Here is a 128,545-nt window from a genome sequence, read left to right on the forward strand (position 1 = left end):
ATGTCATTTCATTGGCACTGTAGATATAAATTGCAAGGTGCAGAAACATTGAACATGGGCATTATTGCAGGGATGGAAATAAGACTCTGGTATTACAATTTAGCCAGTGATCTCGGTGCCTGTTGTATTTATGTCTAACAATGGACCCTAGAAATTGTCACCCATTGAAAGGAAAATTAATATCAAGAGCTTGCTGTCTGTGTGACTCTCAGAAGAGAATCATCCAAAGAAACTGCCAACTGCAGTTGTTTAGTTTTCAAGAGTTGTGCTGTAGCTGCAGTTGTGCAGTTTGTCAGGCATCAAATTTACCCAAGAATGATGCAGAGACCATTATCCTTGAAACTGTGCCTCTTTTTCACAAGGTGGTTTACAAAGCATCCACCGTGTTCAAAAGGGTCAATAGAGTTTACCCAACAATTTGGAGTTGGACGTTAGGATGTAATCAGTTGTGAAATTAGAAGTTTGACCATGAACAGGTCTATGTGGATCAACTAGGATGAGGCTAAAGTTCACAGAAATTAGTGAAAACTGACAGATCTGTACTGGCTGCCTGGCAATGGTAAGGTGGAAGTGAAAGGACAGCAGAAAGTAGTGATAAGTAGAGGGACAGGAGTTATCATAAAAGGCAAGAGAACCCTGATATTAGAACACTAAGTCAACAGCCTGTGCTAAAATAAACAGAATAGTAAAGTGAAAGTAGAGAGCTAAATGAAATGCCACTTTGCTATTTAAGAAAGCAGAGCAGTTCTTACAAATGTCATTTCATTTCTTCCTCCTGCTTCCCCCTCCATTATCCACTAAGAGGGAAGAGAAAGACTAAGTGTCCTTCAGTTGGTTTTCTCTGCAGTTAAATGGTGGAACAGAGATTTCTGTTATAAAGCATTACGAAACCTCATTCCACGATAACTGCACGAAACAGTAAATTTAAACTATAGCTACTGATGGATGCTATAGACACTGCATTAGAAGATAATTGCAAACCAGCTGAAGAACTGGATAGATAAGCAGTATTGGCCATTTTATTTTACTTGAAAACTGTAACCACTAACACTCACAACTTCAAAAAATACTAACAAAACACTGAATAACAATTATATTTCTTTTTCTTGTAAGAAACTCTCTGTTGAACCTGCCATCTGTCTGTGCTGAGTGTTTGCACTCTGGGTTCTACCCTCGAGCCGTGACAGAAGTGCTATGGGGCAATTTCTCATACATTCAGGCCAGTGTAGTGCTATCAAGATGGTTTCATTTATGCTAAGTTACCTGCCACAAAGTTAAAGCTGTGCAGTACACAGAATAGCCAAGAGTAATTATTCACACTTGAAAGCCTGACTACAGCTCAGTGTGTTTGATATAAATTTAACTCTTCAGTGTGAACATATATGAAAGTATTTTCCATGAGATACTCTTATTTTTTAAAGGGACCTACTGAACAGTGCATAAATCTCCACTGAACACCACTCCAATGAATAACAAGAAGTCACTCCGACATGTTTGAGAACAACAACCCTTCTGTACTTACTCATTCAGTTCCTTCCAACAATGCATCTGACCACTTTTACTTTTAAAACAGTTGAATATACTGTGTATCATCACTGTAAATAATTCAAGGTCAGCATGTTTTGTGGCTGTAGTTTTATTCTTCCAGTGCTGCACTCACATTTTCATGCATGGTAATGCATTTGTTCAGAGGACTTGCTGACTCTGAGAAATTGTGGGGACAAAAGAGACAGACATAGAAAGTAGGAGTGGTCAGGGATTTGAATGTGCAGTTGGGCAGCTGGGGTCTGTAGAGACGGAACAAGCATCCATGGACGATGTTTACGGCTAAACTTTTACCCTTAAACTTACAAAAACATGCACTTCTTATTTCTTAATTTTCTTCTACCATTTTAGTGCTGTATCTTAGCACAGCGGACTTTAAAACAAACAACTATGACAGAAATTAAAGAACTTTGTGCTGGACTTTGTTTTTTGGGGCAATGCAACAGTGTAGGATCAAATATTATTTAAATATAATCGATCAGTGCTAGGGCAATGCAGCACGATAATTATCAAACACATATACTGGATTCACAAGTTTTTACCCTGGTTGGGTCATCTCACCGGACCTCAATCCAAAATTCCACTTACCACAGTTGATAAAACTCCCCAAACAACCAACAAGAGAACATGCCTGCAGTTCAGGTGAGGCTGTTCAGTGCTGATGTTTATAGCTTGTAGCATATTGCAAAACTGTAGACTTAAAATGGTGACTCCAACGTGATAGAAGTAAAATAGGGATTATTATTTAAGTCAGGAGTGCAGCTCTAGAAGAAGTTTGGACTTGATGGTAAACAAGGCTCAACATGGATACAGATATTTTACAAGCATGATATAATCAGGATTTTACCGGTGCAGAGCAGCAGCTTAGAAGTGACTGTTAGTTAGCATAGTCATAATGAGCCACGTTTGAGTCACTTTTTCGTACTCGTTCCATGTCTTACAGCAGAAACTGAAAAACATGTAAATGCAAACGGCTCTATTTGTAATTTGGATCTTTTAAATTACAGTATATGTGAGCACAGGGAGCAGGCGTGAAGCAAACAGATGTAAAGTGCTTCTTGTGTGTTTTTCTTCAGGTTCTCATGCGTTGTACTATTTTTTACTCTGCAGTGTACAAGCCACCTTTTTTCCTTTGATTATTTGAAGCACCCTCACTGTTTGGAAGCCTCGGAACTTTGGAAACTTACCCTGAGCAGAGCTGGACTTTGCTGCTGTCGCCATTGTCTAAAACTGTAGCAGCTGTTACAGTGAATTAAAGTTGTTTGACAAAACACACTTAGCACATCATCATATGCTCGTACTTGGTTCTCGCATACAAACACCTCTGCTGAACCGGGAATCATAAAAGGCTGTATTAAGGCTGATAATAGTGCAGGTCTGCAGTCTCCCTTCGCCTGTTTCCATAGATCTATAAATAACAGTGCTGATCATGCTGCACAGCCTGCCGTCACCCTGCCTGTTCTCTGCAGCACACACTCACATCTACACACTTCTTCACTCATTTCCTCTCCCATTCCTCTCTACAGTTTCACACTTGTTTTCTCTGGCTTCTCACCATTCCTCCCCCACTCTTTTTATCTCCCACTCCCTCTAATTTTATCTCGATTCCCTTATTAAACTTCCTCTCATTCCCCTAACTCTCTAAGTTCTCTCCTTGTTAGACTCCATGGTTTCTTTCACTTTGCATTTTATCCATCTCCTTTTTCTTCATCATGTTTCCCTTATCCTCATCCAACAGTTAGCTCAGCCAGTTCTTTCTTCCATCTTCACTCAAAGAGATGGATGGATGGAAAGAGGAATAAAAATAACAGACAGGCCAGTGGAGTGGAAAGCAACTGTGGATCGAAATGATTGTTATTTGGTGACAGTAGTGGTTCAGACACATTTGCATAAAATATTAAGTTGTATAAGTCGACTAATATGTTCACACAGCAGAGGAAGAGCTGACTTTTTTCCTTCTGAGATCGTGTAGCATCACAATGGGGTGAAGTTTCATACTTTTCTGTACCACCATGCTGTCTTTTAGTTGCAATTTCTAATGCAAGTTAAAATCAGTCACTTTATGTCTTTGAAATTGCATTGAGACAAGACATGTTTTCTTATTTTTTTAATCAGAGCACTTAAACCTCATCCACACCAGCTCTAGCAGCAATCGCTGAGCGGCAAACAGGCGAGATAAGAGCTCTTCAGAATGAAAGGCTTTTCCTTGGAGAGCGAATGGGGCTGCACAGCCACTGCTGCAGGTTGGTACACAACAGCAGTAAGCTTTCAAGAGAATTCTGATAAGAGGCAGTGATCCACTTGTAGAAAGATAGCAAAGCTTTTACTAGCAGCAGATGTACATGTGGATTTTTGGAAAAAAAAAAAAGTTGGTGGTGAAGGATTAGCTGCAGATCATGAACCAGGGCTTAATTTGGACTGGATCCTGTTGCTGGATTCATTTGCTGGATCCTGCAGATGAATTAAATCATTTTGGATGAAAAAAAGTTGTCTGAATGTGAATCTGAAAGGAGATCTTTGGGGGAAAATGGTATTTAAAAGTGCACGTGAGTGTTTTGAAGGACAAAAAGAATGTGATGCTAAGATCAACTGCTTAAAGTGAGAGAAAATTAAAAGTAAAAATAAATACAATGCCCAACAGATTTATTTCCTACCAATAAACAGTAAAGACCACCATGCTATCAACTTGATGTATAGAAGAAATGATCCAAATGCACTACTGTTTGTCTATCCATCCCTCAACTACTAAGTGTATGTATTTGTCCTTTTTATGCATTTTAATACATTTTTATTTGAATGGTGAGAAAATGGGCTGAGGATTCTTCATGTATTTAATTGAAAAATGATGACAAAAAGTTTTCTTCATGAGAGGAGTTTGATTTTACCTTCTTTTGAACAACTTCCTTTTTTTGTGAAAATCAGCTGTTCAGCTCTCCGACTCGAGTGTAAGGTGAGAAGCACAAAGTGGTTGTGGGTTTTAATGTGAAATGCTGTACACTTGACCTTGATGCATGATATTTGGAGGGTTCTCCAGTGCTCTCAGAATGTATAAGATTACAGCTTCTCTTTGAATTTTGAGTCTGTTACATTCATCCCTCCCAGTGTGGAAACTGTCTGTCTGTCTCAGTTCCACACCTGACAGCTGACAGATGTTTTCGTGGCGTCTAATTTTAACCCTCACTGTGGGCTCATTTTTCACTGCAATGTACAGTCTTGCACCTTTGTGGAAACAGCACAGCCATAGTTAGAAGTATAAAGAACTTAAATATGTCTTCATGAAGATGGGGTTGAATCGGGGTTTAAGAATCAGGCTAATTCCTGGGTGGGTTTTCTGTGGCACAGACAAAGAAGAATCTGGATCACAGTGTGAGGGATAACCTCCTTATAAAGTATTCATTCAGTTTGGTCGATATTTCTGCAATACTTCTGTCACTGAAATAGGAAATGCTCTTTTAAGATATATCTTTACAATGAATTGTAGTGGTGAATACAATCCTTTTTTTAAAATGTCTGTTTGGATCCCCAAATTTTTCCTAATGGTTGTTGTCCTTTATGGTAGATATAACACCATAAATGATTATTTAAAAAAAAGATGAAACGAAAGTTGAATTTTCTTGATAATTTATTTCACAAAAATTGTAAACATTTTGGTTAAATATCTGGACTTTAAGCTGAGAGTTGGTTAAATTTTCAGATGGACCTGCATGTCACAGATGAGTAGTTCACTTCTGAAAGTTAAAAATACAACATTTTTACATTTAATGGCTAATAAATACTGTAATTTTGGCGATTGTTTAAAAAGAAAGCATGCCTTTCAAACATGCCAGCAGGTTTTGGGGTTCGAAGCGTTAAAACTTCTCTTCCGCTCTGGTTGATTCAGCAGTAGCCATCACGTGAGATTTAGCTTGTTTCTGCTGACTGTACTAAATGAATTTGCTAATTCTTCATTGATATTAAATCAACGGGCACACAAACTTCCTTTTTGCCGCACAGACGTCTGACAGCTGTATCAGATGGCTCGTGTTAGCAGACTGATGAGTGCTCTCCAGATGGACACCAGTCATGTCCCGGTTGTGGTGTTTTGTGGTCCAGGGAGACGTTATCCATTAACCCTGACCCAGCGCTAACTGTCTGGCTGTCTACACTCACATCCCCCAACCCATCCACCCTTCCATTAGTGCTGGCTAAAAATGAAAGAGCAAATCTTTAGTTTACTGGGTCTACACTGCTTCCAGGAAATGTCCACGGCCACGCCCTGTGAGTCCAACATTGACAAAAGCTCTCATCCACTAACTGCTGGGAGTAATGAAAGCACTAAAACCTTGAACAGTGTTTCAGATTGGCTCGTTAAACTTTAAGCAAGTCGTGACTGGTGCTGTTTTCACTCAGGGCTTATTAAAACAACTTAACCTGTGCATACTCACTGCCCTAAAACCCTCTTGTGCACACCATAGTGCTGTGTTTGCAAAGATGCCACCCAAGGTCATCGGGGGGCTCGTCAGATTTGTTTGTGTACAGTCTTGGTGTTAGAGAGTCTTGTACAACAGGGTGGATGCTGTTCCTGGCTACCTGCAGTGTGGTTGGTAGTTAGTCATAATTTCCACATAATATGATAGATTTCATAATTACTGTGGGGCATGGAGATGAGAGTTTACTAGGCCTTTCTAGACTAGCAGTTGAAGGCTACGTCAGCTAGTATTAGAACAACCAAGTGACAGCTTTTGGGGCTAAATGATGAAGTCAGTGTGGAAGTGCCAACAACTGCAGTTCCTCGAACTTGAGATTGTCTCGAAATGTGAATCATCAACCTATAGAGTCTCATGTTAAAATGTCCAACTTCAGAGCAGAAACAAACATGTTCACAGCCAGGTACAAAAAAAGGTTTTGGTCTTATAGCTAATTTCCGCAGTCATGACAACTATACAGAGGGTGAAGTTTTATATAACTCAATCAGAGCCATTTAAATTCTATTAAGGTTTCAAGTTATGTATGATTAAGGACGAGGTCACTCTGACTGGCAGTTGGATGTCATCATACAGCAGTCGAGACCTGCCTCAGCTCTGTTCATGGTCTACCTCTTTGTTTATTTTTGGATTAGCCTGGACTTAGGAGAAGTCAGGATTGCCAAAATGTTGATGATCACTTAAATGTCAGTTTGGCAGTTGTTTTGCATTTATGTAATTTACGAAACAGGTTTTTACAAGAAACTGTCCATTATGGTCTTATAATCTCACCCCATCCAAATTGCTGTTGCTGCTGTAATACAACCCAGATACGTGCTGGTGGCTTTTGTTCATTACTGGAAAAAAATAGCACAAAATAAATGAATTTTCTTGTCAACAGTGCTGTATAGCCAGCAGCACTCTTGTGTGCTCAACTCTTTGTGTATTAAAGCTGGTAGTAATGAAAACTTCTGTGTATTTAGAGGTCCTGATCCAGTCTCCATTGAAGCAACATAAAACTCAAACTTGAAGTCGTGGGCCTTTCCTCTAACTTTTGCCAGCTGTTGTCTGGTACACTCTGGTTGACACATGTACATTTTGTATTTACAGCCTTGTTTATACTTGCATGTATATACTTTAAATGCTGGTGAATCTAACAGATATATAAATTTATTTATATCTCTGTTGATATATTTATTCTATAGGCTCAGCAGAGCCTATAGAATAAATATATCAATATATTTATTCTATAGGCTCTGCTGAGGCAGTAGCTGCATTATTTACACTATACGTTTCCATGATTCTTATGTCTTTTTTGTAGTCTTTACTTCTATGCATCATTCTACCATTTTGCTACTGTAAACATCTCCACCTCCCAACCGCTATGGGAATTATTAAACATTCATCCAGTCTAATCCATCTATCCATCCCTACTAGCTTCACTCCTCCCCTCCCTTCTGTTGCTGTCTTTCCCACCATTTTTCTTGTCTTTTTCTGTCATACTTCCATGATTTGTTTGCTTCTCCTTTCCCTTCCCCTCCCCACTTCACCGCTACATCTCTCCTTGTTACGCTCTGCATTTATTTAATGGTTTTATGCTTCCCTCGCTCACACACCCCTCCTGTTTTATTGGGACATGTACTTAAGGGAATCACTTTCTTGGACCATTTTGCCTTCCCCGCCGCTCCACCCCAACAAACTCTACGGAACACCACCTGCCCCACCCATTTCTGCCTCGCACACAGGTTTTAAAGAAAGCAGTAGTTGAGAACATCAGGTTTAAGATGTACAAATCCCACATGAGCATATGTATGACCGTGTTTGCTTCGAAGGGGCAGTTTTGATGTTTAACCCTCTAATCCCTGAAAACTTGCTGGCAGGTTTGAAAGCCATGTTAAAACACAAAAAATACTCTATTTATAATTTGGAAAATGTTTAAACAGAAAATGCATTTTCAACTTTTGTCACTGAACTACCCATCGGTCGATCTGAGAACTTAAAAATAAAATCTAAGCTTAAAATGATGTTGTTTTACAAAAATCGCTTCATTCTACATTTCGTTCACCCCCTAAACAACTATTTATTATTTTTTTACCTTACGTTGTTACATTTTTTTGGAAAATAAAACATCAAAGAAATTCAACTTTCGCAATATTATCACATCGTATGGGCTCTGTCTACTTCTAGCCAAAATCCCTTTTTTCTGCGTGTCCCAAAATTTCAACAAAAATAAATTGCAGCACCAAAATTCCATTCTCTGTAAGAGCCAGAAAATGTTAAAACAGAAAGATTTGTGGGATTTTCAATTTTCTAACAGCCGTTGAATTACTCATCTGTGACATAACATGCCATTCTGTTGAGAATCTTAACCAATTCTAAACGCTAAACTGTGCCATTTCATCAAAATCGCTGTATTCTCTATGTCTTGTCTTAAAATCATCAAAATATAAACCATTTGCACTGGATTCTGTAGAAAAAAAACCATAAAGTTCTGTACTTCTCGGTGCAACCAGGCAGCCATTAGTGACTCAGTGTGGACATTTTCTCTCAGCATTGCCTTTATACAAATGAAGCCGTCTTGATATTCAGGTTGCTATGTGTTTGTTGGCCCTTGCTTAGCTGTGTTGTTTTCATCTGCTTATTCCTGTGAGACGAGTTGGCCTAGGGTGACCTCAGCCTTCTTCCTCTACCTCCTTCTCTTCCTCCTCTCCACTCAGCAATTCATTATCTGACCTAACCAAGCACACAAGCCCCAATTCATTTTTCTCCTTCCCTCTCTGCTACACCTCCCCCACCGCCTCCTTCATCCCCACGCCTGCCTGCCTGCCTGCCTGCCTGTAATTGTTGATTGTCCTTTCCAGTTTTTGCCTGCAGCAAGCTCACGTAGGTGCCCACACAAACACACAAACACACACACTGCATCTTTATCTTTTTATAGCTCTGTCTTGTTAGGCAGGGAAAGCAGATTTCTCCCCAATGAACAGTAAGCATCTCCTGCAGCCAAAAGTGCTCCGTGTTATATAACAAGGGACTTAAAAGTATGTCACAGAAGTATGAGCAGTTCATTTACACTCCCAAACTCTTTTATTGATGTTCTCTAATGACGGCGTTCATGAATGTTAATGTTATGGTTATTTGTGCTTTTCTCTCAGAGACAGTTATGAAGCTGTGGTTTTGGTCTGGCACCATTTATTTGCACCATCACAAACCCAAAAGTACTAGATGTATTCCAGTCTGCTGGACTGAGGTGAAGTAACGCTTCATGCATAAAATCTCAACAGCCACTGAAACAAGACAAATATGCTACAATGGGTCCACACACATAAGGAGTGCATATAAATATAGAGGGAAACGGGTATGTTTCTGTGTTTTGAAATGTCACAAAAAACATGAATCCAGCTTGTTTCTACTAACTGGTGTCGTCAGACAGAGGCAGTATCAGAAGCAGAGGCTAAGCAGAGGCTAGTAATGGAGCATGCTCATTGCTCTGTGGATCCTGTGGTGGTTTCCCCACATGTAATGTTGCTACCTGTTTTTTTAATACATACATACATAAATATGTGTGCTAAACTTGTTGCAAGCTTCCTCAGTGAAATTAGAAATGTTGACACTCTTATTTAGCAAGTCAACTGGGTGTCTCCTCTTGAACACGTTTTTCAACCTCTTTATAGCCCGAGGCTGTTTTTTGAAAATTCCACCTGAACAACTTTCACAAATTCAGTTTGCAACACCTCCACTGCTGTGAGGTCAAAATGAACAACCTTTTGACTCTTGGGAGCATTTTGAAAGAAGCTTTGGTTTGAGCTGCATTCTTAAACTTCATGGTCAAATATCATGCAGCACAGCAAAGAAAATGGATGTTTTCAATCTACTTGTTTTGTATATTTTGCACATCCCTGACAGACGCAGTAAGGACTTGAAAAAAATTTCAAAACATTGCGATAAAGTTTTTTCGTTTGACTGAGGTGGAAATGTTGGTCTATCTATCAGCAAAATGTTACAAAGCACAGTGGAAACACGCAAAGAAACAATGACATTTAAGAGGCGTACGTCAGCATCCCCTGAAGCTTGCAAGATCAAAGATGTTCGCACATGAAAACATCAGATATGAGTGGGGCAACGAGGAAACTGCAACCTTCCCCAAAGTCAGACATGAAATAAACAGAAATGTAACAGTGCACCAAGTTTTCTGCATGCTTTCTGTCACATCTTCTCATTCCTCACTCCTATTCAGCAAAGGTTTAATGGCACAAACAAGATAATTAGTGCCACTAGCCGGTTATTTCAATGAACCACCTGCTACTCTTTGCATAACAGCAGTGTGTACAAACAGGCATTATTCCGCATTTACTTTAAAAAAATTGTCTTGAAATTAGATTAAAATGTTTGCGTTATTTGGATGGAAATTCAGCTAATGGCTGTTTTGTTCCCTTCAGTGCTGTTTTACTATCTACAGTAACCACGGGACTGAATTTTCTTTTCTCATTTTACATTATTAGTACAGTGAGTGTTTGCTAAAGGTTGTAGTCACTGATATGAATATCTGCACAGCTAACTATAAATGTAGTTAAATAATGCAGTGGTCACTAGAAGTGGGTTTTATACTCCAACATTAGGTATTCTGGTGAGAATAAAAATATGCTGCTGTGTACATATTACCGATGCTTTCAGCATCACCATATTTGTAACCTACCAAATACAGAAGTTAATGTTTCCTCATTATGCTCTAGTTCAGTGAGGGTAAAGGGAAGCAACATACAACTTGTTCTTGGTTTAGTAAAGTTATTCATTGCTTGGCAAGTAAACAAATGAACAAAGAAGACAAAACTACAAAGGGAAACATGGCCTGTGGGTTCTGCTAAATAAAAGAAAAGAGTAGAGTCGAAAGAGGGCAGAGTTCCAACATTCTGAGTAAACTGTAAAAGAAAACAACTAAGCTCTCTACCTCAAGACCAAAAACTGAAGCCATGACCAGCAGCACCCCTGATTGTAGTGCGACTAATGCCAGGCTCAGACTACTGGAGATTCTGGCTTATTTTCACCCATTTCAGCCCTACTGACTATCAGAGGAGAAATCTGGTCTGGGATCTTAGTCTGAAATAATGCTGAGTCAAGATTATATGGTATTGGGGATGATTTACAGATGCAGTCTAAAACATCCCAAACTGTCTGCAGACTCACCAGCACCCTGACAATATCCAACTTGTTTGGTTTTTACAACTTAAAATCTGAATGGTTGCGATTGTTATGCTTGTGCCTGGAGCAGCAGACACTGTTGCACTGCCATGTAAAACATTTTAATCTTTGAGGCGATCATTGGCTACAGCTATTAAATCTAAAATTTCCCTGAAGATTAGTAAAAACACTGTTGACCACCTCACCCAATTTTTCATCCAGACTAATTCAGACTTTTTCCCCTGTCACTGAAAAATATCATTCAGAAAAATATTGCACCACAGTAACCATTTTGTTTCCATCTGCTTCCCCTGAGATCACATGAGATGACGCTCTGCTCTCTGATTGCTCCCTCTGGCACGATAATCCTAATAACATCCTGTAGTTGTGATGCCCCATTGTTTTCACATCTTGCCGTGTGTGCATGTCTGACATTACAGAGAAGAAGATCTGTGAAGTTTCTCCTTATGTGTGTGATGCAACCCGATTTTAAAATCTGCTAAGATTTTACAGCTCCTGTAGTCTGAGTCCGGCATAACAATGTGAGTGTGTGCAGGTGTGCACAGTTACTAAGGCTGGCCCTGTTTCCAGGCAGTGGGATGAATGACTCAGTACAACAAATCCAAGCTAGCTCAAAGCTACAAGTAACTACTAGCAAGTCATTATCGAATACAAAGACACCAAGTAAGCACTAGGAAGTGATAATAGGGGAAAAAAACGTAGAAAGGTGAACTCTTCATGTTCAAGCACAGCCGCCCTGACTGACGGAGTCGGTGGACATTTAAACCAGCTGTCCAGATTGTTGCAGCTTGATTGGAGCAGGGGACTGGGTGGTGGTCCAGTCAGTCACTGGTGTAGGCGGAAAGAGGAACAAAGACTGGAGCTTTTGGTGCAAATTAGTTTAGGTGAAGGAATGTATTTTCTGGAAGACTGGGTTGGACTAGTGCAGAAGTAATGTGAAACTGTGACATGCAGTATTGGGTAGGGGGAATGAGATATGATACAGCAATACCAGAGTTCATAAATTCACCAATACATTTGAGTTTGTGCACCAGAATCCATTTGGAACAGCATGAATGTGAGCTGACTGCAGCTGCTCTGCTCCTCTTACAGCCTCCATTGAAGGCTGCAGATGTGATGCTGAAAGATGGCAGCTTGAGAGAAGAGCCAAAAAAAGGGCTTTACTCGAAAAGTTAATCAAGTGACTTCTGTATCTTTCTCTCTTTCTGCCCTTCCTCCTCCTCCTCCTCCTCCTCCTCCCTCTTCAGCCTGCCTCTCCACCTCCACCCCTTTGGAAGGATGACGGGGGAGTGTAGATTATAGCTTATCCCTGCTCTGCTCGGCTCTGCACTGCCTCGCTCTGACAGCGAAGCCCTTTCACCTACTTTCACTGCCTAGACACACACACACACACACACACACACACACACACACAAAGTCTGCCTGCCTGGTCTTGTCATGCAGAGTGCAGCAGTGCTCTGCAGTCTGACATGGCTCCCTACAGGAGGGAAGTATTTACCATCTGTCTACATTTAGGTTCTCTCTCTATCTTTTCTTCTTTACCCTTGTCTCCCTTTCTCTTCCTCATCCTCACCCCCCCCCCCCCTCTTAAATAGATACGGGAAAAAGAGAGAAGCCGAGGAGCAGAGAGGAGGAGAAAATGCTGTAGCAGGAGACCAGTTGACCTAAAATAAGTCACAGCTAGCTCTTGCATCATCAAAGTGGTGCTTTTTTTCCACTTTGTTCTGAGTGTTGATGAATGATGAGCTGTCTAAGAGTGCACTCATACACTCTTTCATCAATGTAATTGTTATGACAATGTGCAAATATGTAACCTGAGTATCGAAACAGCAACGTCTTCTAAGTACAGTTTTAACTGAACACAAGTTGCCACCTTGGACTCTTCTTGGAGACAAGCAGTCAGCTGCATCATTGTTTAATCAGAAGCAGATGAGCGATGTTGCAATAACGGAGTTTTCTGTATTATAAAATGATGCAACAATTATAAAGGTTCAGCTGTGCCAAATAATGTGTTAAAAAAGAGTTCTGTTACAGCAGAAGTCTGCTGTGAGGTGGCAGTGCTACAACTGATCTGCAACAATCAACTGATGAATGGTTAATTATTCGCCATGAATAATTTAATCAGTTAAACATATATTAACCAATAAAACCAAGGGCAATGGATGTGCTTGTCAGAAAATGTATTTTACTTTATCTGTAGTACCTGGTTGCTCCACCAGGTGGCGTCCCTCACTGTTTTATTGCTCTAGTGACCCAAAAAGACAGTCACTCAAAGTACAGGCAGTTCCATTTTGGGAAGGAGAGAATATTGGGAGGGATTTAAATAGTAAAGGGCAACCATGACAAAGTCTTCTCTAACAGTTAACGCCTACTGGCCAAACTTATGGTTTTTGAGACGTGCTGAGGTGTACTCTGGCACCAAGACATAACTGTTTCAGCTCTTTGTGTCATGTGTCCATTATCGAAGATGACTATTTTGGGATATAGAGTAATGCTCACTGTAGTCATTTCATGCTGTTGACTAATCAGTAAGCGACCAATAGTGCAATCTCTACTAGTGAATATAAAAGGCCTCCTTAAAATGTAGCTTTATTCAAATGATGTGATCCCACAGATGACAAGAAAAAGACAAGAACAGGCTGTTAGCATGCTAGAGGCTAACATGTCAGTTGAAGGTCCACATCTCTACAATTTGTTAGCTGAGAAGTTGTTTCAGACAACTCTGGATGGTCGTGTCTGAGAACGTGATCCTGTTCCACAAAATGTCTGTCAACTTTGCCAAGTCCTTCAGGAAGGCTGGGACAACATTCCTCCTGCAGAATTAACAACCTCATTAACTCTGCATCACAGATGTTTGGCACTATGTGATGCAAATTTTGGACACACTGACCTGTGAATTCAAATCTATAATCCTACTCTCCATCTGCCCATTATCAGTTCCAATGGAGTACATACTTAGTGCTGTGTACTGGAAAAATGAGTACTTTTTCCCTGAGAATTAATAGAATTGAATAAAATATTACATGCTGCTTTATGTTTGCTTTTATATTTTTGTTCAGTGCATTAAAGTCACCAACTATTTGAATGATCAGTTAATCAGTTTGAGTAATTTTTTAACAAAAAAAATGTGAAGCTCCTGATTCAAGCTTCTTAAATAAATATTTGAATATTTTCTGGTTTCTTTACTTCACTAATGACCGCAAACTGAATATCTCAGGGTTGTGGACCAAGCAAAACCTTTGAGGATCGTGGGCTTTTGGAAACACAGAAAATAATTGATTGAGAAAACAATTCACAGATTAATTTACACTAAAAATAATTGTGATTTTCATACCTACACTCTAATATATAGGGCTGAGCAGTTAATTAATTTCAAATAGAAATTACAACATGAAAGAATGCAATTAACAAATCGCGAATGCTGCAATTTAGGATATTCAAAGTGCACTTATTAAATATAGAGATTAATGCTATAAGTCTGTTTTGTTTATTTCGAGGGGATTGAAGCTTTCAGGGATTGCTTCTGCTGACCACTGATCGTTGTATACTATGTGGTTCAGGCTGCATGCTGTGGTTCGACTGACATAAGCCCATTTAGGAGCCACATCTTGTATCTTTTGCAGCATCTCTGATACATAGTTGTGTTTTACAACATCACGCTGTCCTCCTAGTCTCTCTTTTGTTTGTGTTTCATGTGATAAAGCTTCATCACATGTTCAAAATCTATTACACAGTAAATATAGACCTGATGCTTCACTTTAAAAACGTTGTGTCACAAATCAAAGTTAAATATCTGTCAGCTCCAACACATGCCAAGTCAATCTCTTGGTTATCATCTGTAGATGAAAGCAGCAAAAAACAGACAGTCTTGATAAATAATAATACCTCGTCCTTGTCCATATGTATCATCTTCCTTCTCAGTGTTACAGTGTTGTCAACACGAAGCACCGTCTAGTTTTCCAGGATATGAGCGTATCACTGCAGTGCCTCCAGGTCTCTGCTAATTGGATTCAATGCAGGTTCTTTGTGCTCTCCCTTTTTCTGGAATGATGAAAGTTAGAGTGTAATTTCTACCATAGAGGGCTCCGTCTCTTGTGTGCTGTAGTGCAGATCAGAGTCTGCACAAGCCTATGAAGTTTCTCACTCTTTGACTGTTTGGAGTACAGCAGCCTTAACTACAGCGAATTAGATTGGGTGAACTTTGTAGGAGCCATTTTCAGAAAGAGTCTAAAAGAGAGCCTTTCATTCCCTCCCAAACCATTACATCAGCCGACTTTATTGATTAATACAAAGCTTAATAATACATTAAAGCAAACTTAGGCAGGAGCAGCTGCAGAATGCTGTTAATTACCACAACAAGCAACAACCAAACTCATTTTTATTACTAGTAGGGCCATACAAGTAGATCTGGAACAATGAAGTCATTAGCTGTCGACAGTGTCAAATAGCTATTTCGATTGATCAGTCTGAATTATTTTTTTTGAGCTTCTTCTTTGCAGGGCGACAACTCTTTTTTTTTTTTTAATCTAAAGATACATAGAAGATCAGCTGATTGTTTTTTTGATGTCACTGATTCTGAAAAAAAACAAAGGATGTTCCATATACCCTTGATATTTTACTATCTACATTTTTTACTAGTTTCTGTATTTGTCTGATATCTGGTCTGTGTTGACACAGCTGGTTTGCCATCCAGCGCTTCGCCATATGGTAGACAAAGCTAGAGAATATTTCATGTCTCCAAATAAATGCTACATGCAGAAAAGCTTTGCTCACTCTTCACCTTTAAATTTAAAATGACTAAATCTGGCAACATTGGTGTGTGAATGTATGTGTGATAATTAGGAAACACATTGTAAAGTGTTTTGGAGAATGAAAGGTCAAAATGTGCCCCTTAAATGTGGACTCATCATGATTACCAGTGTTGTTAGTGGCTGCTGGCACTGCCCCAAGTGGCCACTGCATGCTTTTATGCTAGACAAACAAGCTTTATTAACAAGCTGGGTCCGCAACTTGCTCTCTGTGTATGAAAGGACTCATAAACAGAAGTTAACCAGTCCGACAAGTGTTGATTCATTTGTGCCTCTGCAAACAGCTAGTAAGCATGGCCTCAGTTCTGCGAAATGCATGGACGGGTTGAGAGATTAATACAAATAACCATGTAAAGTGAGTGAGTGATGCTACCTGTGGCTAAACAGCCTGTCAGGTTCCATGTCCTGTGTATAATAACCACATAGAACGATGCACTTTGGAATAAATATCATCTTTTCTCGCTCCTGCCTTCCAGCAGGGCAGCTGATTGTTAGCTCTGTCTTAATTAGGACGCCTTGGGGTCGGCTGGGACTGAAATTAGACCATGCTGATTTGGCCATCCTCCACATCTCTCTCGCTCGCTTGCTCACAGACACACACACACACACGCACACACACACATACACACACACACACACACACACACACGTACACATGATTATTTCATCCTGCTAAAGCTTCCTGTCAGCAACTCAGAATATACTGTGACTGCTTGTGGCTTCCAGCTCATATCTGTTATCACTCTCATTCACTCTCAGACTGTCTGTATTGTGATGTGAATGTGCAAACCGCCATCTTATCAGTTTACAAATGAGAGCGCATTGCGCACATTGAAGACTGCAAAGGAAATGCTCACACTACCAAGTAAAATGCTGGATTCTCCATGTATTGGAATGAACTTAAGTGCAGAAGTAGTTGAAATAATAAAAACACTACAAGCGGTAGTAGCGTAAATGGTGCGCAGCAATTATTACAGCAGCAGAAGAGTTAGGAGATTTGATTAGAAAAATTAATTTGTAAATTCCACAGCATGCATGTATCAAAAAGTAAAACATCAGAGTAGACTGGCGACAAACATGACCAGTGGGTTTGGAGTGTATGAAGCAGCCAGCTGGCTTCAATACAGATCCATTGTGTGAACTCCGAAATCTCATTTGAACAACAATCATTTCCAGGTTCGGCATGAAAAACTGATGAAACACTGAATCGTCACATTTGACCGTGGCTGTCAGCTATGATGATTCGAACCGTTATTGGCTAATCTACTGTTAATGTTTTAAAATTCGCATCACATTTGCAAGATTGCCAGCGGGGCCAGTGTTTTTATTTTGTCGTTGAGTCATAGTTGTTGCCTTTCAGAGTTTATTGCCATGATTGAGTTATTGAGGACACAAAGATGGAAAAACATTATCACTCAACTAACTTTGTTTCGCAACCCACGGAAGAGATTTCTATATCAGACTGTCATTAATGTTTGAACAGGTCCAGGAGAACCTGGAATTTGGGGAGTTTGGAGGGTGGGTCAACAACTTGGAGTCTTCAGACTGGGTTATGCTTTCCGCACGAATGAGCCACACGGAAATGAGACACTTGGAAATCCGCTCCTGAGACCGTGTATGATTTTATACTCCATGTGGCGTCTGCTCCCAAACTGCAGGGGGCAGTGTATCGCAAACACACATCTACCTAGTCTAGTCTAGTACTAAACAAGAGTAGAAGAAGTTTGCCATTGTTTACACCACTCACAACATGACATTTTAGCATTTCAGCTGTCAGTTTTAATTTCACACCATGAATTGTTCACAACACGGTTACCACAGTGATCTCTTGTGATGAATCGTATAAATGCCTGCATTTCTGAACTTATGCTGCTCAGAACTCCTGTTCTTCCACCAATTTTCCGTGTCTCCGTCCACGTAGTTATAGAAATTTGGAGGTGCGCGACATGGAAAGGGCCGTGTGAGGGGGCGTGGCTGCTAAAATGACATAATTTGTCCACACGGAACCGTACGGACCTCGCGGATGCTTCAAGCATTAAACAAGCTTTAGTTGTGTTCTTCAGGCAGTTTCTGGGGTGTGTCAGAGACCACTTGGTTCGAGGAGTGTCATTGCCACTGGAGAAGACAGACTGTATATAAAAGATGGATGTAGCCAACGTGAGGGTACCCATTGTTTTGTCAACTTTTGTTTTCAAGCCTTGAGTTTAGAATTTATTATCTTGCTCTTTTGAAACCAGACATGAGGAGTGAGAGGTTGATCTGACTGAGAAGTTGAAGTCACTATGCACACTTTTACACTACTGACCTTTTACACACACAAGTATACCCTCCTTTATCATGTATTTTACTGTAAATAAGAGCGTAATTTACAAAATTAACATCATGCTGTGTTAAAGGAGCCTTAAAAGCAGCTATAATCTCTGTTAAATGAGATAACTGATCAAGTGAGAAGCCAACAGAGGAGTCGCGCCCTGCTTGCATGTTTAGGTGATTGGTATTTGTCAGTGTAACTTCCACATGAATGCCAGGACCCAAAGTTTACCAGCAGAACATTGCATTGTAATGAGAAAATCAACTTGCACCTATCAGTAGTTTTTATGTTGTGGTTGATTGGTGTTTTTCCAATTATTATTAAGTCTAAGCTAACCATCTGGTTGTCATTACTTGTATTTATGGTCGAGCTACACATGTGGTATCAGTTTTCTCAACATAAGACACTGGAAATGTGAAGGGAAGTGTTTGTTTGACCTAAAATTATGCAGGCAGATTGCAAGGAGAAAGGTATTGACGATAGAATATCAGAAGAAAGGTTCCTCTTGAGGGAATCATGAATATTCATCCCCAATTTCATGGCAGTCAATCCAGTTGCACTTGAAATATTTAAATTTGAAGCAAAGTGGGGGACCAACATACCAACAGGGTGTTGCTAAAGTGCCTGCTGATGTCACCTCCTTACTGGATATTTGTGTTATCTCTGTTGCACTTTGCAAAGTATATGTAAGCACTCTTTATTACTTGTGTCATTCTCAGGCAGCATGTGCTTGTAGATGTTCTTGCAGTTTTTACTACATACTGATTACTCAACAGATGTGGACAGCTGCGATGAGCCTCCGATTCGCTGACTGTTGCATCCTGCTTCCTTCCGCTTTCCCTTCCTGACCGCTAAATAAGAAACAACAGCAAAAGGAGGTCATGCTAACAAGGTGCAAGCTACTGACATACATGTTGGGAGAGTAGCAAATAGTAGCAGTTTTGGAAATTTAAACAATCCAGTTTCAGTGTCGAATATTTCAAATAACATTATTTTATATTGAATTTCAAGACTTTAATGGTAGCAATATGTGTCTGCGTGTCAGTTCTCCTTTTACACAAATACTATACTACAAATCTACCCCGGAGCAAGGGTGGGGATGAGCTATCCATATATACTGTATACTTGTTTTTCATCCTCTTGATAGCAGCCTCATTCACAGCAAAGGTTGCTATAGTGTTGCCAAGGAAACTCAGGATATGTCTGTTATTGGTTCAGCTGTATCCAGGCAGCCCATATTACCACAGACACACACAGAAACATAATAATGCTCGCCCTCTTGCACAAACACTGTGCATATGCTCTGTGGGTGCAGCAAATTCACAGGGCAATTCAATTTGTTCTGGTGCTCTCACATACTGCGTTCAATAAGGACAAACTATGAATGCGGACCGAATTTCCAACTTCAATTTCAACATAATGTAAGGGTGATATCTGAAGGTTCAGAAACAGCAATACATTTTGCAGTGATTCAGATCACACTGTGACTGACTGTATTTAAAACCAAATTTGCTAAATAGAACAGGAGATTCATCATTTATTTATCTCATTGTATGCTGAATAAAGCATTTGGTGAATAAAGCTGTAAATATAATGTGTAGCATTTATGCATTAAAATGTGTGTGTCAGCGTTCACTTACATCGTCTTCCATAATTTTGTTCAATGTAACAGTGGGTTTCATTTTAGTCGCCTTGAAAGGTTGCTTAAGTTCTGCTTTTTTATTTCATAGGATAAATACACATACAAGCACATGCAACATATTTGTGTCAAAAATGTCCCTGTCCTGCTGAGGATCCAACTAGATTAGACATCACAGTGTCCATGCAGCCTGTTTTCTTTCTGCCGGTTCTGGGTCAGTCTAGTAATTTTCAGCAGTTTGTTTCCAAGAGCTCTACGAAGTAGGTTTCATCTCTACAGTCTTCAATTAAATCCAATAAATCACATCTTAACCTAAGTCACACACACCTTACCTAACAAAAACATGTACAATCAGATTATTTACATATAAAAAACAGATTGCAGCTAGAAGATCCCTGGTTTGCGTCCCGGTCTTCCCACGATCTTTCTGCATGGAGTTTGCATGTTCTCCCTGTGCATATGTGGGTTTTCTCCAGGTACTCTGGCTTCCTCCCACAGTCCAAAAAATATGCTGAGGTTAATTGACAATTCTAAATAACCCATAGGTATGAATGCGAGTGTGATTGTTTGTCTGTATATGTAGCCTTGCAACCTGTCTAGGGTGTCCCCTGCCTACGCCCCAAATCAGCTGGGATAGACTAAATCCTATATTCACATTGTGAAACATTTATAGTTATGGTCATAATATAGATTTTTAGTCAAGCTGCCTAAACTCACATTTATTGTACTTATTAGTGGCTTTGTTTTTGTCTTTCAGATTGAAAATGAAACGTGAGTCACTGGATGGATGAAAAAGCCTTTTTCAGCTCCAACTGAGTGACTCTCTTCAAATCAGTCCACAACAATAGACTCGCAGCAGACAAGAGAAAAGACAAAGGTGAGCATATTGATTCTACAATGAATACATTTTATGCCACATACAAAAGCTCTCTTTGTGCCTCTGCATCTTTCTGATAATATCACTTGCTTCACTGATTTCACAGGGGTTTTTTTGGTCTCCGTTGTAAATTTTTTTTTGGCTCTCGAGTTTTGTCTTTCTTTTGTGGTGTCTTGTAATAATCCAAAGCCGTGAAGAGAAGGAGAGCTACCTTTCACGCAAAAGCAGGTAAAGAGTGGTTAAAAATCCAATGGTGGATCCTTGAGTAGATAAAGTGACATTTGTCTTTTTGTCAAGTGCAAAGGCCAAAGTGGCTGAGTGGAAACTGAAAAGAGAGAACATTTCCTGCCTTCTATTGGCTACTTTTCTTTGATTCATTCTGTTGTAAGCTTCTGTTTATCTACTAGATAACCGCGTATAACTCAAAATGTGCACCATTATACTGGAAGTGAAATTTTGGAAGTGGCATTTTTGTTCAGTTAAAACTCACCAAAAGATGTGTTGAATGAGCCCATTATTTGATTCTCCAAATATTTCTAAAAAGGTGGGAAGTAAAAACCTTCTCCTTGGCTTACACTTTTCCTTGAATGTTTTATTCAACGGCGTGTGAAAGCTCACTCTGGAAGATCAAACTCATTCATGAGAGAAAAGAAAAAAACTGGATTGTACAGCCTCTGCTCACGCTGAATGTCCCACCTGAATCTAGATAATCTACCTAATGAAGACAATTATCCTTCCTCCTTTCAGCCGCAGAGAGCGGATCCTTTATCAGGATTCCTTAGCCTTCATCTGTCACGATTTCCTGCTTTAACTGTCATCTGATGGCTTTGCTGGACAGGAAAACAGAAGGTCTGAATTTCTGATAATGTGACTGAGTACTGTTGTGAAGCACTGTAAGACTTCATGGATGAATGAAGACGGACTCATAGGAGCTTTTGGACTACGTTAAACTGAAACTTCATTTCATTTGCATGTCATTTAATGTGACTCTTGAGTGCTGCTGAACAACTAAAATTACCAAGTGGTCTAAAAGGAAGAAAGGCAGCCATAACTGAGCTTTTTAAAAATGTCCTCTGGTTCCAGGTTAGTCATTAAAAGTGGATATTTTATGTATTTATTGCAACAAAACAAGCTAACATCAGCATCTGGTTGCAAATTCCCAATGATATTCAGTTTACCACCTTAGAGGAGTAAAGAAACAAGAAAATATTCAAATTTAAGAAGTTAAAATCAGAGAGTTTTGACTTTTTTTTTCTTAAAAAAACTTACTCAAACAGATTAACTGTTTAGCAAAATAGTTGATTAACTTAATAGTAGACTACTTATCAATTAATTGTTGCACCTCAATTGCAAAAGAGAAGCGGGAATAATAAAATGTGGAAGTACAGTGTACCTTTGGTTAATTCAGCACACTCCAAGGCTCTTTCCTGGTCTTGTGTGGCCACCAGCGTATAGCCGCTGCTCTTAGAGAAATACTGCTGCATTATACTGCTGATTTTATGACTTTTCTCGATATGTTGCTTTGTTTTTTCTTGCTTGTGGTTTGTGGTTGAATTATGAGAACATGTCTGTGCACAGAATAAATCCTAATTTATGGTCCAGAACACTATTTTACTGTCCCCCATTAAAATTGACTGCCTGAATCCCGTGTATAAAAATGGATCCACTCAGAAATTCGGATAACAATGTAAGTTGTTGTTTCACTCTGCTTATACTGCACATGCACATTCATTATCTCTGTCCTTGGCTCAGCCTGCTGACTCCAGAGAGTTTACAGTGGAAGAATGTTACACATAAAAATAACTTTACTGCGCTTCTTCCACCTACTCAGCTTTTATATGTGACCAAACTGACTGCCAGCCATTTAAATAGAAGCGTGTACAACCTGAAATAGCCTGACAAACACACTTGTGAGACAAAGTGTATCTTGCTGTAGAACTATAAGTAGTGACTGAATCATGCCTCTACACTCAGGGTTTAATGCTGACACTGTTCCATTCTACAAACCATAGTTTTTTACTTGACCTGATTTAGCTGTACGTGCCAAACCACTTGTCAGATGATCCTGAAGACATTGTCTGAACAATTTGCAATCACTAGATTCATTCATGTTTCAGACAGTAGACTCGCTTGTTAGCTGCAATGCAATATTTCAAAATGTGCATAAAAATACTTTATGGAAACACGGCTAGTGGTTGTTAAAAATTCCTCTGTATGCAAACAAATCTTTTTTACATAGTCTTGCTTTCAGCAACTGACATATAACACATAATCTTGTGTATTCGCTCGTAAAAGTGCAACTCATTCTGTTACAGCTTGTGTGTTGCATGAGGGCAGCAGACATTGTTGATGTTTTTAAAAGCAAACTCCTACCTTTTTAGTGAGGCTTTTAATTGACTTGATTGATTTGATTAATTTATTACTCTTTTAGAACTAATTTAGTTCTAAAAGAGTATTATTATTTTCTTATTTTGTTTTTAGAAATTTTAAGTTACATTTTGCCTTTCACCTATCTATCTATATTTTAGTATTGGATATTTTATTTATTTAACTTTATATTGTTTGCATGCGTTATTTAGGATACCATTTCCTCATTTCCTCAGTGCCGGTGCTTGAGAGTCCTACATTTATAGCATGGTGTTGGGGGTGGGGATGGGGGCTGGGTTGGTTGGTTTGTGTTGTTTTAATGCATTTTGCTTCCTTTCATCTGTAAAGCCCTTGGTGTTAGAGTTCATATGTATGAAAAGGGTTATATAAATAATGTCTGATTGATTGACTACAGTGTTTGGTTTGCTTTGTTAAGTGTAAATGTAAGTTTTTAAAAAAGAGTAGATAGGACATAAAGCCAAATCCTATGATAAATTATTTTGATTAAAAAGACGTGACATTTCAGGGATTTGTCTGTGACCACAGGATGAAGTAGAAATAAGGAACAGATTTTTTTTTCTTTTGCCTGCAGATGAATCCTTAACTGCCCATCCTGCGCTTGAAGCACCACTGATACTCCCCTTCAAGTGCCAAATGAAAACCCAAGGCTCCCTTTAATATTCGCCTTTAGAGACAAATCTGAAATTGCATCCTAATCTCCTCTGCGCTTGGTAGATGATGAGCTGTTATGTAAAGGGATCTGGAGCTCTCTGGAGATCCCCGGAGGTTCGCATTGAAACCACAATGGCTTTGCCTGGATAATCTCGCCCCCTTGTCTTACTGTTAGGATGCTGCAGAGGTGGTGGCGGGTGAAGGTGGGGCGGCGAGGGGAGACAAAGACAGAATGAAAGAGTGAGAGAGGGCAGAGCTGATGGTATGCAGAAAAATGTTAATTTGGTCAAAGCTAAAATCATGCACAAGGGGAATGTGGGGCATCTTTGCTTCACACACACATGCAGACAGAGTACTAAAAAGCTGCCAGTGCAGTGCGCACACACAAAGGGATCGTCTTGTCAAAGAGAGCGGGTTGATGCTGAAACACCCGTAGAGATTTCTCCTAATATGCCCTTACAGATTTCAAATATTTTCCGTATGTGTGTGTTTGTGAAGAGGCGGCAGCAGAAAGTGCCATGGGAAAGACCTTGTCGCATCCAGTTTGATGCTGATATTTCGCATCCCTCCGTGTGTGTGTGTGTGTGTGTGTGTGTGTGTGTGTGTGTGTGTGTGTGTGTGTGTGTGTGTGTGTGTGTGTGTGTGTGTGTGTGTGTGTGTGTGTGTGTGTGTGTGTGTGTGTGTGTGTGTAAATACTTTGATCTCCAGAGCTCCCCAGAGTTAAGCTCTTCTCTGCCTCACTTCTGAAAACAGGCAGCCTGTCATGGCAGCCTCTTTACTTAGAGCAGTGTGAGAGGCAGGAACGGTGCAGCAGAGATACAGTACAAAGAGAGATGAGGGGGCTGGTGGGAGGAATTCGATTTGTCCTGCCAAAATAAATTTGACATTCATAATGACGACGAAAGTGGTGTAAAAATCGATGAAGGCCGAATGAAGTATGGCATTAAAGACTGTTTCTGCCAAACGCTAAATCAACAGACAAGTTAGAGGTCAAGGTCACACACATAAAAAAGCCTAACCTGAGCAACCGGCTTTTCCTAATATGCAAGTATTAACACATGTGGCTATTTATGGCCACAAGTTTGGAAACAACTACTCATCCAAGGGTTTTTCAATATTATCTGCTTGATACAAGATGCAAAAACTTCAGACTAAAATATCCCATCAGAATATTTTTGTGCAAAGATACAGTGCTGCTAGTTGTTCTGCAATGCTTGTAACACTCCGTGGAAGTCAAGATATGTTGGTATGTCAAGCACCATCTGCAATAAACACTAAATCTCCTAAATTGTGTTAAAATGGCAACCTTTAAACTTGACCTTTACTTTAGGGAAGAGGAAGAAGTCATAGGGAGCAGCAAGAGTGGTGGTGTTGTTTTGGCCAAAAAAATCTATGCACAGACACAGTGTTGTGACTGAGAACACAGCGGATTCAAACACTTAAATGACATAGTTCAGACGGTTTGTGCTGAATGTTCTCCTTCACACACTGCGGGATATGACAGTAGAACTATGTCCAGAGCCACTGACCAGATCTGCCGCCACAGGATAAGTTTTAAAAAGATTATACTTTTACTGTACATATCCTCACTTTACACCACCACCCTCGAGTCAGTGCGACAACACGATTGGTTGGATGTTTCCAAGTTCTGCTTTTAAAGAGTATACTTGTACGTTTTGCTTATAGTACTTAGCTTTTGGGATGTAGCACTTTTAATTGGAACAAAGCATTCTTAAACTGTGGTAATGCTACTTTTACTTAAGTATCTGGCCTGAGTACTGCTTCCACCTTTGCTTACCTTGAAAGTTCAAGCCTAGGAGATTAATTCAAAGTGCACAACTGTGTGAATGTTGAAAAAAACAACAAGCATGCTCCTGGGTGCTTCTGACCTCTTGAGTCTTTTCCTGTCTTGAAGGCTGCAGCTCTTCCACTGTGAAAACTGCTGTTTCTTCTCTTGATGGTAGCTGCAGACACACCTCTCATCACCAGGGATGATCCTAGATATGAAGGTTGGTCATCCAGCTGTTGTCTATTGGCTCCACGTAGAACAAAACTGTAGACATCAAAACTAGAAAATATGCGGTAAACAAATCAAAACATCAACTGTTGGATCCAGAAGCGCAAGGAATGGACATTGGACCAATGGAAACCTGGACTTTGGTCTGATGATGTGAGATTTCTGGTTGCAGCAGCTGCGTCTTTGTGACACATTTAGAAGGTGAGCAAATGTTTTCTGCATGTTTGGCTCCCACCGTGAAGTACTGAAAAGACATTTTAAGGCAACACTCAACCAACATGGCTACCACAACATCCTGTGGAAACACATGATCCCATTTTGTTTGAGCTTAGTGGGACCATTATTATAATTTTTTTTAGCAGGAAAATTTGCCAAAGCACATCTCCAGGCTATTTGTTGAAGAAGCAGAGTGATGGAGTGCTGCATCCAATGACTTGGCCTCCATGAGCACCCACCTAAACCAGCTGAGATAGTTTGGAATAAGTCGCAGAACAGAGTGAAGAAAAAGCAGCCAACAAGTGCTCAGCATATGTGTGAGCTCCTTCAAGACTGCTGGAAGGGCTCCAGTTGACAACCTCATGAAGTTGGTTGAAGGCCAAGAATATAACATTTAAAACAGATTTAGCTTAGTTTTCCCTTTTTTGTTTACCACATAATTCCATTTTTGTTATTTCATAGTTCTGATCGTCTCAATTTTGTTTTACGCTGTAGAAAATATTAAAAAAGAGACAAAGAAATACATTTGTATACATTGGAAGGTTTTAGCTGGAACTTTTAGCTGGCACATGTAAGTTCTTAGAATTGAGTTGACTTAGTTGTTTTGCAGTTAAATAGTTAAGATGCAAAATACATGATAAGATTATGAGCTTATAATTTATTGCTTCACATTAAGCTGCTCAGCAGTGTACAAGATAATTTAGATAACCTCAAAGCAAGAAGGTAATAGCAGGGAAAAGAAAATCATTGTTTTTTGTTATTATTTCTTGTGTGGGTTAATCAGATTTGATGGACAGTTCACTGGCAACTTGCAAAGAACCTCAAGAAAGTCTTTTTTTACAGCAGGCATTTTGGCTTAGTGCAGTAGCAGGAGTACAGTTCTATTCTAGTTCTCTAGGAACAAAGTCCTTAAAGGCAAGTCTTGCCACTCAGTCATCTTGGTAAGATTCCCAGGCAGTTATTTTGAGCTAACAAGACCAGATCTCTATCTAAATGAGTAAGGAGAGAGCCAGAACTACAACTTTAACAGTTACCAAGAAATAAAAACTGTATGTCCAGAGTCACCAGTCAAATCTGATTTTTTAAAAAAAAAAAAAAAAAAAAAAAAATTGGTTGGTTTGGTTACTTTGCCCCAAAATATGTTTTTTTTAAAAAGGTAATACTTCTACTGCACATATTCACAATTTACACCACCACCCTTTAGTCAATGCAACACCACAATTGGTTGGATGTTTTTAAGTTCCAAGTATACTTTATTTATAGCACATAGCTTTTGAGATGAAGAACTACACTTGGAACAGAGCATTTTTAAACTGTAGTAGTAGTATTATTCAGGAAAATCTTTGTAAATTTCCATTAACCGCTTTGAAACAAAGAAACTAGGCTATGTAGTGTTGTCAGAAGGTGGCATTAAAGGTTCCATTACACATGGCTATAACAAAAGTGTGGGAGAAGCCAGAAACAAAACTGTCCCCTTAGCTATTTGCACTTATTGCACAACCTTAATTCCTGTCTTCGACTCCTCTCTTTATGTCTTAGTCCCTCCAGGAATATTTATCACCTGACTGTTGGTGAAAGCTAAGTCAGTCATTGCATCTCAATTGTGCTCAGGAGCATAGAATTTATTAATTTTTTTAAGTTATCTGGTTCGAGCAAACAGTTTATTTTTGTCAAATTTTTAAATGAGGTATGTATAGCAAAGTGATTTTCATAAACTGCCACAAATTTAAGCATAAAATTGGTAAAAATTTAAAGGTGGATCTGAAAGTGACACTATCAGTTCAAGAACCATCGAAAGGTTGAAAATCTGGCAAATATTTTCTTTTTTTTCTTTTTTTTTTTACAGTTTCTGACTAATAAATGTAAAGTGAAAATTTGCTGATTAATTTTGTTAAAGACAACATGACCTTTAAATCCACCAGTAGTTTGGGAGGTTCAGAGGGTTAATGAAAATACAGTCTTGCTCAGAAATTCTGTAGAACATAATGGTCTGGCTTCACCTCACTACCATCCTGTTACATGGGGAAAAAAGCTCTGACTTGTTTTTTCTTATTATTTTCTCAAACCAGCCACAGTCATTGCGATTGGAGGTAAGTGAAAGATGCAGCTTCATTGTTTACTAAGAATAATGTCGACTGGAATTGTTCTGCTGGAACATTTGCATACTGGGAAACGCGCATTAAATGGTCATTTAAATGAATAATCCACCAAAAGAAACAGCCATACTGCACAAATCTTTGGCGAAACTTGATATTTTCAGTGTGGTAGGAGGTTGTTGTTTGTTGTTTCTCACAGTAAAGTGGAATCTGAAACCGGTAAACCAGCAGGCCAATACCTGTAGCCTACATCCGGGCATCACACTAATAGAAATGTGACTCTCTAATCATTCCATAATCTGTTGTACATGCTGCTGAACTGGATCTTGGTGTAATTTGTCCTCCAGTCAGCTAACACGGTGAAACAAAAAAAGGACTCCACACACATTCTTTTGCAGGCACGCCTTTGCATTCTCGTCCAGGACCGAGCCTCTACACTGAGGGTGTGCTCACACCAAGCATGTTGGAGCAGATTATGTGAACTCCGCTGACTGTGTTTCATAAGTTTGGTTCGCTTGGCCAAGCAGGAACAATGCCAGCTGAACTCGGGTGGCACCGAGTCCTGTAACACTCTGAGAATGATCGTCTTTGTTCGGCTCTTTGACAGCTGTGCGATTTGTTGAAAGTGCGAAGATGAGTGTGGGTGCAGTTTTAAGAGTGTGAGGAGACAGATGCCGACATCTGATAGTTGGGGGTTTGTCATGCTTGGAAAGCTTGGCATAACAAAATAATCGGAGAAAAGACCACAGTCTGGACTGCTGATAATTATCAGCTCTTTCTTTGTCTCTTCTTACCTTTTTGGGGAAGGAAAATAAGAGCCGCACTGCAGACAGGCACTGTGCATCAGTCCAAATTACAGTGATATGTTTTTAGTGAAATTAAGATCTTGGCAGAAAAAGAAGATAGAGCTCTCCCCAGTAAAAATTCCACTTGTTCTCTGCATGTAATTGTTGTTTGCAGGGTTTTTGGTGAAATGTTTTTGGAAAGTGTGAAACTTCACTGAGTTAAATGCAAATTTTTCCACTCGAGCAAAGAAAACAAACAGTTTGCTGATCACACTGTCCCTGTGAGCTAGAAGTTGGAAGCAGTCTAGTTGAGGTGGATCAAAATAACACTGCATCTCTGATGATAGCCCTGCTTCTCAAACAGTTTCAGGGTGCCATGCATACTGCATAAACGAGCACCTACTGTCTGCACAGTCAGGACCTAAATCGCTGGAAGTAGACAAGCAAGTCGAAAAGAAAAGTTTCCATGTGCAGCAGCCCACAGCAGCCACAAATCATAATGAAAAGAACCAGCTGACGTTTGTTTCCCCCAAATGAGCCACTTCTTTTTAAAGCGTGGGTTCTCTTGAAATTCCATCCAATCCAGATTCAGTATGAGGTGCTCGCTAAGGAGAACCATCTGTGACAAAAGAATGTGAGGCTTGGATAGCAGGCTACGCTTTTTTTCCTCTTTCCTTGAAAGGGTTATATGGCGCTCTTAATTCTGCCAAACATTCTTGCTGTGCATGATTTCCAGCGAAAGCATTTCTACAGCCTGCAGGGATTTTAACAGACCTCTGTCTCTGCATGCTTCCAACTGGTTTGGCTTTTTTTTCACTAAACTATAGTTAAATATCTGCAGTATCTTTCTGGGGCTGCTCGAGGGGTACAGTGCATGTTGCGTAACAAAAAATAAGCTCCCAGGTGAGACATTACACGCTACACACCCACCCTTTCTCCCTGGATTCAATGCAAGACCACAGTGCTAGAGGCCAACTAGGCCAACTTTTACTAGAGAACCATGGGAAAAGAAAAACTGAATGTACTTGCTTCATGCACCAACAAGTAAAGCAAAATTATTTATACAGTTGTGGCAAGAGAATTGCTATCTGTTTACTCAGCTTAAAGTTTCTATGTGCAACATTCAAAACTATCAGCACCACAAACAGGCACCTCGGCCTCACCTCCCATATCCCTTAACAGTGATTTGGAAAAGTTATTAATTTACAGCCAAAGCTGTAAATAATGCCCAGGTCAATAATCTCTAATTTTGAAAATACTAATTTGTTCTTATATAGTGTGTGAAAAAATGTGTAAAATTACACAGGTTTACAGGATTTTTTCCAGCACTCTTGCTGCTAGATTGTCACATCTTTTCTTGGACTTTTTTCGTTTTTTTACAGTGTAGACTTTGCTCCCACACCCTTCCACTGTAGTGTGGGAGGTCACTCCTGGTCTGTTTGTAGACACAGGGAAGACTAATGGTTTCAAAGGGAGGGACTCACATGCACTAACATGTACGCTATACACAAAGGGAGAATACTCATGTCAAAGAATATATGTTGCACTAGTAAAATCCTACCAAAATTCACCAGGAAAAAAAATATGTGTGACATGGATTTCCATCAGGAAAAACAACCAGTTGTCAGAATAACTTTATTCTATACATCCTATTTAAAAATCTTCCAAAATGAAATGTTTGCCCTAATCAGCTTCTGTAAAAAAATAAAAATAAAAAAAATATGATGTGCTCCATATAAAATAACAAATATTCAAATATCTTTTCATCTGAATTTGACTGAACTCCAGGTAGAGCAGAGCAGATACAAGAGAAGTATGAATCTACGCTGTTTCTGTGTTTAATGATTTATGGCATTATACCTGTCAGACTGCACAAAACACATTTTTGAGTTCTCTCTACTTGTTGGTACATGATTGTGCTGTTTTCAGCAAGGTACAGAACTTTATGCTGCAGTGAAAAATGAGTCCACAGTGAGTAAAAACGGTGACCAGAGCAACAAAACAAACAAAAAAATACACACACAGACCACTTGGGGATCAGTGGTTTAATGCCTTATGTTGTGCATTAATTGATTTCTTGGTCAATTTAGAGGCAGCACAATAAGCTGTTGCTACGAAGAGCATGTTAGCTGACAACGACCTATTTAGACATTCAGCTTCCATGTATTTCCCACATATTATGTATGAAAATAGCAGTTTCAGGATCCAAGCTGTGGTTTTATTTGGTGTGAAAATGATACCAGTCGAAAATCAGTTCGTCCTGGAGGAAGGATCTGAGAGTTGTTTTTTTTTTATAGGCTGGAGGCTGATCAGACAACCGAGGAGTTGAGGGGTGAGCGGTGAGAGCTGAGCCAGAGCTCGTCATCAGTCTGGCAGGCAAAGCTAGAAAGCTCCAACCTGGTGATAGCAACAGCACACTGGCTCACAGGTCTGTGATGGAAAAAGGGACATATTGATGTTGTCTGCCACACAGCAATGGGCCAATTTACAGCTGATACAAAATCCCACTCCGAGCCACTTTTAAAAATATCACATTAAAATGAATGGAAATGAGGGGCATCACCTTTGATAAGAGGGTCGTAATGTGACTAAAGTAGTTCATCCTTCAGTTGGTGCTCAGTGGGCTGGTGATGTGCTGCAGTGCATAATTATAATCCTCACCTTTTTAACAGTGTTAATGAAGTCATGCTAAATTGGCCGCTGAAACAAAACTTGACCCAGGGGAATAAATTGCTTTGAAAATACTCAGCTAAGATTCACTCATAAATGTTGTGTAATTGCTCAGTTTTTTTTTTACTTTGTCCTCCAGGAAAACACACACTCATATGCACACTGTGCTCTGCTCACTTCTTCTTATCAGTCTCTCTGGGTCTATGTAGGTCAGTGCTGTCAGCAGCTCATCTGGGTTAACACTGCCTCGGCTGAGGCCTGGTGTCTTACTGAATGAGCCCGTCGGACCCAGGCTGAGGGGCCCGTGGCATCAGGGGACCCCTGGGCCACAGCCTCTGCATGGAGTGACTCAAAAAAAAAGGTTTCTATGTAATTTATTTTTTTATTATTATTTTTTTATTTTTTTGACCTTTTTATATGGAGTAGTGAGACTGCCGAAATACAAAAATAAATCTGTAAAAGAATAAATAAAAGTGGAAATATAATAATAAAAATAATAATAGAAAAATAAATAAAAAATAAATAATGTAGCAATATAAAGAAATATTAATCAAAAAACTAATCCATTAAAGAAAATGCTAATTAAAGTAGAAATATAAAGACAAATAAATAAAATAATTAAAAAAAGAAGAAATGTCCTTTTCCTTTGCTTTTAAAACATTATAATGTCACTTTAAAAGCAAAACAAATATGTGCAGAAAAATGTGCGCAGTATTAATGTTGTGCGCAGGCGCAGAAGGAATCCCGATCGAGGACGAAGGATAAACGTGTCGGGTGTTGTGAGCATTGGAATCTCTGTATGGGGGCATTAATTGTAGCAAAACTATTTGTCAGTGTGTATGGAGAGTTGTCTGTATCTGTGTGTCTGAAGTGAGATTTGTCAATGTGTAAAAGAATTTGTTATTACAAACCAGAATCTGCAAAAGTCGTCTCAAAATGTATCTGTAATTAGGTTTTCAAATGTGTAAAAAAAATCTGTTAATCTGTATTAAAATTTGTACATGGAATAAGATTTGTCAATGCGTACAAAGATATTCATCGCTGAAAAGTCTATGTATTCGGCTACACAAGACCTGCAGTAAAGGGCCTTTGGGCTGGATTCCAACCCATGACCACTACGTCAGGGTTTATGGGTCGCCCGCTCAACCAGTCGAACTACCAGAAATAATTATTGAACATTAAAAAACTATAAACTAGACAGCATAGTGTTGTCAGAAGGTGGCAGTGTAGGCTATGTGACACAAGGCTTTAATATTGAGAGTAGAAGAAATCAGAAACTAAACTTGTTTGCCAACTACTAAGAACCTCGAAGAGGAAGAAACAAAACTGTCATCTCTGGGAGAAAAATCTTCAGTGGTTTTCAATCTGGGAAGTTGTAATTATTCTTACTTACCAGCTGGTATCGGCCATGTTTCATGCTGTCTGGACACGGAGACAACGTAAGTAGCCGAAATAGCTGATCATGTAATGTGAGCAAAATGTTTGCCAAATCAGAAGGGATTCGGTAAAGGTGTTTCCATTTTCCATGACGAACAGTGAAGTCAAAAACCACCAAAACTTAGCGTAAAAATGCTTCTTTCAAGTTGAGGAACTACTTCAACAATACAATACAGAAATGCATTTTGAGACGATATATGCTTTGCTTCTGTTGTATCTGGAGATTTCCTCTTTTCCTGTTACTGCTCTTAAGGAATACTGTCTTCTAATAATATCATATTTTTCTCATTCAGGCTGGATTATGATTTTCTCATAAAGATCAAGTTCGGCCATTAGTCAGTTTGAAAATCCCAAATAAAATAAAAGAATCAGAGTCCATCTGGGTGAGGTTCATCCACTAACATTCTGCAGTGACCACAATTTAATTTGGCCTCACATTCATGGTCGTTTACCTTATAGTATAAGTGCAGTTCTGTATCAAGAAAGCAGATAAAATCACTGTCGGTGTGAAAGTTTGTCAAATCTCTGTTTTGGCATCAAACAAGCCCCAAACAAGACTTCCATTATTGTATTTATAGGCACATCAGGACCTGAGGCATTGTGTCCCCATCCACTACAGGAATATTTACAGTCTCTACCAAGCTCCCAGAACCAGCACCAGATTGGGCAGCAATTTGGCATAACAGCCAAACCGTGTTACTACAACTCCTGTGTTAATCATATTACTGGTGACATGAATAATATTGTAGAGTCTCAACCTTAATATTTAATCAATTGACTGAAGTGTAGGTGCAATTTCAGTCGACCAGCATTTAGTTCACTACAGCCCTTTGGTACTGTTCCAAAATTGTCATTACCGATTGCTAGAAAGGCTGCTCATATCAGTGCTCTTTGCTGATGATCTGCTTCTTGGCTTTGGAACTAACACTACCTGCAGCTGTGTAGTTACCCAGTTCATGCTTTCATGGCTCAAACTTTTTTTTTTTTAATTGGTTTTGGAGAAGACAAAAAGACATCCTTACCTTTCAAACTGTCACTGTCCGGATTCATGCTATAGTGCTTCATGCACAATGTTCCTGCACAATGAGAAATATAATTCTCAACAGGCGTTCTGTTCTTATTTACGTTTGCTAAACTCCAATTTGCTGTTAAAGAGATGGATTTGTGTGTGGCAGCTGGCCTAAAAGGTGAACAACACCGAACGAGACAAGTTTCACACAACAGATGGACAGAAATGGCTTTATTTACCACATTATCTACCGCTGGCTGCCGTGATCAGCACACATGTAAGGAGCTACTGAAGCCAAAAAGGTTTTTATACAGAATGTTCTTTGGTAGTGCCAGTTGGAGAGATTTTGATTTCACAGCTGTTAGATAACAGAACAGGCCCTGAAACGGGAGTCTCGTGTAAAACATGAGACTCGACAGGTTGAGGAGCAATGTTCCCTGTAATTTTTCCTGAGTCTGAGCAAACACACAAACTCCCTGAGCGTCCCTTGGACCACTGTGAGCAACATCAGACGTGTGCACTGTGGTCACACCAGCATCACATCCATTCAAGTTACATGGTTCATTAAAAGAATCACATTACAGCATTTACATTTCTGTTAAAACACTTTGTCAACAGGAGCCAGTTGAAGGCTGCAGTGATTTTAGTGACACTACAATGTATAAGAGTGAAGTTATTGAATATTTGTCTCTCTTTACTGTTGCAGCGGTTTTGCAAATTGCAGACGGACCCTGTTCACTCCATAGACACCAATGTTATTCCTGTAGCTTGAAAGACAGCTACTTTTGATAAAACTGGGCTTGTAGCACATTGTCTGCCTTGCAACAATGGGAAAGAGGCACCGTTTATGTTTTGACAACCTATATCTAATGAGTTATTGATGCTGGAAGTCCGAATCTGTGAATATCTTTCCAACTTTACTGAACTTGGGGCCACTACCACCTAAGGAGTGATATATTTAATTTTGAAAAAGCATTTAGCCATACTTAAAGCTTTAAGTGCTTTATTAACACGGAACTAAAAATTTTGTATTGTTTTATTATCACAGGTTCTGTCTGAAAAGAGGTGGCATCATTTTAAACAGTGAAATCAAACTAATAAAATGTAATGACCAACCAGTGAGCAATACTGGATTCTGCAAAAACATAAACAACTTTTTAAAAATCTAAATCTTATCTTAACACAGTTAATGTATTAACTTATTTTTGTGTGTATGCATGTATTTATTGATTTATTTAGTACTGTTAACATATCAGAGTTCTGAGTGAATTTTTCTTAAGATAGGCAAAGGCCACTTATTGATTACATATAGGCTCTGAAATGTTTATTAAAAACTAAAAAGCATTTAAAAAAAAAAAAACAAACAACTTAGGCATTTATTGAGTCACTAAAATACTGTAGAGTACAGACCACATCAGCATGATTATAAGCATCCTCTGGTAAATTAACAACCAGATACTGATGTCTCTCACCATATGGACTTCAGGAGATGACTGAGGGATGATAAACTGTGACCTACTGGTTGGGTTCTCTCTGTTCTCATGTTTCTTACATGTTTGTCTGACAGCCAGGTCCTAATGTTTTTTGAGCAACACATCATACTATGATGTTTTTACAATGAGGGTTCTACTATGAAGTCAGTTTGACATGTTCAGGTGTTGTTTGTGTGAAAACTCAGAGATTTCAGGGATCAGAAGGTGGTTTTCAACTTTCTTTGTTAACTTTCTGCTTCAACTTTAAATTAAATTTCCTTCACTAACCCAGCCCTCTGGACTTCCAGGAAGCTGTGTTCCTATTGGCTGTCCAGGTGGCTGCTTGGTGTTATCAGGAACACCTGAGCAGCTCAGTGTCTTCCTGCTTTATTTAGCTGCAGACAAACATTTCCTCTGCTTCACCAGTGAACCGGGTTTGGCTCCATTGCTTTAGTTTGTTCTTTAGGCGTTGGCTTACAGCTTCCAGCAGTAAAATCGTCTTTAATGTGTTTCTTGGTGTGTTTTAGGGCTTTGTACTGGATAGTTGTCTTGGTAAATGAGGTTCTTTAGCCACAGTTAGTACACGGTGCTAATGTGTGCAGTGATTAGTGGATTTGGTACAGCTGAGTTGTGTCTTTATCTTGGCTGTAGTGAGTCTTTAGAGGTTTTTGGTCAGACACATTCTGTATTCTTGTTTGAGAACCAATGTTGATTGTCCAGAAGGTAAGAGTTCCTGTCCTGATTCTCTGTTCTCAGAGGTTCTCTGGTAGGCTGCAGGAGACTTTAGTGTTTGGGTTGTGCTAGTTTGGTTTTTGTACAGTTTCATTTGGACGACTATCTTGAGGCCCCTCCATGTGGTTTAGTGAGGTTTTTTGGAACAGTTCTACAAAGCAACCTGCAGCAGAAGAGACTTTGAGAGTTTTTAGGAAGTTCTGGAGACCAGACTTTAGAGCAGCAGAAACATTTGTCAGCAGTTTGAGCAGGAGAAGGTGAGCTTCAGAGTAGAAATGAGACGGAAACCTTCTTGACCCGTGTTGTGAGGTCCTGTACCAAGAGTTTGAGCAGGTTGTGAAGAGTCTGTAGTTCTTTGGTCTGAAAGCACGAGAAGAGTCGACTCATTAAAGGAGAAGACAGGAGATATTGTTGGTTCTTCTGTCACTCTCCAGTTTCCTTAGACTGAATATCAAGTTTATATTTTAAATGATTTACCATGTGAGCCCAAGAAGACTTCAATAAACTCCCTCCATCCCCTGGACACAACAGATTTTATTACCATGTCAAATCTTTTTTTTGGAAATGTTTTTGAGTTTTAATCACAGTTTTAGCATAGTTTTTTCTCTTTGCTTGTTTAGTTTTGTCACCTGTGTAAAAGGTGCTAAACAAATAAAGTTGAATTGATAAACTGAATAATTGACTAACTCATGATTGTGACAACAGAAGTATTTTCATTGTGATTTAAGGGTTTATTTCATTTTTAAGGTTGGGGTTAAAATCTTGACAGAAAAAGAAGATTGAAAATATAAACTACATAACAAAAAGCAACTAAATCAAAGGAAAAAAATTAATACAATAAAACTTTTAAAAAGTTCTTAGTTTTAAGAAATTTAAGATGTAATTTTCGAATTAAACATTTAATTTTTTAATTAAATGTTTTGTCTTTTTAAAGGTGTAATAATCTAATTAAATGTTTTGCATTTTTTACAATGTTTAATATTCTTGTTGAATTGTATTTTTTAAATGTTTAATTATGGAAAATATTTCATCTGTAATTTTTAATATTTGTATTTTAAAAATTTTGTTTAATTTCATAATGACATGTATCTTGTTGAATTATCTAATTCAATATTTTGTCTGTTTAATATAATTTAATTGTATTTAATGTTTAACTCTATTAATTTTATTTAATTTTTTAATTAAATGTTTAATTAGAAAATTACATCTTAAAGACAATAAAACTTCAAATAGGAATTAAACAGAAAATACAATGAAGCATTTAAAAAGAAAATGAAACATTAAAAGGTGGTAAAACATTTAAAAAGAAAAACCTTAACAAAGATTTAACCAAAAAATTAAACATTGGGAAAGAAAAAGGAATTTTTCAAAAAAGCCAATAAAACATTTGAAAAAACAACAATTAAACATTAAAAAGACAAAACATTTCAAAATCAATTCAGACATTAGCAAAGAATAAAAGGTGAGAAAAGAGCAAAACTAAACATTTAAGAAAAATCTAACTAAAGACAAAACATTTGAAAAGACACCAATTAAACTTTAGAAGATCAAATTAAACAGAAGAGACAATAAAAGGATGAAAAGGAGCAAAAACAGATAAAGATATTAAAGCATTTTCTAGTCTGAAATGAAAACATCAAGTTGTTTCTTCAAACATTTCCTCTTTCTATGTTCTTGGTTTGACTGTGGACAGATTTACTAAGAACTCATTTAAGAAAACTGCTTTCCAGATAAAGTCTACTAGTAGTTGAAGGCATTTATCAAACTAATGTTACCTTCTGATCTCCACAAACTTTACTGTTCAGTGAAGAGAATCAAAGTTTGTTCAGGATTTCTAAAAAACCCACAGGTGAAGGTCTGAGAAGAACTCAGATTGATGGTCTAAATGTGAAATCAAGACTCATGGTCACAAGTTTTAAGGCTTCTGTTAACCAGAAAGTTCAAACTAACAGAGAACTACTCAAGAAGTTTTAGGTTTTCAGTCCTCAGACTGTCTGAAGGTTCAAACTAACAGAGAACTACTCAGGAACTTAGAAGATATCAGTCCTTGGACTGTCTGAAAGTTAAATCTAACAGAGAACTACTGTGGGACTTAGAAAATTTCAGCCCTCAGACTGTGTGAAAGCTCAGGTCCTGAGGACTCGGGAGGTGTGGAGGCTTTGGAAAGTCTTGGAACTGAGGGTTCCACCCTCCAGCTCAAAGGCTGAAGTCCAACCTCCTGAGAAAAACGAGTCGAGACTCGAGTTAAAAAAAAAAACTCGAAAATGACAAAAAATAGATGATAAATGCGCAAAAAAAAGAAAATTTAGTATCTGAGCGAGTAGCTCAGGGGGATAAGAGGAAGACTACAGAGTGGAGGGTCGCAGGTTCAAGACCCACCACCGGCATCTTTCTTTGTTTGTCTTTGTCAGGATTTTGATAAAACTTAAGAAGGGTCTGGTCTTGAACCAGCGACCTGCAGCTCCATAGGCAAATCCTTAACTCACTGAGCTACAGATCAGACAAAAAGGAATAATTTCGTCGTCCCTTTGACATCGTAATTCCTGAAGTGACCACATGGGTGGAGCTAAGGCGGAGTCTGGGTGGAGCCGGGGCGGAGAGTAGGCGGGGAGGTGGGTGGCGGCCTCCCCCCTCTACTCCCCCACCTCCCCCCACCACCCACCACACCTTCCCCCGCCCGACGAGTTCTTCGAGTCTCCACGAGTTCTTCGAGTCTCGACAGGTTTTCCCGAGTTTCTGGAGTTTCCACCAGGTCGGAGGCAGAACAAGTTGTCATGAAGAGGTGTTGAAGTCAGCCAGGATGGACTGACTTTTTACAGCGACTAGAAGGAAGACAACTAGAAGAGCAGGTCTTTAACCACCATCCATAAAATCCATGGAGTCGCTCCAGAGAAATGAAGGGAGGTCAACTTTTATCAACCTCCATCCAGATGTTCAACTTGATATCTTTACTTTGAGATTTTTAGCATCACAAACCTTTAGTATCACACTTTATTATCATTTATTAGGACTTTAATGGAATCCACCAGCAGATTTACTTTTTGTTGACAAACTTTATTCTTGTCGTTGTGGGACTGCAGTATTTAAAACTATTCCTTCTATTTGACCTCATGTTTATTAGTTTTAGTTTAGAAAGTTATTTTAGTTGCCCATTAGTCTCTTAAAAACCAAATAATAAATTGGATTAGTCAAGAAATTTTAATTTCTTACTTTGTCATATTTTAGATATGACAAAACATATAAAAATAAAGTGTCTTGAGACAATTTGACCTGTAATTGGCGTTATATAAATAAAATTGAATTAAAATTGTATATATCTTGTAATGGAGTAATTCAGCCATATATGTTGGAAAACACATTTTCTTTGTCCATTAATCTGTTGTTTTCTCCAGTAATTCTTTTATTGTTTTGGTTTATAAAATGTCAAACCCAAATATATTAAGTTTACTGTCATAAAAACCAAAAAGATTTACATTCATGATGCAGGAATCAGGCAGTTTTTCACTTTTATCTTAATTTAGTCAGAAAGATAGTTGATAATGTGTGAATTGTTGCAGCTTGTGAGCCGTAAAAGGTTTTAATCTTTGGGGCCGAGTGTCAAAAAACATTTAGAAACCAACATCAACAAAACACTCAACAAAGATTTGAACATCATTTGCATGACAATGTCAAATTAAAGGACATTTATTTCCAACGTAAATGTGTGATATTCATCCTCTGGAGCTTTCTCTTCACATCGTCTCCCACCTGGACTGGTTTGGTCGGGAGCATGTGCAACAAACATTTGAAAAACTGCACTTTAACATCAATGAATGACACTGAAGTTTAATCTCTACATAAATGAGACCGAGTCTGGATGTGCTGCTCTTTCATTAACTCCTAAATTTAGGGAAAGTTAAAACAAAAGAAGACAGTTCAGGTAAGACTTGAGAATGAGCTTATTCTGAACCAACATCTCAGACTTTCTGAGCTTCAGCAAATCTAGCAAGATATTTTAACAACAAGCAACTCAAGAGATCCGAAGTTGGAGAGAGTTAGCTTTAGCTGAGCCAAAGAACATGTGGGACGCTAACCTAGCAAACATTTCAGACTTTTCTCTGTAAATTCTGAGAAATAATTTCCTATTTAATGACAGAGCTACACATCTTAACTCAGTCTCATTAAAACAGACTCGAATTCAGTGTCATCCATCCATATTAAAGTGCAGTTACCCAAAATGTTTGTTGCATGAGCTCCAACAAATCCTGTCCAGGTAGAAGGCCACTTTGACAAACAGGAAGTGGAAGATTACAAGCAGATTTATAGAAGGGGGAACCGGACTGTACTAAGTGTGGTCGAGTATAGAGGGGTGTTTTGTGGGTTTTAAGGCTGATAATGATTATTAGTGAAACATTTAGAGTATATTCATTTGGATATTCATTTGCAGTAAATGAAAGTATTTATAATCTTGGGAGTTAAACTTACAAGAACACAAACTTTAACAGAAAACTTTGTTGATACGTTTTTGTTTTGTTTACAGATGTTAAGTTAAAGGAGTTTTATTCATGACGTATAACCAATCAAATCACTCCAGAAGACAGAGCGACCACAGGTAGATCAAGGTTCAGAGCCAAAGTAGCGCCTTTTTAAAATTGATTTATTACCGTAAATCGGTAAAAAACAAAATACTGATAATCAGTAAACCAGTCAGCCCAGAATTACTACAATTCTACAATGTATGTCTCTTTCCTTTGACTTGTTATTTGTACAATATACGATGTATATGATGGCGTTTTTTCATCCCAAAGGCTCTACTATGATGTTTTCTAAGAGACATACGATGCTACTGTGGTTGTTCTGGCCCTGGACCACTGCACTCCTCCTCTGTTGTTTTCTGGATTGTACTCAGCTGCATGCCTTCGTCCATCCGGCCTCTGTTGACTCGTCCCGCCTGCCGTCTCTGGAGCTGAAGCTGGATTGGAACAGACCAAAGTACAGTCCAATCACGATGCCAGCTGCCTCTCAAAAGGCTCCTTCATCTGGCAGCACTTCTTCTGAAGGGAAGCTGAGCTGGCCTGGCAGAACTTTGGAGATGTGTTCCAGTGGTTGGTGGATGTGTGGGGAGATAGAGAGGGACCTTTGAATTGTTCAGAAAGGAAAACAGAGAACCCATTGATAGTTTTAGTTTAGGGTGCTACTGCAGTGTGTTTTTGGGTTTTAAGAGGTGAACAGGAAGAGTGTTTTTTTGTATTGATTATCTTTTACTTTGTTCCTGGTTGGAATGCCCATCAATGTCAACGTGAAGTTCACTTTTAGTTCTGTTTATTTATTTTTATTTTACTAACACCCATTTGCTTTTAACCCCCTCACATGTTGTGTTGTTGTAAACTTACTCTTTCAAATAAATACTCGTCTAACCCTCTGGAAACCAGCGTTTGGACTGTTTTTGTGTTGCTCCTCACCTACTGACAGCTGTGGACTAAAGGCTATACTTGCTATACGTTTTTAGAGTGACATGCTATACTATGATGTTTGTTGGGCGACACGCTATACTATAGGCTTTTTTAATTGACATATTACTGACGTTTTTTTTTGCTTTAGTTTTTTTTGTTTTTTTTAGCAACATATAAGAATTCGAACAGTTTTAAAAGTTACTATACTTTTACTTGTGCAATGAAATTATTATTCTATGGCATTTTTTAGATGACATATTATACTCTGATGTTTTCTTGAATTACATACTATTTTGAAAATATACTGCACTATGACATTTTTTGAACCACATATCATACATGACAATTTTAGGCAACATCCTATCATTTTGCGTTTTGAACCACATAATAATCTATGTTTTGTTTTTTCTTGCCAACATGCTGTACTATGAACTACAGGCCATACTATGTTATTCTTGAGTAAAGCATACTATACTTTGACATTTTCTGAACTACATTCTATACTATGGCGTTATACACAGAGTGCTTTGGTCACATGTTGATTTATAATCTAGATTTTTTTCTGTTTTGTTTTTTGACGGGATTATCACAGACCTGACTGTGAACACCGTCGACACCCACCTGAGGGAGACGCTGCCTAAGATCTCAAGGCTGCTTGGTCGTGGTCTTTCTGGCACGTACTCTTCCTGGCACGTACTCTTCCAAGATGAGCCGGGAAGTTTAACACTGATGGAATGACACCAGGTCTAAGCCGACAAACTTCCAATTCCTCCTCAACCCATAGTCTCTGGGAAACCTACATGGAGTAAGAAAAGTAGAAATTAAGTACAAAGAACCGAATTCACCAATATACTGGAGACCAGAGCTATTTGATAAGTATAACCTTGTTTAGTAACATTTCAATTATTTGAGAGCAGTCCTAAAGAACTGCCTGTAATCCCAATCATAAAATGGGTTTGGAGGAAGAACATAGATGGTAATCTGGATATACATGAGTTAGGCTTTATAACTACTGTACTATTACAAATGCTGATACTACTTCTACGACTCTGACAGCTGTTTATACTACTACTGCTGCTTGTACTTTTAGTATTACTACTACTGCTTGTACAACTATACTACAGCTACTATTAATCGTCTGGTATTTGGTTGTCAAGCTGCTAGCTCGCCTTAGCGTTTTGCCAGTGGCTAACTAGTTAGCTCTCATAGAATGGAAGCTCTCAACAAGATTTCATAATGAAAAAAGAGCCAAAAACTATTCTTACCTATGAAAAGTCATTCCAAGTTTCCTTGTCTCAATCGTACGACGCAGTGTGCAATTGTATGCAGCACAGTGAGCCGGCATACTTGTTTCCGTTTTCACGCCGTCTACATCAACGGAATGCACTGAAACTTTGCCCCCACTAGCTTAGCCTCGCTGTAGACGCAGCTCAAAGGGGCGTGTCCTATCTACTCATTCATATCTATGAGAACAACGGTGGCTGCACATAAGGACGCCTGACATTGATTAGCTGCGTAAATACCATTATATACAGTCTATGGTAAATACGTATGTGAATCGCATCATTGGCTGCAGCAGCCAGTCACCGGTCACTCACTGACTCACATTGAAAAATAGCACAGAATGAATTGCTACGTGTTTATTTTATTTACAATTTAGGTTGGATTTTTTTTTTGTGCGCAGCGCAGATTTTGTGTGCGCGGAATCCGTGTCAGCAGTGCGCACGCGCGCTTCTTAGAGGGAACAGTGTTGAGGAGGTATCATCTGTCACACTGTGTGCTGGGGTTACATTGATTACAGGAGCTGTGTCGTGTTGTTAGGCATAGGTAATCAAGCGACACATTTGTAGAGCTTCAGAACACTTTATATGCGTCTGGTTCAAAGCCATTCACATTACAACACAAGCTCCGGCACATAACGGGCACTTCCTGTTGGGCCTTTCACAATAAAACAGCTAACACCACATCCCCCTTTCTTGAAAACAATGCAGACTAAAAATAAACATTTTACTGCATATCTGAAAAACACTTTTTTTTTTCTCTGTCTATCTCCGAGCTTTTCTCTTTTAGTTAACCTTTCTTTTGTTACAAGTCCAGTCTTTGAGGTTTCACAACAACTCGGCCAAACCTTGTTTTGACAGCACCTGGTGTTGCTGTCTTTGGGGTCTGAGATGTAGTCTCAGAACTTTTGGGTGTGGGTAAGACGCCCTCTGGTGGTCTTACAGGTGTACTTGGCATTTGAATTTCTGATGTGCTTTCAGGCAATGGTTGGAGGTGATGCCTGTTTCTCCTGATGGCTCCTGAAGGGCTCTCCACTACATATGAACGTGGTGTGGAGTGAGATGAGATGACAGTCCCTTCACACTTTGTATCCGTGATCCACACTGGTTGTCCTGGTGAAAGTTGAGGAAGGTCTCTCACGCGATGTCTCCTGTTGAATGCTGTACTGTCCTTCATCCTCCTCTCTCTCTCTCGTCTCCACTGAAGTCTTGTTTGGCAGGCTGGGATTGAGCAATGAAGGAAGCTGCGGTATTGGCGTGCGAATTCTCCGTCCCATTAGTAACTGAGCTGGGCTATAGCCATTAGCCAATGGGGTCGCTCTGTATGCTAAAAGTGCGAGATATGGGTCTTTTGCTTTCTTCAAGTCTTTTCACAGTTTGGACATGACGCTCAGCCTCACCATTGCTCCGTGCAAACCTTGGACTGCTGGTTATGTGTGTGAATCCGTAGGTTGCGGCAAAATCTTTAAACTGCTGGCTTGAGAACTGAGGTCCATTGTCGCTGTAGAAAATCTCAGGAATGCCGTGTCTGGAAAATATTGACTTTAAGTGTACTATAACGTCCTCTGATCTTGTGGGAGTCAGTTTTGCCATCTCCACGAATCTTGAGTAGTAGTCCACAAGTAGAACATAGTTGCTGTTGTTCAATGTAAAAAGATCTGCTCCAACTTTTTGCCATGGCCTCTCTGGAAACTCACTGGGCATTAACGGCTCCACTGGGTTGGCACGTTCTTTAATGCATATAGTGCAGTTTTTCACAAGATCATTGATTTGTCCACTCAGACCAGGCCACCACACTGTTTGTCTAGCTCTCTCTCTGCATCTAGACATTCCCTGGTGTCCCTCATGCAATGCTACGAGGACAGAGTCGCGCATAGTGGCAGGGATAACTAGCCTGGTGTCTTTCAGTAGCAGTCCATCATGTACGGTTAGATTGTCTCTGTATGGCCAAATTACTTTGATAGGGCCTGTGAGTCGGCTGTAATCTGGCCAGCCTCTTTGACAAAATGACATGACTTCTGAACATATGCTATCTGTTTTTAGCTGCTCTTTCAGTTGTGTGATGTACATCGAGCTTGCAGGCAGACTTTTGATTATTTCATCCACATAAATGTTTGTGTCGGCCAGTAGTTCTGCTGTAGCCTGAGAATCCGACTCTTGACTGACCGGTGCGCGTGACAGTGTGTCCGCTGTGAAGAGTGCTTTGCCTGGAGTGTGTGAGATTGAGTAACTGTACCTCATGAGCCTGAGTCTGAACCGCTGGATCCTGGGTGGAAGCTCAGTCAGGGCTTGATGTCCTAGCAGGCTGACAAGTGGCTTGTGGTCAGTCTCTAATGAGAAGTGTCTCCCGATGAGAAAGTCTTTGAATCTTTCACATCCCCACGTTAGTCCAAGCGTCTCTTTCTCCACCTGTGCATACCTCTGCTCTGTCAAAGAGCGTGACGCATATGCTACCGGTCTCCACTGCTCACCCTCTTTTTGAAAAAGGACTGCTCCAAGTCCAAAGGATGAGGCATCTGCTGACAGTTTCAGTTCTTTGTTTGGGTCATAGAGTGTGAGAACAGGTGTTGGAGTCAGCTCACTTTTCAGCTGATCAAATGCTTTTTGTTGCGCACAACTCCAAACCCACTGATTCTTCTTCGACAGCAAGTCTCTTAGGGGCTTGTCCTTTTCAGCCAGTCTGGGAATGAATTTACCTAACTGGTTGACCATCCCTAAAAAGCTGCATACTTCACTAACGTTTGACGGCTCTTTCATTTCTTTGACAGCTCTGATTTTGTCCGGGTCAGGTTGGACTCCCTCCGCAGACAAAACGTGTCTGAGGAACTTTACCTCTTGCTTGCTCAGTTCACATTTTTCCATGTTTAATCCGGCCTCTTGTAGTTTGTTTAGCACAGTGTGAAGTCTCGTGTTGTGCTCTTGCTGGTCCTGTCCCCAAATGAGGATGTCATCCATATGACAAACCACGCCTGGCAACCCGTTTAGAATCACTGACATTTTCCGCTGAAAATGCTCTGGGGCTGAGGCTATTCCAAAAGGAAGTCTATTGAAGTGGTAGCGTCCGAAAGGAGTAATGAATGTTGTGTAGTGTGCTGACTCTGGTGACAATGGAACCTGCCAAAAGCCTCTGTTTGCATCCAACTTACTAAAGACTTTTGCCCCGAACAGGGATCCAAGTGTCTGTTCAACTGAGGGCAGGATGTACTTTTCTCTGCACACTGCTTCGTTGAGGTGAGTTAGGTCAACACAAATACGCACAGAGTCATTTTTGGTTGGCACTGGAACCATCCCTGAGCACCATTCAGTTGGCTCTTCAACTCTGCTGATTACTCCCATGGATTCCATTCTTTCCAGTTCCTTTTTCACTTTTCCTAGTAAAGGAATGGGGACCCGCCTTGGAGTGGCCAGGGAAAAAGGCACAGCATTAGGCTTCAACTTAATAGTGTAAGGTTGTTGCATTAAACCCAATCCCTGACACAACTTTGGGTAACTCTCATTTAGCATTTTCAAGTCTATGCTATCTGCTCTAGACACAAGATTTAGCTTGACACTAGCTGGTCTGCTTAACAGCGCAATGTGCAAATCTTTGATCACATACATATCCTCTTGTATTTCTTGTTCCCCTTTGCACAATGTTTCCTTGCTCATACCCAACACATTGAGTGGAGTACCACCTGGTCCAAACAATGGTCTATTTGGTTTACATAACCCTGTCTCATTTTGGTTTATACAGTAGTACATCTGGGCCGGGATAACAGAAACATCCGCTCCTGTGTCTATCTTAAATCTGACTTTGTGGTTTCTGATCATAAGGTCTGCATACCAAGGATCTGAACCTGCATCTACAGAACCTAAAAACATAGGAGTGACACATTTCTCAGTTTCAATCACATGCACTGACTTTACAGATTTACACACTTTACTGTAATGTCCTCTTTTTCCACATGAACGACAAGTCACGTCCTTTGCTGGGCACTGTCCTTTTCCATGCGCAGGGGTTTTTCCACATCTGTAGCAGGATTTCTCGTTTGTTGTTTTGGTCTTTGTTACTTGTTTGGGTTGACCTGGGGACTTGAATGCTGGCTTTTTCTTGAATTTCATCGTTACAGCATCAATTTCCACTTTATTTTCCCCTCTGATGTTGGTTTGTTGTCTTTTTATGACTTCTGACTGCCGGGCTTGATTTATTGCTTTCTCCAGCGTCAAATCCTTGTCCATTTGCAGTCTCTCAGCTAAGCTGGTGTCCCCGAGTCCTACGACGAGACGATCTCTTATCAGTTCATCGTGCAGAGCTCCATAGTTGCAGTTTACAGCCAAAGCATAAAGCGCGGTGACAAAGGAGTCAACAGTTTCATCAACTTGCTGCACTCTCTGGTTAAACCGGGCTCTCTCGTAGATTATGTTTTTCCTTGGCACACAGTATGCGTCTAAGGTGTCTCTTACTGCTTGGTACTGATGTCTCTGCACTTCTGATAAAGCTTGACCTCGAAGGATGTCATCCCCTTCATCCCCCATACAGTAGATGAGCGTGTTTACTTGGTTAGCCTCTGAGCTAAGATGCAAGTTGCTAGCTTGTCTGAATCGTTCAAATCTCCGTATCCACTTTTCCCATTGTTGTGGCTTAGCGAAATCAAACGGCTCGGGAGGCTGAATGGTGAATGTGGCGTTCGGGGGTGGATTGGAATTATCTCTGCTGTTTACCTGTTGCTGGGGCGAGCGAGGCCGCACCGCTTCCGCGCTAGCTCCCGCTTCTCCTTGCGACATCTTTCAGTCCCGAAAAGAAAAGTCACTTTTTCGCTCCGAGAACTGCTCCTTTTCTCACCCTGACGCTCTTACTGCCGCTCCACTTCTGACACCATGTCGTGTTGTTAGGCATAGGTAATCAAGCGACACATTTGTAGAGCTTCAGAACACTTTTTATATGCGTCTGGTTCAAAGCCATTCACGTTACAACACAAGCTCCGGCACATAACAACGGGCACATCCTGTTGGGCCTTTCACAATAAAACAGCTAACGCCACAATACTGGTACTACTTCAACGATCACATCACGTGTGTCCTGTTAGTATTGTACAGTTGGATTGGTTATGTTTATTCTATAGCTAATCAGTTTACGTTCTTATTTTTATCAGCAGAGGTAGTAATCTGACTAAACGCTTTTAGTGTATGCTGAATAACAAGACAAAATGCAGGAGAAAACCTGAATACTTTCATTTGTTGTCCAACAGAATGTCATTTAAAGGGTCTATTTTGAAAAAAACATCATCATCGTCATCTGTGAACAGCATAAGCCCCCCAAATATTAGTATTAGACCTTGATATCAGCGCTATTATTATGGGTTTTGAAGTGGTCTCCAGCTCTCACAACAGCATTTCCACCTACGTGTACATTTCAGTGGTCGTACTGCAGCAACAAGAAGCGCAAGCAGCTACAAGTCAGCACCACCAGGCCGTGAAATTACCTTAATTCTGTCCACTGTGCAGCCCACAACACACACACAGACACATCATCATGTTCCCGGCCACGGCTGAGCACACACACTTCACTATCTGACTTTGTTCCTTCACTCGGTTTTGGTGTGAGTGTGGTGGGAGGTTGATTGGGATTATGTTCGCTTTTCATTCCTTTATATGTGGATCGCTTTATATGTGGGCGCGCAGCCATGTTAGAAGTTTGTGGGAGTGTGTCTGGTAACGTCCTGGTGGGTGTGACTTTTTAAAACCCTGGCATCTTATCACTTTTATTTCTGCTGTATACAGTGTTTTACACAACCACCCACTCGGTGCAAGGGCAGCATTCCCCTGCTTTGTGTGAGCAAACAGTGATTCATGTAGTGTAGTTGCAGAGGCTGCCGTGCACCTACAGTGTCTCTGTCAACTTTAGTAAATGCATGCAGTTATACTGTGCATGAGAGGCATTAATCACACTGCAGAAAGAAGTCTTTGTGTTTGACAGATTTATTTGAAGCTAAGAAGGTCACATTGAATATTACTGTTCTCTTTACAGCCACCATATTGACAGGGTTCTTGAACAATAGGTTTAAGCTTTGAAAACTCTACACAACGAGAATGCCACAGCCATAATATTATGAAATCTTAAGTTTTCAGATACTGTGATTTCTCTGAATTCACTGGTAACTTGTCACCTAAACAGGTTACGATGCATGTATTTGGTATCATTGAAATCCCTGACCATCAAAATGTATGTGCAGACATCAATCTTTCTGTGTTTTAGTGTTTGGTTCATGAGATGTGATACAAAGTATGTAATGAGATTCTGGCAGAAAGTAAAATGGCTGCCATGGTTGCCATGAGATGCTTCTGATGGCTCCATTTGGGAAAATGTTTAGGGTCCCAGACTGTACCAAGTTTCTTTGATTTTGTGAAAAAGGCTTTTTCATATATTACCACGACTACTTAAAATTCTATTTTGTATTTAAATTTACAGTAAATCTCATTGAGTTTTGGTACAACATTTGTATTAATTCGGTCTAAATGGGATTATTCATTGCATTGGTGTTCTCAAACGTTGTGAATTTTTGGTACGAGGTGCTCACGATGCCCTCCATCAATCTGAGACTGGGCTACTGTTGTTGACTAAGTGGAGCCCCTGTTGGCAAAGGTTGCATGTAAGCTTTCCAGTCGAGTTGTAAGTCCAATTTAAAAGCACCTAACTCAATGTTTAGGCCCAGTTGTCTTTGATGATGACATCAGGTGAGAACTTTGTCCACTTGCAGCGTATGTTCCTAGACTGCAAGAAGGTGGTCCATGTTTTAACATAAATAGAATGGGTTTAAGACCGTTCACTCTTGTACATTACATTGTCAGGATTCTGAGTGCACTAATTGACAAATATCTATCTATCTATCTATCTATCTATCTATCTATCTATCTATCTATCTATCTATCTATCTATCTATCTATCTATCTATCTATCTATCTATCTATCTATCTATCTATCTATCAGGTAATTTATTTACGTACCTCATTTGCTACAAGCATTAGCCATTGCTTAGTCCTGTCTGTAATTTGAACAGTCCATACATTATTTCTGTGACTTCGTACATTAGTCTGTCGTAATAGAATTGCTCCTGTCAGATCCACCACTTGCTCATTATGTCTGGTTTCAAAAGATTTCCAAAACTTTGCGGTTTGACGTCCGTCCTCAAACCAGTTGGTGATGTCTTGCTGACTGCATTTGTCTTATATATATTTTGATTTTCTGTCTATGCTTCCAGCAGGACAACTGGGATCTACTCTGCCTGGCTCGCTAACTTCCACTTAACAGTGCAATAAATGTTGTTTTTCAGGCAACAAAATGCCATGTCCACATTAAGCTATTGGCGCAGTATACAAAAGTCTTTCAGGGGCGTATTTAGGTGATGTTTCGGTGGTCTTAAATCCCACCATGAATTGATTCAATCAGCCGACTGGCTGTATATACTAACCCTCAAGGCACCGTTAAACAAAAATGACCACATTCTCCATCCCATAGGATACCACTCTTGTCTTTTTTTGCAGACTTTAAAATCAATATTTGTCATCTTAAAGACATTCCTCACTTAACATTGGTGTTAAATAGAAAAAAATATTAGTCTGTTTTGATTCCAAGGGGGCATTTCTATCATAATCAATTGAAGGAAAACTAAAGTTGCTACAGACTGTAAACACTTCTTGTACATTTGTTGTGTGCCAGCCAACCCACCCAGCAGCAACAAAACCCTGAATAATATACCGAATGCTGACCGTTGCTTGTCCATCCCTGCAGTTTGTCTAATTCCAACACTGTCTTTCCCATTTTTTGTCATCTACCTTTACTAAGAATATAGAGCACAATGCGCCACTCATTCCCCTGTGATTCTGGATTTTTTTTGAGATAAAAATTCAAAAATATGACATATATAGCTATTATCCTGAATTTCTAACAACTAATTTAAAATGGTAACCAGTTGTGGCGTCTGCCACAAATGGTTACCATTGCTAGTTATTATAGCAAACAGGCTTCTGAGTGCCGTTTTAGGAGGACAGAGCAGATTGTTGCAGCCACGGATTAGAAACTGAGCTCAGGGCAGCTGATCTGACAGAGAAAGCCCTTCACTGTGGCCCCCTGCTAAAGCAACATCTAAAGCTTTTAACACGCACACCCACACACACACACACACACACACACACACACACACACACACACACACACACACACACACACACACACGCACACACACGCACACACGCACACACATGGCTTCCTGTGTGCAGTGGGAGGAAAGCATCTAACACCAGGCTGGAATGCTGAACTCTAGTGTGGAGAATTGACTGGAATGTTGTGTAGGCTGTGTGTGTCTGAGTCACATCGTCCAGGGATTGTGTGTCTGTCTGTGTGTAGTGGGGGAGGGGAGTCGTGGCTGTGATTGTGTGTCTGCTTTTCCGCCTGTAAAAGAACACTTGAACATATTGGGAAATATTTGCTTTCTTTATAAGAGCGAGGCGAGAGGACAGATATTAATCTCACGAGTGAGCAGACAGCGAGTTTAGCTCAAAGATTGGAAGCAGCAGGAAACAGATAAAAGTATGCTCCGAACAACAAAGTGTCTTGTTTGTTTCAAGGTAACACAAAGGTGACCGAGCCTTTAACCTACTGATGACATTATGTGAAAGTCCTTGTGTTTGTAGTATTACAAAATGGGTGTGTGCGACAACATCCTTGCTTAAAACCACAAGCCATGCACAGTTAGCAATGTGTGTTACATCACCCAGCAGTTATCTTTCTGACAAATAGGGCAGGCAGAGCTAACTGCAACAGACTTGCTCTTCAACTTAGCTGTTTGCAAAGCGACATACTGTTTTTTTTCTTTGTCTTGGAGGGCATCATTCCCTCTTTGCCTTCATGTGTGGTGACCTTGAATTGTTACAGAGGCGTGGCCCAGTCGGGAGTCTGCACACTAGTCAAGCGATGTCCTGTACTGCTCACTTCAAGCGGCAAATGTGGTGCATACACCTACCTGGATCCCTCGTTGTACAATCACAACATAAGGCCGTCATCTGTGGCAGTAACTTGTGGGCCTGGACCTTACTGTATCTCGTCATCACCCCTGTAGTAGAACACCTTTCAAAGCTGTTTTCATGGCAGCAAAAGTACCCACTCCAACACAGGTGCTTTTAAATAGCACTGGTAAACTGCTGTGCGGGTCTTGACGCTGATTAGTTCAACTCAAAAAGGACAAATTGCTGCCCTCTCAATGTCCTTATCCGGCAGCGGTCTTCTAATCTCTAATATGGCCAACAACAACTTAAAATTTGCCATGATTATTGTTCGAGCATGTAGGAAGCAGAATAATTTCCTCCGTGCTGATAAGACTGGAGTTACATCAAGTAGCCAGTATTTATTGTTGCTTTGATGCACTCTGAGTGAACAATGCGGTCATAACTGTTGGATTCGACACTCTGCTGGAAATCGAAAAGCTTTAGCAACAACTAAGGAGGCATTTTTTTGTAAATACTGGTGCCACCTTGGGCCTACTTCAAGTTTTTGCAATGGAAACTCGTCTATTTTCAGTATTGATGCCAAGAAACAATATAATGTGTAAACTGCTAAATACATTAAACATAGTTAATACACAGCAGAGCAGCCGGCAAGTATCATTTGCCAGTGTCATTTTTCTCTGTGGCATTGTTATCTTGTCAGAAATTAATGACACAAGCTTTAAGAGATCTAGTCTTTTTCTTTGCGAGTGTTTCCTCCTCCGTTTAGGAAGCATGTCCTTCTCTCGGTGCTCACCATCACTTGTTGCTACCTTTAGGAAAGGAGCACAAATTAATGCTTGAAGCTTCTCTAGAACACATTATTTCCAGTTGTTGAGTTATGCTAAGCTAATCTAAGATAATTATGTTCTAGTTTCAGCTACGTATTTATGCGTTCTTAAAGATCAGCATTTTTTTCATCTCCTTGCCAATCGCCAATGTCTAAGTAAATACTTACCATTGTTGGTACCGTGTAGCATTTCTTGCTATAAATGCCTTCACCAAAGTGAAATGCTGTAAAACTGTTGACAGGAACAGGTAAGATGCCACATGCGACCCTCATTCTCATGTCACTAGAGCCCCAATGGTTATAAGTTGTTCTTAATCATTAGTAAAGTCTCAGTTTATGCTCGTCCTGACTAAAACATAACACCATAATTTTCATAGTCAGTGTTTCCAAGTCCCCGAAGTTTAAGGATTTTAAAATGTCAGAAGTGTGGATGATAATTGTAAATGTAGCAGCTCCTTTTCTCCTTATTGTGTAGCTGCTCTCTGATTTGGTAGCAGTTGATCTTTGCTGTTCGTGCTAATTGGTATTGGCCTGTCATACCTAAGCCCGATCCTTTGTTTTACATCCGTTGTCACATGAAGGCAGCATTAACAATGAAAAAGTGAATTGTTCATGTTATAAACTGACAATACTGGATTTGTCCTTAGCTGATACTGCTATTTTAAGCCACAGATAAGTATGCTAGTGGGATATAAAAACACTATTCTTGTTAATTCCGGCTGAATTTAACGTGTGCTTTCTGGAAGCCATTAAGTATCACAGAAGACTATGTCATGGTGCCCCTTTACTAGCTAAACCCCAATAGTACTCTCTGCTCGCCAACATGAAATGCTAACCTCCACCGGATGTGACTGTATTAAACAGTAAGAGGCTGCATCTGGTGGTGCAACCAGGTTCTACAGTTAATCTACAATACTTGAAGTGTTTATTTTCTAGGAAATGGATCTGATAAACGCTGTCATCAAGCGCCTTGCCCCAGGCAGTTCTGCTTACTGAAGGTGGCCTACTAGCCAGCTGCCATTCCACAGATTTGATCGGATTTGATCATAATATTAAATGACTTGTTATGAATGAATTTATTTGATTAAAAATAATAATGTCAATGCATTGTCAGCATCAACATCATGTCCAGAAATCCCGGCAGCTCTGGACGTGCATTTAAGATTTTGTCTTTATATAAGAGCAGAGCACTGTGTACAGCTGCAAGCGTGTGCATGTAGGTTCTGTGTGACTGTGCGTGATTGATATGCATCTTGGCCACTTGTCAGTGATTCAGCCTGACTGGAAAGGCCCTCCATGCTGCTGCTCCCCTCCCCCACCGTGCATCTCTCTGTGTCCACCTATCTCTACCTACGCTCTCTGACCTGCATTCAGCATGCTCAGCCTCCAGCCTCATCAGTGCTCGCTCTCCCTCTCTCTCTCACTCATATGGCTGCTAGAATAAAGGCAGCACTGTATCCTACAAAACCAATGATGATGTCAGCTTGTTATTGACTCTCCCAGGTCTGAATGACTGAGCAGAGGATAGGGGGTGGGGTGGAATCTATCTATTGCAGTGAGGTGACCAGCCAGGCACAAATGAGCTGTAGTGTGTGTGGTGTGTGTGTGTGTGTGTGTGTGTGTGTGTGTGTGTGTGTGTGTGTGTGTGTGTGTGTGTGTGTGTGTGTGTGTGTGTGTGTGGTGTGGGGGATGGGTGGGATCCTGCAGTCCTCGTTTCCGCAGACATCATCTGTCCCAGTTGCTGCACACCTCTTACAGTTTACAATAAGCTCTCTCTCCCTCTCTCTCCACCCCTCCCCCATATCTATCCCTCCCTCCCTCCTCTTGTGCAGAGATGGATGAATCCATCTGAGTAGCGAGGCGGAGAGTCGGACATAATGGGTAGTAAAACAAGAGAAGAAAAACAGAGAGGACCAAAAAATAATAGGAAATTCTGCTCAGATGCCTCTTATGCAAAGTGACCTTGATATCAAGATCTCTCTGTTTAATGTTACTGAGAAATTTCTGTGGTGCTTTATCAGTTTCTATTTCTAAGTAAGTAGCTATAGACAGTGGCTGGTATAAGCAGCCCTCTTCACACCAAATTACGCTCCTATACAAATGATTGTAAAGGAAACATATTTTCTTCTGTTTTGTTGCATACTGTAAAATACCTTTTGAATCAACATATCTTTGCCATTTATTTTATTGCTTTACTGTTTGCTCTTCTTCAGCTAACCAAATGACGCCGCAAACAGTATCCTAGTTCATCCTGGCTCGATTTACCACATAATTGCTGGTGTGAAGTCATTAATCATCACAGAACGCTTTGTCATAATGCCTCTTTTGCTAGCTAAAACCCCCCACGGTACTCCATGCTTGCAACAGTTAATCAGTTAACTTAATCATCAACTATTTTGATCATCCATTAATTGGTTTGAGCCTTACATTTGAGTATTTTGTGGTTCCTTTCCTCTATGACAGTAAACTGAGTATTTTTGGGTTGCAGACAAGACATTAATCATCACGGATCAACATTTTTCACAATTTTTAGACATTATAGCCCAAACACCTAATTGTTTAACTGAGAAAATACATGACAGACTAAGCATAAATTTAACATCAACAACAACAAAAGAATAGTTAAAGCCCTATAAACAATCATATATTGGATGTGGTGGGAGTTGTCACTGTGGTAATCCAGAAAATAGCTTCACACATGTTGTGAAAGGGTTGTATTTTAACCCAGTGTGCTATTTTTTTTAAACCCTAACCACAACATTTAGGTGCCAAAACCTAACCAAACAACAAGTGAAAATAAAACTTAAGCTTTAGAATAACAACACAAACCTCGGTCTCCTGGGTGAAAGTCCTGTTGTTGACTTATTCTTCCATCCTCCCTTCCTATGTCCTTATATAGACTTTGGGGCTGTTTCAAACTGGAAGCCTTTCCTATTACATCACAGCCTTACTTCTCGAGGAAAAAATGTGTTTCTTTCAAAATGTGATTGAAATTGCAGTTTAGTTCAATAGGAACATCATTTTTTAAGAGACAGGGTACGGTGCACATCACACTTTACTAGAAATGCAACCTAATTTTACTAAGGGGACACGAGTTCTTTTGTATGCTTTGCTCATTTGTAAAATATGATGTAACCTTTACACAGTAAATTGACAGTTAACCAAATCCAATCATAATGGTGTATTTTAGAAAACATGAAGTTCTGCATATCCATTCTTGAATCTCACCTATGTGGTGTAATCGGTAAAGCCAGCATTATATTTTCCACATAAACAAGTCTGTAGAGAGTACATGTGCAGCCCAAAATTTGTGTTCATGCAGCAATTACCTTCATAAGGGCAATAGTATGCATGCTCCACAGTGGTGTGTATGTACAGAAGATGTAGATATGACGTACTGCACATGTAGGCAACAGAGTTCTCCAGGCGGACAAATACAGCCTAGAAAAGTAATAATAACATAGTAACAATTACACTTCAATGGTGTCCTTGTGTACATCCACAAGGGAGTATAATGAGGCTTAACACTAAACATAAAGTCTGCAGTGGTTTTGGTCAATTTCATTAATAACTGTGGTTGCATAACATAGTTTTATAGATAACTCAAAGTATTGCATTAGTTAATGGAAACTGCAGACCATTTTTGCAAAAAGGTTTTTCCACTTATTTGTGGTGATTTTTTTTGACTTTTTCAATAAAGAATTAATAGGAGATTGAAACATGTTTTTAAACAAAAAATGTTACTCACTTGACCATTGTCTTTGTCTCCAAACAGCTTCAAACATAATAACTTTCCAGATTGAAAACAATTCCTGGTGACATCTCTCCATTTTTCTCTTGTAGATGAACAACATCTTGCTTGTTTCTTGTTTATCAAGGTTTTTTAGTGGTTGGCAAACAACTGGTTTTGTTTCTGGCTCGTTCTACTGCAGTTAATGGGAACAAGTATTTCTAATTTTTTTTTTTTTAATGTTTGCGACATTTCAGAAGTCTGCTTCAACTTTACTTTGTATTTATATGGAAACATGGCTACTGTTGGCCTTGAAGACAGAATCTAGGCCTAAAGATGTCTACATGCCTGCAATAAAACAGCTCGACTGCCTTATATCAGTGTTTATATGAAACACTAAATTTTCTCTAGTCAATGACGCTACAAAGCTGTGAGCCAGTTTAATGAGATCTTTATGAAAATGAATGAAACAGCTGTGCGTGTGCAAGTAGTTTTAACTTGTGAATGGTATTTCCAAGTTAAGCTTTGGTGCTTAATTTAATTATGTAAATGTGCCGACAGTTTCACGTTATGCTCTTGTTTCTTAAAGTCACTGCTCTCCCTTGTGTTCCAGATCCGAGTATCATACAAACATTGCAGCTCAATCTGCAGCAGTCCTGCTGCATTAGAAAAAAGCCATTTTTTGGAACATTTACACAACAGAGATCTGCAACAAAAAGCCCAAAACCCATTTATTTTACATACAGAATGAGCCACAAATGTTCAACGTACAGCTTCTGGTGCATGAATGGGCTTTAGCTAGATGGATCTAGATTCACACATTTTGATATTCACCTTCAGGTTCTTCGTCATGGCCTTGCTGCCACAGAAACCTTTCTGTGAGCTCCCCACTCGAAGGACTTTTCACCCTTTTATGCATTTCAGCTGAGACATCGAAGGTGCTGTACATGGAAAAACAGTTTTGTTTTGTTCAGGTCCTCCCACTGCAAACTTTGCTCTTGGGAGGGTATAAAGAAATCTTACAAAAAAAACATATATACAGTATACACCAGTGTGCATAGCTGGAATTAAGAGACCTTGTATTGAACACTGTTTCTTCAAGGCAGAATTCACCCAAATCTACTTTAGATGCCATCAGTCTGTGAGGCTAACTGAGACTTAAAGATTCCATTGTTTTCACTGGGGTACTTATAGGGGTATTTCAAGTATAGCCACCCGGTCTGATTCTGTTTTTCTTTGATTTTTCCAGAATGATTTCTTGCAACATCTATAGAGTGGCAGTGACCATTATAAATTAAACAGGGATTTAAATAGATAGGTGGGCTTCCTAATAAGATCTCGAGGCTGCAGCATATTTTACTTTACTGTTAGGGCACTGGTGCACAAATTTTTAATTAGCATTTAGCGTATGCCTTGTGTGTGAAAATGCATCTCAGTATCTGAGTTAAACTTGGTCTAAATGTTCTTTCAGATGTGACTGAAACAACTGGGAATGCTTCGATAATGTATTCGCACATGCAACCAAAAGTGTACAATCCAATGCGCCTGACATTTTCATGACTGTGTGTGTCCCTGGGGGGTCCAGGTAACTAAAATCACTTTAAATGAAGGTAAATCTAATATTAGAATGCCTTATTTTGCTCTCTCCAAACAAATTTTTGGTCACACCCCTGTCCGAGTTACGTTTGCTGCAGTAACTGAGTGGGGACTAGAGGCTTCTCAGTGCACAGCCACCTACCTAGCATCCAATGATACATATGATGGATTAAGTGAATATCAGTGAATTGTAGCGTCTACCAGTGGTCTGCATTTGTAAATGTAGCTTCAGAGAACAACTTAGGTTATGTACCACAAGTAAACTGTAAATTTCAACCCACGGGAAACACTATGATATGATTAACTGACCAGCATTATGCATTGTATTGATTGCAGAGTGTGGCCACAGCATGGCTGGAAACAGTGCTTTTGTTGTCAGAGCATCAATGTTCCAAATTTAAATGTTAACAAAGCACTGTGTCTCCAAGTAGCTCATCCTGTTTGGTAACAGTATAGTGGCTGAGAGAACATCTCCACATCCTCCCTGCAGCGTTTTAGCACCAAGCAGTGGAAAACCAAAACAGTGAGTAGCTAGAAAAAACATTAGCAGTGCTGTTAATATAGCTAAATATAGCTTTTGCTGACTTTAATCCTTATGAAGAAGAACAAAACATTTTCCTGCACCTTTAATCCTGTTTACAGTCAATTACATAATGTTAGAACATAACATTAAAAAATAGGATTGGTAATCAGTATGCTTTTACAGAAAGTCATAGTGATTAAAATGTATATTTTATACTGGTGCAGCTAAATGAAAAAGTTAACTGCAACAGTGAAACCAATGAGTAAAGTTAGTCTAGTGCTCTGGTTTCCTATCAACACATTATGTCAATATTAAACAGTTTTTTAAATTTATACCATTTAAGCCATGCCCTGACATGCATTCATATGTTAGTGCTATAGATTTATACGACATGGTCCAAGGTGTAAAGAATTATTGTAAACTTGTGAATGGCAGATGCAGTAACTTGGGGAGGGGGGATGGTGACTGCGAGATTGATGGAGCAACAATGCAATTTTATAGCTCAGTGATCGAGGTCTTGTTTCCACATAAACACTTGATGCATTGGCTGTTAAACTCGACACATTTAAATCATCTCCAGGCATTTCACTGCTCACATCTCTGCCCCGCTGTGTGCTTTGAATATGGTTTCACAACTAAAGCACATGCAGTAAGTGGCTCACATCATTACTTCGCTGTTGAGAAAAGTCAGAACTGCATTTTATATTTTAGCAAGAAGAGGCTCTTCAGTTCTTTGAACGGAATAGTTTTTTCTGGCCTCATGGTCTCTTCGGCGAGAAGCAGTCCTCTCTTTGCTAACATCGCAATCAACAATGTACAATTCTCCATATAGGCTACCATACTAAACCTCCATTCTTCTTTTTCCTACTTGCTCAGAGAACATAAGTTTCACACAGGTACTACTATTTGTTGTTGTGCCACACTCAGAGTTAACATTGGAGTCGGATGTTTGCGCCACCTTGTGCCTGCCTTGAGTTCTTGCATTGGAAAGCCACCTCTTGACTGTAAATAATAGTTTGTACATAAGAAAATTCCACAGGGTACCTTTAAGTCAGACTAAAAGTAAATGTTTCAATATAAGACAGAACCTCTGCCTAGATTTCCATTTTTATTAAGTGAAGGTTGCATCATGCAGGGCTCCATATTACTGCTGGATGCATTAATATGAATCCATATTTAACTCCAGGGCTAGAATCAAGAGAGGGCTTTAGTTATTGTGATATTAATGCTGCATTGTGAACTTTGATTAAAGCACTTAAGAGTGTGCATGCTGCTCCTGCGGACCTCTCAGGAAGAGATACAGTATGTGATATGAGCCATCACAGCCCTGTAGAGCACAGCAGCCCTATTAATGAAAGTCAGTCATCATCTGTAATAAGACATGGCTTGGATGTGTTAGACAGAGCCTGCAGCTGGTTCTCAACATTAACGCACTATTTCAGGATCCAGGAGACACAGATTTAATGTTTATCAAATGGAAATGATTTTAATTTAATTTAATTTAATTTAATTTAATTCAATTTTATATCATGATAAATTTATTGTCTTTAAATTTTGGTCTGTCGGTCAAACAACACAAGCAACGTGAAGGTGTCGCCTTGGGAGGAATAAGTGTCTGATTAATTCTTATGGCAGAATAAACGTTAGTTGGCCTAATTTTAATGGCTACAGTGTGGAGTAGTGAAGTGGGAAGAACAATTTTTCTTACCTCTGGCTCTGGAAGTAAAATCCACTTACATTTATTTTCCTCATAGATAATGTAGGATGACTCACAGTTGGAACACCTCTGTGTCCTGGATTGGCATTAAATGCTTGTGGATTAACTGTAAGAACAAAAGATGAACAACTGTATCAACAGAAATATCTGGTTATCTAAGTCAAACAAAAAGTAAACGGTGCAAACATGTGTACAGAAAAATCTAAAATGTGAAGTTTCCTGTTACTCCAATGGTGCACATCGATACGAGGAAGAAAAAGGCACTTGTGACATGTTCGTGTATTTCAGCTTATTTTAATTTTGGAATTTATGTTACATTTGAAAATCCTCTTCATATCTTTTTTTTTTTAAAATGATGCTCTCTTGCATTTCTTGTCTTCTTATTTACAGCACTTTGGATTGCCTTTTTGGGACTGCCATCATTGCAACAGAGGCTATGGCTCATGAGTATTATAACATTTAAGTCTATTTACCAAAAAAGACACAATTGCTGACTCTTTAAAGCACCTCGAGTTAAAGATACTAAACTCAGAGTGCTAACATGCTCACAATGACAATTGCTGAGTTGTTGTCCAAACATAACTCAAATTTTGAACATACTTTTGAGAAAAAAAGCAAAAGTAAATGTGAAGCGCTGCAGATCTGCTGCTGTTTTTCATTTCGGCAGTGCATTGGAAGCTTCAGTTGACACTAAAGTTGCGTGTTTCACAGGTGTCATTGTTTATCACTGTCGATTTCTATTTCACTTGAATGTGTTTTTGCTTTTATCAATGCGCTGACTTCTGTCATGTTTACATTTTTCTTTTCTTTTTTTTTTTTACATATCCAGTCATTTCCCCTCAAGATTTTTTATGCTGATGTTTGGCAGGTATAACGTTTACCCAGTGCAGCATCTCAGTGCAGCATGATGTCTTTTTCATTCACTAATATTCAGTATCTATTCAATTCAATTCAATTTTATTTATATAGCGCCAATTACAGGGCAAATTGTCTCAAGACACTTTACAGAACCAATATGCCTGAACCCCCAGAGCAAGCCCTAAGGTGACAGTGGCAAGAAAAACACCCTTTTAACAGGGAAGAAACCTTGAGTAGAACCTGGCTCCTTATGTGGGGGGATCCATCTGCCTGCTGGCCGGCGGGTTGAGAGGGACAGAAGAGGTAGAGAGGTAGAGGGGTAGTATCTGTGTCGGCCCAAAAAACCCTCAAAAACTGTTAATATTGGTATATAAATATTGGTTGACGCCATGTCTGCCCACCACTTGTGTAAAATTTTTCATTTCCCAAGCATGTTCCACTAAAACAAGTTCCTCCTTGACACAGGTTTGCAGGGGCACCATCACTACATCCGGGGCTTAGTGCTGCCGAAGATTATTGTGATTGGTTTAAAAAACAAAAAAACAAAAACAAGTCAGAGCATTTTCCCCACTATAGCTGAGCAAAATTGGGTCCAGTCAGACCATTCTGCAGCGCTGCAAAGATAGGTCTGGCTGTGCAAGACTATTTTGGTAATAGTCAAAATGATTGGATCATTTGAAATTTTGACATGTTGATTGCGATAAATGAAAAGTCAGAGATCACCAAAGGTAACAGCTGCATGTTGCTAGTCATGCCAGTTGATACTATAGTTGCATTATATACACTGCCAGCATTGCTAAAAAAAAAAAACAACAACCCTCAGTGGGAATACCCCCAGTGTCTTAGTATCTGTTCTTTCTATTGTCGGGAATCATTGATGTCTGGACTTTCAGTGACGGACTAGTTCTCATTTTAAGCAACCACATCACTGGTGGATTTTATAAATCAGGCTTATTTGCCCGCTGTGGGATTTATTATTAGTGTTTTCTCCTCCTCTCTCTCAGATCACTTCTCTGTCTTTTCATCTCCCTCTCACTCAGGAGAGTCTTTAACTGTCTGAGTTGGATTTCCTAGTTGTAAATGTTAATGTGTAACGAGGTGAGCTGGGATCGATGAGGATATTAAACCGACCAGCCTCCCTTTGTCTTATCAGCCTGATGAGGCAGAACACACTACGCGGCTCTCTCTTTTTCATTCGCAAACAAACACACACACACACACAAACACACACACACACACACACACACACACACACAACCGCATGCATAAAAGATACAAGTAATTTTTTTCAGTTTCTCACACACCAAATGTAACACACACAAACACATACTCATGCAATATCTGTTTTCCTCTGTCTCCATCTCTGCTGTACTGAATAATTTAATCACTTAACAGCAACAGCCATCCATGCTATTCCAGTTTCCACCGTGGAGGGTAAATTATAGCTTCGTACGTGGAGCACGGCCATTACTGTAAGGCCTTATGAAGACATATTATGGAGCCATGCTTTGTTGAGACCTTGTCATTGTCAAAGCATTAAATATGCCAGAGGTGGGATGAAGTATGACTTGTCCTTTGAAGTAGATATAGTATATTGCTGGTATGGGTTTTTTAAAGGCTGATGCTGTTATTGTTGGATGTGCACTGACTGAAAGGTGGCGAAATGAGGGGTGTACATTATGTGTGTTTGTGTGTATGGGTTAGTTAGAGAGGAGGAGGAGGGGGTAATAGGGAGTGGAGGGTGAGGTAAACAAATAACTTTCCATTCTAAAGAACACTTCACGCTTTCTGCAAATGCAAGAGTGCACATGTTGAATGTCCACATGCAGGGCAAAATCTGTGACAGTGTGTCTGTATCCATTACATGTACTCTGACTGCTTGTGCCCCAGGAAAATGAATGTTTGCTTTGGGACGAGACCATGTGAAGAGATCCTCCATCATTCGCGTCTTTATAATTCACCATTAAAACAGTTGTAACTGTAATAGTTGCTGTACCTTGTATATATGGTTTGCAATTGCGCCAGTATGAAATGTATAATTTTAGTTTAAAGCTGCGCTAACAAATTATTATCCATGGATCAGTGTGAAAGATGAAAGGAGCTGCTTGTGATAAAGTAACTTAACTTAGCTGGTAATAGCCCGTCTCATGAAATTACATTCCTGTACAACTACATTGCAACTGGCAGTATTTTTAAAAGGAAATGTAATTACGTTTTCTGTCAACACAATGAAACATTAATGTATTAGGCACACCACAAATATCAGCAATCTGTTTGCTGACAATGTGTCTCCTTCTGCCAAAATAGCAGGTCTTTGTTCAACATTAAGGCACTTGCAGTCAGTGGTTACATCTGCTTTAATAAAGAAGAAATACTTTTTTTGTCACTTTTGATGAAAACCATTAGCCCTACCTAATTTTACTTTTGTAGTCTAAATCTGAACATAGACTGAAATCTTGATGCAAACCCCCAAAATGCTATATGCTGAATAATTATATTGCAGTTAACCCAAACATATCTTGCTTCTTGAAATTTGACTTACTTTTTAACCAGTCGATTTGTTGTCTTAAAAAAAAAAAACTCTGCATGTTATCTGCAGATAAACTAAATGAGCCACAGTGCACTGAGTGTTCTCACCCTGCTAGCCTTATTAGTCTGAATAAATGATAGAGCAACATTAAAAGCTAAAATCTGCAGCAGATTAAATCATTTCAACCTGGTTCTTTTATGCTAAAATAATACCAACAGACCAGTTTGCAGTTGGCCATATTCATGTGATTTCAGAAAATTATATCACCTGATGATCCCTGCACAATAATTATTAATATATATAATATGTTACATGTGGTATACATGAAGAAGATGAGTTAACCTACTGTTTTTAGATTATTTGCCATGTTGAGGGTTGAGCTGAAATATATAAACTGCTGTGAGCAAAGTTTTTACAAAATGCAGCCACTCAGATGACTTTGCTGACTCGGTGTCGGTTAGTTTGGAGCCAACTCCAAGTAGAGGTTCAATAAAGGTTAAACAAGTTTGACCAAGCAGTCTCTATCGGGATGGGCCAGTTCAAAATTGTGAAAACGTGGGAGTGTTCACAGGGGGTGTTTTACCTTCTGCTGCCAAGAATAATGGATTAAGACTGGAGGGCTGTTGATGTAACGCTTGTTTGCTGTAAAAGTAACACTTGCAATTGCCCAGTTAACCAATACACCAGATGACCTGGACACTGCAGCCCACCTATCATTGGTTTGGTTTCAGGTCACCTGACAAATGTTGGTCTGATATTCATCTTTTTAGCTGCTCAATGTTCCACTATGTTCCTCAGTTTCTGTGTTTATTTGCTGTTTAGTGCCATGTAGGTAGTGCACTGTATGCTTTAAAGCATTCTCACTGAAACTACCACCTGCTAGGGCCAAACAGCTCAGTAAGATTGAACCAAATTAAAGTAAAGTTACAGGTTAGACAGCTAAACAATGAGCTGAAATTCATTAAATTCATTATAAAGAAGAGGAAATGATGATTATTATAAAAAACAATAGCAGATTTTAGTCAACTGAACCACACATAAAGTACAAAATATTATCTTGTACAAAAGACAAACGTGAAAAGATTTTGAGTGAAGTTAAAACTACATCTGGAGAGCTCTACGCCTAAAATCTATTTCAAGTATAAGCCAGGTTAGAATGAACAGAAGCCTGAACACAGAAAGAAATAATGTCTTCTGATTTTCTACTTTGAAGGGGACATGCCTAAATAAGTTTATCAGGACTAGAGGGAGTGTAATTTGCCATTTTCCACCTGAGCGCTGGAGTGATTTCAGGAGCAAGAAAGGAGTCGATCAAAGACGAAATTGAAGTGTTATTTTGGGTGACTCTTGCAGCCTTTGTAAAATAAGCTCTTCTCCACAGGTCTGATGTATTTTAGTGTGATGGTAACAAATGGGCTTTCAATCCTGCCTGTCCAATTATACACAAATAATGTTCACGTACATGCACATTCATTTGGCCACTTTATTATACGCCATCCAACACATTAACACAACAAACTATGGTTCAGTTGAGCCAGTTTTGGTAAGATGTTCCTGCTGGCTTTCACTGCATAATGAACAATGCAAATAAAGCTTCACACAGCAGAGGAGAAATTCATTAGTATCTCTTTCAAAGGAGTATTCCAGTGTCACAGGTTGTAACTCACATGCTGTTCCACTGCAGGTAATTCCTATTGCTGTCCTCGCTGAGCTGTCATCTAATACCTTCTGGCTAAATTGGATGACAGGAGTCCCATGTTGTGTGTTGGTTGGGTCGGGCGACAAGAAGATTAAACCTTTGTGACTAATTTTGTAGCAGCACTCTGATTCATTACAGCAGAAATAAATGTATACGTGCAAATGCAACTTTCACATCTCATATATGTAACACACAATCAGTGCTGTGAAGTACAATGGAAGCACCAATGTTATTAATAAGAGTGGTTCTGTTCTATTAGTAGTCCCATTATCAGATGGTATTAACATGAGATCTGTACCTGGAGTTACATTATCTGGATAATGACATCTAATTAAAGGGTCTTTGTATTTCTACTTGATGCTAACAACCTTTTACTTGATTCTGCTCGCACTAATCACATTACAATGAGTAAATTAGTTGCAAAACATTGATAAATCCAGGACATTTGGTGAACTTCTGGCTTGTTTGATGGAGTTTTTCGTAAGGATTTGCTGATCTGATTTCCTTCCGATCAGTTTATGTGTTTACAGCTGCAGTATCATGTGCCTGTCCAGATAACTTATCGAGATACAGATTGTGTGTTAATTTCAGGTGTAAATGAGGCAATGAGGTTCAAGAGTCCAACATGACTCAGCATTCCGAAAAACTGAGGATACATCTGCATGATATGTTTTTGTGTTAAAGCATGTAACTTCGGCTATGTTTATATCCAGTGTCCACACTACTGAACCTTAAAACGGAGACTTTTGGAAATGCTGCCTGACCCCATTTTAGTTTGCAAAGTGTGGAGTTGCGTTTTAGCCTGCTGTCACTACTTGTCGCCTGATTCTCCTATCACATTATCAGTTCCCGATGAAAACAAAGAACTGAGCCCTGTGTACCCCTAACTAATTCAACATAGATAATGAATTGCAGACACTGATGACCTGCTAGGTGCCGTCGTGCAGTTAAGGAAATCTCTGCTCTAAATTTTTACCAGTGTTGCACTTTGTCCCTAGGAATTTTATTTTTTAGTCTTTCACAACTAAGCAACCAACCCCCTACTTTATGTTGACACCAGTGTTATGTCAAAAACTGATTGTCGTCCACAGAAGCACGCAATTTATGCAATCCAGTTCACGTACTTCTACAGCTGCGTTTATGTGGATCACAAACTGATAAGGTGCAAATACACTTAACTTGTGAATGAACTTAATTGTGACCAAAGAAATTATTGCAGTTTACAGCAGAATCTGGCCTGACAGTTATGATTATAGTCAATAATATCATAAAATTTTTGATTTCGTGCTGTATGTTCTTGGTATGTATAATATCCTTGGTAATACTTGGAAACTTTCAATGTTTTAATATTGTCAGCTGTTGTGCATGAACAGGTGAGAACACCAGTGCATTGAGAGGCGCACACTAAATCCAACTGATCAGAAGGGAAAATGAGATGACAGACAGAACCACTGCACTTCTTGTTTTTCCTGTTCACATCCACTTGGGTGAATGGTGAAATTGATGTCAGGTATACTATTGCAAACCCTTGCAGACACGCAGGCACAGAAAGCATGAATTGGCCTTAAACTAGACTTCAACTAAGTTCAATGTATACTTTGAGGTGGATCCCTTCCCTATGGAAAAACAACCTGGTTCTTAGAGGGTTCACATGTTGATCCAACCATTTCTGGACCAGAAACCAACTGGCGGAAAGAGGGTAATAGTATTTTAGTTTTGTGCTTTTATGTACAATAGCTGAAGAGTAATTATTCCAGGAATTTGTAATAAATCCCTGCTTCTCCTCCGTGAAACGCTTCATCAAAGTAAACACTCATCAGTAGTGCTGGTGGAGGTGGTGTGCTCGCTGCAGAATACAGAGAAGAAGAAAACACTGAGGCTGTGCGCCGCATACGGATGTTGTGTTGTGGTTTCCCAGAAAGTCATTACCCTGATAGTGGTCTGCTCTGCCCTGTGGTGCTTCTCTTCACACTTTGCCACAGTGGAGCTGTTTGTACATCACTGTTGTCCCCTCTTCTTTCATTCGGCAGTGATAGACCACCGACGCAGCAGCACTGTTGAGAAAAGCTCCCAAAACAAACACAACAGGCGTTAGAGTCTGCAAATGACAACAGTGTTGAAACAACTGAACCATCAGAGTTGTAGGGATTCTCTTGTACTACAAAACTCCCCGGGCATGTGAGGAAAACACGCCGATGTCCCCCCCACCTTGTATAAAAGTCATTACCCATCCTCCACTCTGCTGTTACAGCTTACACCACGCGGCACCGCAGGGCTTTCCGTCTGAGTGTGTGTGCGCCTCTTTGTTTCAACTGGGCCTTATCGGTGTGTATGTGTGCATGTTGATGAGCATATGCTTTCAGTTAATGTATACAGGAGTAGCTGTCGATTTTGCATTGTTTACGTCTGGAGAGTAAGTGTCTGTTCCTACCTCTCCTTATAGCAGAGCTGCAGTTTGCTACCTGCTCCTCTACCGCCCATAGATGTTATTTTTAACACAAATGATCACATAGTCTCGGCTCAATATAACCACGTCAAAAAGATGAATGAGAATTTACCAACTGTAATATTGTGATAATATTTGTGGTCCATTGAGGCAGCTTCCCCAGTGAAAAGTTAGACATCAATCCCGTGAATGGACCCAGATTACAGCTCATGCAGTGTGATTTAAACATATTCAAGGCACTGACTTGGAGAGGCACTATGACAACAGCAAATAAAAGATATTATAAGTAGGCTGAAAATCGTTGCCATTCAAATCCAAAAAGCCTTGAAAGTGAATACCCTGCAAATGAAGATGTTTTCAATTCACTTTAGTGCAATTTATGTCGAGCCAATTCACAACATAAGTCATCTCAGGGCATTTTATATAATCAGGTCAAGACCTTACAGTAATATATTACAGGGAGAAAGTGGGCAATTTTCTTTTGAGCAGCACTTGAAGACAGAAGCTGTCTATTTCAATGTAAATTTGGAAGTATTGCAGTAGAGGAAGTTAATTGAAATGATTACAAGATAAATAAATAAAATCCAAATTTTGCGAGTTTTGTGCTGATTCAAAGTCTTTTTTTGCTCCAGTTTCCAAAAAATGGAAACAAGCCTAATTTCCATTTTCCTTTTATTTGTGTTATTTCAAAAGTTCACTTCTAACATCTAATTGTCTAATTGACAGATAAGTGGAAACATGACTATTGAGCTCATATCTGTAGAATCTGGTGATACTGTTTTAATTACATTTCAGGGCAAATTCAGCGCTAGCATTATAAGGCTCAATCCAAAAAAAAAAAATTTTAAATGTATTACCATTTACCAAGGTAAATGAAATTAAAAAATAAAATTGCACATTCTCTTATCATACTAAGCATTTGTTTTAAGACTAATAAATGCTCTTTGTGTCTGTGTACCTGTATGCCAGGTGATGCGTGATGTAAATTTTGCCATCCACCTAAGTCCGTGTGGATTGTCTGAACTACAAACATGGCAAATGTGCACATGGGAATAAAATAATTGGTGCTTTTGGTGCAACTGAAGCCCAAACACAGTAGGAAGTCTTAATTTCTCCAATAATCCTGTGCTGTGTCATCCCATTGTGCCCAGTAGACCTCAGGAACAATCACTGACATGGTGCTACAGCGTAATTTGTGACCAGCGGCTGTTTCCTTTTCTTTTTTCTGTGTTAGATATGAAGGGAAATGCAACTATCCAAGTCACAGACTGACATTTATCTACTTTAGTATGAACAGAGTTGCATGTCTGCAGCCAACTAGATGTGGAAAGCATGAATTGCCTATAAAGCACAGTGTAAAAATACTGCACTTACATGAATTTCCATTTATTTAGACCATTTAATTTGAATCTTGCAGTCATGCTTATTGAACACCCTGAGGCCTACGCTTAGCCATGGTCTCTTACACACAACTGGGAAAAAAACAACTAAAATCAGATCTTTCTTTCATTGTATATCATCCACCTGCCCCTTCCTCTCCCTTATCTCATCCCATTCAGTCAAGGCAGCTGTCCACCCTCCCTGAACCTGGTGCTGCTGGAAATTTTTACACTGTGTACTTACACTTTACATTCTTAGAAAAAGGCCATTTTACATTTATACTGTTTGCCCATATTTTTAGATTTTCAGGATGCATTTTTGTACTTATGTTAATACTTGTACATAATATTTTTCTACTTATGTTTATATTTTCAGGTAATATTTTTCTACTTATCTTTACATTTTTAAGACATGTTTTTCAACTTGTGCTTATATTTTTAGGATGTAATTTTCTACTTGTTTATATTTTTAGGACATTTTTTTCAAAAATATGTTTATATTTTTACATCACATTTTTCTATTTATCTTTATATTTTCAGGTAATGTTTTTTTTTTTTTTACATTTTTAGGACTTAATTTTCTACTTATGTTTATATTTTTATGTCATTTTTTAAAAATTTATGTTTATATTTTTATGACATTTTTGTGACACATTTTTCTACTTACATTTATTTTTTAAGGTCATATTTTTCTACTTATCTTTAAATTTTTAGGTTATGTTTTTCTACTTATGTTTGTATTTTTGAAGGTCATATTTTTCTACTTAAATTTAAATTTTTAGGCAATATTTTTCTACTTTTGTTTGTATTTTTGTAAGGTCATATTTTTCTACTTAAATTCAGTTTGTAGGTCTTATTTTTCTATGTATGGCTAGATTTTTAGGTCACATTTTTCTACTTATCTATCTCTGTATTTTTACATCATATTGTTCCTACTTATGTTCATCTATATATTTTGTAGTATTTATATTGAGATTTTGAATGGAAGCAACTGTAAAGTCAGCAATTTCCCCTTGGGGCTCAATAAAGTATTTCTGATATAATGTTCTTCACTTTACAATAAGTAGTGCACTGAGATTACTTATGTTGTGAATCGGTGCTCTAAAGATACAACTGAAATCAATAAAATTGTGCAAATATACTGTAAACAGTAGCGCAGACTTACTAGCCTTGGGGTTAAATTTTATAAACAAAAAAAAAAATCTAGCCAACAATTTAGTTCACCCTGAGCAGCAAACCTGCATCTCCGGTCCAAAAATAGCTTTGCGTCGCTCACAGCTCATCGGCGGATAATTAATGTTAACTCCAACATTTGTAAGTAGTGTTGTGAGAAGTTGCCGCCAACCCGCCGCCCGACAGCACCATCCTTGTGCACACTGCGACACCCATTTTGATGTTTATGTGAGCGGAGAGCGCTTCCTGCAGAGAGGAGCTCCGGCCGGGCTCATTTTCGCCTGCCGGGTCAGCCGCTCTGTGTTTCAGTCTGAAGCCGTTGGCTGCTACTGAACCGTTTGGCTCTTTTCTCTACTAGCGAGCAAACCTACAATCTAGACCCAACTGTACATCCAGCTCCTTTTTTCAGGGGATTTATCATCATATGTGCCCGTGTATCCAAAACACAGCGGTCATTGGGGATTCCTAGCGGCGGCTGGCCGGCTCTGAGGGCCGTTATAACGCGTTTTTCGAGGTTTAATTAGAGCTAGAAAACAACGGTGGTGGAGGAGGAGATTCCATATTAGGAGCACAGAGGAGAAGCACCCCCCTTGTGTGATTTGGAGCTTTCGGTGAGTGTTTACCGTCTTTTTACGCCATTATCGCCGTTATAAATTGTACTCCGGTGTGCGGGGATCTCGTATGGACGTGGATACCGGGTCTGGGCCGGTTATTGTTCCGTTTTGAGCGTTTATTTGTGTGTTTTCTGTCGGATGTGGGGGATGGGCAGCCTCGGCGCGTGAGTAGGCGCGCGCGTCGTGCGCATGTGTTCGTAGGGCAGTTCTCGTGCGCGGTGTGTGTTTGTGAGCGCGCCCTTCCTTCCTGCAACTACTGCTGCCTCTGAATCCACGCTGCTACTGTCATTTTATCTGGAATAATTAGAATATTAATGAACTTTATCACCATAGAACCTCTCAGAATCAGACATACACGCTGCTTTGCAAAAAAAAAGAACAACAATAAAATATTAAAAGCAACTGTGTGGCATTATAAGTAACAATACAACAACATGAAAATAATAGCAGTGATAATATGCTTTATTTCTAGTACACTTTTCCAAACCAGAGCTGCTTTACAAAAAGGAGTAGACATTAGAAGGCAACTATATGGCATTAGAAAGACAGTGCAACAACATAGAAATAACTAGAATGATAATAAGCTTTATTTGTAGTGGACTTCTCCAAACCAGAATTACAAACTGCTTTACAAAAAAGAGCAACAATGAAACCTTAAAAAGCAACTGTATGGCATTAGAAAAGACAATACAGCAACATAAAAACAGCAATGATGATAATAATAAACTTTGTTTCTGTAGCGCCTTTCAAAACAAGTTGCAAGCTTCTTTACCAAAAATCACAACATTGGAACCTTTAAAAGCAACTATATGACATTAGAAAGACAGTACAACATCTTAATATTAATGATGATTATAATATAAATAAAATAATATTAATAATAATGCTAAACTTTATTTCTAGTGCATTTTCCAAACCTGAGTTACAAGCTGCTTTACAAAAAAGACCAACAGTAACATTAAAAAGCAACTATATGGCATTAGAAAAGACAATACAACAACATAAGAGTAATAGTGGTGACAATAATAACAAAAAGACCAAAATAATACATTAGCAAAGACAAACATAATAATAACAATCTTTGTTTCTATTGCTACAATTAAAAAAGTAAACGGGAATGATAAATCATTGGAAAAGATAATCACATATAAAAATTGTAATGATAATAATACAAAAAAGCAACAATGATAATATACAAAGGGCAATAAAACACAATAAAAGTCATCATCTTCATTTTAACAGCACCTTTCCAAACCAGAGCTCCTAGAATAATTTTACAACATTTAAGAAACACATTAAAACATAATAATGACAATAATAGGAATCTTTTTATTTCTGGAAGAACTTTCCAAGCCCGAGTTTCACGCTGGTTTACAAAAAAGAGCAACAATACAACATTATAAAAGAAAAAAAAACATTTTAAATACAATAAATCATAGCAATAGTAAGAATATTAGAATATTAGTAATTTGTATGGCACATTTCAAAACCAGAGTTTCAGGTTGCTTTACAAAAAACCCAAACAATAGAAGACACAAAAACATGACAACAATATTTTTATTTTTGAAAAATTTTAATGTGTATGTTAGATCAAACTTATTACTTTACCATTTTGTTAAATTTCTAATAATTCAAGCACTTTTCCCAATAGGGATGTGCGTTTGTATTTCTTACTTAACTCATTTACTTTGTCGTTTGTTGCTTTGTTTCAACAAGAACCAAATGAGGAACGCCTCCGAAACCAAACTAAAACTGTACTTTTATCACAGTTGGCGTTTTGTCAGTTGTTTCAGTCATACCAGTCTGGTGTGTTGAGTTTCACAGGCCTGTAGTTGTAAAGCACAGTTTAAACCACCTCTGCGGTTTAACCTTGATTATCTGCAACAAATACTGGATTCACAACTGTGCCAAAGTTCATTGTTTTCATTCTGTTTTTTTTTTTTTTTTTTTTTAACTTTATTACCTTTGTGCCAATTTGACGGAAAGCTTACTAGAGTGCTGTACAGCTGGTTGCTCCAAAGCCATGGGCGGTGTGGGGGAGGGGTGAACACACACTCACACACACACACACACTCACACACAGACACACACACACCCATGAGGGCCACTTGCCAACCTTGTGAAGCTCAACTCAATGACACAATGTACCAGTCCCAGATAAGCCTTCAGTATCTAGGAAGCAAAAGGCTGGTTATACAGAGACGCAGTTACAGTTCACAGGCTAATACAGTTTTAATGTAGTTGTTTCTTTGAACACACATCTTTGTTGAATACTTGTGGTAGCTTTTTGCTCACGTGGCATTGTGCTCTGATTACATATTGCAGCAAATATTTGAAGTGGGTTATGTAAACACTGATGTGTACGAGGTGCTGATTTCATTATTCAGTATATTGGAACGCCTTTGAGAGCACATAAACCACGGTTATTCAATAAATGACAGAAGAAACTTGATATATGCAGTTTTATGTGGTTGTTTATAGTACAAGCTGAGCAAGTCTGGATATTTATAAGCTAAGGTTGATATTAATAGCCATGTTTTTTGTTTCTAAACATAACATATAGCAACATATCTGCGGTCATTGGCTGTTTTGCATATGTTGGCTTTATGGTCATGTATTCTACGTCTGCCTTTTCATGAGGGTCTGTGTAATGTAATTTTTAAAATTTACTCACATCCACAAAAGTTAAAGTGGACCTGTTTGTCCATGCATCTTGGTCAGCACAGTGAACTGAGCGGTTATTCTGAGTGCTGTATGTACGCCACGATGTTTGTTCTGTAGTCCACCCCCTTGTTCGTATTCTTGTTAAGCGGCTACACACGTTGTTGTTTACATTTTCATGTGTTCTAGGCAAACACAACAAACATTGCAGCTTTTTCTAGCATACATATGTAGAGCACGTGTGCGTACACATAGCCTTGATATTATTATGTACAGAATTGCGTGCAGCTTCATTATTCTAAATTCATGCCCAACGGCCAATCGCGGAGTGGTCTTTGGTTGGCCGTCAACCTCTGCTCTTTGGCCTGTTGAGCTTGTTGATTATATCTTCTATATTTTGACATTATTTTTTAAACATATGGCTATTTAACCCTGTCAACCACAAGCAGTTTCTGTGCGTTTTTTTTTTTTTTGTTTGTTTGTTTTTGCTCCGGTCACATTTTTATTTACTGTGTACTGCAATATAAAGTTCTGCACCTCTATGGAAACAGCACAACTATGGCTAAAAGTAGAGCGATCTCAAAATAGACCCACAGGTGTTAGAATTACTGGACAAATTGTGACTCTATATACAGTGGATATTTTACTACTTACATTTTTGCTTTAATTTTCATAGTTGCTTCCTATTTGTTGTATGTAAGCACAGCCTGCAGTTCAGCCGAAATGTAATTTTTATTGATTTTTTTTGTCATTTGACTGTTGTTCGCGGCTGAGTCATTAATGGAGTCCTGCTTGTGCACAGGAGCACAGAAAAAAAGAAGTAAAATAATGTGATTTTGATTAAATATAACGATTTTGAGCTTAAATTTGGTTAATATTCCCAAAGGAATGGCACGTCAGAAATCAGTATTTTAAGAACCGTTGGAAAATTGAGTTTCAGATGCTTCTTTCAGTTTTTACAATTTCTGACTGACAAACTGTGTCATTTTGGCAGTTTTTTAAGAAGTGACACCATGCCTTGCAAACCCACGGGTGTGTTTTGGGGTTCAGAGGATTACTTTTTATTTATTTATTTATTTATTTATTTATTTATTCTGAGATTAGAGCTATTGACTTCCGTCGAGTTATTTCCTCTCATACAGATGCACAACATATGTGCATGTCAGCAGTCAGCTGGCTGTTCGTCTTTGCTGTGTCGTAATGCAACTTTTAATAGAAGGCATGGGACAACACATCCTTCAATCTTTGTTGCTTTTAGTGCACCGATGATGGCTCAGTGTGTCACGCAAGGACACCTGTCAAGCAAACAGAGACAAGTACTTTTCAAGGCCTTTTTACAAGGATGTTGTCTTAGGAACAATTGTTTGCCATGTTTAGCTTAGTGTATGAAGAGTGTCCACCATGTATTTTGTCAGTTCTATCACCGCTGTGCATTAATACTCTGGATGTTGTGGAACTGAAGCTTGTACAGTAGCTGAGTATGTCTTTCATTCTGTAATCAAGTGACTTCATTTGAAACAAAAATACATCTTTTATTTTGGTGTATGTGCTGTTCTGCTTACCGCCACCCCTTCTCCCCCTGTTACATTGATTAACATCTTTGATATGATATGACATTGCTGCTTCATCAATCTGTTAAAGTGACGGCGTTCTGCCATTAATATTCACAGTTTCATTCAGATATACCCACAAGACTGATGAATGGTACGTGTGCCATATTTTCTCAAATTGGGCAGTGCATGAAGTGTTGTATGATGCATCAAAAGCAACACTATTGTTTGTAGAGGTCACAACTGTAGCTTCTACTGGGATTAGGTTGCAACTTTTACAGTGTCACTTCCTAGAGTGTCGTGTTGTCCACCGTATGTATCCAAGTGCTGTGCCAGCGAGTCTTGTGCATGTCGATCTGTTAATGTGATAGCGTGCGGTTCAGACCCGGCCTGCGTTGAAAGTGAAATAGGTCCGACCTAGTAAGGTTGCTGTTAACTTTTCCGGAAAAGTTACCAGGGTCCTCATTCAGACAAGAAGCCACCACATTGAAATGCTGTCAGATTAATGAAAAGGATAGCATGTCAGAGAGCAGCTTATGTCTCTGCTTTAGATCAGGCCAAGGCATCATGTTTCTTCACTTCTGAACGGCGTTTTAGATATCGTTTTGAGTCTTGAACGTTTTTGCAAACAAGTTGATCCTGTCTTCATGCAGATTGCCAAAAGTGGTTGGTTACAACTAGATCTTAAAAATTTTCTTTGTTATTTGGGTTGCATTATCATTATCAGTTATTCTGGATTAATTGTTTTGCCTAAGAAATGTGAGAAAGTAGTGAAATATCTGTGTTACAGTTTGCTAAAGCACAAAATGATAGCTTCAGATGTCTTGTTTTGTCTATTCAGTTGTCCAAAACCGAAAGATATTAACTGCACTGTACTTCATTCCACTAAAGGCATTCAGTTCTCACATTTGCAACACTGCTACTATCAAATGTTTGCAGCTTTTGCTTTGTAAACCACTTCAAAAGATTTTGATTGATTATATATTTATTTGTAATTTTCTGTTTTCTGATTGATGTGTAATATTTGCATCTCTGGTCAAGTAATGCAGCTAAATTTCCAAATGTAGTGCAAAATCAAAGCAATTCTGCAAATATAAGCAGAACTATTTAAAAGTGTGCATTCATGCATTTTGTCCTGGCTATGTATTACACAAGGTTCAGGCTACTGAAATGAAATTGTAAAGAAAATCACAAGACTTTGAGCTAAAAATGGGTGTTGGACATTAGGGCTGCCACAAACGACGCGTCGACGAATCGCCTGAGCACGATACGTCATCAAAAGCGGAAGTGAGCGCGCAATGCAACAGAAATCACCGTCCGAGTGGAGCGCGGAACACGCATGGACATCCGCGCTGTATCGTGCATATATAGTATATGCACGATGCGACGCGGATGTCCGCGCTGTATCGTAAACGCGGATGTCCACGCTGTATTGTGCGTATATAATATATGCATATACTATATATGCACGATACAGCGCGGATGTCCATGCGTGTTCCACGCTCCACTCGGACGGTGATTTCTGTTGCATTGCGCGCTCACTTCCGCTTTTGATGACGTATCGTGCTCAGGCGATTCGTCGACGCGTCGTTTGTGGCAGCCCTATTGGACATGACTATTGTTGTTTTTATCCTGCAAAGTTTAATGTGTTGGAACACAACGGATTCCGCACCTTGGTTGTCTTACAGTACCCGCCACAAAAGATTATTTTTGCCTTTTCTACAGTCATGTTCTAACTTCCATATTGCATGTGTGATGTAGACCGATGTGTGTCTTGACAAAGTCACAGATAAAATTTATGACTTAATAATCACCTAATCAGACTCAGTGACCATCTTATCAGATGAAAATATGGTGCATTAGCTCAGCATTATTCACAACATACACAATAAATGATTTATTAGGCATACCTGGCTTCATCATTATGCAATTCAACACCCTCATAATAAATCACACTGTTTGTCAGGCCAATTTTTTTTGTTGTTTTTTGGCCACAGTCATGTTGGAAGTTGTAGTTCTTGGTGATGTTGCATTATGAATATGGGCAGATTACCATTTTAGTATAAAATAACTAGGTTCAAGTTGTTTATTAATATAAATGCAAGCTTCTTCTTCTTCGTCAAAAAGATTTTTCATGGTTGACTACTGCCCTGTTTTTCGCTGTTTTTTTTTTTTCAACACTGCAGTGATACTCCCAGACTGAGATGAGAAAACGAAAGCTCTCCCCGCTGTCCTTTGATATCAGAATCCATCAGACAATGATGGAAGTGAACCAGGCTACCTCACCTTGCTGCAGCGATACCTGTGTGGTGATCATGGATGTGCCAGCTTAGTGCACAGAGAATGTTTTTTACAGTCTGTAGAAAGCAACGTCTGTTAACACTTGAGGCGTAACTTTTCCTGTTTTTAGAACTTAGTAACATTATGTAAGCAAGAGATGATCTTGTGTTATCAACTTGCAATGCATTTTTATGCTACGGTCATATTTCCCTTCATGATGCCCCCGTATTTTGATGACTGTAACTTGATAACATGCACACATGGAAATCGGATTTGCGTGTGACAGCTGATGGCTTTCGCAACTGTTTCTTAACCACCAAGGTTGCTGAACATCTGCACATTTCCCTGTAAGCGAGGTTTTTATCAGCGACCTTACTGTTCTAGACACCAGAGCGTACAACAGGATGAATAAAATATACTGTGAATATTATATACTGGATTTGTTTATTTGCCATAAATGTAGCAGCGTACATGTTGAGCACAGGAGACAAGAATATGGTTGGCTGCAGAGCAGGCAGCTGAGTCATGTTATCTACACAGGACACATTGATTACTTGGCCTTAATAAATCACAGAGGAAGCGTGGTGGAGTAGTACAGTTATGTAACCGGTTCTCGTCAGTGTTGTGAATTGAAAAGGGAAAGACAAAATGGACTAAAGTGCGGTGAGTGAAAATGTCTTCCTTAGTTAGGTAATGGCCTGACACGAGATGGAGAAAGACGCACAAATATGGAGCAGGCCTGGATCCTGTACACAGGCGAGGAGAAATATTTGGCATTATTTAGAATAAGAGGGCCTTAACCTAAACAATGAGCGCACAGTTTGTGTGCATGATTTTGATGATTTGAATGACCGGCTAAATTAAATTAACTTGGAAATTTGTGAGGTCATGCAAACAGTCAATGCTTTGTTTCTGTTAAATTAACGTGCTGTTCACAAACCCCTCCATAGAAATACAGCTCTGTGTATTGTAGTGGTGGTGTTTGGGGCGGAGTTGTGACAGAAATACTGTCAAGATATAACTGAGTAATCTAGTTCAGTACAATAACACATCCAAAATTCAGAGTTAGTTGACAACCTTTGGATACAGTCTTAAATTGCTTGGTGACCTGATTTTATCTTGATCTGTTAGAGGCAAAATAAGAAATGGTTCGACTCTCGTTTAAATGGTGAGGCTGTCTTATGGGACAACAGAAGCAGGTTTTATCATCAGGTTTCCTCACACATTACAGGATATTATTAGGATTATCATGCCAGAGGGAACAGAGCACTGCCTCACACTAGCTCATGGGGAAACAGATGTAAACAAAATGGAGAGTGGGATGCAACAACTTGGCGTAATGCTAATAATACCTTCTAGTGTAAAAACAAAAACAAAAAAGAAACTACAGCGGAAGGCTAAACAACAAGTTGAGAAAAGAATGAGGAAATGTTTGAGGAGATGCGGCCAACGTGTTTATTACACAGTGAGAAGTGGGGCCATGTGGATTTGTGTGGCATGAAATTAGTCATTTAATTGGAGTGTTGTCATGAACCCACAGCCCAAACTTGTAACTTGACTGTCTGCATTGCAGGCAGACCAATTGTGCATTCATAGAAAAGTAAACTGGATGCTAGTTTCTTTGGTTCTGTTCTCGTCATGTCCTAATTTTTGTTTATTTTCCATGTTGTCCAGTCAAATACAGCAAAGCAAAGCAGCTCCTGTTCTTGCTGTCAGGAGGTCAATGTATCTCTGTGTGCACATCTCTAATTGTAATAAGTATAGAAGTTGTGTGTGTGTGTGACCTCGACAAGGACAGATGTTTATAGATTAGTTGTTCTTTGAAGCTGATTTTCTCTGATTAGATGCTGGAAAAAACAAAACTGTGTCAGTCGTATGAAACAGTTAGCAGCAGCGTTATTTAATTTGCTTGTTTCATGTGAGATCAAAGTAACATGAAGAATGTTAGGAATCTGTTTAATACTATATAGGACACTAACACAAGCTTGGAGTTAGATTCACAGATAAAGTACATTACAATAATAAGCCGCGTTTCCCACATGGGCACAGAAATAAACTCTGCTTAATGTCTTTGGATTTACATTTCCTTAATGCAACAGGTTATTGGACTTGCAAAAGTTACTTAGTCGTACTTTCAATGGATTTGTCCTGACAAAATGGAAAAAAAAAAATTAAGTTTAGTGGCGTGCTCAGTGTTAAAACAGGGACTCACCCACACACACTCACATTGCGCAGTCATCCAGGTTTCATGGACACATGGAGTTGACAGCAGTCACATGGTGTGTGTGGAGGCCCCAGGGGTCAAGTTCAGCATTGTGAAGAATGTGCTGGTGACCCTCCCCCTCTTCACCCAGCAGGCTTTGAGGTTTATAGGCCTGGAGCTTCTCTTCTTCCCTGCTGCAGTGACTGGGGGTGATTACATGAAACCTGCAGCTTCACCCCAACCTCTGGGGGCAAGTGCCAGCTCACAATTTAGGTGGCCATATAAATTAGAGTACTGCAACATGTAATATGTCACACTGGAGTGTATTAACAAGGGAGATATAACGATAACATTTTATTTTAAATGTAGCAAGTTAACTTGTAATTTACCTACTTTATTATATAAGGCACAAAGGAGGTAATACTCTAAAGTTAACAGTGAAAAATATTACAATTGTAGTAAGAGTCATGATTTTGGTGACGAATTTTGGCTTTCTTTTTCACTGAAAAAATATAAAGATGATGATGCATTTTTAAAGTACGATCTATGCCAAACATTTATGTTCCCTTACGCCATATTGGTTTGTTGTTTACAACATTTTTATTAAAGAATTGCAGCTCCTGCAATTGGCCATATCACAGTTTTGATAACATTTTAAATAATTGCTCCTCCCTACTTGCAAGGACCTGTAAAAAAAAAAAAAAAAAAAAAAAAATCAGTGTATTATTGTTAAACAATAGTTTCATCAAATGATTAATGACCCACGGAGTAACTATTGCTTCAAACTGCCCACAGTTTTAAAGCTCCATTTTGTGTCTTTAATTTTTTTTGCATTGCATGGTTCAGCATGTAAAAAAGCAAAAGAGCTCATTATTAATTTTACTGGCTGCTGCTGAGGTCAGACGAGGCAATTTTCACATTTAGGCTGCATTTACAAAAACAATGGTTCTGCTTCAGAAAACCGCAGCCTTCTCATTCCTTTCAATGAGGCCACTGTGTTGGCACAGCAGGGTTTGCTGCTGCAGATGCCTCCTCCAAAAAAGATGATTCTGGCTGAACTTAAGCCTCGGCATAGTCCAACTTTATCTTACACGCAGGCAGCGTTAGCAAGTTACTTGCCTGCCAGATAAAATAGCTTGTAAAATGTGCAAACTACTATCAGTGTCTCAGTATAAAACAGATACAATCAACTGGGCAGATGTGTACATTTTTTTTTTCCTTTAGCATACTGACAACTGATGGCAAAATTCAGACCCTTTTGCTGCACTGATGAGGAAAATGAGCTCACTGTGAATCAGGGCTGGCTCAGTTTGGGGAAGCGATGCTTTTTAGGCCGATATATATAAAAGGTTCTGATTGCAGCTGCCTCTGGGTCCCATCTGGAGACGCAGGAAGCTAATCAGCAGAGCTTTGGCATGTTACCGTTCCAACTGACCTTCACAAAAATTCTGCAGTCGTTTTTTATGTAATTTCATAAAAAGTACAGTCAAACACTCTCAAAGTGCTCTTTTAGTGTTTGAGTATCTGCTAATGGCTAATAATTCTGGTTTATTTTAAAGTGGCTTATTTTCCATTAACCCCAGGAACCCCAAAACCTGCCAGTGGGATTGACAGGCATTTTATCTTAAAATAAATCATCAAAATTCCATCTTCTATCAAAGCCCAACACTGTAAGAAAGAAACCTCAGATTTTTAATTTTCTGATGGTTCTTGAACTACTCTCCCGTGACATGCCATGAAGTTGGAAAAATTAACCACATATATTCTTGAAAATGTGATATTTCATGAAACCAGTAGTTTTGTGACAGAAATCCAGAGACTTTTCTGCTGAACTGCAGGCCAAGTATCCTGGATTGGTTGTTCATTAACTTTCCAGCTCTGTATTTCACAAAGTAGTTTGAAATTTATAAAAACATGCATGACCGTCTGCTCCGCTGTAATATGTACTCTGCTACATGTGCTACAGACAGTGCAGAGTCGTATAAATAATGGAGTTGAAGGTAATCTGCTGGACAGACTGCTGACAGTTTCTAAGTTACCCCCAGCATCTTTCTCTGTCTTCTGTTCTAAAACCGAAAGTTTTCATATCAATGTATATCATGAAACATACGCATCAGTATTGATATATATGTGATAGGCCAATATCGGCTGATAATATATCAGTCAGTCTCTACTCCGCCTCCGTTGTAGAGATTCTGTTAAGCTTGTGTTAGTGCTGGATTTCCTTGTAGCAGATTTGACTTATCATATGGAGAGTTGAGTGTTTGGTCTCTTCCTCCTGTTGATTTCGGATAGATGAAATACCGTCTTCAGTACAGCAATGTTCTGTCAATGTCACAAATTCATTAGTTGCAGTTCCAGTGCTGGGATTTCTCTTATCCTTGGAAATAGGCAAATTTCCCCCTTCTGCCATCAACAGGTTCGACTCTTTGTAAGACTCCTCGCTTCCCTTCAATCTAGCAGATGTGCAGAGTGCAACGTTAGCATGACCCACAATAGCCACATTAATGGGAAGTGCAAAAGCTTGACAAATACGGCAATTATCCTTTAAGAATGCAATAACAAAGGGAGCCTAATAGATTATTATTTTAAAACATTTCACAAACTGGAGCACCTTCGAATTTTCAGTACTTTGCGTGTTTACAAAGCACAGTGATGGCTAAAGTTGTGCTTGCATCAACTGTTTTCTTTTTGCTTTACAGTCACCAGCACATTCACAGCTGTGTGGCTATCAGCTGACTAATCTCAACCAATCATATTCATGCAGGTGTACAGCGAGGCCACTATAACCTGACGTTCCTGATACCGTCATGCTGCTGCAGCTTCTTCCACCACCCCAACCTTCTCCTTTGCACTGTTGTTTTGACATTGTTCATTTAACCAATAACAATGTTCATTCATGTTTAATAAATGGGGGATTAGTTCTCCCAGCAGAAACCTCGTTTCTGCTTTGACTCTTTGAGAACTCCATCTTAACAGCTTAATCTTTTGTGCTGGATCTAACAGTAAAATAATTTGCTGTAAAAGGCCAAATACTTGACACAAGCATATCTGATTGAACAACAAGCCCTGCATTAGATAGTAAACTGTGACAGGAATGCTCATTTTGCTCACTGGCTTATATTTGCTCATGGGAACTTTCCAGTGCAGCTGTTGCCCCTGTGTTGCCAGAAAGAAAAGACACAGGGTCAGTGGGCATTCTTTGCCTTCCGGGACTGGGTTAATCTGCCAAAACTGGACTGCCACACTGCAACTGCTCTGTGGGTGCAGATTTTATCATGTGGCATCAAGTGCTGACTCTGGCTCTTCGGCCTCTTGCAACACTGTTTCCGTCGAGCATGTTTGATTTTGTCAGTAGAGTGTCATCGTGGATGTGTAGCATGACTCAAGTCTGGCAGTGAGGCTGGTCTCATCCAATAGAAAGGTTGTCGACTTTCACAGTACAGAAGATTGTTCAGTTTGAAACACTCCGGCAGTGCTGCAATATTAATACGTTTTCAGTGCAGCAAAATAGGAGATATAGAAAAAAATCTGAAAACCCATCAGAAGGTTTGAAAAGCATGTTAACTTTAAACATGTAGACCAAGATTACACCATTTTCCAGAGCCACAAGCTCTCTTTAGATTTTTACCGTTAAGATGGTACTTGAAATAATCATCTGATACGCACTTCCATCAGGACACACAACCAAATCTCAATTGAAACTATGATATTTCATTAAAATCACTTTATTCTATGTGCCTCGTTAAAAAAAAAAAATCCTTAAAAATAAACCATTTGCACCAGATTCTCCTCGGTGCAACTGAGAGCCAATGAGTCACTCAGTTGTGACCAACATGCATGCAGTAAAGACTCATTGAGTATTCAGCTGAACAGTAGGCTGTGTTTAGATCGCACAGAGAAGAGACAAATATGGCAACAAATTAGAGAGATAGAGAGCAAAATAATACTCAGCATGGTGAAATTTCTTTCTGGAGTTGATGTGCGGAATAATGTGAAAAGGCCTAGTTTGTGGAGTATGTAGAGTCTAGTATTGGTAACACCTGTGGACACATTCTGATGCCAGTTTTTTTTTTCAATCTTTGTAAAATAAATAATCAAAAAATACTGCTTCAGTGCTTCCTTTTTCGTGATTTATTGCAACAGAAATGTCATACTGCACAATAGCCATTATTGAGTCCTTTCTACTTCTAGCCAAGGCAGTGGTGTTTCCATGAAATGTGCCATACTCAGTGAAAAATGAGTCCACGGTGACTAAAAATGTGACAGTCCAGAAACTGCTTGTGGTTCAATGGATAAAGAACAGTATTATTGCTAAGGGAAAATTCCGTGAGCAAATAAAATGCTTGTTCTTCTCAGGTCATTTAGATTTTTTACATTGGTGAAGTAGACAGTATACCATAGATACTGTAGACAGCTGTGTTATTCAACACAAATTGTAGATATTAGTTAATTTGGTTATGGAGCACTCTATGGAGGAGTGCAAGCTTTACAGGCAGCATGACAAAGAGAGACTGCTGTTGCTCCAAATATGAATACATTCTAATGTAACCAACTAGCTCTTAAAATGCAACCTTTCTCTTGGTTAAAGTCAGAAGTACTAGTCATGCAAAACTGGTGACTTGGATGTCCTTTTTTAGTTGGTCAGCAGCACATGGTTTGGTCCCACCTCCCCACCCCTTCTGTGGTACAGTGTGGTGTTCATCAACCTTGCATGCTGATACCACTTCCGTAAACTGATCACAGGCTAAACTCACTTATTGTTACTTGGACATGTCTGCTACCACTCTTCCTGCTCAGTGGATTTTATGTCCATCTATCCATCTGTAAGTCCATCCAATTCTCTTTAAAATAGTATCTTAGGAAAACCTTGAGGCGATTTCTTGAAACTTGGCACAAGCGTCTACGTAGACTCTATTTGATCTGATCAGAGTTACTGGCCATAACTCAAGAATTTTAACGCTAATTATGACAAAACGGCACACACATGACTAATAATATAAAATGATGCATTAATGTAATTTTTTCTCCAAAAGGTCAAAGGTCAACTTCTCTGTGACATCATTATGTTCGGCATAAACACTTTTCTGGCCATTACTCAATGCAGTAACTGAGGAACAGAAGGCATAACTGTGACCACATGTCACATTTGACCAGAGAGTAATGTAGTCACACTGATAATGAGTGTCCATCCTAAAACCGTGGTAATTGTGTAGATGTGCGGGGTTAAAGATGCATGAAAGTGCTTGTTTGCAGCAAAACCCATATCTACTGTCAGGATTGCGTGTTTTAATTCTATCATAGTTTTACTGGCCAAACACGTGAACACATTCTAGGAATTTGACTCTGTCTCTTGTTCCTGTCAATGAACTTTCACACTTCAAAGTCTTCACGACATTTATGAGTCTGGACAAACAGGATTGTAAACTGCAACTTGACTGATTGGTGTAGGTATTCAGCTGCAAGGCAGTAGTCCTAGTTTTGTTATCTGATACTTCAGTGAGTGACTAAAATTGACATTGAGTTTTTGAATCTAGCATGGCACGTGTGTAGTTTACAGTTAAAATGGTAGCAAGATCTGCAGAAATTGTTTCATAGTTTGTTGACAATTTGGCCTCCATCTCAATTATTTTGCTTCCAGCTGACTTGTTTTAAAATGAGAGCCCTTTAAAAGGATTGTAAACGTGCGCTTGATGACTATATACTTAACAATGTCCAAAAAGACTAAAGCAGTTCTCGTTGGATCTGAAAATGTGTGAACGCAGTTTGGAACAAAGATTCATTCCTGTTGTTTTATCGCTTCTTTTCACGTCCTCCACTACATTGATTTGACATTTTAATAAATACTTTTTAAAATCAATTACAAATACAAATTTTAAGATCCATGTTATGTCCATTATTATTCGATTACTATTCCTAATGTATCAGCATCGATATATTTAGACTGGTATTGTATCTAATCCAGGATTTGGGTATCGTGACAAGACAGTGGTGGAACATTATAAACTAGTGTAGTGACTTTACCTGTGGTCACTGAGGTGGCAGTTAGGTCGGCTTAAGTGTGACGTGTACAGCTTCAAATTAACACAGTGTCTCTGCTTGTTTGTATTGTATGTTCCATTTATTGACAGCAGTTGCAGGTGAGGTATCACTCAGTCCATACATTAAATTTCCAATAAACTAAAAATGTACAACCTGAAAGCGTTCACCTGCCTGACACAGTGTTTTCGCACGGTCGAAAACTGTTTGGCTTCATTCTCAAAACTGCACACCTGCCTTCATTCACTCATTAGTTGGTATATATGCAGTCCACTCCCTACGGTGGACAACCCTGTGGCTCCTAAAGCCACACCCACACAGTCATACCGACACTCACAATAATCAAAACAAAGAAATCATATTTTGGCTCCAACAACTAGAGAAGCACTCAGAAGGCGCAGTACTCCGCCAAGGCTGTTCATTCCCAGATATGGCATCATCAGAAATGCAGCTGTTTTTTTTTTTTTTTTTGCTTTTTTTTTTTTAGAAATGCAGCATTTGTTTATTAGTCATTGATGATCAGAAATCACGGCAACGTAGAATGTGGCCATTTAATACAGACCCACAAAAAACATGACCTTACGCTGAGCACAGGCGTGTGTTGTACATGTGTACATTATGTACGGATACCAAATCACGTGACCTAAATATGTAACGGGTGGCGGGAATTGATGGGGCTCGGAAACACCTCCACAATTTAATCAATTGTTCCTTGTATCATTTCCAATGGATAAGTCCCAATAAGTCTGCAACGGTCGATTTGTAGCAGGATCACAATCATGTGATCGTCAGAAAGGCAACTGACGTAGTGTTCGCTTGTTGTCATAGTTACAGTGATGCCTTGTCGCCGTCTCGCAATGATACAGAAATCTCCAGACTATAAGCCGCCTCACTGCTAAAATCTAATCAATTGGTCCTTGTGTCATTTCTGACCTTCCCTGAAAATTTCATCCAAATCCATTAGTCAGTTTTTGAGCAATGTTGCTAACAGACAGACAAACAAACAGACGAACCAATTAATGCGTTCCTTGGTGGAGTAATAATAAAATACTTGCACCACTTTAAAGGGAAAGGCCGGCAGTATGTTCCAAAGTAGACAATGATGTCGTTAACGCAACTAATGATTTGTTCTGAGGCTTAGTAATGCAAGTTCACTACTGAAAGGCAGTAAACTAGTTAGCTGCACTTCACAATGTTTGTTGCTTATGTCAGGTCCAAAGATCACACTGTGGAATCCAATTATTTTTTTTGCTTTGCTTTGTGTTTTTGGATTTGGAAAAATAATAATGAAGATATAATTGAGACAAGGTTTTGTTTCAGTCTGCTTTTTGGGGGGATTTTTGTAATTGATGCTTAGTATGTAGAACAGCCGTTTTACTGTTTATACTGGGAGCATGAGTGGCTCATTTCTCATAAATCTGATGGAGCAGACTACATTAAACTTGCACAGCCGGTATCAGTGTTGTACCAACTAAACTAATTATGAGAACCAGATCATGAGGATGTTATCTTACAAAGTTCAGCCTTATTGCAACAGGAATTCCCCAAATAAAACACTGCTAAGGCCAAAAATGGCCCACAGCCTGTCTCAACCTCAAACTCTGTGTGACTTTGATTTAGTGGTTCACCAGTCAGAGTTTGTCCCTGTGATGAGGTGTCACTTGTTGTATTTCATAAGAAAGAGGGAGCCGAGTTGTGTTTAGCTCCTGCTAAATGTCACGGGATCCTTGCAGGCCTGTGATGTATTGTACTGCATTATCATCAGGAATTGCCTGGGCTCAGTGCTGCTTCAGAAGTTGATGTGTTTATCTGTAATGCTGGGTTTAGTCTAAAGAATCTGCGCATGGTTGAGTTTGTCTCGCACTGTGTTGGATCGGACAGTGTTAAAAGAAGACCGATCTTGTTTTGGATTTGTGGTGTTAACATGGACTTGGGTATATGACCCATGTTTATGATGTGGCGCTGCTGTTAAGTGGAAGGCCTGTTGTTCACGAGCTCTTCTCATCGATAAGGGAGCTGTGAGTTTATGACTGGTTACGCCTGACATGGACTACAGTGTCTGGTGTCTGATGAGGCAGGAAAGAGAAACTTGGGGGCAGTAACTTGTCCTTTAGATATAAAGTGAGAGAGTTCTATGGTAGAAAAACTACTTGGAAAATCACTCCAATATGCTGTTATACAAAACTCAGTGGAGCTTTGCTGTATTTTGATGTATATGTATGTTTGAGATATATATATATATATATATATATATATATATATATATATATATATATATATATATATATATATATATATATATATATATATATAAATAAAAACTTTAACTGCTTGCACTAGTTGAACAGTTAATCAAAATATTATCGCAATGTGAACAAATGCAATATTCACATCGTAGGAGCTGCAATTTTTTGATATAGCAGTCAGTGCGTCACATTTTAAATCAAGCACAGTGGCGGTACAGAAAACTCCTTGGCCACAAATCGTATTTTCCAGTCGTAAGGGAGCATGCTTGTTTAGAACAAACCACAAAAAACTAATTTTTATTTGTTTCAGTGCTACAGAAATTCAAACATTACCTTTCACACAAAAAATATTACATTGTAATCGCAATAGCTGTTAAAATCATCGCAAAGTGACTTTATAGCATATCGTGCAAACAGGTTGCCTGCTTTGGCCACAGTAAGGGAGGGGTAGCAATCTGACCTTCCTATTTAGTATGTTTGCTATATTTAAATATTTTATTTTGAAAGTAGTCATTCAGCTGTGACTCTCTTGTTCCGGGGACAGACTCCATATCCACCCTGTTCAACTACAGCTGTTGATTCTTGTTCTAGTCTTCTTCTAAATCTGCCCATCATAAAATGGTGAACTACCGTCAGCTGTAGACCAAGACAGCACAGTTAAAGTCTGCCCTCTTTGGCACATGAATGACGAGAATTTAACGATGCTGTTTCATTGAGACAGTTTTATTTAATTGGAACAAAGGACCAAGCTGCTATTCGAAAAAGCGAGATTTAGGGTGTTTGTGACGCTCAGAGAAATGTAATGGTTTTGTAGCCTTGGCAGCAAAAAACATACTTTTTCAGTCAGCGTGGGCCACTGTCGGGATCCTTCAATATCAAAGTGATCATTTCACCAAAATTGCCTCGCAGCCCGACAGTGTTCCTGGAGGCTCGGCCACTGCAGCTCCATCCAAACACACTGCTGCTGTGGCTGCTGTGCCAGTGATTGCTCAGTAGAAGTGCAACAGCTCTGTGGCAAAGCAAAATAAAACTGCCAATAAAGACAGGAGCTTTGTGCTGTGTCATACTGGCCTGCGAAAATAACAGAAGCCATGGTAGTGACAGTAATATAAATTGTTGGCAGTGGTGTCACCATCAGTATGTTTCATCACGGTATATAATAGAACTGGCATACTGGGACTGGCGTGTCAGCACTCTTTGACAACAACAAAGCTGTCAGCGACAACAGCACATGCAGCTCTGCATTAAATAGATAGGCCACTGTGTTCCATGGTGTGTTTTTTTTGCACAACCACCATAGCGGTTGGAGCTGAATCTTGAGGGTTTATACTAAACATTTCTGGGCCAGATGTGCTCACATTGTCAGAGGCCTTGAAAACACAGGTAATGAGGATTATGCAGAAGTTAATATGTGAGTTAATACAGCAATTAAAATTCTGTTTTAGATGTCTGAAGCTGGTTGTAGCTGGTCAACATTTGGTATTATCAAGGCCTTTCTCATTGATTGGAATGAATGATTAGAATGTGACTGTGCTTTGGAGAATTGTTGTCTGACTTTGTTCACTGTCAACTTTGTTCTCCCTCCCCTCAAACAACCTTACGTGGTGTGTTGGAGCTCTGCCCATGTATTCCTTGGCTGGTGTTATTGGCTGATTTTGGCCGATTACAAATATGCAGGTGTTGATAGGATTTTTTTTTCTTTTAATAGAAAATGATTGCATTAATTTAGAAATTGTACCATCACATACTTTGGCCTCCTTGTTTACAGCACTCAATACTGCCTGCAGTACATGTAGCAGAGCCTGGAGCACAGTCTTGTGAAGCAGAGTCAAGTGGTGTCTTTGCAGTAAATTAAAGTAGTTTGTGAAATATGTTGCTGGAAAGTTAAATAGTGACCTAGCTGATTGACTGTGATATTTTTACTCCCTGAAAAGCAGCATTGGCCCAAAAAATTCAGTACAAACTAGGTACAAAATGACACATTTTTGCAGCTCAATTATTACCCAAAATGATAAACAATTTATTTAATCAATTTGATCAAGATTATTTAGCACAGTTATTGATTTTAGGGATTGTATATTTTTATTTTACTTTTAAGTTTCAACAGAGCACTGCTTTCACTTCCATGTTGTGCTAATTTCTTGCTAATGTACAAATCTTCTCATTAAAGTAAAACCAGCCCTTTTTCACAGTGCCTCCTTGGAGCAACATATCAATAAATCTTGTTTACGAAGCACTTGATCTGATTTGTTGCATTTGTTTTTCTATGAACAGAGCATTTTCAACATCAGTATCACAGTGAATCATGTTTATTTAGTTGCGGGAATTCAAAATTGCGATGAAGATTAATATTCAATGAATCCTGCTGCCGTACTGTGTTGTTTACCTCCGGAGTCCCCTTAAACCTCACTAGTTGCTATGCCTTTCTACAAGCTGGAGCGCATCAGTGTTTCCCTTTTAACTTTGATCTAGCAGCAGCAGGGGGTTTAGGAGGCAGGTAGCTTATATTAGTCTATACTAAATTGAATTTAGTGAGTGACATTGATAAATATCTATGTGGTTCACCCACCCTCCGCTAGCCCTGCGGGATACTGCTCTGTGCAAGTATGTTGATTATCATCTTTCTCTGTTTAAAGGGTTATTGATGAAGGCAGAGATAAAAACACAGGTTTCATATTCCGTGTTTGATCCATGAGATAACTATCTTGACAACCTGGTGCTGCTTTTACAAATCTCGTTCCTGGCATGCCAGGGCCGTGTCCTCTAGCAAGCCCTCTGCAACCTTCAGCGCCTCAGCATTTCCAGCCACACCCAGCTACTCCCGCCTGGTTTCTTTGTCGTAAGGTTATCTGTGCCGTTGCTCTGCAGCCTGACCGACACAGAATGAGACGGGGAGAAAGGAAAGACAGAGGAATCAGTGGAAACAATGACTTAAGGAAAAAGGCACAGAGGGAATTCAGGTCAGGCAACAACAGTGAAGGAAGGAGTGAGCAAGGAAAAGGAGCCTGGAAAAAAAAAAACAACTTAATGTTGTGTGATTTCTAGTGCACACTATTATGCAATCTAGCAGCACTCACCTCAGTCTGCAGCCTTGATAATTACCATAGAGTTGAATCACAGTTTCACTAAAAATGGAACATTATAGGTTTCATAAAGCTAATTCTGATTGCAGGGTAAATTAGAGCGTTGCTTTACATTTTTATTACGGCCACCCACTGTCCATGTGGACAGTCTAACTGGTGCGCTGTTGTCTCCCTCTGTCCTCAGACTGAAGAGGTGAACCATTGTTCAGACGTCTGAATGAGTGTCAGTCACATGGTCAGGCCATTCAATGCCCATGTGCTTCTCACTTTTCTTGCCTTCAGTTCATTGCATTAGTGAGGGATTATTTTACATTTTGATGGTTTTTAGCAGTGTGGGTGCAGACAGCAAGAATAGCACACCGCCTAATTAGTGCTGCCTGCATCTTGGAGCTGATATAAGCATTCAAATCTGCTTAAAAACTGCACTGTGTTGTTTTGTTGTGACAAATACACATATGCTTACATTCATTGTATTTTTGTAGTGTATAACCTGCATTGTTTGCATCTGATTGCAGCCTAGTAGCCCTTTTCTTCTCTGCCTCTTACAGGAATATTGGATAAATGGAACATCAGGTGTATTGCATTGTGTGTACGTGCACATTAATGCTGCAATGGATTATTGGAAAGTAGTGAAAAATGCCAATTGCAGTTTCCTAATAGCTTGGTTTGCTCAGCCAACAGTCCCAAATACAGCACTAAGCAATTGTGGCCAGAATGATAAACATGATTCTTTTGATCACTATTGAGGTCATGATTTTTATTGCACTTTAGATAAACTGTCGTCTTCTTTCATTTCAATGTCATGTTGTGTTTTTGCTGCTGCGTCAGTATCGCAATTGGTTGTCTTCAATTATTTGTGAGAGGTCAAAATTGTGATCATCATGAATATTCAATTAATTGTGCAGTTGTCATTTATTCGGTTTGCTGTTGCATCAGATAAAGAATAGCAACAAATTATCAAAATGATAAGCATTGACATTGATAATGTTTTGCCTTTAATGACCAAACCTTGAAACATCCCTTCAATAAAATCAAAAGGCACTGTGGAATAGAGCTGCAATGATGAATCAGTTATTTGTCAACTATTAAATTAATCGTTAAATGAATGGAATTATTGCACAGAGAAGTTTTCTAAGGAAAGCTTTTACGGGTCAATATTTTCAGATTTCTTTCCTCCATCAAGACTGTAAACTGAATGTCTTTGAACCTGACGTGCAGTTATTCACTTCACGGTACGATCCTCTTCCAAGTACACTAAAATATGCAGTTTTCTCACTAATATAAAATTATGCTCAATGATAAATAATTCAAGTATAAAATGCATTTACTATTGTGGTTAAATCCTTCACTTCTCTTTGACCTGTGAGAAATGTGTTGACGTCTTGCACAGACACTTGAGGAGAATAGAAACTCTGGAACTTTTGTGACGCATGCTGTGTTGTATGTCTTTTCTTTTTAAATGCATAACATAACCTCTGACAACACCTCCTTACTGTCAGTTTTGTTTGATCTCTAACTGGGTTTTAAACTCCTTTCTGCTGCAGGTTCTGAGCCCATGGTACAAAGCCCTGACTGAACATACTGGTGGTGCATACAGGCTTACTACTGTGGTGAGTGATCTACAGCCAGGCTGGGCTGTAAAGTGTTTCTACCTGCCTGTTCACGGCTCAGATTGTGCAGACTTTGCTTTCAGAGCCTGAGCATTAAATATCCATAACTCTAAATAATCAAGGACCTAAATTTTTCTAGTTTGTCCTTTAACAATACTGGTCTTTGAACATTCAGTGAATGGCTGTTAATTCCTTACAGATGTTGGTTCTTGTTGCATGATTTGTACTGAATGTTTTTTTACTTTAGGGAAAATTAATGTCTTCTATTACTACACACGAACCAATTGTAGGTTTTGCACTGGTGTGAAGATGATCTCTAATATCAAGCATTTCAGTCTAGTCAAATGTAGCATGTAGGTGGACTCTGCACAGGGGCACCTCTATTCTTTAATCAGTTTAGTGCCAATGTATTGAGGATTAATACAGAAAATTAATAAATGCTTCTCCACTATTGCTGTGGCCCAAATCAATGTATGAATTGAACATGTTTTTTTTTTTTGTTAAAGATTTGAGTTAGATTAGAGAAGAGTTACATAGCCATTTGCCTTAATTTTGAAATACAGTAATGAAGCCGTTTGGCTGCCAGGCTCACTTGTTTAGTTTCTTTAGGAGAAAATCACCTTAAATCATGTAGGAACATTGATGCTGCTCATTGGCTGAGTGTGACCAAGTATGTACACAAAATGAGAAGGTTTCACGTTAGACCTTGGTTCATTGTCTGGCTAGCTACTAGCAACTGGATTTTTGTCATCTGCTGGGGACTTACAGTACATAATATTCATGGTTCAGAATGAAAATCGGTTTTGGAGTTTAGTATATGTTTGGTACAGATGAGACTGTGGATGTTCTCAAGATGGTGACTGAGTGATGAGACTTGCTTATCAGTTGATACAACATCGAGTTTGGTTTATAATCGTACCACAAACAAATCAGCCCAGAATTTGTAAGTGGACTGAGACCACTTTCTCTAAAGGATGTCTAGGCAGTTCTTTTGTCCTGGAAATCCCCCTAAATTGACACACAGGTAACATTGTTAGAGTTGTTGCTTCCCTACTTTTGCACCACGTTTCCCATGAACCCTGTTCCCTTCTGTATCCCTTCTACTCCCTGTTGTCTTACTTTACCGAGGAGAACAAACACGTTGGAAGTGAGTTTATTTTTGCTCTTTCAAGTTTCGGTATGACTTCCACTAGAGGATCTGCACCGTCTTCCTGTTAGGACCTGTTAAAGAATCCAGCAGATTTCCTGTGAACTCTGCACACAACAAACAATGTACAAAGCAGGAGAGGACCCACAGAAACTGAGAGTCTCTGTGGTGATACTTGCTGACATTGTTGGAAGCGAGATACTCTGCTGTGACAGCTTCACGTCTGCTCTCAGACACTGTGGTGGTTAGCTGTGTTAATGTCAGGTCAGCCTTATTGGAGGGTTTTGTTTTCCCCACTGTGGAAACCTCAGCTCTACTTGTTTCATTCGTGACGTTACAACTCGACGCTGTAGCTCTTAGTCACTCAGTGTATCAGTGTTATTTACATAAACAGCCCATAAGCACTGGTGCATGGTTTCATTTTCGTAGCCAGAACCAAGAACCAAGCCTTTTTGCATGCAGTGCAGGAAATATTTTTTTTATTGAGATGTAATGTGAAACAGACGGATAAATCTGTTTGAGGAAGACAAACGGTGATGTCAGAGAAACATTTTGTTTTTATGTTGCGCAGCATGCAGCTATGTTAGTACCTTTGAATCAGGGATCTTTATGACAGGAATTCAAGTCAAACTACAGGCCCAGTTAGTTTGTGCCCGGCAGAAACTTTTATCTTTAATTTCACGCTGACTCCTAGTGTTGATTGAACACGTAAACGTTGTTCGATGACCCTAGGAGCAAGACAAAATGGCATCAGTACCATCCCAGAGCCTTATCTTCCCCCTTTAGGAGAAGCTTGTCAAGCTATTTTCCTAAGTTTCTCTTTTCTGAACTGTGAAGTCTGAGCCTTTTATTTTTATTTTTTGTATGTGTTCTGTATTTTTATTAATGCAGTTGTGCAGAACACTGTGCTCCTCTCACAAGGCTGTTGTATGTAACAAGAGAAGAAAGAGGTCTTTGTTCTGTAATGATTCAGCCCACTGTATTGATTCAGTGCAGCAGTTTGAATAGAAATCAGCTGGAGTGCTGTGCCTCCTCCAGAATGTGCCACTCTCAAAACACACTACAAATATTTCTGGCGCTTCTTCACTAGTGCGTCCTAAAGGAAGCGACACATTCCACACCTCTTGCGAAGTGCATGTCCCTGGTTAACTCAAAAAGCCCAAGACCCTTTGAGCCTGGGAGGAATAAAGAGACAGAAATGGAGATAAATAAAGATAAGGCCTGGGTGATAGCAGGTGCTGCTCTACTTTCATTTGTAGACATCTCTAGTCAAGACACAGTTTTCTGCCTTGGAGATCAGTAACAGCTGTGCAATAGAACAATTTCTGGTAAAAATGGTTGCTAGTGATTGACTTTCAGCATTTATATTTGTATTTCAATCAAATTTAAACAAATGCAAATGCTAATGAGCTTCATGGGAAATAGAGGCACCTTTTCTGAAGAAGGATTGATGTCGCGAACACTTACCTCACATGATTGTCCAGCAGTTTATGCTTCTTTCCTTGTCTCTGCGTCTGGACAACATAAAACATGACCATCTGATATGAAAGAATAATTACAACTTTATCTATTAAAACACCTTGTAAACACTTGCATCTTTATTTTTCTCTCATTGATGGCCAAAGTTGTGTTGATTTCGATTTCTTCAAGGTTTTTAGCAGTTTGTTGTTTACTTTTTAGCCATAGACCTACATGTTTGACACCCACCCAGTCTTGGAACTATCGATACAAGGCTAGGTTATTTAGGATTTTGCTGTCTACATGCACCTTTCCCATTCTGTGAAAGAGAATGATCAGAAAGATTACTTGAAAAAACATGAGAAATGATACACAATGTGTTACGATGCAAAAAATTACCAGCATATCAAAGGACATTTGGTAAATGACCCACTGAAGTCAATGAATTGGTCTGAGGTGCCGACTCCATAAAAACTCCCGAAAATCCTGACTCTGTAGATATTTCGTCCTTTTGCGGGAACAGAGTCCAAACAGAGGAACCTGTCGTAGCTTTTTAGCTGCATTCAGCTTTCTGCTTTTCTTTGTCCTTCCTCTGCAGTATAAACTGCTCCACAAAAGAGCAACGATCTGCAACACTTGAGGTACAGGACTTGATGGCAATTTGTTAACCTAACATTCAGGTAGCGACGAACTTCAAGAGCTTTGATCCTCTCGTCTTTAATAAAAGCTTGTGCAGTATGATCCTGAGACCTGAGCTGAAGTTGACTCTCTTCCACTGCTTGCATGTTTCCGCTTGCTAGCTTGTTAGAAGTTAGCTCAGCAGTGTCCCATCTAACCCACGTCACCAAGCGTTTAGCATTAAATATTTCATGAAGATGTGCCTTCGAGCTAATATTATTGCACTAGCTCTATTTCTTCTATAAAGTCAGGGCACAGTGAATTCTGTTTGCAATTTTCACACAGCAGCACGTCTTCATCGTTCATTTCCTTTCAAAGTAAGTGCTAAATATCACATTCAAGCAGTAGCATTTTTCTAAAGGAGAGTCAGACAATAAGAGGTTTTGGGCCAATGTTATCTGGTCAGTTCAATTAACTGAATTGCTGGATGTATGCAGAGGTTTGCAGTGGACTGTAATGATGACAGAAGCTTAGAAAATAAGTATATTATAAATATTTCTTTCCCAGGCGACCTCACAGCCGACTGCTGCACACAGACATGTTGAATGACCTTGTTAAATGTGTGCTTAAGGATTAACTGACCGTTCAGGTTCCGCAGTTTGTACATGACTCATTAATAGTAACTCCATTAACAGTGCTCAAAGTAAACCACATTTATTTTCCTCTGTATTGAAGAATGTCACTGCACTGGCAGGTCATTGGGTCCTTCCACAGGTAATGGAGTTGAGCACATCTTACTCTACTCCAAGATTCCAGCCTCACTCACAACTACTCACGGTCATCGGACACCTCCAGCTGTCAATAGGCTCATCCTATTTGTCCGTTGCACTACCTCCTCTCTCCCCGTCTGTTACTGGAAATAGACTCGCGACTAGTTCTTATGGTATGTGGATTAACAGCTTACTACGGTAAAACCATTCAGAAAATACAGTAAACAAAGGCTGTAATCTGGAATGTCAAGTGTAAAACATGCAGGCACGGGAGAGAAAGCCAAATACTAAAAACAAGAACTACAGTGTCATGATACTTTGATTATTTATTGTGAGCAGATGATGATTAATATCTTGATAACATCATGAACGTAAAGCATTTTGGCTGTAGTTTTTAGCTCTGCAGATTGTTATTGTAGTAATAGTATTGTGGTTCGTTGGGGTGTTTTTTAATCTCTGTAATTGCAGTATTGATGTTAACTGGTGTAGCCCTGCACCATAATGGTTTTATCTTTTGTTCAGCTGCACCTGCACTGCTCTAGTAAATGGGATTCCTGTCCCATTATGGAAATTGCGAAGCCGCCTGTAGCCATGACTTCCTCCAGATTTGTACATCAGACTTGACCTTCTAAAGAGATTCTCAAAGTGATTGGGATTCTGACTTAGGCTCGGCCTTCTAATCTGAGCCAGAACGGCAGCTCGCTGTGAGATAACCACCGCTGATTCAGTGGTCCTCGCTGACCTGCTGCATTCAGATGGACACGAGCTGCCTGGAGCAGGTTTAACTGCCCGTCAAGCGAGGCTAGCTGGCAGGGCCTACATGCTACCATCTGTCACCGACAGACAGCTAGCCTCGCTGACCTCACATAGGCCATGTGAGGCAGGGCTGCGCTTGCCAATGCAATCTGTCACTCAGAGAGACTGGTAGCCCCGGAGAGGGGGAGGGGAGAGCTCCATGCAAATTGTAGTTGATTTGTGTTGTTGTTGCACCACACACAACTGCTCAGTGGAATAAAAACACATTTTCACTTATCTACAGTGCAGTCATTTAGCATCAAACTCCAATCTATGTGGCTTGAGTTTTTAAAAATGCTGATTAAGTTAAATGTTGTTCTGAAATAACTGTACTATAGCAGTGTTGACTGTTACTGACTGTGGCATTAAAGGGGGAGTATTTGTATTATGCTTGGCAAAAGTTCCAAAACTGGCAATTTATATACAGACAGAAGACTGATAAAAGAAAAAAAAAACATGCATGAAATTTCTTGGGAAGGTATTGGGCCCCCAGATCACCTTCAATGCTTCTTTGTTCTCTAAGTCTCTGGAACTCTGGATGGACAAACACCAGTCTACTTAAAGATATTTGTTTATTTGATGCTTTGATGATGAGGATGGGAAGTGCAGACTAGCACTTTGACGACTCATCCCTTTGTTGACTTCACAAGTTGATAAACAGGTTTGTGTAAAAAAACACACTCTGGGTTTTTACTTGCTTTGTAGCACAGGCCTCAGGTCCAATTAGATTTCTGTACATGAGAGGTTGACATTTTGAGCAAAGAATAAGAAAAATAAGTCGACTCTCACTGTTATTATTTGTTAAACATCATAAAGGGCCAATTAGAACATAGTGGACGTGTTGGGAGGGTGGGCCTTTAAAGGTACAGGAACTGCAATGGCCTGTTTCAGACAGTGCCTGAGGATAATGAACTTTTTCGAGGCTTTTGAGCTCTAAAACGTGAAGATATACGAATGGAGCCCCAGAAAAGAACAAAGTCTTCGACTTACTTAGGGTCCTTGAACCAATCACGCTGTTCCGGCAGAAAACTTAACCAAACCTAAGCCTAAACACAAATTTAAAATATAAATAGTTAAAAATCTATGGTATATAGAGCATATTTCCCTGTGTTGGTAACATCTATGGGCACTTGGACAAATGTTACACGTTGATACCATTTTTTTTCACTTTCATAAAACAATCCGAAAAATTCTACTTTTGTTCTTTATATATAATTTATGCTATTATAACCTTGTTGCGCTTTACAAAAGACATGTTTGAATTCTCTGTACATAAAGCAATGTTTCTGTTGCTTCCATAGAGGTGCAGGATTTTATAGTGCAGTGAAAAATAAGGCAGTGAGTAAATGATGATGCAATGGTGCAATGGTGATGCAAGCAATAAAAACCCCGGAAACTGCTTGGGGTGCAGGGGGTTAAACATCAGCAACCTCCCTGTCCTTTCAAATGAGTGTCAAGGTTGGTGTTGCCACATGTATGTTTTTGTGGGGCAGGTCCCTGTTTTGCTCTCTGCAGTTGTCCTGAACTGCTGCAGGCTGACAGTAAGCCATCTCTGGCCTTTGGTCTTAGCATATTTTTGTGATTGTGGCAACAGTAGGAATCTGTTTTTCATGTGCGATTTCAACTGGGTTCAGGAGAATTGGATCCATTTCAAGACTGAGAGACAATGAAAAATATCGGTTTGCTCTAAATCATCCCATCCCCCACTGCCTCAGTTTCTCTCTGCTTCTCTGAAAATAGACCCAAACCGTCAGGTCTCAGACAGAGCCTTTAAATAGGAATGAGCCCCATTTCCTCTGCTCTGCTGCAGGGTAGAATCAGAGCAGCAGCCATCACAGCTTGGGTCTCCTTTAACGAATTGAAACAGAAAAGCCTTCAAAGAACATGACACCTAAATGGCGGATATTCTTACCACACTTGGAGAGACAAAAAGACACATAATGCAGTGAGACATAGCGGTGTGGGGTGGCAGTTTGTAAGTTGAGTTCCATTGCATACACCTGACATTTTAAAAGGATCCTCGCACAAAGGTGGGAACTTAATCAAAATGAAGTTCTCAGATTGTTTGCGTAAAGTCAGCAGCTTCTTTTGTTCATACAACCAGTGGTCATTCACATCTGCCACCAGTTCTGAGAAAATTAGAAGAGGTATGCCACGTAGTCCCAGAATGCTGTGCTGCTCTAGTAGCACTAATGTAACACATTGGTTCACGTAATATGACAGTAATGAACACTGATGTCTTATTTAATTTAGGGTTGGGAAACATCAGGACACCACCCATGAATTTGCACTCACTCACTGTCAGTTAACTGTTTCCATTATCTGTGTCTTGTAGTGCCTGTTTGCTGCTGGGAATTTGAAGCCAGTACTGATGTCAGTGCTGAAGTTTTAGCCACAAATAATATCTTGAGATGTTTTGTGTGTTTTGATGTCTTTGGTTTTGTCATCCATCATGGAACCACCGTGTTATTTTGGGATGCTTTACACATTTCAAAATGTGAAACTAATGATAAATCATATTTATCTTTCATCTTTTAACCTTTAGAACGAGTAGTTCTACTGGTGTGATAAGTTAATTTACATGTGGCCACATTGACGTAATGGATCATGTGTTACTGAACGGAGCTTTTAGTGCAGAGTGAATGCAGCCTTTAGGGATGAATTGAAGTGTGAAGATGATAATCTCGACTCCATGGATATGCGGTGTATATTTGTGTGCATGTGTATACACAGTGATAATTATACTACACTATGCATCATAGTATATTATAACAGTATCGTGTTACAGTATTGTATGGTGTATAATAGTATAGCACGGTGTAAAACTATAGTAGGTGTGCTATAGCATAGTATACTATTTAAAAGTTGCATCCTCATATAGTATACTATGCTGCCATACTATGGTATATTGTGTCGTTGTATACTATGAGTCATTGTATATAGTAAAATGTGTCGTAATATTATATTGTGTGTCATAATGTTTGCTGATTTTATAATGTAAAGTGTCTGAGTATTTCGAAAAGCCCTACACAAATAAAATATATTATAATGTAGTACAGTGTGTCATGGCATTGTGCGATGCTTCGTAGTATAGTATGTCATCATTGTGTAATACGATGTGTTATGATGTAGTATCATGTGTCATAATTATGTAATTCAGTGTGTATTGTACAATGCATCATATTGATGTGTTTTTTATGATGTGTAATAGTATGTTATATTATTGTATAGTATGTCATAGGATGATGTGTATGGTCATAGTATAGATTATTCAAGTTATCCCATACAGTTATGTACTGCGCAGAACTACACCGGTAATCAGATTGAACAGCAAAATCCACTGACTCTTGCAAAAGTTTAAATACACGTGCACATAATGCTAACAAGTGTGCATTTTTTTCTGTCTGCATTTGTCTTTTTAACTGAAAATATTCCTGTAGTGAATGGTGTGATGGCTCGATGTGAAGATTTTACTCTTTGTGCGACAAAATCTAATGAAGTTATTGTGAACTATTTGCATGGGTTTTGTTGTTCATGTCCTCAGTTTGATTGCAACACTCGTATGTGTACGTGGAATACATGTTCTGGCAGTTACAGCAAGATCTTTCTCTTAAAAATAAGTTCTTCCTGTTGGCCTGTGAACAAAGACTAAGGGTGATTAAGTTTGGTGTGACGGTTCATATTGCATCACTACATACTGATAAGGTGTGATATTTTTATCACGCCTTCTTGGGCGAGCTAAGACTTTTGTGTATCACCCTCCAATATTTAAGTTAATGAATTATGTATGTGAGCTTATAATCTAGGGCAAGCTGATTTACTTACTGGTATTGATTTCATTTTGTGAAGGACAGTCTTGTGTTCTCACCAACACCTCATGGTTGGGGAAGCGGTTTTGTGTCTGTAGCAGTCATGTCCTGATTTTCTTATGGTGATTGATGATCTTTTTGGGTCTCACCCCCCCTCGTTGAACTGATTTACTGTACAGGCCAGTTTGCCACTGGCAGTAATCACAGGGGGGAAGGGGAGAAGAAATGAAGAGACAGAGATTTCCTTTTCCCATCCCCCCCATCTGTTCTCCCACACTGTCAACACAGAGCGAACTCGGCTCCCGGTTGCAGCTGGTAGCTCCACAGCGCCACTGCAGTGGGCTGGTCGGAGAGGGAACTGCAGCGGGCTGTTCACAAACTCGTCGTCCCCAGGCAGCACTGCTGCTGTCAGGTGGGATTTACACAGAAGGTCTGACTGATCACTGACTGAACAGTCTGCAAGTTTTCATTTCAAAAAAGCACAACAGTGGCTGATTTTATTAATACTCAGCCTTATGTGTATTGATCAAGAGCTCCAGCCTGGATGTACTGGTAATCTGTCACTGCACAGTCCTGTAATTACAAAGTATTTAACTGATATCCAATTCCAAATTATTTTTTTCTTAAATGGTTTTGTTCATAATTGCATAACTTTATAAAGGATTTATTAGATTAACCCTAGAAACTATAGCATTGCTTTTACTCACATTTTTTTTCTTCTACTCACTGTGGCCTTTTTTTCCACTGCAATGCAAAGTCCTGCACCTCTATGGAAACAGCACAACCACGACTAGAAGTAGAGTGAACTTGCAATGCCATAAATCATAAAAAAGAATAAACAAGGTTGAATTCCTGAGTATTTATCTTTATAAAATTGTAAAAACTTGAAATCAACTTGTGTAACATTTTTCCAAGATCCCACGGGTGTTCCCAATGCTGGATGTAAAAGGTGGCACAACATTTTGTGTACATTTTAGTCTTTAGATTTTTGATTTGTTTATGTAAACCCAGCCTGCAGTTCAGCTGAAAAGTCCCTGTTGGATTTCAACTGAATCACTAAAGGCTTCATGGTTGCATGGTAGAGTACAGATTTTTTTTTATTCCTTTGTTCAGGCAAATGCTTTATTCTTATCATTGTTTAAAACCTAGAATAATGTGATTTTGATGACATGTCACTATGTTTAGGTTAGATTTGGCTGATATTCTTAATTGAACAGCGGGTCACAAGAAAGTTGTAGCAGACCTGACAAAGTGTAAAACTGGAGGATTCTGTCTGTTAATAATGCACCTTACACATGTGCTAACGGGTTTTAGGGTTCATAGGGTTAAATACTGACCAAATTAGTGCTAAAAAGGGTACCTTTGTTCTGTCTTTTTGTTCTTGAAACAAAGCATTTCTGCCAGGAGAAAATAGTTTTGAGAATTTTCCTGTTTTCGAGCAATTGTTTTGGTATAACAGGCAGCAGTCAACACAGTGACAGAGATGCTTTTGAAAGATAGAAATGTTGCTGCACTCCACCTCTTACATATTTGACCCTCAAATTTCTGCTATAATTCCCCACATGCTCTGCGAACAAACACTTCAGTCATCGGAACTCTGGAAATTACAGTCATCACCTAAAAGCATACAAATGATGGGCCTGAGGCTGAATAACAGACTAGATAACTTGGTGAAATTAAGCTTTTAGGTGATGCTGCTGCTAATTAGACCGTGCTGCTGTTGTTCAAAGCAATGGCCCTCAACGTTGCATGTCGGTGTGGAAGCAGTTGTTTTAAATTAAAGCACATAATTGTACACTGCATCGGGTGATTTATGCTGGTAATACGCTACAGATGCACTGTGTATCGATCCTCTCTACCTTTGAGCTGGTTAACTGGGGAGCTTAATAGATAGGTGGAGAGAGCGAGGGAGATGAAGACAGATGGATACAGAAATAGACACTGAGCGAGGCTGTTTGTCAGGTAGAATGAGGACTTGCCACCTTGTTTTGCCACCTTATAATTTTCTACCTTGACAATTTACTGCACAGTTTTTTTCATGTGGAGGTGCTATGCAAAGTTGTGGTGTTAAAAACAAACAAAAATACAAGTACCTTTTATTATGTTTTATCCATAAAATGGTTCTGTCTTCACATCTTGCCCATTTTTGCTGCATGTAGTTATACTAGAAGGAATACTGATTGGTTGAGAGAATGTTTAACAAAAGAAACAGTTGGTCAGCCACAAGAGTTAAATGTTCACTACGTCTGAACTCAGGCAGAAGGTATTTCCATTTCCCATGAAGCACAACAGCTCTTTCAATAATATGTCAAAAACCACGAAAAATGAGCGTGTTTTATTCTGAGAACTAATGTGTCTTTGAATCATTTGATTCCTGGAGTTGCTTTTATGTGCAAGTATGGTGTCGAATAAATGTATTTTATAGGTCGATGTTGATTTAACTCTTCGGGTATTTTAATGCCGTTTGTTGTTTTGTTGCATCGTATCTCGAATGGTTGCTGCCAATATGTGTACTTAATATTGCAGTGACCTAAGTAGAGATTAGAGCCGGACTGGTAGTAGATTTTTGGGGCCAATACTGAAACAGATTTATAGAGATTAAATTTTGAAAATGCTACTGATACAAGCTATTGTTTATATAGTTACACATACATGTTGAAGTAATATTGAGAAGGAAAAATGATAGGTTCATTGTTTTATTAACTTTTCAGCAATGTATTTCACAAACTAGTTAGCAGCTTACTCTGAAGACACTACTTGACTCTGCACAACCTTCTGCTCTGCTCCGATAAATGCTTTGCTACATGTGCTGCAGACATAATATTATAAACACTGGAGTCTGATCTGCTCTGCTGGACAAATGATGCAATGATTTCTAAATTACCACAAGCATCTTTTTCTGTATCCTGTAAAAAACAGGATATCGGCCAACCAATATCGGGCTATCAGGCTTTAGTAGCGATGTCTACATATGAAGAAGACTCTTATTGGAGCCAGCCAGATGTCTTTAAGTTACTCTGCACTGAGCACTTTATTTTTGCCCTACTGTGGTATTTTCAAACATCATGTCGTAAACAGGCTGGCCGCAAAGTGCAGGGGTGTGGCGTGTTTTAGAAAGTTAGTAAGCAGCTGAAATGTAATGTTTGCAGTATGGTGCTGTTGTAAAGTGGAAGTGAAAGCAGCCTGACAGCTGCTTATGATTTAATAATAGGGCTAATTCAGTACAGTGTGTCTGCAGTGCCAGGGTGTCATGGGGCTGTAGCAGCAGCAGCCAGCAGCTCATTTCAACATGACAAAACGCAGCTACTTTTGTAACTGTGTTAAAGTTAGATGGAACTCCCTGCAGGAGGTGGTTTTTACTATTTTGTCTACCTGTTGTTGCTGTATATCTACCCTCTCAAAACAATGTGCTTGCTGACAATTGCCTCCAAGGAAAACACAATTGTCTCTCCGTGGAGACACAGGGTCCAGGCACAGATAAGTGTCGCTGAGCCAACATGGCAGAGAACAACTCTACTTCTACCTATTCTTCTTCTTTTTCTCCTTCTTCTTCTTCTGTCTCCCGGGTCAGAACAGATCCCCAAACTGCTCCACCATGGCAGCTGAGTCTCCTGTGAAGCTGATGCAAGTGGCTCTGAGTTTTGTTGTTGTAGCTTGACTACACTGAGTGAGCAAAAGCAGGCACACCGGCATAACACAGCGACATGTGCAGTGTGTAACTGTATCCTGTTTGCTGCTGCAGTGACCAGTTTATCAGGTTATCATTAAACATTAATTAATCTTCTCTTCTAATTACCTGTGCAAAGTTGATAGCATCACTGTGCGAGATTCTACAGTTTACTATTCTTGTTTTGTGGTCACAGTCTGATCCTGATGACTCCTGTCTCTCCCTGGGCATAGCGTTCTGCAGTGTTATGGCCACAGGTCATGTTAAATGTTTAACTGCTTCCACATGATGAAAATCTAACATTCTGGGAAAAGAAATGTAACCTTGTGCTCACAGTACCCAGGAGACAGAGTTTCATCCACTTAAATGCCATTAAATGCACATAGAGTCTCCTCCTGCGAGAGGGGGCTGCACACGCTGAGCTTTACTCGGCTGATTATTCTCAGGGGAAATAGGCTTTGAGCTGGCCCTTATTTGGAATCTGCTCTCTGGCTCCCCGAGAGTTGTTAAAAGTCGTGGTCTTATAGTTTGCAGACAAAAGCTGTGTCAGATCAAGACCCCCGACATGTGCTATGGCGGCAGATGATGCAGTTTTGTTGATTTCCTTCCTCCTTGTATTTTGTAGTTGAGCATTTTCTAGTGTAGTATGACCCAAAGTAGTTGCAGCAAATGGTTAACAAGTGGTTGAGTAGAGTAGAAGTGCTTTGTTCTTGAACTGACTTTTGCATCACAACAATCTCTAAATGGCAAATTCTCACAAGCTTAATGGCAGATGGAAGCGATTTTTCCATTATTCTCTCATACATGGATGAAGTCTTGCTTGTTTTTTCCTTGAGGTTTTGTTATAGTCACACATAACCTAGCATTTTCTCAATATTATTATTTTTTTGGTGAAATTCCTAATGTTTGCTTCAAATCTGAAGACAGTTATACAAAATCATGGCCACTAGTAATGTTCATTAACCTGGTAAAATGTTCTTATTTTGACAACACTGTAGCACACATTCTTCATGCTTGATTTAAGTTGTTGTCAAACATAATGTTTGATGGTTGTATTAAAGGCGCACCAGATTCCAGCTAAGTCTGAATAATCAGCAGGGATTCCATTTCCACACAGAGGTAATATGTGATCAGTATCTGGGTTGTGATTAATACCATCTTTCTCCAACACTCATAAACATCTGGAACTAGAATGCACAGAATCAGACACATTAAAACTACCTTACTAATATTGTGTAATGACAGTTTCGTACTTGCTCGGTTTTGCAGAATTTAACATTTGTGCACTGAGTTCCAGATTAGTAAAAATCCACACTGTCTCCTCCCTGCAAACCCTGCTTGCATGCTGTAGCTGAAGGACAATAACTGGTGCACTGTCAAGATGTGACAGGTGGAACTCGTGTTCAAGAATTTTTGCTGTGGGATGGTGCACCGAAAATACGGAAGGTTTTGGGACTAATACAGATACTGTAGCAGAGTCTCAATGTGGGCTGATAATGTAAATATGTCTGAAGGTTATAAAAACTGACTTTCTTGAGGCAGAATGTAGAGCTGGAGTCTGTTGACTTTTCCACTTGTTAGGCAGATTTTATGTTTGCTGGCTGGGGTCCAAATACAGCCCAAGTCTGTCCAATCTGATCCCATTCTTATTACTAGTCATTCTGTGTGCTTCCACCTCGAATAGCATATATCATTTCTTTATTCAGGTAGAGACTGTGTGTTTAGGGGATCTGCAGTGGCAAATAAAGAAAAAGTAATTTCACATTTCTAAATCTTCAATGAAAAATTACATTGAGTACCAGCATCATTAATAGAAATATTATATTTAATAACAGCACATTAAGGCAAAACCTAATGAAAATGTTGTCAGAAGTTGCTTCAATTTATCCCTTTAAATGGGAAAACAAACCGAAACGTTCACCAGAGACCATCCGGACACAATCAGTGAATGTCTTCATCCCCTGCATAGCATTAAAGTAACAGCTGATGCAACAATACATCATCACCTACGCATCTTATCTGGTGCAGTCTGTAAAAAATATCATTTACTGAGGTTATTTGGAATGACAGTTACAAGTTTGAGGGGCGATGCACTTTGTTTGAACACCAGTGAAGCTGAGCAGATAATCGACTGCTGCCATCCAGTTAACTATCCACCAGCTGCTCTCTCTGTGTTTCTGAAGGCTGCGAAAGCTGCATCCTCTTCTACCTGCTGTCATCTCAGAGTGTAAACCCGGCAAGAGTGCAGAAATGTAGACGTAACAGCAACAGATCTGTTAGATTTGTCACAGATAATAGTCGCAGAATGAACAAACTACTCAGTCAACCTGAAACTAGACTAGACTTTGGTCTGTGTCGTGTCAGCAGGGGCTTTATTTCCATCATAAACTAAGCAGCTAAAGTTAGAAAACTGTTTGGAAAAAAATTGCAGACCTGGCTGTATCATGATGTGTTGTTTTAGTGATGATGTTACTCTGTCACTGATGAAGCTCTTTCTGTTTTCCAGGCTCGGTGTGTGCGTGCTGACCTCATGGTGTAACAGGAGTAAAGATGAGCATTAGCAGTGATGAGGTCAACTTCCTGGTCTACAGATACCTACAAGAGTCAGGTAACACTCTCCAAATGTTTGTTGTCTCAATTCTTCTGCCTGTTCTAGTAAACAAGTGTGACTGCACCAAATATACTGTCATAAAATATTGGTATTGAACTTTTATTGGTGCTTTGCTTTTCAGGTTTACATCCAGTATCAATGTGTTTTTCATTATTTGGAAATTTAAAGCAAGTTTTTATGCAAGTCATTGCAAAGCACCACCAAAAATATATTTTTCGCATTTCTATTAAAATGTTTTGGTACACAGTTTTATAGATCAACTTTGCTGTTTTCTGTTTCTGTTGTGGTTTGTTGTGGTTTAGAATTGTGATTGCTGTATCTATGTATCATTTGTGTTCAAGGACAAATAAATGTCTTTTTTTATGCATAATATAAAATGTATACATTCAGCAGGCACTTGACCTGTCTGATAAGTCTACTTATTGGTTGTGTTTACACAACACAGTCATCTTGTTGTATAAAGGCAGAATACAGAATGCAGAAGTTGTTTAAGGACGCTGACACTATGAACACAAGTGTATAGCTCAGGACAAACAGTACAGTCTGTCTGCAATACATAAAAATAATTACTCAGTTACAATGAAACATATAGAGAGAAGATGACGGCTGATGGCTCACGACCATGTACCTAGTGAAAGATGTCAAACAGATTGTATTTCAAGGATAATTCTGACGTATTTTAACCTCTTGTAATGTGCCTCATGCTAACTCTCCACCTTATTGCGATTTGCGGAAACAAGGAGTTGCAAAAAGCGGTGTATATTGGGATGAGTAGTTCGAGTTTGCTGCAGTTGAGCTAAAACACAGAAATGAACCACCTAGAATGGACATTGTGCGAACTACATTAGTGATCTCCACCATGGGATTCTTATTGGCTGATTCTACCATCTGCATATTAACCCTTTGATGCGCAACATGGGTCAACAGTGACCCAAATCCAATGGAAAATGGGTATCTCCTGACCTACACTGCGCATCAAAGGGTTAATCTGCACGTAAGTTGGTTTACATGTGTGACTTCCAGGAAACCTAACAGTCAAACATGATGGTGGATCATCAAGTGGACCTTAAGGAGGACAGCTGCAAATCATCTCAGTTTGATGGCTGGCTGCATTTATTGAAAGCAGAGTACGCAAACTTCACAGTCTGGAGCTAAATCGAATTCAAGACAGGCGAATCTACCGCAAGACAGCATACGTCGGGAAACTGTTAGTTTTCCTGCACTCACTATTCTGGACCTGTTGGTGGCAGACTGGGAAAATCTCCATGTGTCCATGGATGAGAGGAATTCCAGCTGTGGAACTACAACTAATAAATCTGCAACTATATTAAAACATCCTGGTGTTTAACCTCCACAACATCAACTGGAAGGAAAGACCAAGACTGTGCAGACTGAATGCTCAACTCTCCGTATGCTCAGTAAAAGCTTCTACAGCAAGTAAAAATTCTGCAGAATCAGCACGTTAAAAAAAAAAAAGCTTAACACATGTGAACACACCCGTGGATGAATATAACAGTCATCATGTCATCTGGCAAGTTTCCCCAGATGGAGATCCTTAATGCTGTTAGCAAAATGGCTGCTCCAGACGGCTAATGTCTGTGTTTACTCTCAATCAAACTCTGCGGGGAGCTCACGCTAGTCGCCTGTTTAGACACAGTTTTGTGAGACTCTTTGTTTCCTTGAATCTTTAGCTTGACTCAAAAACCACACAAGACAGGTAAAATGGAAAATATGCCAGGTAGAAATAAAGAATCAGCAACATCAGGAGCTGATTTCAAATGTGATTCGATTTGACAGTTTGGTCCGTTTCAGACAGAAAATCTTAAAATGATTCAAAAATAATTCAGCTACCCTGTATGTGAGGAACCATGTAGGTGGGAGAGCAGCCTGACTCACTTGATGCAGACTGTGGGTTTATCCGTTGTCTGCAGGTTACCATTTTCAAAAATCCCCTTTGCTACAGTAAACGGCAATCTACATGCAGGAAAATTTTGAGTTTTGAATCAGACAATTTAATGACAGTACTCGGCCTTCTATCAACACAGTTTCCCCCTACATCGTTTTGAGGGTGCGTACTTCGTTTAACTTGGCTCATTACGATTCCGATTGTTTTGAAGAAATGCAAACAAACAAGCTTTTATTCCCCTCTATAGCAGAATGATAGTGAAGTGCTCTGTAACACAGAATGGTCGGACTATGCAAGACTAGTTGGACGGTAACCTCGATCTATTTTGCAAAACAAATAGAGAGAAAAAAATGTGGTCACTGATATTTTGTCCTATCTTTCATTCTAATAAGATAATAGAGGCTTTTAGCGCATAGATTCTGTACTCATTCTGTGCAGTGATGAGGTCAACGTGAATTTAAATATATTTCAATTTTGGCATTTTATGCGAGTAAAACAAATGTGAATCCAAGTTAAAAATGGCAATTCTACTGAAGTCAGACAGTCAAGATGATGGATTTCTGACAGCAGAGAAATTTGTGCTAAAAGTGAAGGGGAGCAACATTCACTGTGATGTACAGTATGCCATCGCCCTCCAAAGGGAAGAAGTAAAAATATACTCTGTCCTCACCTCTCCTCTCCAGGGTTCTCCCACTCAGCGTTTACCTTTGGTATAGAGAGTCACATCAGCCAGTCCAACATCAATGGTGCTCTGGTTCCCCCTGCTGCCCTCATCAGCATCATCCAGAAGGGCCTGCAGTACGTGGAGGCTGAAGTCAGCATCAATGAGGTGGGACACACATTCTCCTCTTTGTTATTTTGTGCTTTCAAGTTTTTATTTTGAGCCTGGCTGCAGGCAGAAAGGTTTATCCCCTAAACAACACACTCTGGTTGGGGATGTTTGAGCTGCTCTTCAAGGTTTTTAGTATCTCCTTCTGTAAAGAGAACAACAACACAGGACAATCCGAAAGGATGTACCTACTTCTTTGTTGTATCTATAACGTTTGTTGTTTTCGGTTAAACTCATTTTAACCCTCTGAGCTCCCAAGAAACTTCTGGGTGCTTTGTTTGCTCCTGTTACATTGTTAATCACTGTGAGCTTGTTTTTCACTGCATTATGAAGTCCTGCACCTTTGTGGAAACAGCACAGCCATGGCTCGAAGGTGAAAGAACTCAAAAGTGTCTACAAAAAAAGCGTAAGACAGTTGTACTGCCAGAAATGATTAAAAATTAAAGTTAAATTTCTTTGAGTGCTTATTTTATCAAACTTGGAAAAACCTGGAATCAACATATACAACACAAGTGGCCAAAGGTGCGACCAATACTGGAAAAAAGGTGGCTCTACGTACAACAGATAAATTAATATTTGCATTTTTAATTTGTTTCAATAGTTGTCTCCTGTCTGCTCTGTGCAAACACAACCTGCAGTTCAGCTGCAATGTTTGGTCATGATTTTTGTTATGAGACTTGGTCACAGCTGAATCACTATTAGCTTTTCTGTTGTGCTAATGAGGAGAGCAGCAATTTAGTTTTTTGTAGTATCTGGTGCAAACGGTTAATTTTTGGCCAATTTTTAAACGAGACCTGTAGAATAAAATAATTTTGATAAAATATCACAATCTTAGGATTAGAATAGATAAATACCAGGTCAGTCTGCTTCTCTCTCTTACTCTTTAACCCGTCACATCTCTTTCTCTGAAGGACGGCACGTTATTTGACGGCCGGCCCATCGAGTCCCTGTCCCTGATCGATGCAGTAATGCCGGACGTTGTCCAGACGAGGCAGCAGGCTTACCGGGACAAAATGGCCCAGCAGCAGGCCGCAGCTTCAGCGCCAGCGTCGACCACCGGAGGCAGCATCGCCGGTAACGCCAAGAACGGAGAGAATACTGCCAACGGGGAGGAGAATGGAGCCCATGCCTTAGCAAGTAAGAGAGATGTTTACAGACATGAAAAATGATGGATAGCTAACTGCTATGATTAAGGTGCTCTTTATCAGCCATGACAATTTATATGGATTTGGGTGTTTTGTGCACCTTGCGAAGTAAATAAAGTTTATTTGTAGCATGCATTCAAACGCAGTCTATGCTTTCCAAAGCCTAGACTATTCAGCTGTTCAACTATGGCTATATTGACAGTTAAATTATGTAAATGTGGAACTACTACTTTAACACGTGCTCATTGTGTCCGTACACAATAAACGTGTAGTGGTTCGCATATTTTAACGAAACGTTTCACTAAACTGCCTCCACACCTGGTAGTTTAATCTCCTTTTTTATTTCACACCATGAATTTTTGGTCTTATTGTTGTCACATGATGCTCGATGTGATGGTACACACAGATAAAGCTAGCCTGTCTTCTCTGGCTGCAGCATCTGTAAAGACACACATTTTCCTTGTGTTTGCACCAGGGTGCATAGTGTGTATAACATATAGAATTGGGGACACCAAGCCAAGCTGCGTGGAAACAAGAGGTTCTTGTTCTCGAAACATTACAAAAGAGGCTGCAGGGTGTGTAATTTGTAGTGGAAGATGCAGCTGTGGATCATGAGCATTGAACCTCAAATTAGGAGTCACACATTCTTATTCTATAAACTGAAAATATATTAAGGACACATTAGTTTCATTATTAGACAACCCTGTTGGACTGATGGTTGTGTGCTTTGTGGCCATTTTTTATGTGCGTTTGTGTGTCTGACCAATCAAACTGTGTTCTCAGACAACCATGCAGACCTGATGGAAGTGGACGGAGATGTGGAGATCCCTCAGAACAAGGCCATGGTCTTGAGGGGCCACGAGTCAGAGGTCTTTATCTGTGCCTGGAACCCAGTCAGTGATCTGCTGGCATCAGGGTGGGTCCTCTGTCCCCTTTTCTTGTGCTCTCCTTTAACACTGGCCTCTCACTGTCAAAACGAAATGAGAAAATGTTCAGATCCAGACAGAAGAATTGACATAAGACTGCTCAGGAAAAGACTCTCAGATTACTGCTCTTTTTGTGGATAGACTGTTCCAGAATTTCATCCAAAGAGAAATGTCATCAGCTTTGTCAGTGGTAATCAAAACACCATTTTTAGCTGCCAAAGACGTGCATAGATTACTGCAAACTGTCAGCAGTGGAGGAAGATACCTTTACTTCAGCAAAAGTACCAATACAAGCTAGTTGGAGCTAGTTTAACTACTTTATATTTAGTTTTATGTACAGGAACAGCAGATACATCTGATGGCTCGTCACATGATTAATGGGAGAAAAAAGTAGAAGAAACAAAGTTCTGATGCACAAAATCTGTTTTCAGTTTTTCTCTGGTCATTAACTTTGTTGAGATACTAGATCATTGGAACATTTACTGAAATGAAACCATGTGAGAAGTTTAGGGGGGAAAATATCACTATTTGGTAGAGCTGTTAACAACTCAAGAGACATTTGAAATCTGAGCCCGACTACACACTGCTTTTTGTAGAAAGTCAACAAGGATGGAGACCACTACTTTAATGTTTAACAATGGCTTGCATTTTAAAAGCTTGGGCTATTATCTACTGTGTAAAGTCATCATCTAAAAAGCTGCCAGATACATGTAGTGGAGTATAAAGTACAATATTTCCCCCAGAAATGTAGTAAAGGATTAAGTAGTGGAAAACAGAAACACACAAAGTACAAATACCTCAAAATTGTATTGAAGTAAGTTTCCATCACTATCTACTATTTTGTACTTGCTCACTAAATTTAAGAAATATTCTGCATAACATTCACAGCCCTACTTTTATGAGTTTAAAAGTTTTTGGGTTTTCTTTACCGAGAAAGACTAAAAAAAGAGTTTCATGTAGATAAAGACAAAACAAAACAAAAAACCCATCTAAAGTGTGTGTGATTGTGTGTGTGCGCCAGGTCTGGTGATTCGACAGCTCGTATCTGGAACCTGAGTGAGAACAGTACAAGCAGCTCCACACAGCTGGTCCTGAGGCACTGCATACGAGAGGGAGGGCAGGACGTTCCCAGCAACAAAGACGTCACCTCACTAGACTGGAATGTAAGCACTCAAACACACAGTAATACACACACACACACACACACACACACACACAAACACACACACACACACACACACACACACATACAAGACGTCACATGTGAGTTACCCTGCATCGGAGTATTAATTCACAATATGAGACCAGATGAAAGCTGTTGGAAGACTTGAGATATTTCTGAATACCGAAGCGCTGTTTCGGTATTCCTGACTTTTCATGAAAAATCAGGTTGTTTTTCATGGCTTTCATCATTTTTATGATGATTTTCAAGTTTCAGAAAAGCACATTAACGTTGTCAGTAAAGTTTGCAGAAGATCACGACATGACAACCAGGAGCCAAAACTGTAGGCACCACGGTCTTATTATCACATTTGAACTTGTTTTATGGCACTTTTCCAGGTTGTTTTCTCCTGACCAGATCCTTGCTTGGTTGTATCGACTCTCAGATGTGTGTCGCTTTGGATAAAAGCGTCTGCTAAATGAAGTTGTAGAATTGTAGAAATCAATCTCGAAAATAAAGAAGAAATGCATTTTAAAACAGTCCTGGGTTGAAAACATCTAAGTTGTATTTGCTAGTAAGCAGCTCAGGTGCAGTTACATGAAAGTGAGATAGCCACATCATGTATCAGAGTGTAAATCTGAGCCCAAGGCAAAGGAAAAATTTCCTGGAAAGAGTCCACGCCGATGAGGCCTCTCTAATAACACCAGCTGATCAGCTTTACTCTATTATTGAAACTGAAGAGTAGGTCAGTGAAGGCTTCCAAACAGGCTCATATTAACATACACCTGTCTCTCTTTCTCTGACAGAGCGAGGGAACGCTGTTAGCAACGGGCTCCTATGACGGCTTTGCCAGAATATGGACGAAAGACGGTGAGATGGCTTCACTTCATCACATCAGGAGAATAAAACCAGTTTATTCATGAGGAAGCTGTGCAGCTGTGGGAACTGTGATTAGTTGGCAAGCCTGCACTACAGTCTGTGTGCCACATGGTCGAGTTAATCTTTAAGCAGTGCTGCCACCTAGAGGCAGGTTGACATATTGCTATTGGATGTTCTTTTCTGGATTACAATGTATTTTCGGTCAGGTATTATTTATTTTATTATAACTAGATGCTTAAAAGTTTCTTGTTTTAGATGTTATGAAAGTGATATTTACAGATTGTGTTACCTTTTTGTGTGCTTTGCTCCACAGGTAACTTGGCCAGTACTCTCGGCCAACACAAAGGTCCCATCTTCGCCCTGAAGTGGAATAAAAAAGGAAATTTTATCCTGAGTGCAGGAGTAGACAAGGTAAACCACCACTTGCTCTGTAGATCAGCTTGTTATGGTGCAATGCTACAAGTAAAAACATAGTTTTTTCCACTCTTGGGTCACTTTTGAGGCTGAATCATAGAACATTTTATTCCTAAAACATGGAGTTTGCTTATTTACAGATAACCTTTGCTTCTAGTATGTCAACAAAATGAAACAAAGATTTTAAACTTCTAGATGCTGGAAAATAATGCAAATTAGCACACAGTTACATGGATAACGCCTCATTTTCACATAGAAACATAAAAATTTAACATAAAAATCTAACACAAAAATGTATAAAGTAACCAGCTGAGTAGGCATCATGGTGATATCTGATAGTTATTTTTTTTTATCCTACTCAAAAGAATTGGCTTTTCATTTACTGCTTAAGTGATGTTGCACTGTTAACTCAAACTGTACATGTGTCCTGACAGACTACAATCATATGGGATGCCCACACAGGAGAAGCCAAACAACAATTTCCCTTCCATTCAGGTATGATAACGTGTCTTCTTTTAATTTACAGTTATGAAGTTTTACATGTGCAGCTCACTGTGCTGTGCTGTCTTTGTTTCCTCTTCATCTTTCTAACGTTGCTCTTCCTGTCGCCCACAGCTCCAGCACTAGACGTGGATTGGCAGAGCAACAATACATTTGCCTCTTGTAGTACAGACATGTGCATCCACGTCTGTAAACTGGGACAAGACAGACCCATTAAAACATTCCAGGGACACACGGTAAGTGGTTTGTGTGTGTTTGTAAGCACCACCTCCCTGGTGATGACGTGGAACATCTGAAGGCAGCCAAAAGGGAAATCGTACAACCTTTGACTGTCACTGTTCAAATAAATATTTGTTATTAAGTTAGTTTGAAACTTTGCACCTGCACTCCTTCATGCTTCTTTTCTTTGCCTCCAGAATGAAGTAAATGCAATCAAGTGGGACCCCACAGGAAACCTGCTCGCCTCCTGCTCAGATGACATGACGTTGAAGGTGAGCCGGCAAAAAGAAAATGCTGATCTGTTCAGTGTGATAGGAGATTCTGAATAAGCAAAGTCTCATCTTCCCTACTTCTAAACTTGTATTTCTAGCTTTCACTGAAGTAATTCTGAGCAATAATGGCCACCTGTACTTTTTAATGTGCTTCAAAAGATGATGTTTGAAATTTTCACTTCTCTTAAACAATCCAAAACTCATTTTAGGCAGAAAAATCCATCTAACTTTTGTCAGAAATGAACAAACGGAGCAAATTAATGAATAACTGCAAACAAACAACAGTAAGTAAAAGTAAAGGATGAAGCTGTTGACTCTGCTGTGGGGTTTTGTGTGTCCTCAGATCTGGAGTATGAAGCAGGACTCGTGTGTCCATGACCTGCAGGCCCACAGCAAAGAAATCTACACCATCAAATGGAGTCCCACCGGGCCTGGAACCAACAACCCCAGTGCTAACCTCATGCTAGCCAGGTGTGCCACTTTATTTATACTTCAGTGTTTTTTATTCACCGTGATGTGTCCCTCCAACAAACGTAGCTGACAGCGATTGAAGCATCCTGACTCATCCTGCTTTCCTGTGTCCACAGCGCATCATTTGACTCCACAGTTCGGCTCTGGGACGTGGACAGAGGCATCTGTATCCATACGCTGACCAAACACCAGGAGCCAGTCTACAGTGTGGCTTTCAGCCCGGACGGTCGTCATCTGGCCAGCGGCTCTTTTGACAAATGTGTGCACATCTGGAACACACAGGTAAGTAGAGAACAGGAGGGTTATGACACCTGCACAGCTAAAATCTCTGAACCGTCAAGTTTTCTCAGAAGTAACACTTGTGTCTGTGGTGCCTGCAGACGGGAGCTTTAGTCCACAGTTACAGAGGGACGGGGGGAATCTTCGAGGTTTGCTGGAACGCAGCGGGGGACAAAGTGGGAGCCAGCGCGTCAGACGGATCTGTAAGTCAACACATGACTCTATGGATGTTTGGCTGCATCTGTGCGGCTTTTACTGTCTGCCTGGCATCAGCCCTACAGGTTGACCTCTCCTCTGTTTCAGGTGTGTGTATTAGACCTTCGGAAATAGTGCTGCTGTTTGTTGGAAGCCATGGACCGACCATGAATGTGTACATAGCCAAATGACTGTCCCTGCCTGCCCTGCGTACTGCTCACGCTTACGGCCCCGCCCACCGACAGACAGGAAGCAGGAAACAGGAACAGGAAGCAAGCACCCGACACAGCAGGTCCAGACACAGGGATGAACCGACGGACGGACAGATGGACGGACAGATAGTTTGACGCGCCCCTCTCTGTCTGTGCAGACTCTCAGAGAGACGCAGAAGGGACGCAGCGAAAAAAGAAAAAAAACTGATAGACAAAAAAAAAAGTTACAGATCCGTATGTGTACCAAAATTTGGAAGCTGTTTTGCTTTTTTCGATCTTTAAACATGCTCATCGTCATCAAAATGGAAAAACTATGAAAAAAGTGTTGATTTTGTTACTAGTCGGATCTCATCGTGCGGACATATCAACTTCTCCACCACAGAATAGGATGGCACTTAGTTTTTTTTAAATTTCAGATCTCTTGGTTCCATGTTTTTATATTTTTTATCTTCGGGGGAGGGGGCGGGGGCCGGGCAGGTGGAGAAACGCATAAATACGAACGTACCCAAAACACCAAACAGTTCAGAAGAGCGGTGTCCTCGTCATGATTTTCAAACCAATGTGGCAAAACTAAAGGCTTTTTTTGGTTTGTTTCCACATGTTTCAGTAGTGATGTCTGGCTGCAGCTGTGAGTGAGTCATATGGTTAACTTGAAAATGCAGTAGTTCGTATGTGGTCGTCTCTAGAGGACTCGCTCTGGATTCCTCTTGTGCGTCCACGCAGGCACATGAAGTGATGATGTACATCTAGATGCTTTAAAACAGTACCTTTGTGCACTATTTGATCTGGATGCTTTTAATCACAGTTCTGCTCTCTGGACTTTGGCCGTAGTAGTGAAATAAATTGGCAGGAAGCTGACTGTTCCCTCCACTTCTCTGAAAGCGTCCAGCGGTTTTTACATGTTAGAAAACTTAACATTCGTACGACTGATTTCTAATTGGATTCACCTTCAAATTCACAAACACACGCTGCCCTACGGTCTGCTGGTGAAAGAGCTCATCTTCACATTTCCAGACTAACTCTGTGGAGGCATAAATAATCTCAGCCACCTAAACCACAGAGGGTGGAGCCAAAGAAAAGCCAGTGAAATGTTACTGCACCCGAATGGACAGAGGAGGTCTGTTCTAATTTTTCTATTTTGGAGCGTTCACGCATGAATCTTTTTTTCTTAAATTTTAATTGTGCTGTATTTGATTAACATGCAAAACTAAACATAGATTCCTCTGTAATGAGCAGAATCGCTGTAGTAAAGTGGGATTATTTGCACGTGACTGGAAGTTAGGGATGGGTACCAGAAACCTGGGATTAGGTCAGTAGTGGAGGAATTAAGAAAACAGATTTCCTATTATTTGCTACACATACAAATTATCTTGCACATTTATTTCACCAACGCTATGATACATTTTCACTGTTCTTTTTTCCATGACAGGCTCGTTGCAACAAATGTTTTGAATGCGTGCAGCCTTACATACCTCACATGGTGTTAACTATATTGTACAAACGGGTTAATGAATGAAAGTAACTGTTAGTTTAATGATTAGTTAACGGTGTACATATAGATCCACTTGTTCAGTAAAATATGTTTAATTCTTGTTTCTTATTTTATTATCACGGTTTCTCTGAGGTGGGTGCGTGCAGTGGTAGAAGAAGGAGTTTTGCTACGTAAACTTATTAATACAGCCTAATAAAAATACAATTCAAAAAATGTTCTTCAGCTGTGACTAAAAAATTAAGAATGAAAGAGGAAATGTAGAATAAAGCGATATTGATTCTTTCCGATAAGAGCACCCATTGATAATAGTAGCTGTATTGTCAAAATATTTATGATACCCATCCTTAACGAACAGTTTTGCCAATTTAGCACATCAGAATGAAGGATAAATGAATACTAATGTGAACGCAGCATTTAAACAAAGTCATTTAAGTTTTGGAAACTATCAAAACAACATCATATTGTGTCGTCACTGATAGGCATAACTTTCATCCCCTTCAGATGTGAATCAGTGGGATTGTTAGCAGGAAGTGTGTGCACGTACCATGCACACTTTTTGCGTCCCAATATGGTGATTTTTAAGAGGAATATATGAATTTCAGAAGTCCGATAAAATAGTGAGGAGTACATTTGGTGCTCTGTAGGGAGTTTATATTCCGAGCTCACAATCGCCACAGTGATGAGCGAAAGGGAAAACGTTGTCAGTCCTAAAAACGTGTTTCAAAGCTGTGGCTTAGCCATTCAGATTTGCTCTGTAAACAGCGACTCTTTGGCTCCATCCTCTTGAGGGTTTAATTCAATCTTCATAAACGTACGTCCCTATGAGATATTTTTATAACCAAAACTCTAGATTTTTAAGCTATTTTGTAAAAAAGAAAAACAAAAAACAAGGCCGCCAAATTTCTGTAGCAGGAAGTGGAGGGCTTCAGTGCGACTCTGGACTGCTGTTGTTCAAGACAAAGACATGACACATTGTTTGCGTTGTGCCCTTGTCAACACAGATATCAGAAGGTACTTGGAGAACCCAATAGAGGCACTGAAAGGCAGAAACAAAGCAGACGTGCAAAGATTTGAAGTAGCTACAGGTCAAAATGAAAGTCCCTCCCTCCCCCAAACCTGGTGAATTTAAACAGTCAAACGTGAAGCTGCATCTTCAGTGTATTTTAATTCATATGCTCTCTCACCTTTTATTCTGAAGGTCCCCCACTGACGAGACATTTTATACTCTTTTAAAGACAAATTTAAAGTTACATTTTTGTAATTTCTTTGTAGATCTGAAACAAATGTGAAATGATTTATTGGCAGTGTTAATTTACATGTTCTATAAATTTGAAAGATTTTTTGTTTTTGTAAAGTTTGATGCAAACGGTAAAGGTTGACCCTGCAATGTAAAGCTCACTGAGTGGAGCTGCCATTCTGAAGGCACCTTGCCTGGGGAGCGTTTTCCCCAGCAGCGAATCACCACTAAATTTGTTTGAATAAAGAAATGTTTTACTTTTTCTTTTGCTTGAATCTCTTTGGGAGGTTTTGTTCCAGAATAATGGGCGAGGGAGGAAATGATTTTCTCCCGAAGCTCGTAAAACATTAAAAAAAAACTTGTAAAACTGAATAAGATTGTAATTTTTCAATTGGTCTGAGACTCTGGGGAGGTTTTCGGTCTCCTCTTTCTTTCATCGCTGAAGTTAGGAGTCGTACCAGATGTTTTGTGGAGGAAGCTGCTCTGTGAGCACACAACAGGACATTTTTTGCAAAAAAAAAAACTTCACATCCAAAAAATATCTAAAGTTAAATCGCTGCTCAATCAAATAAGCCTTTGAGCATTTAGTCACTAGGTGGGTTCGCCAGTGTTTCCAATTTGCCAGCAGGACTAATACAACCTGAAATTATGTCGCAAAATATTTATGTGTGAAATGTCTTTTTTTCCCAAGAAATGTCCCCTCTCACAAATGAGACAACTCTAACTCCAAAATCAGGCGATATTAGACTGAAGTCCAGTGAAAAGTTGAATCACATCCTCCAAAATCATCATGAATTGGCCCAAAAAATGCAGATCTTGACCAAACATTTAAAATATTTAAGCCTCACTCAGAGGTTTAGTGAAACCAAACCCCACCTCCGAGGCATCTCTGCTTCTGAGAAATATTTGTGGAACTGCAACCGAACTAATTCCTTCCTGTAATAAATTGGACATTTCTACTACTGGACTCCCAGAGATTTTAATGTGTTCCTATTTAGAGTCCTGTGCACTATTTCTTTTCCTTCCCCTGTATTCAAAGCACTCAAAATCCAAAAGTTTTTACAAATCTCTCACCCAGGCAGAGCGCCCCCCTGATGTGTTCATGCCATCGCTCAGTTTGTGCCACAGTGTGTCTGGGTTATCCCGGCCAAAGTCGCTGAGTCAGCCTTTATCTGTGGAGTCATGACGGCCTGGCCCGGGCTCTCCAAGCCTTTGTTTTTTGTTTTTCTCTGCAGCTTGCATCATCACATCCGTCTGTCATCATTTAAGTCAGATCAGTGAAACTTAAGTCCAGAATAAAGTATATTTTGATAAGAGCTTTGAGTTTTTATTTGTGTGTGTGTGAGTGAGTGTGTGTAGAAATGCTGTGTGGTGCTGAAATATCACCTCAGAACCAGTTACAATCATGACACCATGTTTTATTCATGTCAAAACACAAAATTGCCTTTAACAAATCGATAGAACTGCTGGTGCAACCAGGAATTGTTTTTGTATTTTAAGCCTCTCAACCCCAATTAGTTTGCGGGCATTTTTTGCTCGGGTAACATTTTTGCTCAATGTGGGTTCATTTTTCACTGCAATATGAAGTCCTGCACCTCTATGGAAACAGTACAATCATGGCTGGAAGTAAGAAAAACTCAAAAACTCATTTTGTGCACTATGTCAGTTATTCCATCAACACAGCCTGCAGTTCAGCCAAATAGTTGCAGCGTTGTGGCGGTGCAAAGGGGTGTGGAATTTCTTTTTTCTTTTATTTTTTACAGAATCAGGTTCCTGCACACAGTTTATTGTTGGCTAATTTGTAAGTGAGACATTAAACAATTTTGACAATTTTAAGGTCAGATTTGGTCACATTTTCCAAAGGAACATCACGTCACAGGCGAGTACAAAAAGCCTGGAAAAAATGAAAATCTAGACATTCTTCCTATTTTTTTTTAAAAACACTTTTTGGCCAATAGCTGGTGGAATTTTTGCCACATTTTTTGAAGATAAAATGCCTTTAAACCCAGTGGGAGGTTTTGGGTTTCAGAAGGTTAAATTGCAGCCGTGTAAATTCTTGGAGTCAGTGGACAACAAAAATCAGAATCCACGATAAATGATTTAAATTGCATGTGTCATCTTGCCTTAAATAAAAAGTAAGAGGGGAAATGCCCTAGAAAACTAATTAGATAAACAAATAATTATCATCATCATAATAATGATACAAAAAAAAGCAATAAGTAGTAATTTAACTGTTAGTAAATATCAAGGCTTGGTTGTGCATTAGCTGGATAAAAAGAGGGGATCATGCCTAATTCAAAACATTAAATTTGTGAGCATGCAAACGGACCACTGATTCTTTTATCAAACTTTCCAATGTGCTTATGGAGATACAGTATACCCCTGAGGGTCCACAGCAACACTGTCAGTATAAAAATGGTCCACAGAGCAGAAAAGGCTGGTGACCCCTTCAGAAGAGAACTTCTAATTTCATGATAATAGCACTAAAGGGAAAGGAATATACATTTGCATTTGAATAAATGTCCTTTTAATACTCTGTGTAAGGCTTCAATATAGTCTACATGTAAAGAATAAATAAATCCTAGTCATGTCAAAGTCTGAATTAGTGTGAACAAGTAACACAAGATGCTAAGACACTGTTAAAAATGTTAATAATACATTTTAACCTTTCTTTTTATTGATCTTTTTTTTTAAATCAAAGCATCATCTCCAAAATTATTCATGCCCTTTTTTTCCAATAATCGGTGTCAAACTGTTTCTACAATATCTAACAAGCTTTTCCACCCCTCTATTGTGACCATCTCTAGATGTGTGAGGTGGGAAGGTTTTTCTTGACATCACGCTGGTCTTCAGTTTTCTCCACAGATTCTTGATGAACTTCAAGTCTGGACTCTGACTGGGCCACTTCAAAAATGCTGATATTGTTTTGTGCTGACCATTTGTTCACCACTTTGGCTGTCTGTTTCAGATCAGTCTTGTTGGAAGGTCTAATGCTGTCAAAAGCCATGTTCTTCTGCAGGCTGCCTGATGTTTTCATCCAGAATCCTAACGTAGCCCTCTCTTCTCATTATGCAGTTTGATTTTAAGGTTACTAAAGACTACAGAGAAACATCACTCTGCTTGGTTGTAGGGAAGGTGGTGAGTGCTTCTTTGCCCAAGTGAGCTTTTGTGTACTTGTTTTGAAGAAGTGGATTCCTCCTTGGTCCGTTTCCATGGAGCCTTCTACATCTGACTTCTACGAGCCTGCTGGAGTGTCTGCATTGAAGCGTCATAACCGGATTTTGTCAGATTCGTCAGTGGTAGTTCCTGGATGCTTCTTGGTCTCTTGCATTACCATTTTTGCCAGTGCAAGAGTCACTTTTGGCTTCCCATCTCTGAGGTTTTTCACTGTGTGGAACTCCTTGTAACTTTTAAATGATTCTTTGCACACTTAAAAACACTTCCACATGGTTTCATAGCCTCTCCCCGCCATCTTATCATAGTCCATGGGCATGACCAGATATTGGTACCATCTCAGGTGACCAAACCTAAGTGGTACTAAAATGTACATTGGGTTAATATAAGTAAATCAGGTTGTGATAGCCTTTCCACACTGCCAGCTTTATCACTTATTTGTGTAACGTTCGCATTCACCAGAACCGCTGTATGGCAATTTCATTTAAATCTGACCGTATGCAAAGGTCACATCTAATATAAGTCAATAAATCAATATATTTTAATAATTAAACATCAGACCCAAATGAATGCATTTCTTGTCTGTACTTTCTTTTCATGCTTGTTTGCTTTTGTCATTTTTGTCGTTTTTCTTGTTTTTGTCATTTTGTGTCTTGCTTTTTCATTTTGTGTCTTGCTTTGTCGTTTTGTGTCTTGTTTTTGTCATTTTGTGTAGTTTTTTTGTCATTTTGTGTCTTTTTTTGTTATTTTATGCCTTGTTTTTGTCATTTTGTGACTTGTTTTTGTCATAGACAATCTTGTTACCATAGCAACAAAATCTTTCTCAGTCCCAAGTTTGCTACAGTATTGTTCTGTGTTGTAAAGTTATTAACACAGACGATGATGTGTAGCATGTGGCATTTCTTACTTTTTTCGTAATGAGGAAACATCCTATCGAATTCCATCCCGTCGTGTTGATAGGACTTTTGGCTCAGACCCTTTCATCGTGTCCATTAAACCAGTGCTAACATTTATTAAGCTGTGAGTCTGCAATGGCTATCATATCAAAATGCAAACTAGAGGCATATAGCTAGTTAAATATACCAAAAAGAACTGGTCACCTGGAGTGGTACTGATACTGGAAATATTGGGTCCGGGCCCATGGACTATCAGTCACAGTGCACAACTGCAAGTCCTCACTAAGCTGTTTGGTTTAAAGAATGACTTGCAGGTTAATGTTAACTGACTATATACTACAGAATTACTAGTATATTATTACTGTACATTGCATTAGAACACTGTAGAAGATGGTAGAATCCACCAGGGTCCCTGTATTTATCTGGCAATTGGATTTTCCGTTCTGAAACGGGTATTGAAAAACAAAAAACGAGTGGTTATTTGATTTTCGTTTTAAAATGCACAAAATTGAAATTGCAATAAATCCGTGTATGGTTCGCTCATTCGTTTTTCCGTTTCAAAATAAAATGAGGACAAAACAAATAATCGTTTTGTTATTTTGTTTTTTCGTTTAAAATTTTAATTCAAAAAACTAAAGGTAGAGAAAGTAAAAAATGCTGTGTTTTTACAAATTTTAAGGTTAAAAAAAACGAAAAAAAAAAAGCCCTTTCGCGTTTGAAAGCTGCCGGCAGAACCGGAAATCAAAGTCAGAACTCGTGGCGACTTGACGTCACTTCTCTGTCCCAAACTCCGCACCACGTGCTCTGAAAACAAAGAAGACATGTTTGTCTTATTTAGAGGGAGGCCACACATCACACTGAGAGCTCATGATCTCAATATGAACAAAATTGCTGTAATATCCCAAGTAAGTATTTTTAAGTATTAAAATGTGAAGAACTCTGGTGATTCCGACCTGTTCCAGTTTAACTGATGATCAGGTTAACTGACGATAGCCAGTTAGTATGAGATAAATAAAACCTCGCCAAAAACGTCGGCATCGCTATTTAATAAAGTCTATATACATATAAATATCACCTACAGAAAGTACAGACGTATTTTTATGAACGCTGAGAGGAAACGATGGAATCCAGAGATAACATCAGAGACCACAGTCTGACTCATCATGCCACCGATCAGTCTGATAAACATCCCGCTTCATCCACATAGATCTTTGTCATTCTGCCAGGTGATGAACACTTGGTGATTGTTCAGGAAACACGCCCAGGTTAACTGGGGATAATCACAACTTAACACAGGCTGCCTGGTTGATAACGAGACACAAAACTAATTATTGTCTCACCAATAAAACCCACAACATAGAAGCACGTCCACTGCTGTGTGTTAGTCTGAGTTCAGTGGAACAGATCCAGAGCAGAACTTCACATTTAACTCGAGTTTGTTGTTGTTTGGTTTTGTGTCGGACTTGGTGTTTGAAATACCTACCGACAGCTCAGATTTAACTGTCTGTAGTTCCGTTTTGATGGATGTTAAACTTTCACTCAAAGCCGCCGGGAGCAGGGTCTTTAAAATAACCGCCGTCTCGTTACAGAGTGAAAGTAGCAGTTCCTCCTTAAGGTCAGAGATTGCAGCATCTGAGGGCCTCTTCAAAAGAAGACGTAGTTGATGAAGGCGTTCTGGAGCAGGACCAGAAAGACCACCTTAGGCAGCGTCTCCCTCGGGTGGGTGTCAATGGTGTTCACGGTCAGGTCTGTGGTAATCCCGTCAAAAAACAAAACGGAAAAAAATTCTAGATTATAAATCAACATGTAACCAAAGCACTCTGTGTAGAATGCCATAGTATAGGATGTAGTTCAGAAAATGTCAAAGTATAGTATACTTTTCAAGAATAACAGTATGGCCTGTAGTTCATAGTATGTTGGCAAAAAAACCCCATAGATTATTATGTGGTTCAAAATACGCAAAATGATAGGATGTTGCCTAAAATTGTCAAGTACAATATGTGGTTCAAAAAATGTTATAGTGCAATATATTGTGAAAATAGCATGTTATTCAAGAAAACATCAAAGTATAACATGTCTAAAAAATGCCATAGAATAATATTTCATTGCACAAGTAAAAGCAAAGTAATATTTAAAGCTGTTCAAATTCTGATAATATGTTGCTTAAAAATAACAAAAAAACAACTAAAAATCATAGTAATATGTGAATTAAAAAAGCCTATAGTACAGCGTGTGGCCCAACAAACGTCATAGTATAGCGTGTCACTCTAAAAACATCATAGTATAGCATGTCGCCCAAAAAAACATCATAGCATAGCATGTCGTCCAAAAAACATCATAGTATAGCATTTCACTCAAAAACCGTCATCGTATAGCATGTCGCTCTGAAAACGTCGTAGTATAGCATGTCGCTCTAAAAACATCGCAGTATAGCATTTCGCCCAAAAATACGTCATACTATAGCATCTCGTCCAAAAAAACATCATAGTATAGCATGTCGTCCAGGAAAACGTCATAGTATAGCATGTCGCTCGAAAAACGTCATAATATAGCCTTTCGTCCAAAAAAACGTCATAGTATAGCATGTTGCTCATAAAAGGTCATAGTATAGCATGTCGCTCTAAAAATGTCATAGTATAGCATGTCACTCAAAAAACATTTTTCACGGTCTCCTTTACATTATTTCATCATATGGCACGTTTTTACAACATGTTTGAAAAATCGCATTTTTTTTCGACATAGTATAGTAAGGCGTTTTTTTTGCGCCAAAATTCATGATGATTTTTTTTTCAAAGAAAACCTTTCTGGAGTGTTTTTCACTCCCTCCTTTACATTATTTCATCATATGGCACGTTTTTACAACATGTTTGAAAAATCGCATTTTTTTTCGACATAGTATAGTAAGGCGTTTTTTTTGCGCCAAAATTCATGATGATTTTTTTTTCAAAGAAAACCTTTCTGGAGTGTTTTTCACGCCCTCCTTTACATTATTTCATCATATGGCACGTTTTTACAACATGTTTGAAAAATCGCATTTTTTTTCGACATAGTATAGTAAGGCGTTTTTTTTGCGCCAAAATTCATGATGTTTTTTTTTCAAAGAAAACCTTTCTGGAGTGTTTTTCACGCCCTCCTTTACATTATTTCATCATATGGCACGTTTTTACAACATGTTTGAAAAATCGCATTTTTTTTCGACATAGTATAGTAAGGCGTTTTTTTTGCGCCAAAATTCATGATGTTTTTTTTTTCAAAGAAAACCTTTCTGGAGTGTTTTTCACGCCCTCCTTTACATTATTTCATCATATGGCACGTTTTTACAACATGTTTGAAAAATCGCATTTTTTTTCGACATAGTATAGTAAGGCGTTTTTTTTGCGCCAAAATTCATGATGTTTTTTTTTTCAAAGAAAACCTTTCTGGAGTGTTTTTCACGCCCTCCTTTACATTATTTCATCATATGGCACGTTTTTACAACATGTTTGAAAAATCGCATTTTTTTTCGACATAGTATAGTAAGGCGTTTTTTTTGCGCCAAAATTCATGATGATTTTTTTTTCAAAGAAAACCTTTCTGGAGTGTTTTTCACGCCCTCCTTTACATTATTTCATCATATGGCACGTTTTTACAACATGTTTGAAAAATGCATTTTTTTTCGACATAGTATAGTAAGGCGTTTTTTTTGCGCCAAAATTCATGATGATTTTTTTTTCAAAGAAAACCTTTCTGGAGTGTTTTTCACGCCCTCCTTTACATTATTTCATCATATGGCACGTTTTTACAACATGTTTGAAAAATGGCATTTTTTTTCGACATAGTATAGTAAGGCGTTTTTTTTTGCGCCAAAATTCATGATGATTTTTTTTTCAAAGAAAACCTTTCTGGAGTGTTTTTCACGCCCTCCTTTACATTATTTCATCATATGGCACGTTTTTACAACATGTTTGAAAAATCGCATTTTTTTTCGACATAGTATAGTAAGGCGTTTTTTTTTGCGCCAAAATTCATGATGTTTTTTTTTTCAAAGAAAACCTTTCTGGAGTGTTTTTCACGCCCTCCTTTACATTATTTCATCATATGGCACGTTTTTACAACATGTTTGAAAAATGGCATTTTTTTTCGACATAGTATAGTAAGGCGTTTTTTTTTGCGCCAAAATTCATGATGTTTTTTTTTTCAAAGAAAACCTTTCTGGAGTGTTTTTCACGCCCTCCTTTACATTATTTCATCATATGGCACGTTTTTACAACATGTTTGAAAAATCGCATTTTTTTCGACATAGTATAGTAAGGCGTTTTTTTTTGCGCCAAAATTCATGATGTTTTTTTTTCAAAGAAAACCTTTCTGGAGTGTTTTTCACGCCCTCCTTTACATTATTTCATCATATGGCACGTTTTTACAACATGTTTGAAAAATGCATTTTTTTTCGACATAGTATAGTAAGGCGTTTTTTTTGCGCCAAAATTCATGATGATTTTTTTTTCAAAGAAAACCTTTCTGGAGTGTTTTTCACGCCCTCCTTTACATTATTTCATCATATGGCACGTTTTTACAACATGTTTGAAAAATGGCATTTTTTTTCGACATAGTATAGTAAGGCGTTTTTTTTGCGCCAAAATTCATGATGTTTTTTTTTTCAAAGAAAACCTTTCTGGAGTGTTTTTCACGCCCTCCTTTACATTATTTCATCATATGGCACGTTTTTACAACATG

General features: G+C 39.2%; 2 protein-coding genes across 3 annotated transcripts; one reads left to right on the top strand and one right to left on the bottom strand.

Annotated features, from left to right (window-relative positions):
• Positions 1-39,959: 39,959 nt before the first annotated feature.
• On the bottom strand, positions 39,960-51,167 carry LOC129350037 (uncharacterized protein K02A2.6-like). The gene is made up of 3 exons (XM_055015245.1): positions 42,989-51,167; positions 42,345-42,519; positions 39,960-41,407 (listed from the first exon to the last, which is right to left on the bottom strand). The coding sequence occupies exon 1, from the start codon at positions 47,765-47,767 to the stop codon at positions 44,306-44,308; it is 3,462 nt and encodes a 1,153-aa protein (XP_054871220.1). The 5' UTR covers positions 47,768-51,167; the 3' UTR covers positions 39,960-41,407; positions 42,345-42,519; positions 42,989-44,305.
• Positions 51,168-70,760: 19,593 nt separating this feature from the next.
• tbl1xr1a (TBL1X/Y related 1a) lies at positions 70,761-121,078 on the top strand. 2 transcript variants are annotated; one of them, XM_023294812.3, is made up of 16 exons: positions 70,762-71,073; positions 92,683-92,748; positions 107,519-107,620; positions 110,213-110,358; positions 111,270-111,495; positions 112,287-112,419; positions 113,451-113,592; positions 114,398-114,461; positions 114,784-114,881; positions 115,319-115,379; positions 115,500-115,621; positions 115,802-115,876; positions 116,220-116,347; positions 116,464-116,629; positions 116,728-116,829; positions 116,930-121,078. In XM_023294812.3, the coding sequence occupies exons 3-16, from the start codon at positions 107,563-107,565 to the stop codon at positions 116,954-116,956; spliced, it is 1,548 nt and encodes a 515-aa protein (XP_023150580.2). In that variant the 5' UTR covers positions 70,762-71,073; positions 92,683-92,748; positions 107,519-107,562; the 3' UTR covers positions 116,957-121,078. The 2 variants fall into 2 exon arrangements, with proteins under 2 accessions (XP_035797182.2, XP_023150580.2); XM_035941289.2 differs by lacking the exon at positions 92,683-92,748 and having other exon boundaries at positions 70,761-71,073.
• The last annotated feature ends 7,467 nt before the right edge of the window (positions 121,079-128,545 follow it).

The sequence above is a fragment of the Amphiprion ocellaris genome, chromosome 2 (genome assembly GCF_022539595.1).
Source record: "Amphiprion ocellaris isolate individual 3 ecotype Okinawa chromosome 2, ASM2253959v1, whole genome shotgun sequence".
NCBI classification, from domain to species: Eukaryota; Metazoa; Chordata; class Actinopteri; family Pomacentridae; genus Amphiprion; species Amphiprion ocellaris.

What these genes read in the sequence shown, in the direction of transcription:
- LOC129350037 (XM_055015245.1), bottom strand. Translation starts at nt 47,767, where the DNA reads ATGTCGCAAGGAGAAGCGGGAGCTAGCGCGGAAGCGGTGCGGCCTCGC.
- tbl1xr1a (XM_035941289.2), top strand. Translation starts at nt 107,563, where the DNA reads ATGAGCATTAGCAGTGATGAGGTCAACTTCCTGGTCTACAGATACCTA. An exon ending in AGTGATCTGCTGGCATCAGG is followed by an intron (nt 112,420 to 113,450) that starts GTGGGTCCTCTG and finishes TGTGTGCGCCAG; the next exon opens with GTCTGGTGATTCGACAGCTC. An exon ending in ACAATTTCCCTTCCATTCAG is followed by an intron (nt 115,380 to 115,499) that starts GTATGATAACGT and finishes TGTCGCCCACAG; the next exon opens with CTCCAGCACTAGACGTGGAT.